The sequence below is a fragment of the Lycorma delicatula genome, chromosome 7 (genome assembly GCF_047948215.1).
Source record: "Lycorma delicatula isolate Av1 chromosome 7, ASM4794821v1, whole genome shotgun sequence".
Lineage (NCBI taxonomy): Eukaryota > Metazoa > Arthropoda > Insecta > Hemiptera > Fulgoridae > Lycorma > Lycorma delicatula.
This window is the reverse complement of record NC_134461.1, coordinates 136,170,861-136,313,229: the sequence shown is the minus strand read 5'-3', so window position 1 is coordinate 136,313,229 and position 142,369 is coordinate 136,170,861. Positions and strand designations below refer to the sequence as shown.

The window sequence follows — 142,369 nt, the reverse complement described above, 5'->3', positions numbered from 1 at the left end:
GATAGAAAAATCGTATTTACAGATCTGCAATGTACGCAAAAAAGCAATTCAAGAAATAGTGTCACACTTGAAGAAACATCGAAAAAACTTTTTTTTGTATATCAGTGTAATCAAAGTTTTGTTGTGTCACTGTAGAAGATATAATTGTCATTCATTTAAATATTCACCCATTAGAAAATTAAACAACACAAAGACTAGAGCAAAATGTAAGCTTTAGTCATTATGTGTTAATCCAAATTGTGTCAACGTGTAAACTGTAGTTTGACAATAATATGTAGAATCAAACACTCAATGTTTTTTGTTCCCCCTTCTCCCCCAGACCGGTTATCCATTTAAGTATACTCGGTCTGGGAGAGTGTCCTTATACTCTACTCTAAGAGGGCCTTCCCGCCCACCGGCTATTATTCCGGCACGGCAGGTCGGCCACCCCCGGTCGCATCTTTTGTTACTTTAATTATTTGCCTGCCTCAAATCCCCCAGGTACGAAGCCAGGTCCAGCAAAGCTGTCCCCAGCCCCACCCCAGGAACCGGGTCTCTGTCCTTTTTTATGACTGCCTCAAACCTCGCAGCCGGGGAGCCCGCCCCGGCTATGCCGTTACGGACCCCAACTACGAGGCCGGGTCTCGGTCTTAACTTTATTATTCCCCATAATTCCGAAGTCCTATGCCGTTGAAGTGACAAATTGCTAGTATCCTCTTCTTCTTCCTTCCTCTTCTTTCTCCTTCATGACAGTGTAGGTGATTTTTTCAAATTTCCTCCAATTTTCATCAGAAGATTCCTATCTTCTGATGAATCGGGCAAGTTGCTCCGGCTCCACGTCCGATATTCCAGCTCGTAATCTCACATCATACCAGTTAACTCATCTGAAGATGGTGTGTTTAGGCATATTCTCGTATTCACAATACATGCATTTGGGGCTATTTCTCAAGCCAAATCGGAAGAAATACGCCTGGAAATTTCCGTGGCCCGAGAACAATTGTGTGATATAGTATCCGATTTCTCCGTGATTCCGATTCACTCATTGTCTTAAACTTGGAAAAAGGCGTTTGGTCCACAGGGCCCCCTGATGTTGGTCCCATCTTTCCTGCCATTTAACCATTATCTGGTCATTTGCTTGCAATTTCTCCATACCTTGGGAACGCAACAATCTTTCTAGCACCCTAAGTTCAATGAGCGGATCGGAGGCAAGAACACATGCCGCTTCGTACGATATGGTACGGTATCCACTTGTTACTCCGATCAAGGCACGTCTATGAATTCCCTGAAGTCGCTTGACATTTCTAGCAATATAGCCTTATACCATATCGGCGCTGCATACAATAATATAGACGTGCTAGCAGAAACTATGACTCTTCTTCTGGAAGCTCTAGGAGCAGTCTTGCCAGATAATATTCCAGATAAAGCCTTTAACGGCTTTACTGCCGCACCACATCTGTCAGCTATATGCGGACTGAAGCTCAGGGATTTATCAAGGATGCTCCAAGGTACTTCGTTTGTGCAACTCGACTTATAGGATGATTGCCCACTTTCAAGTCTAACTTTCTTATGTGCCTTTTGCCTGTTAGAGAAATGTATTCACATTTGTCTGCAGCTAGTTTCAGGCCTTGTTCGCCCAACCAGGCGTGAATCAACTCCAGGACTCTATTGCCACTAATCTCAATTTCGATCTCAGTTTTTGCAGCAATTAGTATAGCCAAGTCGTCAGCATATGCTATGATTTCAACTCCATCTGGTAAATTCAACCTCAAAACATCGTCAAAACCGTACTAAAACCGTACTGATTCTTGTGTAGACCATCATTACCTTCGAGCTTTTCCATAATTTAATTTGTTATTAATCTTTCTGCCACTTTTCCGATATTATTTATAAGGCTAAGTGATAGTATGAGACTAGTAATCACAGACTATGTAATAGTCTGTGCGTCGACTGCCTTTTTTGGTAAGAAAACTACCTTGGATTCCTTTCATATGTCAGGAAACAGTTTATTTTGTACTCCATAGTTCACAATATCTGTGATTTCCCAGGGAACTCTATTCATGAGTCCTTTAAGGATTGCAGCTGGTACGTTATCTGGACCAGGGCTTTTCTTGTCTTTTAATCTTTCAGTAGCTGCTGCAACTTCGATCTGAGTGAATCTTCTTCCATTAAATCAATCAAATCAGCTATTCCAGGGTCATCAACCGGAAATAAAGACATTTAATTGTGCCCTAGCATTCTCCATAGTCAGGGTAGGCAACCGTCGCCCCAGTTTTCCTGTGACCAGCTTATATGCCTGTCCCCACGGATCGTTATCGAGTTCTGTGCATAGTTCTCTCCATTTGTCTCTTTTCGCCTGCTTAATTAAATAATTGAGGGTACGCCTTGCTTCAGCAAATGCCACTGATGCCTTTTCATGCGCCGGGCCTCCGTTCCTGAATGTCCTTTGCTTCTTTCTATGACAGAGCTGAAGCTTCCTCCTCTGCTTGGCAATCCCAGCATTCCACCAGTAGACTGGGCGACGTGTATTGGACAACGGTATTCTTGCCATTTCAGCAATTATAATATCTTGTAGAACTGACGGTGTGACTACCCTACCGTCAGACAGTTTGTTGGCAGCTCTGTCTACAATTTTATTTATTTGTCCACTGGTGAAATCCGGATACCCACGAGGACAGGCAATAGGCGGTAAGGCTTCCTTCATTGTCATCAGTGTTACAAAGTGATCTCTAGCGGTCTCCTCCCTGAGGACTCTCCATTGGAAGAGTGACGGGTCCCAACGACTGTCAATCAAAGTGAGGTCATGCACAGATCTATGTCCTCTTGCCTCAAATGTGTAGGAGTTATTGTTAAGGCATACCAAACCTACAGCCATCATCATATTTCCAAATATTTCTCCTCTTCTATTTGTATGGTTACTCCCCGCCAATCTCAGTTTACAATTGAAATCTCCCATTAGGACGATTCTTTTTGTTGCCTGCTGTAATACTCCGGTGAGTTCGAAGATGTATTGCTCATATGTATTTAGAGTAATATTCGGGCTTATGTAACCAGATACCAAGACCATATCAGGCAAAAGCACAGCCAAAATACCATCTCCTCTATAGAGAAGCTGCCATCCTAGTTTGTTACTGACGTTATGAATGGCCACATCGATGAATGGTCGACTGGTCGGCAAACCAGTCGTGATGGGCCGCCGTCCTATAATTTGGCTCAGTGGTCACCACAATGTCCACTCTTTCGTTTCTGGCTATTTCCTTCACTAGATCATGCGAAAGGAGACTTCGATTGGCATTTGACAGCAGTAGTTTAGCCATCTGTTCTCTTGTTGCAAAACATTCAATGTTAATGCTTGGAAACATAACGCATCCTAGCTAATTTAGATTAATTTCCAATAACTCTGTATAATCTCAAACTAGTATTGATGATATATATCAAGAGCACTGCTACTCACTTTAATTAAAAATATACAACAACTATTAATCATATGTTAGCTTTAAAGAAATAACGCCATTTTTTTAAATTAACACCTGATTTACAAAAAAAAGATGTATATACAGAGTGTATCACGAGTTCTTTTGAGACTTTCAGAATTTATTCTACTCAGGAAAATAATGAAAAAAAAATCATAAATATATGTCCTAAAATGCTTCGTTTACGAGTTACGGCTATTGAAAGATTTCGCTCGGATTTCAACTACCCAGGTGAAATGAGCACGTACTGAAATTTTTAGGATATTAATTAAGGGACGGAATTAATTATTTCTTACAGTATTGAACTGAAAAATCGAATAACCAGAACCGTATCTGCAGTAGGTTTTGAGAAATTTGGGATGAAACCAATAGATTGGGGTAAAAAATCCTGTTTTTTATGTTTGACGTACAATAACTTTGTTAAATGGGTAATAAAGACATAAAACTTTTAAACAAAACTTGTGTAATATTTAATTCTGAACAAAGTTGTGTAAAATAAGTTGAATAAAACAAGAACAATTTACAAAAATTGGAATTTTATTTAGAAACAGTACACTAGACCAAGATCATCATCATGAAATTTCACTTGAAGGAATGAAGCTATTTGGAGAAACTACTATCAGAAAGATAAGAGATGGCTCAGGAGCAATATATTTACTGACAAATATTATTACAGTGACAGTACTTAATTTATGTACTAATAATGTCATAAAGGAATAGAGAGGACTTTGCTGTTCTTGTGGCAATCATAAAAAAAAACCAAAATTACTTTTGAACATACATGTTTTACCACTCAAGTTTTATCAAATAGTGATCATAATGTTGGTGCTATTTTATATTGAAGAACTTGAATTTTGATTTCATGTTAGTGCTAGATGTTAGAAAAGATGAAATTTCAGCATCCAGTTGGGGGATTTCATTAAAAGTCTACCAAATTAATGTTGATAAGATAATACTTAGAAATGTAGCAGATTATTCAACTAATAGAAAATTGTAAAGAGATATCATAAAGATAGAATGGAGTCTGACAGAACTCCAAAATTTTTTAATTGAATTATAAAGTGACTGAAAAAATAAATGAGTTTTCTTAGAAAGAGATGGCAATTTTATTTTCATGGTTACAAAAATAGCTTTTGGAGCCTAACCTGTACGCATAAATATTCTGATTTTATGTATAAAGACATAACTATCTTACTAAATTTTTCAAACATAATAAAGTAAATATAAATATAAATTAATAAACGTTTTCTGTAGGCTTTGTGTTAAAAGTCCTTCAAGTTCATAAGAATAATAAATAAAATAAATGATTATATAACTAGGAATAGAAAAGTAATTTACAAAAAGAAAAGAATAAATGTAAGAGATTTTTTTCTTTAGATCATACATTAAACCTAACAAGCAAGTGCTACATTACAGTAAAACAAAGGGTACATTTATCGATCAGTCCATCTGACAGGATAGGTCAGGGATGTTATCTGTTTAGGGTTTTATTGCATGGAAAGGAATTTTAGGAACAAAATTATTCTAACAGCGTACTCAAGGCTGGGAGTTTAATTCTCTGAATTGCACTATAAATTCCATGACTAATAGACAGATCTTCCCATTCAAACTGATAAAAAAATCTTTTTATCAGTTTTTATATTTTCCAAATTAATTCTCTAAATTTAGAACATTAAATACAAGATTTTTCATTTGGATACTTTTGAAAATACTTATTAATTATTAATACAGTATTATGAATAGTAATATGATGAAATTTATTACAAAAAACCTATGCAATTTGTGACAAAAGCAAGAAAAAATTATCAAATTTTTTTTGCCATGTCAATAAACTTCAACATGTGCACCTTTTTTTGATCGTAGAATGTCCAACCGACAATTAATTTCACATCATGCGTTGGTCAACATTTCTTCAATAACACTAACAACAGCTTCAGTTATTCTCAGGGTATGGCAGAGACTCTGTCCGTAACACAACCCCAGAGGAAAAGTCTAAGGAAATTATGTCTGTGGGGGCCAGGGAGTAGGACCATCATACACAATCCATCTGCCATGAAATGATTCATTCAAAAAATCTTAAACTAGTAACCCCCAATTTGGTGGTGCACCATCCTGCTAGAAAACTACTCTATGTTGCAAGTCATTTAGTTGAGGTTTTGAAGCATATCCAGGTAAATGTTAGCTGTTATTGACTGCCCAATGATAAAGAAGAAACTAATGATTCTGTTGTGCATCAAACTGCACCACACATTCACTTTAGGGGAATCTCTAATTTCTTCCCTGGTAAAATACACATTTTTTGAGCCCCATAATCTTACATTATGCCTGTTTACTTTCCAGGTGTGAAAAGTAGCATCGTCTGGAAAACACACGCACTTCAGGTATTCATTGTTGTTATCAATCCATTGCAAAATCTCAGTTGCAAAGGTAGCATGATGATGGTCGTCATTTGGCTGTAGATGTTGTAGGATCTGAACTTTATACGCATGCAATCTTAGTTTCTTGTGTGAAATTTTGTGAACTGTTGACTGGGGAATCCCTAGTTCACGCGATGCATGATGGGTCGATTTGGAAGGGCTATGTAGAAATGCTTGTTGCACAACCTCAACCTTCTCTTCACAAAAGGATGGTCGCCCTGGAAGGTCGACTACACTTCCACTCTCGTTAAACTTTGCATACCACATGATACTCTTGCCATCAGGTGCTGGTTATCCATATTCGCTTCTAAAATTTCGCTGCACAGGAATCAGTGATTTCGACAACATGTATTGTGGTTTCTCCTGGACTGACAACATTTTATAAAAAAAAGATCAAAGTGTCCTCTACCTGCAACACACAAATACAATAAAATCTTGATAACTTTTTCTTTCTTTTGCCACAACTGTTATAGTTTACTACTGTAACAGTATACTGTAATAGTTTTTTTGTAATCATAGAAAGACTTTATGGACATTCTATATCACAAACATGGTCAGTATTTATAAATAACACATTTCAAGAATTAAAGTTTATTTATTTCATACTTCGGTAAGTCTAGAAGAGGATTATGACAAGTTACAGCTACCTACACATTCTTTTTTTATATTGAGAAATGAATTTTTTAGCAACTGAAAAATCCAAACTCTATCCAGAATTTGAACCCAGAACCTTCCAGATGAAATCCAAAGATCCTAACTACTCCACCGCAGAGATCAGCAACAATAATAATAATAATTTGCTCAGGAGCTCCCTTGGAGTACAAGATTGGAGGTCCTGAGCTGTTCGAGTTGGCTGTGGTTATACTTCTTGGTTTTGCTGTTTACGGCGGTGGCAGTAGGCATTACCATGATCTGTTTTGCCGACACTGGGAAAAGTGCGAAAGGGAGGTGCTCATCCCTCTTCTTAGATGGGGAGCTGGGTTGAGGGTAGGCTGCTGTGAGCTTGCTCTGCCGAAGTCTTATTCCATCCAGCGTGAGTCAGTCACTTAGGCCCTTGGCAGGGATATTCCTATGGGAAAGGTTATCAGAGCCCTTACTGCTACTGAGCCCTGGGATGTTGATATCATGGGTCACGCATGATTCTCTGGCCCAGATTAAATTTATGGGAGGCAACTGACTGGGGAACCCAAGCAGGATCAATGATCCAGGGCACACCCAACCATCTCGTTCCACAACTCAGTGGCAGAGTATCCGAATAAAAGCCCTCATCTTGGAGAACCTCTTTCTTCAGAAGCAAAGAGGAAAAGTATTGAGTTCAGCAATAAAAAGGAGATCATAGTTTTAGAAAAGAAGGATTCAAACTAAATTTCGACCTCAGAGTGGAGGACCTATTTCTAAATATCTAGTAATAAAAAAAAGTGATTTTTCTGAAAGCTCAACAAGCCTGTTCTTTATCTCCATGGACAGGTGACCATGTTCAATAATAATAATAATAATAGAAACACTACTTCCTTAATACAGACAAGAAAGAAGTTTTTTACACTAATTATTCAGATTCTTCATCAATTGTGCAACATTTATATTAATAATATTAGTTACGAAGTGTTAGGAATTGTTTTAGAGATGTTCAAGCATATATGATCTATTATATCTGCTCATTTAGCATTTTATGTATAGTTTTTATATTTTTGAAAATTCTCATATTATAGAGGATTTCTGGTTTATTGACCTTTTTGTTTGTATAATTTTTTTAACATTTTTGTAATGCTAGTTAGGGTCTTCATACTACTTCAACACAGGCATTATTAATAAAACCAACATCTGCAATACCACTTACAAAGGATATGTCTGAATAACAACTTCAAAACAATCTTTGGAAAGAATATTTTTGCTTAGTTTTGTTTGTGTGTTTTTCTTTGTTATTTTTTTTTATAAGTAATAATTATGTAAGCAATACTCATAATTTTTATATTTGTGACACAATCACCTTAAATAATATAAAATTTTTTTAAAAATTAAAAATTTTCATTAGGATTTTATCATGATAATGCTTACCAAAACTATTATCAACTAACATACCAACAAGAAGTTCATTTTTTAACAAAACTGATAATAACTTTTTTTTAAATACATAAGAGTAAATTCAAAAAAAGATTCATCAAAACTGAAAAATAATATTTTTTTCATTTCTCTTTAAATTTTTGTTTTCAAAGTATAACAAAAAATTAATTACTTATTTTTTTTTATTATTCCTAATGTGTATGCTGCAATCTGTTCAACAACTGAACAATAAGCAACTCACCATGACCCAATGAGATGAGGATGATGTGTTTGACACATAAATGAGGTATGACATGCAAATGTTTACATGTAAATGATACGTACATATGACAAGTAAAGTCATTCATATCATACCATGATATACATGACTTTTAAATAACATATCTTCTAAAGGCTCAGGCCCCTATTGCTCAATTGTATGGTTAATTGAAAAATAACTAGTTTTTAGTAGGATTTGAAATTCAGAACCTTCGATTTTGAAAACCAGCTGTTAAACAAGTGATTTGCAATGATGAGTTTATCATTAGGATTACTACTTTACTTACAAATCTTTAATTTGACACACTTTAAAAAAATTTATTCAAAATTTTAAAAACAATTGAAAGAACATTATTTTATTACTTTTTGTGCACTTCTTTAAATAAATTTACAAAAATTAATATCTTTTTATTACATTAATTGAATGTACATGACACAAGACAAGCCTGCACATGACAAGCCTTTCATGACAAATATTAAAGCAGGAAAAATCTAGATCTCAATAAAAAAAAGAATACACACAAAACAATGAAAAAATCATGTAAGCTAAGATTCTGACCTCCCAATGTTATTTCCAATGTATTATTATTTTATATAAATTCTCCAACTAGTTTTCTTGAATATCTGAATTAACACCCAACAGTATATCATTTCATTACAACAAGCCATATTAATGAAAAAAAAAATGAAAATACATCAAATCAGCAATGAAATCAACATAATTTTTTGTTTAAATACAAAAAACACCAGAGGAATTCAGATGAAAAATAATAAAAGAATCACCAAAATCAGTTCATTTGGTTAAAGATAAAGCTTGAACTTATGTAAAAGAAAAATACAAATGAAATGTTAAGAATCTCCTCATCTTTTAATTCATTAAAAAAAGTATCACATTTGTGGCATTAGTTAAACGTTTATTCACTAAATAACTCACATTTAAAACAAAAAAGTGTATTGCTGAAGAAAAAAATAACCATTATATTGTCAAATTCATGCAATATCATTATGTAGTGATAAAAAAAACAGTTCTGATTCTTATTAATTTTATATTAAGCTATGACGGTTGGGTTGCTCAGGGAAAAAACAGTACCAATCAAATTAATTGGAATATTGCAACACTATGGGAAGTTTGCTATATTTCTATAACAGACAGTTTGTAACATGCAGCTGCTCTTGCCAGATGTTTTTGTTAGACATAACCTTTCAGACACTTAATGTACATGAGATTAGTGTTTTGCATATTGTTTGCTGTGTTTTGTCAGTTTTTTGTCAAACATACCTATTACAGTGCAGTAGTATTTTAAGCTTTGTTATTCATTTACCAAACAAGAAGGACACACAACTCAAAAATGTAGCAGAATTATTTATCTCAGCCTCAGATACAAGCACATCACAGAGAATGATTGCTGAAGGTAGGTTTGGTTGGTATAAACACAATTTTAAAGCATTTTATAACTACTAGTTTTTTTTCCAATAGAGAAGGAAAATTAGGTCATAAATGGAAAACTACTCCTCAGACAAACCAATTATTCATTCGAAAAACCAAAATGAATTCTACGTTGTCTGCTGTAGATTTAAACAGAAAAAAATAAGTAAAATGGTGTTGATATCCATGTGATTATTGTTAAATGAAGACTCTGTCAACTATTTACTGAAATAATGGAAAGAAACATCTACAATGGCCTAAAACCTAAAAAGAGCATTAAGTAGAAAAATGGAAAAAAGTTCTCCTTTCCACTGAATCAAATTTTAAAGTCAAGGGACATTAGTAAAGTTTGTACACAAAAATCCAAATGAGGTTACATCATCTTCTCATATCGGGCAAACTCCAAAGAAAATCTTTTGTAGATGTATATGACTTTTCATCGTCCAGAATCATTAGTTCCAGTATAAGGAATAATGAAAAATACACATCTTTACTCCAGAAAAGAGTAGTTGAATTCTTACAAAAATAGTTTTCCAGCAAAATCTTGCACCTTCAACTAAAAAATACAAAAACTTCTTTACTGAAAATGATGTGAATGTTTTTACATGGCCCGGGGACGCACCAAACTTAAACCAGATCAACAATCTGAGGTCAGTTAAAAGAAAATTTTGCCAAAGAAAACTGTACAACCAAAATTTCTTTGATTTTTCAATATGGATTCATAATGAACTGAAAAAAATTGTGATAACAAACAATCAATGTCTAAACATTGTCATACGGTAATAAAGAACAAGGGAGTACATATCGACTATTAAGATATAAGGAATTATATTATTTTGTTATTAATAAATTGTGTTTTAAGAGGAATTTGTTGTTTTTCATTGAGTGCCAATTAATTTGAGCGGTACTGTAATGGTGTCTGTAAATAGTAATATGATTCTAGAATGATGTTTTACATAATGTACTAATAAGTAAAATGTGTTATTAAAAGTACTGTGTTTAATAAAATTTAAAATAATTCCTTTTTACTTCACCAGCAAGCAGTAAGTTTTTTAAAAATATCTATATATATTCATGTTAAATATTCATTTAGTTACTTATTCATTACCTTAGTAATGGTAATGGTCATGAGATAATTAGAAATTTCATGAACCTTAAGCTAAATTCAGACTTCAGATATTATTAGCTGGACTAAATTAAAAACTATTAGTCAGGAAATTATCAGGTGTTAGCATGAATAAAGACTAAAATGATTCAAATAAAATTAACGCCTTTATTTATGTAAAGAATTAGGTATAATTCTAATTAATTCTCTCAAAATAACTAAAACTAAAGGTATAATAAGACAAACATTTTTAACGATCATTGATTATTTTTAATGTTTATCAAAGTTTAAAACAATAACATACAACCAAGAATATCTTACAATACTGTTTTTTTAATACTACATAAAGGATTACACACTGCTTGACTTTTAACTTTTTTCTCTATCAGTGTTATAAATAATAATTTGAGCAATAGCTTAAATATAATTTCACTAAATTGCAGTAACATTCAAATTTGCGCTATGACTGCTAACATTTAATTTTAGTAAATTATCTTGTCACCAACAAAGCTCTATGCCACACATTAATGATAATGTGTAGTCACTACACGGACAACCAATTATTGGAATAACCTACTTAATGGATTCATTTTAATTTATAATTATTCTACTAAATGAGCTTTTTATATAAGAAAACACTTTTGCTTTTAAAGATTCATTAAATCTTGATCCCAGAAAATACTGATGCAAATGAAATATTACACTATACCATGCAAAAATTATAAACATTAGGAAGCAGAAAAAAAAATTATGAAGTACCTTGATTAAGTTGATATAGATGTTTATTCTAATCAAAAATTTAAACCAATAAAAATGTTTATTCAAACCAAAATCAGAATTTAAATGGGAACGTATGGGAATATTACAGCACCCAAAAACAAAATCATCATTTAATGGAGGTAAATAAAAAAGTCAGTTCAAAATTATATAATTAAAACTTATATTAGTGTAATATATCTATGCATGAGGAGTGATTAGGAGTCATAACTTCACTTGATAACCTCTAACAAATGAGCTAACATGCTTTTAATTCTACCACCAGGTAAGAAACAGATTTCCCAGAAAGATCCTTAGGCAGAGTCACTTCTATCAAAACTACATAACAGTATCTATAAAGGTTCATTGGTAATTAACTAAAACTTATAAAAATTCTTAAAGAAGAATAAAGGATAAAATCAGGAAGAAAGGGATATTCTACCCACTGAGATACTATTAAACTTTAGAGGAGCACTTAAAGGTCCCTTAAGGTAGTGGTATTCCAAGTGCCAACATCCTATTATATTAAACAAACATATGAATAAGGTAAAAATATTTTTTTTTAAATGAAGCAAACTAAACATTACATCTTTTTATAAGGTGTTAATGAACACATGTTTGCATGGTAAACAACTATGCTTCCTTGAATCAAAAGACACAACCTATGAGCATAGCCAGAGAAAAAGTAAATCTGTATAAACACATTTACTTTACTGTATAACAACCTACGCTTACTGCTATGTTGCCAGTTTCACCCACAGAATGAAAATATTTCCAGAAATAAAATAGTGTGGATTTTGAATCCAACTATTTTCTTTCACAGTAATTCAATTTGCAAAGTGGACTATCTTTGAACATGGGTGCTTTAGAATCCCCTTCTTAGTGGGTGAAAAAAAAGTATTTTTATCGAAAATGTTGTAATTCCATTACCTCTGGAAAATTTAACAGAATGGTTTATTATGGTACAATGATAAATAACAATGAAGACTATTTTATTTTCACAGATTAACATAGTCTCTATTTCTGAGTTCTTAGTGTAATTTTAAAAATATTTATTTTTGAATTATTGATTAACTAAATTGATTTGAATAGTATTTAGAAGATTAACATAAATACTCTATTAACATTGACTGAAAATAAAAGTACTAAAAGTTTAAGGAAAATAAAAATATATAAGAAACACCACTAACTCAGATTGTCATTAAATAAACTAAACAAATCTTAAAAATTTATTTTACTGAAAGTACACTCACCATATATTTGAGAAACCTAGTAATCTTTTATATTTATTTTTATTAGGAATTTAAGATTATTAATAAAAATAATCCAGGTTGTTATAAGGATTTTATCAGAACATAACAAGAATGATAATGAAAAATAAAATGTATTATTTATGTGAAACTTTATTCCAGTTGTATTTTTAAATTAATTCTCATCTGAGCAATTGAAATACTGATAATAAAGAGTAGAATATAAAGAACAAAATTTACTTCGAGAAATACAGAAAAATTGGTTTAAAGTAACAATTAAAAGTACCAACATAATGAAAACTAACTGCTATTTTAATTATGCTGGTTTGGCTATCCAAAAACAATGGTACAAGAAAGAGAAGATTATGATAAAAGTTGAGCATCATGAGACTGATTAGATATAAAGGACATGTTAGAAAAAGTACAGGGAGGAATTAGAAAACAACGGATTTTTTATTAATAAATTACCAGAAAGAGAAGAATAAAAAGAAAAATGTCATTATTTCATCATTAAAAAATTTGAAGTCATTAATATTGATGCATATTTTATGAAAAGAATGGAAAAATATTTAAAAGACTAAGAAAAATTAAGAATTTTTACTCTTCCCACAATTATTCTAATAACAAACACAAATTAAGATTTCTTCAGCTGATATTTCATTTATATACATAATTATATCCTTAAAATCATATGTGAATTTATTTTAGGTTTAGCAAAGACAAATCAATGTTTCTATTTCAATTGTTAAGATAGAAAAATTACTATAACAATATCATGACAAATTTACTTTTGAATTTTCATCAATAGTTCAATGTATGAACTAACAAATTTTATTCATAAATTTTTTGGTAAAATTTTATAATTTTAAATGTAGGAAAATTATCCAGTAATGTAAGTAAATAATAATGATTGGCTATAATCATATATCTATTTAATTATTTATACATATAAATTTATTATGAATAATGATATACTTTATGTAAATTCACACATTGTGAATCTAAACTAAATTTCTACACCTGAAAATAGAAATCTTTAAAATGTTTTTTTTTTTATTTCAATATTCTTTTACAATGTATACTACAGAGTAATGGATGAAGTGAGGTTAAATAATTTCTCAAGAGAGGTCACTTTTAATGTTGCATTGAGCATAACATATTAAAAACACTGTAATTTTAGTATTTATTGAAAACATTAAAAAATTCAAATTTGTTGACACTTGTGCTGTTACCTTGGTTACTTAAATTTAACTAGTTATTTAAATTTTACTAAATTAGTTTGTGTTTTTTCTTTATGGTACCTTAAGTGCCAATACTAAAGTCTGACAATAGTTCAATACAGTTTTTTAAATTGCAGCTTAAAATCTTTACAAGAGTGTCATGTTTCATAAATGTTTAAAGTAACCAATTTTCTGTGATAAGAAATAAATTTGGAAGATTGTAAAGAAATATCAGTCCTAACCAAATTCAGCTCCTTCCAGAATAAAGGCTGATACTACCACTCTCAAGGTGGTGACTTCAGGGGCAGAGGAAAACTGGAATAAAATTGCTAACTCTGGTTATAACATTTACAATTTAAGAAAAAAGGGCATTGAGACACTATACATTTTACATAGCTATGAGATTGGTAGAAATGTTAAACCATTTACAACAGAATAAATCTGAAATAAATTAATTCAGAGAAGTTTCAGTTAAATCTTTACAAAGATTCATTTCACACATAGATTTTTAAATTATTAATTTCATTATTAGCATAATAAATAAACTTAAATGAAACATAAAATGCCACATTTTCTCTAATTGAATTGTTCATTTTAGTGCCAAATTTTTTCAGCACTAAAAGCGCTTGCAAAAATGATAAAGTGCTTTACTTTATAGTATTAGTATTTAGTTGTTTATTATTTTTTTTATTTATAACTTAAAAAAGTATTATAAAAGTGTCATAAAAAAGTATTTTTGACAAAATATACAAAGTATATCACCTTATGTAAGATATGTTATGTTATCCAGAAAGTAAAGTTAAAGAAAATTATTTCAATGTTTATTTCCTCTTAGTTTTTTCCTTAGTAAATCACAAAAATGTTTCTCCTGTAATCTTTTAGGAATATGTAATATTCCTAAAAGATTACAAGAGAAACTGCCCATTTGAAATTTCAAAAATATTTATTGAAAGTTAAAGTAATTTTAATATTTCTTGAAATCCTAATTTTAATAAGACTTAATTTTTTTTGATCAGTAAATCTGTAATCTTGACTAGTTAATCGAAACAAAAATCAATTTTTTTTACTGTAATACATCCTGAATGTGAAATCTAGGATTTAACTGAAATAGATCATTAATTACTACTTTATTAACATTTTTTTTTAAACTTGAGTAAATGAAATCTAAACATATTTTCAAAGAGTAAATCAGTATTTCAAGTTGACATGGCACACAGTCCAGGCACAGTTAAGAGTTTCTTTCATTAAACTAAATCTCATTGCTGTTGAATTTTTTCTTATTTTATTACCATGAAGTGTAATACTTTTCCAGTGTGCATTTGGGGCACACTGGAATTGACAACCCTATTTCATATAGATGTTTCAGCATGTTAGTGCATAGTAGAACACATTCTCCTTTAATGTATGATTGTTTGAATATGAATATATCATATTTTTATAGATTGTGAAGATTTTCTGAATATTTTCAGGAGTGTTTTTCAGGTTTTTTTTTATGACGATCCCTACCTTAATTTTCTACTTTGTATGGTGTGCTCACTAGCATTTGCATATTTACAGCTTTTATTTTATTTTAATTTAATCTTTTTCAGAAGATTTTACATCCATCACTGTTAATGTATTCTTATTATATAGTCCCTTTACAATCTTTTTTCATTTTTTCTAGGCCTCTATACATCTTTCACAGCTTTTACTAAAAATCTGATATATTTTGCCAAAAGTTAGTTAATATGGCACATATATTCATATTTTTTGAGCAATTATCTGGTTGTTCACTTTTTAAAAACAGACCTACTACTTTTTGTTTCTACATCAGAAGAAATTTCCTTCCACCAGCTATTCCTGCCCTATACAAAATTTGATTTTTTTATTTCTCTACAGTCAATGATTTTTCTTGCCACATTTGCATTTTTTTTTACCAGAAATACTTGAACTACTTAAACTCAGTGGTTTAACATCATCCTTTCTTTTCTTCCTAAAATTAATTTTCCTAATTTACTATTTTCCTAAATCCATCCATTAATTTCCTACATTACCTACTTTTGTAAAGACTAGGTAAATGAACTTTCATGCATGGTATGCACCTTTAAAGTAGTAGATTTCTGATACTTTACAGAAAAAGAATTTCTTCATTCTGTTTAATCAAACTATTACTTTACAGTACAAATAATTCTGAGAAAATATTTATAGCTCAATCCTGAGCTACAATTCTTTTTCTTCCTAAACAATGTGGTCTCATGATTTTTACTGGTTGTAAAAAAAAAAGTTACAAACAAGACTGCTCATGCCAAGGTTGACCATCAGTTTTTATTTTATAAATGCATAAACCTTAAAAAAACATGAGAATTTTAATGTAATACATGACACTTGTTTGTTTACTCATACTATTTAACAATAACAAATAATTAGCTTTTTTTATTCTAATTGGTTGTATTTTTGTAACATTCATGGTTTTGATTAAAGAAAAAAATTTTAATGTTCTTACTGTTATCACTTTAGTCAGTCCATTATCAAAGTTTCTTCGATGGAACTGTTTGGGCCTAGTGGTCCTCCCAGTACTTTTAATATGTTCTGATCTTTGTGCCCTTTCTAGTGTTGAAAATGTTTGTGTTTTTGATTTTCTTGTTTAATTTTATCTTTTACCAGTACACACTTGTGGTGTGTACTGGTGTAAGGCCAATTTCCTTCAGATCCTCTTATTTCTCTGATTTTTGTGCATCCTGTCATTGTTTTTTGAGTTGAGACTAATATACCAGCTGTTTCAGAAGTCAAGAATCTTACATCCTCATGCTATGTCCAATGAATCCTAGTCTCCTCTTACATATGGTATCAGTGATGGGTTCTAATTCTTTGTACATAACTTTGTTGAGCACATTCCACCACTGCCTGTCATTCTGGTAATTTTTATTGATTTAGGTTCTTCCAATTTTTCTTAGATTTTCACAAGGACACACATTGGAATCTACTAATTGTACTTAACATGCAATTTTTGTTTTCATTTTCTATTAATTTATGTTAAATTTGATTAAATGGTTTGTATTTATTCAAGAATCCATAGAGCACCATATCTTTATTATACTGTATGTAAATATAGTTGTTGCTTATTAGAATTAAAAGCTTCTTAATACAATAATTTTTTTTTAATTTGCCATCTTTCCCAATTTATTTCTAGAACTGGAAGGAATCAAAAGGAATGCACTATACACCAATACATGTTTAAAAGTGACTTACGTTGTATTTACTGTTACGCATTACAAAATTGTAATTGTATTAAGTCTTTAAGGCTTAAGTTAAGTCTTTTGTCTTAAGTTAAATCTTTATTAATTTTCAGATGAAAATAAGAAGCAATCGGGACAGAAAAAACAATAAATTATAACCATCAGGTGAAGGAAATGGCTGGAGGTTTTACCTATGAGGAAGAATGCATAAAGAAAATTAGAGAAAACAGAGATATGTGTGAAACAAGAAAATTAAGCCCTTGGCAGCCAAGTTATCCTCAGAATGAAATGACTCCATCACGTGTTTCCAGTTCTAGCCAGTCTCAATCAGGCTCCCCTCAACCTCCTTCACCATACTGCAGTAAAAATAACGGCTCCATGAATGGAGGACAAAGAATGAACTCCTGTGGTCCACCACCAATGCCTAGTATGTGTGCTCAAAGTAACACTTGTGGTGGCCCACCACCACCACCACCTAATCCATGTGCTCAAAGTAACAGTGCTTGTGGTCCACCACCACCACCTAACCCATGTGCTCAAAATAACAACTCTTGTGGTCCACCACCACCACCACCTAATCCATGTGCTCAAAATAACAACTCTTGCAGTCCACCACCATCACCAATGCCTAGTCTATGTAGTCAAAGTAACGCTTGTGGTGGTCCACCACCACCACCACCTAATCCATGTGGTGGTCCACCACCACCACTGCCTAATCCATGTGGTGGTCCACCACCACCACCGCCTAATCCATGTGGTGGTCCACCACCACCACCGCCTAATCCATGTGGTGGTCCACCACCACCACCGCCTAATCCATGTGGTGGTCCACCGCCACCACCGCCTAATCCATGTGGTGGTCCACCGCCACCACCGCCTAATCCATGTGGTGGTCCACCGCCACCACCACCTAATCCATGTGGTGGTCCACCACCACCACCTAATCCATGTGGCCAAAATAACCGTTCTTCTTCAAATACATATTCATCAAGTTTTTCTCAAAAATCTTTTTTACAAGGACAAAATGGACAAGGTGGGGGGTCTATGTCATACAGACCAAATGGATCGATTAGTGCACCTTGTAGTAGAAATAACGGACCAAGTCAGTTATGTTCACAGCGTGGATCATGCAATGGACAAGGTTCCAACACTGGAAGTGCACAAAGAATGAGTTCACAAATAGGAAGGAGTGGATCATCGAGTACAAATCAAAAATGTTCAGTATGCCCTTCACAGAATGGCAACAATCTATGTGGACACAATCCTCCAGCTCCTCAGAGCCAGTGCTTAAGTAGAACACTCTCTGGGCAAAATGGTTCACCACCACGACCATCACAACAAATGTCACAAGTTTATTCTCCAAGCGGTGTTCCAAGCCAACTGTATCAATCTACACCCAGCTATGGTCAGCCAGTAATACCTGAACTTCCTAATGGATTTAATGGTACTAATGGTGGAAGCTGTTGTGCAGGCCAAGTATGTACGTGTGGAAATGGTGGAAGTCAACCCCCATCTGGTACGTAATTTTATAAATTTTATCTAATTTAAAATAACAGTATTAACCAGATTTTCAGTTTTTATATATAACATGTAATATTTTTTTTAATTCTAGTAAGAAATAAACCAAGCATAGGCGCTTAGATTCATACAGATTTTTAAATGAAAATAGGTTTTTTATGATTGATTTCATAAGTAAACTTAAACCAGAATAATAATTTTAAGATTGCACATATTAAAAAAAAATTATTTTTAATGTAAGGAAAAAGAGGTGATGTGATTATCAAATTAAATAGAATTGTTAAAAGCTGATTTCAGATATTTCCTTTCATCCTGAAGATGCATTTCTAGAATGTTGAACAAAAAAAAACAAAACATTATTATAGCTTATTCTTAATCCAACCCTTTTCTAGCTCCCTCTTGTTTTGATTGTTCACTTACTAGTACTTTGTATGCTGAATCTTCAAATTCTTAGTACCAATTTGTATAGTGTGCCAAGAAAATATTAGTAAAAGGCTTCATAAAGAAAGGGTGTGGGAAAGAAGGTAATAAGAATGAGAAGGAATAAGAGGAAGAGGAAAGAAACCAATCGCAGATTTTGCAAACATTCTTTCAGAGTATATCTGAAAATGTTCAGAGAATGCTTAGCTCTTTGTATGAAATAATTAACAAGATTTATTTAATTAAACAGCAAGATACTGGAATGAACAGGAAAAATAAGAGGTTTTTGATGAACTAAAATGTTTAAATGTTGGGGTTGAGTTGGCAAAAGAATCCAAATTTGGAAACAGTGCTGAATGAACTATCCTTGATAGTTCATAATGACATTGCATAAGGGGAAGAATACATAATCAGTAAATTATATAATTTAAATCAAATCTCTTTTTCGTTAAATTAAATTGCATTAATATGAAATTTTATTTAAAATTTTCCAATGTCATGTCAACAATTTTTACTACAAACTTTTTCTCAAAATGGATATGAACAGAAAGAAAAGGATAATTTTTTAATTACATTTTGGGCATTTGTATTTAACTGTGTGCTTTTAATGTAGTTTGCAGGCTGTCAACATATTTTAAAAGGAGCGACTGAAATATGATTCACACAGAAATGTAACAGAACAAAATATTGCATAAAGCTACAAAATGTATCAAGCCCAGTTTAATTGCAAAGGCAGCTAGCTGCTGTTATAAGTTTCATTCCCCTGTTACTAACATTCTAAGACTTGGTGGCAAATGCCCTCCTTTTGTCAGCTACCATTGTTATAGTCAATTATGCCTGCTTAGTCAATGCTTCTAAAACATTGTGAAGAGAGATTCCTTTTCAGTATTGTGATTGGAAACAAAACTTTGCAACACCACTGACTCAGAAGAACACCATCCATACAGAATATTTGGCACCTGATGATATTAGTGGGGAGGGGGGTATCCATTTCATCTAGATGAATTGGACACTGTGAGGTCCAATTGGTCACCAGTATTCTTTATGGTTCACCAGTTGGAGAAATTTGTAGCTGTAAATGGTGACTGTATTTGTAGCTGTATGGATCAGGTCATGAAATATTAATTTTCAAACCTTCTAACTAATGAAATGTGGGGTACAAAAAAAAACAGAACAATTTAGAGATATTGTTAGATGTTAGCTGTACTTTACAAGAAGGTCTTTTTGATTAATCTTCTTACACATTATTGAAAACTCTTAAGGTGTCATGATTGACAATAGATATATTAACATCTTTCAATCATATGTTAATGAAGTAGATGCTATCCAGAAATGTATATATATGGAACTGACAAAATGGCTTTAGACATGATGATTTAAATAAAAATATACTGCATTTGCTTTGAAAGAGTGTACATAATCCACTCTTAATAATATATATGAAATATATAATATATATGAACAGGACTCACATGTTGAGCATGGCTGATTTAGCTTTACAGTTTGTATTCTATTCTGATGAGGGAGAACTTTTTATTCTGCATAATGATAAATTACAGCAATAATTGGTTGAGTTCTTATTGAATGCCAGAAGGTAGTACATAGAATTCAAAAAAAATCATTTAACTTAACAGAAGGAAACTTTTGTGAACCACAAACTATTATAAAATTGCTCTCCATTTGTTTCAAGAAATGCCGTTAGACATGATTTTAAAAAAATCTACTTTGGCTGGTTAATCCTCTGTAAAATCATTCACTTACTCAACTTGACCAAGAATTGTATGGGATGGGGAAAAGTATACAAAAGCATGCCCAGTAAGATTATTTATCATAAATTTTATTTATCTTTTTGGGGTTACATAAAAAAAAAACAAAATAAAGCTTCATTACACATTGGAAAACATGTAATGTAAGGATATGAATTATCACATATACACATTAACATAATTGCACAGAAAAACTAATTTTAAAATTGTGTAATTGCTACAGTTTCAAACATTTTTATGAATTAACCTAATTCTATTGTTTTTGTATATTTATCATTGTTAAAAATATGCAGGATAAATTGCAGCAAAATTGTACTGAACATTTTACAATTCAGTGACATAAGGAACAAGTTCATTTTTATGTGGCTTGGCTGTTTCATTCTTTCTTTATTAAAAATTCTCTACTTATACTGCAGGATGCAGTATACCTTACCCTAGTTCCCATTTAAATACTTAACATTACTTTGTTTGTTTCTTCATTAAAATTGTTGCTTGTTGCTTGTTGCTTGTTGCTTGTTGCTTGTTGCTTGTTGCTTGTTGCTTGTTGCTTGTTGCTTGTTGCTTGTTGCTTGTTGCTTGTTGCTTGTTGCTTGTTGCTTGTTGCTTGTTGCAACTATTTTTGTAAAAAAAAACTTGTAATATTTATTCAGTGTCGAATAAACTACATTGAATATTACATTAGATATGGGTGGTATGTAATTGGGTACTGCAACCTTATTGTTATAAGGGATAAAATGGTTACAAAGTCTCATAGGGAGCTTAAAATTCTATTAGAGAATACATAGCTCTTTCAAAAGACTCCAAAATACCTAGGCGTGACATTTGATAGAACGCTTTCACATAAGTAGCACCTAATGAAAACTTCAGAGAAATTGAAAACAAGAAACATTATACATACTCTGTGGAACATTGTAAGCATCGGCTTCCACTTTGTGAACATCAGCTCTGAACCTTGTCTTCTCGGCTGTGGAATATTGTGTGCCAGTGTGGCTTGACAGCCCTTATATTTTAGAATTAATGTTCAACTTAACAGAGAATGATTGCCGGGGTTATCAGGTCTACTCCTGTGGGGCCACCACAGGAGTAACTGCTGCCAGAGGAAGAATTCAACCTGACTGATGCCTGGTGTCAAGAATAGACCAAAAAGCAGAATAACCAAATTCCATGTATTGCTCAAAAGCTGCTGAATTTGACTTGCCCACGTAAGATATGGTCAACGTTAAACAGAATACGAACTCAGCATGGCAAGTGGGGTAAAACACTGATGCCCCCTTTGAGTGTGGTGAAAATCAAACTGTTAAAAAACAAATCTCAGAAGTTTGCCCTAGGACAGCTTATGAAGGGACTCCTGAAGATAGGAAATCTTCAGGAAGATGATGGTGACTCAGAATCAGCAGCTTATTTTAATTTGTTAGATGTTAATTTTTGACTGTAATTTGTGTTGTCTTGGTGTCATATGCTAAATAAGTGCCAAATTTTCTGAAATTCAGATAAAATTCAATCATATAACTTAAACTGGCTATATAAAAATTATTTTTTGAGAAAAGAATTTGTGGCCAATGCTGATAACTTAGGCTTTATAATTTACTACAGCTATTAAAGATAGCTTGCTATCAGAACAAATTCATCCTCTGGAAAATAGTATTGTATTGCAAATTACAAAGTTCTCAGTATAAGATAACCTGCCTACAGTAGATAAAAAATTATTTAATTTTTTATTTACTTATTTCAATTTTTTAGGTAATCTTAAATTTACTTAAATGGATTTCTACCTAATTCTCTGGCATACATTGTGTTCATCACAGTAAGATTAAATGTCAAATGAGTGGTTGTGAAAACAAATTAATTTTACCTTTGATGGATATGTAAAACTGTCTCTATACACACAGTGAAAGTATATTGTTCATCCAGCTGCAAATACAAAATCAGAGCCTCCAGTCGTTATCTAATGACTATCCATTAATTTATAGATAACTATCCATTAATTTCTTAAGAATTGACTTCCTTTCAAGTAGAGTATTCCCAGTTAAATATTCAGAGGCACTGATAATAGTGAGGAGTGAAGTGGTTTCTTGTCCCCTTTTCACAGAGCCAAATGTCTTATTACACATCAAGCCTACTGTAAAGTAGGTAAAAAAGAGTTCTCAAATTGGCTCCTTCATTCTGTTCACCATAAGAACTAGCTGAAGGAATATTTCCACACTAAAAAAAAAAGTTTGATTGGTACCTCAGATTGAGGTGCAAGTTATGTCATGCGTGTTGACTGTAACACAAGGGGGGCATCCTTGTAAATAACATACACATTTTCCTATTCAAATTGTTCAATTCACCAATTCTTGTACTGCTTGCCAAAATAAAGTATATATTATACTGTTTGATATCCTCTTTTTAATTGCCTACACAATCATTGATTTTTCAAAATATTCTACCTTAAAAATAACATATTTTCCATTGTTTTTAGCACTTAGATGTATTTTCAAATAAGTGTTGGTAAGTAATCAATCTCTTAATCATTTAGTGTCCTCAACAACTTATATAGTGTTAAGTGATCCTTTCAGGTTCACTTTATAGTATGGCCTTTCTACAGATACCCAAAAAGTTTAACTTTTAACTGTATTACCTATAGAGTAAAGCAAATTCCTTCTTTTTTTCAAAGCGATGCATTGCACTGAATAGTAATATTTAGTAAGTCTTTTATTGTACTAAAACAGGTTTTCTATTATGAACACAAACTTTTTAAGTAAAATTTGTGAACAAAGAAAACAACTTTGTTCAGTAGAGGAATATATACCTTAAAAGTAGTTACAAATCTGATTGCAATCAATCTTGTGTGCTTTCTACAATTAAAAACAACACAAGTGTATGTGTGTGTGTGTGTGTGTGTGTGTGTGTGTGTGTGTGTGTGTGTGTGTGTGTGTGTGTGTGTGTGTGTGTGTGTGTGTGTGTGTGTGTGTGTGTGTGTGTGTGTGTGTGTGTGTGTGTGTGTGTGTGTATATATATATATATATATATATATATATATATATATATATATATAATATTTTACTTCATATAATTGATTACATTTAGAATATGCTATACTTCTGAAAGCAGTTTTTATAAATTAAGAGGTAATTTTTTTCTAGAAAATCCATGCTGTGCAGAAAAGTGCTGTCCAGATAATGGTAATAATGGTGGGTGTAACTTTGATCAAGATATGGAACCAAAGGTAAAATTTTTTAATAACAGTAATATTATAGTAAATATGTGTAACATACTGAAAAATTAAATTGGGAATAAATTTCAAAATCAATTTTTATCAACCAATCAGTTGGGAGTCATTGCAAGTAGTACTAATTTAAAGTATTGTAGTTTACATATTGGTGATAATAAAACTGTAGAATTTTCTTCGTTAGAAAATATGTTAAATATATAATTTAAATAATATAATTGTATAATATATACAAATCTAATAAAATAAGTACCGTTTTGATATATGGTCACTGCAATACAGCTGTTGCAGTTTCACATGTGTGCTGAGTAACTACATCTATTATTTGCTTGCTACAGTACACCTTTACGTGTTACTTAATACTAACTGATAATACTCCAGGGATGTTGTTAATACTACAAGTAACAGTATTTCAATGTTAGCTTCTTTGTCAAACAAATTTTTAGTTTGATTTTTAGGTAAAAAAAATAAGGTTTTACCTTATTCTAGCCATGCTACATATTTATTCTAAATATGCAGATGAAACAGCCACTGAAAGCTTAGAAAAGGTTTTCCTCAAATATGGAAAGAGGAAAACATTCCTGATTGGAAATGTGCTCTTCTCATACACTCTTATAAAATTTAAATATTATAGAACAATTAGAACCCCAAATTGGAGAATTCTAGGGTTTCAAAAAGGGAGTCTAATTCTCAGAGCAATATGTGGATTAATTTAAAATAAGTGAATAAATGAAAAATTTAGGTGAAATAAGTTAGATAATCAAAAAATCGCTTAACAAAGCTTTTATACAATAAAAAATCCTAATTGCTAGAAAAACAAATTGGGCATAATACAGTTTATTAGACCTGAATTTTTGTATGACTCTTGAGTGAGTGTTTATGTATGAATAAAATAGGCAAAAGAAAATACTGAGAAAGATATTAGGGCAAACTATTGAAGAAAATAAAGTGATAGAAAATTGGAATTTATAAATTTGGTAGATTTTCAGATGTTATATGGAAAAGGATTGATGTTCTTTGGACATCTTTTCAGACTAAGAAAAAGAAGAAAAGAGAAAAAATGAAGTATTGGGAAGAAAGGAAATCAAGAGAAAAATGATTATTTATTATGATCCTAAGGTAGCCAATTCAAGAATCTAGAGGAAAAATAAAACTTTTCATCTGAACAAAGTGCACTTAAATTTAACACATTAATAAAAATCATGACTCATTATCATTATAATTTGAGAAATGTGTGTTTTAATGTGCTTGCATCACGCTAAAAGAATGTTGGTCTTCTCTATGGGAAGTAATGCATTATACAAACCTCTTATCATTTCTCTTCTTCCCAGCATTTACTATTTTTCATACTTTTGTTTTTCAGGGGCCTTTATGTGACAACTGTTATGATGAATATATGAATGGTCAAAATGAAAATGATTGTAATCAACAAGATCAATTTTTCTCTAGTCAATGGAATGGAAACAATCAAGGATTTGAGGTGAAATATTAGTAAATATACATGCCAGAAAAAATTAAAATAATAAAGTCAAAATATTTAAATATAACTTTAAATATTAAATCATAGTAAATTAATAAAATATAAACATATAAGCATTGTTTCATCAAATTTCAAGCAAATTAACAATGTGATGACTGTTAGAAACTGATTTTTAAGAGGTAATGTTTTTTTTAAATATTCTTACTTGACACAAGCTAAATCAACCATGCTTATAAAGTTGGTTGTTTTTTTTACCAAAAATCAAAACCTTTGAATGAACAGTTTACTTTTAACATTTAACTAAACTCCAAATGTATTAAATGATCTGAAGAGAAATAATTAAGTTTTTGAGAAATTCAGTTATGAATAGTCCAATACACTCGCACTAAAAAGCATTTAAATATCCCATCTGAGAATTGACTCCATGACCAGTTGATAAAACTGCAAATAAAATATTTAGATAAATATTTATAACAATCAGGATGATTCATGAAAGCAAACTCATGTTAAGTTTGAATATTTTAATAAAATATTGTCAAATTTGGTGTTTCAGGTGCTAATAGATTATAAAATAAAATAAAATATAATTATTAAAAAGTAAGTAGAAATACCTTATACATTGATAAAAAATCTTTCCAGAACGTTTTCATAATGTATTTTGTTGCAGGAGTATACACAGAATATATCAGAATGTTGTGAATTACAACCAGTAGGCAACATAGCACCTTGTTGTGAAGCTCCACCCCCACCACCTCCTCCTCCACCAGAATTTGAAGAACCACCATCTCCATTCAATATAGCAGCATGCTGTTTGCCAAGTCAGGACCAACCAAATTGGAATTCAATGAATGGTAAGAATGTTAAATATTAATTTGATATATTTTATTTACAATGCCTTTAAAGAATAAACTTTTAGATTTCTTTAATTCACATCCTTATGCTTAGCAGCTGAAAGTAGGCAATGTTTGTGTAAAAAGCTGTGACTGTTAAAAAAAATGCAATCTAAAATCACTTACACCTATGCTGATGTATGTATTTCTAAGAGAATATTTTAGGACAAAAAAGTGTGCAGTAACCATAAATACTAAATGATAGGTAACACTTGGTGTGTTACCTACACTTCATCTTCATGCCTTCAATCTTATGTGCAGTTTAATTATGAATAAATGAATTTACATGATTAACTTACTTGTAGTCGGACGATAGATAATATATATTACGTAAAAACAAAACTATTAATTAAACCAGTGTTTTACCTCTGTACTGTACTGGTCCACCTCTGTGTCAACTGAATATTTCAGTTGACACACAATATTTCAGTATACTACACATGTATTTGAACAAACTTGTTCAACATATATTTTTCTTCAACATATAGATAACATAGTGTGTATACATAACATTATTTTCAAAATGTTTGAAAATAAAAATAACATGGTCGCAAAATAATACTTGCATAGACTTACTATTGATACAGTATTGCATTAATGCTACAAAAACTTTAATTTCTGAAATAGTCATGATTGTTTGAATAAACAATTATTATTTTGCCCAGCTATAGGTATAACAACTATAAAAGGTATAGCTATAAAAAGAAAGTATAGAAATCAGTCTAAAATTAATATACAGACATGTAATATGGTGATTTGCATTTTGAGATTGGCTCATCACACTTGCTTGTTTTTAGATAACTTTTGTCGTGTTTCTGCTTTAAAAATTTGTGATAAAATTTACTACATTTTTTCTGATTTGTTCATAAAAGCTCAGGTCAAAACACTTAATTTTTGACTAGTCATTTGACTGGTTTGATGCAGCTCTCCAAGATTCCCTATCTAGTGCTAGTCATTTCATTTCAGTATACCCCCTACATCCTACATCCCTAACAATTTGTTTTACATATTCCAAACATGGCCTGCCTACACAATTTTTTCCTTCTACCTGTCCTTCCAATATTTTAGCGACTATTCCAGGATGCCTTAGTATGTGGCCTATAAGTCTGTCTCTTCTTTTAACTATATTTTTCCAAATGCTTCTTTCTTCATCTATTTGCCGCAATACCTCTTCATTTGTCACTTTATCCACCCATCTGATTTTTAACATTCTCCTATAGCACCGCATTTCAAAAGCTTCTAATCTTTTCTTCTCAGATACTCAGAAGTATCCAAGTTTCACTTCCATGTAAAGCAACTCTCCAAACATATACTTTAAAAAATTTTTTCCTGACATTTAAATTGATTTTTGATATAAACAAATTATATTTCTGATTGAAGGCTCATTTCGCTTGTGCTATTTGGTATTTTATATCGCTCCTGCTTCATCCATCTTTAGTAATTCTACTTCCCAAATAACAATTCTTCTACCTCCATAATCTTTTCTCCTCCTATTTTCACATTCATTGGTCCATCTTTGTTATTTCTAATACATTTCATTACTTTTGTTTTGTAATTATTTTCATGCGATAGGTCTTGCGTAGGACACTTCATCCATGCCATTCATTGTTTCTTCTAAATCCTTTTTACTCTCGGCTAGAATTACTATATCATCGGCAAATTGTAGCATCTTTATCTTTTCACCTTGTACTGTTACTCTGAATCTAAATTGTTCTTTAACATCATTAACTGCTAGTTCCATGTAAAGATTAAAAAGTAACGGGGATAGGGAGCATCCTTGTCTGACTCCCTTTCTTATTACGGCTTCTTTCTTATGTTCTTAAATTATTACTGTTGCTGTTTGGTTCCTGTACATGTTAGCAATTGTTCTTCTATCTCTGTATTTCAACCCTAATTTTTTTTAAATGCATAACATTTTATTCTAGTCTACGTTATCGAATGCCTTTTCTAGGTCTATAAACGCCAAGTATGTTGGTTTGTTTTTCTTTATCTTTCTTCTACTATTAATCTGAGGCCTAAAATTGCTTCCCTTGTCCCTATACTTTTTCTGATACCAAATTGGTCTTCTCCTAACACTTCTTCCACTCTATTCTCAATTCTTCTGTATAGAATTCTAGTTAAGATTTTTGATGCATGACTAGTTAAACTAATTGTTCTGTATTCTTCACATTTATCTGCCCCTGCTTTCTTTGGTATCATGACTATAACACTTTTTTTGAAGTCTGACTGAACTTCCCCTTTTTTATAAATATTACACACCAGCTTATATAATCAATCACTTCCTCACCTACACTTCCTCACTGTAATTCTACAGGTATTATTCGTCTATTCCAGAAGCCTTTCTGCCATTTAAATCTTTTAATGCTCTCTTAAATTCAGATCTCAGTATAGTTTCATCCTCCTCAACTTCCTCTTCTTCCTCTATAACACCATTTTCTAATTCATTTCCTCCGTATAACTCTTCAATATGTTCCACCCATCTATCGACTTTACCTTTCGTATTATATATTTGTGTACCATCTTTGTTTAATACATTACATTTTAATTTATGTACCCCAAAATTTTCCTTAACTTTCCTGTATGCTCCGTCTATTTTACCAATGTTCATTTCTCTTTCCACTTCTGAACACTTTTCTTTAATCCACTCTTTCGCTAGTTGCACTTCCTGTTTATAGCATTTCTTAATTGTCAGTAGTTCCTTTTACTTTCTTCATCACTAGCATTCTTATATTTTCTACGTTCATCAATCAGCTGCAATATAAAGTCTGAAACCCAAGGTTTTCTACCAGTTCTTTGTTCTGCCTAAGTTCGCTTCTGCTGATTTAATAATTTCCTTTTTAACATTCTCCCATTCTTCTTCTACAATTTCTACCTTATCTTTTTTACTCAGACCTCTTGCGATGTTCTACTCAAAAATCTTCTTTACCTCCTCTTCCTAAATTCCACAGATTCATCTGACACCTTTTCTTCAGGTTTATAAATCCCAATTTACATTTCATTATCACCAAATTATGGTTGCTATCAATGTATGCTCCAGGGTAAGTTTTGCAGTCAACGAAACGAGTTGATTCTTAAATCTGATACCTTGCAGTATTGCCTGGCTTTTTCCAAGTGTATATTCTTCTATTATGATTGGGTGTTGGCAATTACTAAATTATTATAAGTCTGTTAGCTCTTTCATTCCTTTTGCCCAGCCCGTATTCACCTACTATATTTCCTTCCTTGCCCTTTCCAATGCTTGCATTCCAATCTCCAACTATTATTACATTTTCATCTCCTTTTACGTGTTTAATTGCTTCAATAATCTCTTCATATACACACTGTACCTCATCATCATGGGCGCTTGTAGGCATATAGACGTTAACAATCGTTGTTGGATTAGGTTTTGATTTTATCCTTATTACAATGATTCTATTGCTATGCGTTATGAAATATTCTTCTCTCTTCGCTATTTTCTTGTTCATTATATGAAACCTACTCCTGCCTGCCCATTATTTGAAGCTGAGTTTATTATTAAAATAATTTTATTACTAAAATCACCTGACCAAAAGTCACCTTCCTCTTCCCACCGAACCTCACTAATTCCTACTACATCCACATTTATCCTATCCATTTCTCTTTTTAAATTTTCCAGCCTACCAACCTTTTTAAACTTCTAACATTCCATGCTCCGACTCGTAGAATGTTATTTTTTAATTTTCTGGTGACCCCCTCCTTAGTAGTCCCCACCCAGAGATCCGAATGGAGGACTAGTTTACCTCCAGAATATTTTACCAAGGAAGGCACCTCCATCCTTGCTGTATGAAAATGCAGAGAGCCACATTTTCTTGCAAAAAAAGCAGCTGTATTTTTTCATTGCTTTCAGCTGTGCAGTACTCAGAAGACTGAGTGATGTTAATATGGCCGTTTAAGTCGTCCTGACTCACGCCCCTAACAACTACTGAAAGAGCTGCTGCCCTCTTTCAGGAATCATTCCTTAGTCTGGCTCTCAACAGATACCTCTCCGATATGGTTGCACCTTCGGTCCAGCTATTCTGTATCACTGAGTACTCAAGCCCCCTCACCAACGGCAAGGTCTCATGATTCATAGAGGAGGAAATTTTTGACTACCATGTCATTATGCTAATGTAAATTGTTTCTCGTGTATTTTTAAAAAAATAAACTTACCTGCACTAATATTATTTTCCCTTCTACTGGAAAATTTTATAGATAAGAACGCTCCCAAATGCTGTAGAATTTCAATGATCAAAAGTTCTGTTCTATTTATTTAAACTGGTCAACAAAAAATTGCCGATCAGTAATATGTTATCTAGCTTAAAAATTTTGGTAAATTTTTAAGGTAAAATTTGGGGGAAATACTTCAAGTGGCCTTTTGAAGTATTCTCAAGATAGATGTACATGTATGTTATTGCTGCAATTTCTGTGTAATTACTGTTCTACCCATTTACCTGTTTCTCCCCACTTGATTCTATTGCTGTAGATAAATGTCCCTCCTAGTACATGTAGGTTTGATAAGTTACAAGAACCAGAACATGTAGAGCCATGTTATTTAAATAACATAGTTCTAAAACACTTAATGTATTACCTAATAAATCCAGTGTTCCTAATCAGTTAGAAAAAATATTCTAGATTGACATGCATAATACTATGCTTCTCTTCATTTAATAATTCATTGTAACACTATCAAGCTATTAAGTTGTAATATGAAAATGGGTGCTTTTAACTGTAGGGTGCTTTTATCTAATACGCTTGTCATTGAATTGCTGTGTTCTATCAGATAAATATAAAATTGTGAAATTACTATAAATGAAACACTAAACTTGATAACTGAAAGATATATCAGCAAAAGCTAAATGAAAATTTTTATGCTAAAAAGTTGTAATACAGTAAAATGAGATTTGTTGATCAGCATGAAAAAATGTGGTTGAATATAAAAATATTTTCTAGAAGTATACTACTCCATGCTTGCTATTATTTTAAAACTGCAATACAGGAATAGTTATAATTGTCATACCTTAATTAATTGGTCCTGGGATTGATTTCTCTAAGTAATTTTTACCAATCTTGCTAGATATAGAGGGTTGAATATTAATTTTAATATATAATTTTTATTTTTTAATTTTTTATGTTTATTCCAATCAATAAACAAATTCACATCATAGAGTACAAAAAATATACGCACGCATGCACACACACACACACATGCACACACACACACACACACTCTTTTACCTTTTAAGTTGTATTTCTTTATGAATATTGTAACTACCACATAACTAAAAATTTGTAATATACAAATAACTAAAAATAGAAACTTCACTCCCTACTGCATGTTTTTTGTCTTCATCTGACGATTCTGATGAACTGTTGCTTCTCAAGTTAAGGTATATTTGTTGTTCTAGAGGTCCTTGGAGCTTTTACGATACTCATTTTTTAACATGTTTGCAACATTTATCCAGTGAGCTCAAGTGAGATTACTGTGAACCTTTTATGACAAATTTCCATTGTTGCAGCTGTCATAAATTGTACTCAGCTGCAATCAGGTTCTTCACCTGTGCTCATCTCATAGGGGGTGTCTCATACCATATGGGGGTAGGCATAAAACAAAGAAAACCCACCTTCCTTCCAGTATCTTATATGTTTTCAGAATTTTCATCAAACATGTAATGGTAAGCTGTTATTCTGCAGCCAGTCATTGTTTTTTTGTTTATGCTGAAATCTATGTTCAGCTTTCTTCAGCATTGTGATAAAAAAAAGGATTTAAAATGGTGCTGTTTAATGGCAAGTAGGCATTAATTTTTCTCTTGTCTACTTTATAAGTGTTGCAGTTAATCCGAGAATATCACCAGAGGAAAATTTGGTTTTCCATACTGTTAAGCAGTTGGGAACGAATCCCATTTCACCACCGCCATGGATAATTATCCTTTCTCATTTCAAAATTGGCATCGCAAAACACTAACTTGCTTGAAGGTGCCAACATCTCTTTTGGCAATTAGAACTTCATCTTTATTCAACTTCGTCTATATTCAGTTTAATTCGCGAGAACTGAATTTTTTCTTAGCTATTTAACCAGACTAAACATAACATACAAAATAATAAAACAATTCACTACCATAAGAAAAGAGCAGACGACATTACAAAAATTTATTAAATGAGTAACAAAGTGAGAATTTAGAGATTTAAATATTAAGAGGCCTTAGTGTCAATTCAATAAGTAACTAATATGATGTGAATTTGTTTATGAATTGGAATAAACAATAGTCATACTGCATATACATATTGACTTTTAATTATAATATTATAAATCAGATCTCTGCCAATTTGGCTTGGAGCTGGACAAGCTATACAAGGGTCGGCAACACAGCACCTGCGGGTGATATTATGTTGCGCATATATGCCAACATAATTACATAAAGCTGTGTCAGCAAACAGCAATCAGTCATATACACTGACACACCTGTTACTTAGCATGTTAGGAATGTTCTTGTTTCTGATAAATATGTTGTAGTATGTTACCATATTCAGAGTGCCAACATATTATAATTATTATTATTGACTTGGTGATTCCCAAGAAAAGTAACATCGAAAGCATTTAACATTTCAAAACTGTTCATTTAAATTTTGATGCTGAAAATCCTGTGGCCTCTGAAATAATAAAGATATCTTCCCTAAAATCAGTTAAGCTTTTTTACTAAACCGTTGGAACGGTCTAAAGCTGCAAAGCTTTAGATGTAGATTTAATAAAAGAAGCAATGTAGAAGCTTCTGACTCGTTATTTGAAGGGTTTAAAAATAAATCACAATTGTCAGCCAGAATGGTAACCAGAATTTAAGCAATTTCAGATGATTGATTCATTATTAAATATGAAAAAATGAGAATTTTCTTCTTGCTACAGTTTGATGATAGACAGACTTAGACATAGCCCAGTAAGTGGTTTGTGTAAAAATGATGATTTTACAAAAGAACAGTACCTTAAAAAAGGGATGTACCTCGAAGACATTGGATTTTGCTTTATGCAGATATGCAAAAATCAAATTCAACCTTGTCATACAATTATTGTCATACAACCTTCTAAACTCCTGGACAGATTGATAAACCATTCCTTAAAATATGCCATTAATTTGATAATTTCTGGAATTTTTAGCTTGGGATTAATCCATAGCTAGCACTGCCAGCTTGGCAAATGATTAGGGAACACAATCTTCTTACAGATCAAAAACCATTCCCTGAAAATGCCATTAATTTGATCATGATAATTTCTGGTATTTTTAGCTTCGGATTAAGTCATGGCATAATTTAGTTATAAATGAAATGTAGATTGGGGTTTAAAAACCTGAGGAAGAGGTGTCAGATGAATCTGTGAAATTTAGAGAAGCTTGAGAAAGAGCAGGTAAAGAAGATTTGAGGATGACATTGCAAGAGTCTGAGTAAAAATGATAATGTAGAAAATATAGAATGGAGATTTTTAAAAAGGAAATTCATCAGTTGAAGTGAACTTAGGTGGAATAAAGAGAACTGGTGTGAAAGAGGGTTTATTATTTATTATTTATATTTATTGTTTTACAATCAAGAAATACTATAAGCAGGAAGTGCAAATTAGCAAAAGAAGAGTGGATTAAAGAAGTGTTATGATAGAATTAAGAATTAGAATTAGGTTAAGAATTTTGTGATACCCAAATTAAAATCAAATAATGTATTAAAGAATATGAAAGAAAAGGTTGATGGATGGGTAGAATATATTGCATTTATATGGAGGAAATGAATTAGAATCTGATGTTATAGAGGAAGTCAGAGGCTGAAAAGGGAGGTACAATACTGAGATCTGAATTTAGTAGAGCATTAAAGGATTGAGTGGCAGAAAGGCTTCTGGGATAGATGGGATACTTGCAGAATTACTGCACAGTGCAGGTGACGAAGTGAATAATTTATACTGGAAAATTTTTATGAAAAAGGGAAGTTCTGTCAGACTTTAAAAAAATGTTAATCATGATACCCAAAAAAGCAGGAGCAGAAAAATGTGCATTCTGTACAGAATTCTTTCTGCAACTGTTTCTGTGAAATCAATTTGATTTCAGGAAAAGCATAGTGACAAGGGAAGCATAGTAAGGAAATAGAAGAAAGATTAAATGTATGTTTTGTTAATATTTGATAATGTAGACTGGAATAAAATGTTCAGAATTTTAAAAAGCTAGCATTAAAGTATAGAGATTAGAACAATTTGTACAGCACAGGAACTAAACTCCAACATTAAATCCAAGTTTAATCCCTATCTCTGTATCTGCATTCCTACCCCTCTTACAGTTTAATTTTTACGTAGAACTAGCAGTTAATGATGAAACAATTAAGATCAAAGCAACAGTGCAAGGTGAATAGCTATGATTAGCTGAAACATTTAAATTTAGAAGAAACAATTGGACGAGAAAAGATTATGAAGGTAGAAGAATTATATTTGGAAAGTAGAATTACTAAAAAGATGAAGCAGGAGTGATATTAAATGCTTAATAGCAAAGGTGAAACAAGATCTTTGTCACAAATCTAATTTGCTTACATTTGCTTACATTCTCAGAGTACCTGAGAAGAAAAGATTAGAATCTTTTGAAATAAATAAGGTTAAATCTTTTGATAAATTAAGGTTTGTAGCAAATTATGAAGACATAACTAAATCATAATTATATACAGTACAAGTCAGAGTACATCATAGTATAAATTTGTATATTTAATGTTAATTTGAAGAGATAGCAAGCATTAAGTTTGGTTAGGAAAGTCATTTTCATTAACTCTCTAAATTTAACATAAGTAGCACTGAAAATATAGAAACAAAAGAAGCACTATAGAAACAGCCTGCATTTGAATGCAGGTTTACCCTGGTAATTTTCATTTTTAATTACATGTTTTATACATTTTTTTAATACACATGCATTTATGCACACCTGCTGTAACAATGCAGTACTAAAAATACAGTTTTCCTGTTTTCAAGGGGCAACACTAGATTACACACTATTTGCTTACTGATTAGATCATTCTATTTACTACTGATTCAATGACAAAAATAAAAAACCTTTAAAAATAGAGAAATTAAAATGATGTGGCTTAACAACCATTGTACATGCTGAAGTTTACTGAAGCACTTTTCAAGAACTGTAAAAATGAATGTAAAACTGATGGAAAATTATACACTTCAAAATTCCAAGAAAATATCTTTAAGGAAACCAGATTCCTTGCACATTCCTTAAATCATATGAAATTAAATTAATCATAGTCATAACAAACGTTTCTAATTCCACAAACTTGTAATTTTGTTTATTTATAAATAAATATTTTCCAAACAGTTTCTCTAGCATTAGCAAATAAAACACATTAATTTTTTTCTTTTGTTCCAGAAAGTGAAAACTATGGACAACAACAATTTATGTATTCAGAGGAGTCCAATAGAGGAGGTTATGGTGCGAACTCTCAAAGTTATGCGCAATCAGGATTTCATAGCGGGCTGTTTGTACAGGGACCTAATGTACAAGCGCAAGGCTGGGAGTCGATGCCCCGAGTAGATCTCCCACCATACCCAAGCAGTCAGGGCTCAAGAATGAGTCGTGGTGGAAGCTGTGGTGGTGGTTCACCTTGTGGTGGAGGTTCACCTTGTGGTGGAAGTCAAGCTGCACCTTGTGCTGGAAGTCAGATGTCTCAAGGAAGATCTCAGTCACAACAACTTCAATCTAATTCAAGTCAACAAAGGCCATCCTATATGCAATCTCAAAATCAACAATTAGAGCCAGCATTTTCTCAAGGAATGTGCCAAGGTCAAAATGGAGGACAACAATGTCCACCACCCTGCTGCTCACAAAGACAACCTCAACAAACCTGTTGCCGACCTGAACCACCACCTAAACCTCCATCAAGAACCTGCAAACAATCTTCCTCAAAGTTTCGATCAAAACAAAATGATGAAACCACATGTCCATCACCATCACCTTGTGTCCAAAAAGAAGAAAAACCACCATCAAAAAGTTGTAGGCCGGCATAATAATTAAAAAGTGCATAATAAGAAAATACGTCTTAACAGAACAAATTTCCCTTTAATGACATTTTTCCTACTAACAAATTATCATCAAATAATGTACAATTGAAATAAAAACAGTATTCAATAACTTATTTTAACAAATAAAATTTACAATTTTAATTTACATGTGTATTTTTAATATAATTTGATGTGATTTAATATAAAATTCATTTAACAAGAAATTCATTCAAACATATCTGCCTCAGTGCAACCATGAATATTTTTTGTTCTTCAGAATTGTTTGACAAAGTACACTTAAGTTGTACTTTGTGTTAAAATGTGCAATCCTCATGTCATCTGATTATTCTCTCTAATAAGCATTGTTTAATGTTATTAAATATTGCATAATGGTTTAAAATAATCACAATCCTGTTAATTTTGTTTAGTGACTTTACGTAGTTAAATTGATACTGATGTGGATGAAATTAAGCTGTCAAAATTTATGAAGTCTGTATTGGCACTATTTTTTTTGTCAGAAAAATTATGTGGAACAGTATTCCCAACACTACATAAAAGTCTACCTCAGTTTGCATATCTCAGGTGGTGTGTGTAGAGCTTATTTTGACAGTAGTGGGGGAAAATGAGGCGTGACTTATTTTGACTTGAGGTGAGGGGTGAGTATGCTTGGATCAAAATATGCTGAAAGTAGAAAATCTAATTTAACATTTATCTAATTTATATTTTTTATTACATAAAAATCAATTCTTCCAGCCAAAATTGACCCAAAGGAAAACATGGTCTTTATAGTCATAAAAGTTACTTTTTTTGTATATTGTACATAAAAAGATATGCAAAAAAAAATACTATGATTGCTTAAACATGAAAACCTGGTTTCATAATGAGAAGAAAGTTTCACAAAATGTAAATTTTTCATAAATTGCCAGTTTGTGAAATGGTTGTCATTTGTGAAATTTTCTGTGCTCCATTCAATTTTATTTCATCATGAGAAATTTTCAAGCACTCCTCCCCTGTGACATTTATAGCATTTAAGGGCCTAAGCAGTCTTCAAAAAAACTTTTCTTCCTACATTTCTGTATGCGTGTGTGTTTTTACAATTAACACACGATGTGTGTAAAACCGCTGAAACTTGCAGTCTTGTTGCATAGACAAAGCTGGTGGTATTGAACTTTCTGAACATAAGGATGCAGAAAAGGAGCAAAGTAAAGCTCTACAATATACTACTTTTACCACAGCTGGAGCACTTCCATTCCAAAAGCAATACACAAGAATCATCATTCTACACAAGTGAAGAAATGAGAACAAAGAATTCAAAACTGAATAACTTAAGTGTATTTATAGTTGACCTTACTAGATCAGATTTAAGATAATAAATTACTGAACCCCTTTCTGTTAGAAGTAGTTTCCTACTTTATTGCAGCACATGCAATACTTACAATATACAGATGTATTCTGAAAACAGTTTTAACCTACATTCTCATTTTCACAACTGGCTCTCTATAATACCACTTATCTGTGAAAATAACTTCCAACTAAAGCCTCTTTGTCAGGTGCTATACATTATACATTTAAGAAAATTGAACAAATAGTAAAGCAAATTAATGCACTGTTTTTCTGTTTAGATGTACTGTATTATATTTATTACTGCCTCTTTTCAGTAGGTTTATTAAGGTTCACTGTTATTCAGACATAACCACTCAAAAATATGAGAAACAGAAAATGGTACTGTAGCTGAAAGCCATACAATACACAAGTATGAAAAATTTGATGAAATTTTGTGGAAAAGCTATTTGTCATGGAACAGATTTTTAAAGCATGATAAACCGTAAATAAAATGTGACTTTACTTATATGGGAGTTTATAACTACTATTTACAATAACATTTTGTTCAGTTATCAGCAGTCATCATACCACCACCACAGTTTATTTGATAGCTGCAATATAAAAAAAAGTACCAAAAATATCAAATAAGGAGGTTTAAATGTAAAGGAAAAGATTTCTATATGAATCAGAACATTATAATCATTCATCACAATTAACTGTCAAAATCTATTAAAAAGAACTTTGTAATAAGTATTAACAATAAAAATAAATGCATGTGGAGGTGTTAAACAATATGCAATATCAAATTTAAACATTTCATTTCCTTTTCCCATAGTTGACTGTGAATTGAAATTTTTTAAAAAGAATAATACTTAAGCTACCTTCATTTAATAACAGTCTCATCTAAATGTGTCATTTAGTATACCTTCATTCTGTGTATGCACTACACCCCAAGCAATTGATATAAAAAGAAAATGTGAAACTAAATTTGTATAAAAATCTCATCATTACAAAAATTCCTAAAAAGTAGTCATTAACAAGTAAGAATTAAGTATAAAATAAGTAATAACCTGCAAATGTGAATAAAAAGTAAATAAGAATGTAAACAACTTCCTAAAAAAGATAAAAAATTAACTGAAAATACTCAAAACTCTGATAAAAGTTAAAAAACTTTATTATTTTTTTTTATACTGTCAGTTGATTCAAATTTTGTGGTGGATACTAGGTTAATACTACTTGAATAATCTTTTGTTAGACATCATTGTTATGATGAGATCCATGATAGGAAAATTGAACAAAAATCACTGCCAAAGAAGAAACAGAGAGTGAATTCAATGTGCATTTAGGAAGGTAAAATGTTCGTAGTGACAAGAAATAATCAAAATGTTAGAGGCAGTCTGCAAATACCAAAAGAAACTTTATTTTATTAAAAGTGAAATTATATATATGGGATAGAAAGATCAGTTGTACAGTTAGAAGTAAAGTTAAAATAACCAAGAAAAAGAAATCGATGAGTTAGAATTTTAATTTGGTATAATGAAGTATGCTTCGAAAATAAATTAGTCTGTTGAGCCAGATGTAGGTACACCCTAACCAGTGCTCTTTCGGAAACGAACTGAAGTTTCTTTTCACACATTTGCTCCGCTTAGTTTGGTATCGATATATGTTTTTAACAATATCGATATTCGAGATTTACTAATGAGAATTTTATTTGTTATAACCTGTGTGTTATATTACTGTGCATTTCCTGCAACCGTAATAACAGCCTTAACGTTGAGATTTTTTCAAGAAAACAAGTATTGTTTATAATATTAACAAGTTATCAGAATCTGTTATTTAAAAGGATATGCCTAACTTCAGGTAAGGTTTAACGTTTAGTTGAAAATTTCATCACCGACACCTAATTCGATGTTATTCAATTTTCATAGCATGTATGATCCAAATTTATAACAATTAGAAAAATGAAAAAAAAAAAGATTATATTGTGTTTTGTCATTTATTTGTCACGTTTAATTTAGTTTAATGGAATCTTTTGTGATACTTGTATTCATAATTTTTGTTTACTTGCCATCCGCTATGTGTATTTCATACGTAATCCGCCACATTGTTTTTTTTTTGCATTACCGCCTTCCGTAACTATGAAATAATACAAAAAATCGTAACAGTGAAAATGACAATATTACCTTCATAATTCTATTTTTCCACTACAGCTGTGTTCTATTTTTTTATAACATGTAATATACCGTTACTCTAACGTCTTTTTATTGTCACTCTAAGGATATGCATTTCAAATTCTATACAATTTGGTTCCGGTACAAAATAAAAAAGCGTCAAATACATTAATACTAAAAATCGCCCTGTTTTTACTCAAACTCTAAGACACGCCCTGTAGTTTCATTTGTACTCCGTACTATACTCCACGTTTAAATATTTCGTTCTGTTTAATTTTATTACTTCAAGTTACTGTTAATCCTTAATTGCCCACTTTTATAAGAAATTCTATTTTATTCGTCAACCTATTGTAATAAATTTATTATGATATTATTTATATATGTATTTAAAAGTACAAATATTAATGTTTTTTAGAATTTTTATGAACAATAAAATTTATCTTAATAGTAGGTCTCTTGTTTAAATAAGACTTTTTTCAGCCCAATCCATGGCAGCTGGTAAATTTCTGTTTTCACAATCCTTAGACCATACACATGGAAAGGACAGAAACCAACTTATTTAATTGTACATAAATCAATAAACTTACAAGGTGGTATGTTGGCATAACATGGTAATTTATCGTATGTAAACATTTAATGTTTTTATCATGTGATAATTCTACAGAAAATAGGTTTGCAGAAAAATCATAACAATCACATTATGATAGTAGATATAGTAAAATGTATTATTTATATTTTTGCGTGAGTTTATTGTTGTACTAGATGGCCCATCTAGCCAGAACCTGGACCCTTAGGAGTCAGATTAGGCAAATCTTGGAGCCAAATCAGGGCTCCTCAGGCCTTCCAAGGCCAAGGGGCCTACTCTATGATTGCAGAGCTCATTTTGCCTGCCATTCCCAATTTGTCAGGGGGGCCAGTGCCCTGGACATCCACTGAGTTGGTGGTTTCAGTCACCATTCCCATTTACCCACAGAGCTCCACCCTCTGGATCCCTGCACTGTACATTATCTTCATTTTGTTAGAATAATACTTTATCACTATTATTCTACATTTATTATTTATCATAATAATTGTAGTATTATGTAGTATTATGATAAATAATAATTGTAGTATTCAGGCTTTATAGAAACCTGAGAAAGAAACTAAATTACCAAAGATAGAAAAAGAAATAAAGTTACTATTATTCTGTTTAGCCTCCAGAATCACCATTAGGTATTTCTTCAGAGGATGATATGTGTGAATGTAAATGAAGTGTAGCCTTGTACAGTCACAGGTCGACCATTCCTGAGATATGTCGTTAATTGAAACTCAACCACCAACGAACACCAGTCTCTATGATCTCGAATTCAAATTTGTATAAAAGTAACTGCTGTTAGTAGAATTTGAACCTTAGAACTCTCAACTTTGAAATCAGCAGATTGGGAGGACAAGTTCGCCATTAGACCAACCTGGAGAGTTAGAATAATAGTACCTATCGTAACTCAAGTACACACACCTTTGATGACAAAAAATTCATAACTTATTTCTTTGCTATGGTGGAATTATAATAATGAAGTAAAAGTAATGGTGGTGGTAATAATAATGAAGTTGGGTTGGCTGTGTGTCTATTAAGACACAACTGTGTTACAGTTACAGCCAACTCAAAAAAAAGAAGTGATAGTGGAAGATCTTTTCATGAGAGTCTTCCACTACCACTCCTCCTTTTGGCTGTTATCCAACAGGGTTCACGGTCAGATTACTGACAATAATCAACACCGGTTAGGATTACATTTTAATGTTGTTCACGTGGATGTCTCATAACTAGTGATGATTATATCAGTACTCCTGGATAAGGGAAATAAGCAAATAAATTAGTCCGATTATCACTGTAGAATATAATTTACTTTTTAATATCTACACCTGGTATGACCTCCGTGAAGGTTGTTGTGTTATTTTACTTATTGAACATCCAATTAATTATAATAATATACACAATAATAATGAATTTACATTTTATATACATTTTTAATTTTTGATGTTTACTCTAAATCTACCTCATATGGAACACACACCTGTTTGAATTCAGCATCATTTTTAGTTGTTATCATTGATGGCAAATGTATTGTTAGTCTGTTTTGTGTTTCTTTAACTTCTACGTTAGTATAAGTTCTGTAGTAATAATATAAAAGTGTTGCATGGTAATGATCTATCTTTTCCTTAATGAATATCTTTAATTCACAACTTCATCTTCCTTCGGGGCATAGAAATATTGAATGTTTTTAATATTTTAACCTTCAAGGGAGCTAGGACCTTGGTTGATGGCTTTGAAGCTCACCTTCCCTGAGAAAACACGACTGTATCCTGCAAATTTGAAAGTAATCAGTCAGTTGGTTCTTATGTGATATGATAAACAAACTTTGTATATATACATTTCCAAATAACCATTAGATCAAGAGTGTACCTGTTCATGTATAACTTACCCTTCAACCTACTAACAGATACCCATCTGAATTTTGAAAATCGGACGATTGTTTGCAGAGATATTGTAAGAGCACCCCATTGCACCTCCCAAAACAGAGCCCCAGGGGCACCCCATTTGTTACCAGTTGATGATGATAATTGGTCTAGCCTCCCACGAAGTGCTCATATGCCTCACAAGCTTCACAAGCAGTCCTCACGAAAATCCCCTTATTGTTAAACAATTTTTTTAAACTTATTTAATATTATTTTATTTAATGTAAATTTAATTCTATTATTTTATATAATGTTAATTTAATTCTACTATTTGTATAATGTTATTCATTCGAATCATTCAGTTCAAACCCATCTCAAAAGTGATAAGAGACTTACAGTTAACAGTTCATTAATTCAATTCATTAAACTTTATGCTTTAACCAGCAAATCTTCATTACAACATATATATATATATATATATATATATATATATATATATATATATATGATACTTGGCTGATATATTCTGTACATATATGCGTAGCATGGGAATGAAATAAAAACTAAATAAAAGTACAATACCTTAGCTACAAAATGTAGTATTTATTTTTCAATATAATCCCAATTTACACTGATACCACTTTTCCCAATCTGACAAGTTTTTTGTATTCCGTCACTGAAAAATTCTGGTAGTCTTTCTTGGATCCAAATGGCAACAACTTCTTTCACCTCAACTTTGGTAGTGTAATGAGGGAAGAAGTGGAAGTCATACAGAGCCAAATCCGGCAAGTATGGGGGATGCAGAATAGGCTCAAGCTTCAGCCTGCAGAGAGCCATAAGAGTTTGTGTGGTACCCATTGTGTACAGATTTTATAGTAACCCAATTGCTTGATAATATGGCGTACTCGTTCTTTAGGTATGCCTAACTTAATACTAATGCATTGCTGAATAATTCGCCAGTCACTTTGAAGCAAATCATTCAGCTCCTTTCGATGTTTCTCATCAGTCACAGAAACTGGTCATCTGCTGTGAGGTGTCCTCAGTTGTCGCTTGACCAGCTTCACATTCATGAAATTCAATGCCCACCTATTCACAGTACTCCTGTCAACAGTTTTACTACCGTAAACTGCTTTTAAATGATGAAAAATATTCATTGGATTCACATTTTCTGCAGTTAAAGATTCAATTACTGCTGTTTTAACCATGTTGACATATTGGCCGTACTCGATTCCATTTTAACTGCTACTGAAAACAAACCAGTAAACAGATTTCAACGCATTATCGCAGGTTTGTAGTGGGGGAGTTAACTACCATGTGCTGTCACGCCCATCTCAATAGTACCTTTTGTCTCAGTGTAGCATTCTAGCATGCAAAATTAATCAGCTGAGCCTCGTATTTTTTTCAAGATTTTTTGAGATGAAATGTATCTAAAACCCTTCTCATTTATGCCAAGAAACATGGGTTAAAAGTATGGTTGTGATTGATTGAGTATTTTTTTTTTTTTTTTATCCCAAACAAACAAAGGTTTATCCCAAACCTTCTTCCTCTTTATATAATGGTATAGATGTAGTAGTGGAGATTTACTGGTTGAAGCACAAACTTAATGAATTTAATTAATGAACTGTGAGTCTGAGCTTGGTTTGAATTGATTGATTCAAATCATTTGAATGAATGATATTACAAAAATAATAGAATTAAATTTTTGTTACATAAAATGAAATAATATTAAATGAATTCCAACTCAGGATTGCCAGTTGGATTGCCATGATGATATCTGCATGAAAATCTATATGCCTAGCCAATCCATCCATCTTCTTTATGACATATCAGAAGTTCCAACATAGACCCCCATTTGCACTGTTTGAGTTTGTTGTCTCCCATTCAATTGTTTGTTTCCAAACATGTTTAAATGTTATAACCTTAATGTTGGTATAATTTTATCAAGAACTGCTCTATCCTGAAAAATTATTCTCAAATCTTAGATTGTGACTCCTTTAAGTTTTTTACATCTTAACATTGAAGTGCTTCTTCAAGTCAGTGATGATGCCAGAACACTTTTCATCATGCATGTTTGTTCTGTTATGCAAAATATTTGGTAATACTGAGTAATTATTTGATCAACTTCATATTTTTTCATACTGACATATACTTATGTTAACGACAGAAAAAGTGATCAACATAAATTATCAAGTGCGAAATAAACCAATCATAAACTAACCTTAATAGTCGAAATCTGAGTCAGCGATTGAAAATGACTGATGGTGCTCTTCATAAGGAGATTCTGTGTTGTACACATGCCTGTTACCATGGAACAAGCTATATAGTCTCTCTCTGTAGTGACTATGTTTCCATTTAAATATAAATTCGACCAAGTGTTCTATGAGATTGTATTTATTATTCCCATACCTTGGTACTTTATCTCTAACCTCTCTACACAGAACAGATTAACATTTGAATAGGTTGCCGTAAGTCACAAAACTGCTGATTGAGTAGATTACTGATAATGCAGCGTGAACTTTGAACTTGCACAGGTCAAAGCTACCCAAACCTGCTTTCCAACATTTAGATCTTGTGCTTTCCTGATCCTATGCATATCTACTATAATATATTAGCATATGAAAAAATTGAAGTTGATGAAGTAATTGCTCAGAATTATTGAAAGTTTAATATTTTTAAATATTTTTTTTATTTATCACATTAGTCCACAAATATCATATTTTGAAAGTTCAAAAACCTATGTTGCTGTTTGAATATGATTCTCTGGCAATGACAACATTGTTCGTTATCATTAATTTTCAAGATATCTCCCATATAAAAAAGAAAAGAAGTTAGAATTACATTTGTTAAAAAATTCAGCTATAGTTTTTTCTAACCAACATGCTTAGTAAATGAGATTCCAAATATTCCATGTTCTTATAAATATTCTAAATTTTTTAATTATTTTTTTCTACTTTAGCCAGTGTTTGAACGTAAATTTTTATGAAAATGTGTGCACTGCAACAAATTATTATCCAAAGAAGTGTAAACATATATATATATATATATATCAGTTACCTTGTAATTAGTAATTTATGAATAAATTGTATTTGTTTTATAAAAGATATGCATCAGTATAATTGCAAGCTTTTTTTTGTTTAAATGTATTTAGGTTAGGTAAATGTGAAGTGTGTGATAAAACAGATGCTAAGTATTGTTGTCCTGAATGTGAACTTAAAACATGTAGTCTGCCATGTGTAGTTATCCATAAAAAAGAATTGAACTGCAAAGGTATTAGAAATAGAGTTAAATATAAAAAAATAAAATCGTTTACTAATATGGATCTTCAAAATGGTTTGTATTCAGATCTTTAAGGTTTTTTTTTGTAATAGTTTTGTTTAAAAGTAATTGTATATAGCAATATTATGCTAGAAATGCTATGGCCAATTTAATATTCATATTTTCCTGGATCTAGTTTAATAAAATACAGCTTTAAAATTCACATCTTCTTGCCCATACACTCTTCCATATCTTTAAACATTTACAAATAGCAATGTCTGTGTAGTAAATGGTAATTTTTTAATAATTTCTCCTTAAAAAAATATTTTATCATGTCCTACTTTTATGAGAAGCAGTGATGTCTTATAAACAAACAACATAGGTAATACTTTAAAAAAATTTGTAATCTTTGCTTTAAAAAGTAGTTTCTTATAAAAGTGTTTCTTATAAATATTGTTTATTTGTAAAATGTAATTTTTCAAAGGAAAAAATTGATGTGCAAGGAAGTAAGTTCTCAATGTTATACTTTTTCAGTAGAAATGATTGCAAGACTTTATTAGTGACTGAAAAAGAAATAAGTGAATACCTTTGATAAATTTATTATTAAAAAACATCTTAATAATGTTTAATATTCACTAGAACTTATAAAGTGACCTTATCTGATCCCATGATAATGACTGGCAATTGTACGCATAAGTCTTATTGGCAGACTTCTTTCTTTTATACATTATAATGAATTTTTGTTATGTTATGAAAAATAATTTGAAGTATAAATTGTTTAAAATAGTCGTACATGTTACATATTTTATAATTAGTAATTATCCGTAATTAATGATGACCATTTCTTATGATTCCCAAAAATTGTTGTACTGTACATTACAAACTTGTTTCTCCCTCTATCTTAAGTCCTTTTATTATGATTTCTATTGGTCCATTAGATGAAATACATTATTGTGTAATTTCAATAATAAAAATTTTAATTATTTGTCCTTTGACCCACTGAATGTGAAAATAGGAGGAGAAAAGATTATGGAGGTAGAAGAATTTTGTTATTTGGGAAGTAGAATTACTAAAGATGGACGAAGCAGGAGCGATATAAAATGCCGAATAGCACAAGCTAAACGAGCCTTCAGTAAGAAATATAATTTGTTTACATCAAAAATTAATTTAAATGTCAGGAAAAGATTTTTGAAAGTGTATGTTTGGAGTGTCGCTTTATATGGAAGTGAAACTTGGACAATCGGAGTATCTGAGAAGAAAAGATTAGAAACTTTTGAAAGGCGGTGCTATAGGAGAATGTTAAAAATCAGATGGGTGGATAAAGTGACAAATGAAGAGGTATTGCCGCAAATAGATGAAGAATGAAGCATTTGGAAAAATATAGTTAAAAGAAGAGACAGACTTATAGGCCACATACTAAGGCATCCTGGAATAGTCGCTTTAATATTGGAAGGACAAGTAGAAGGGAAAAATTGTGTAGGCAGACCACGTTTGGAATATGTAAAACAAATTGTTAGGGATGTAGGATGTAGAGGGTATACTGAAATGAAACGACTAGCACTAGATAGGGAATCTTGGAGAGCTGCATCAAACCAGTCAAATGACTGAAGACAAAAAAAAAGAGAAAAAAAAAGTCCTTTGACATATTGATTAATGAAGTAATGATAAAGTTGATATTGTTTGTAAACTGTTGACCAGAAAATATACATGGTTTTGAGCATACATTGTTATCCTTTTTTTCAGAAATTTTCTTATACTTTTGCAAAAGAAAGACAATTTATTTTACATCTTATATTCTTGTCCTTGTCATGTGATTAAAGTTATATTGATATTTTGTACCAAAAGCTTAATTATGGTTTTAGTAAAATTATGAGTTAGCAATATATCATAAAACATAAAATTATGTACAGCTCTCAAATACTTTTTTGTGTAACTATTAAATAGATTAAAGAATATCTTTTTGAAAGACATATAAATAAAATGTCTACTCTTATATAAGTGAAACTACAACTAGTACTCCCAGTTTATGAGACTAAAATAGTAACTGTTTAATAAATTTATTTACCTTTAAATCAGAAATGTATACTGGTTGCTAATATTTATTTCAATTAAGTAACTTATTTAGAAATAAAGATATATTTATTCTAAAAATGAATTGGTGTAGTAAGAAAATCTAGCTTATTTATGGATCAGTTTGGAACCATTGCAATCAGCATAGAATGGGGAAAAACTAGTTTTTAGGTTAATAAATAAGTCATTATAGTATTTACTTTATATGTCATCATCCATATAAGAAATATAATTTCTTAAAATTCTATTTTCTATTGAATATTATGTATGTCCTATCATTTTACTATAATTTTTTTTTGGAAAGTCTTTTTTTCAAAATGTATTAAAATAATTTTTTATAAGGTTAGAAATAGGTTGATATGGAATTAGAATTTTGTATATTGCAAAATAAAATAATTAATTTCTCTGCTCCTTTAATAAAAGTAAAAAATAAAAATCGAAAATTGTTATGTACATGTGTTGCATTAACACTTTTCTATATAAAAAGAACATTTTCTTGCTGATTTATATCTGATGAAAACAATTGTTAAGAGATCTAAAATGAGATATTTAGTCTCTTAATTTTGTACGCCAGTTTGCTTTCTTAAAACTTCATATATTAATTAAGTATAATCTCATGCAAGGTCTAATTTATGAATAACAATTCCTTAAAATCCATTTGTTTGTTAAATTTGTATGAACACTGCTTAAATTAGTTTTTGTCATAGCCTGTTATTTTCAGCATTAATTTTTTTTTATAAGTAATTAATTTTTGCCATTGAGTTTAGATGCCAAGGTTTACATAATAGTACAGGATATTGTTTATCATGAAGTAATTTTTCAGTTTTTCAAAGTGTTTACTAATTTCTTATATTTTGTTTCTTATGTTATAATAATAAGTATTATTTTATTTATATATATATATATATATATAGTATTTCTTAATATACAAGGGTTGTTTGAAAAGTTCATGGAAAGTCAGTGAGTTACTGTTACCACAGTGCGTTTTAAAGGGATTTTCAAGTAATAGCACTCTTTGGAAGAACGCACACCTAGTTTTGACTTGATCAGTTAATTTCTCTATGCTGGCATCCATTTGAATCAAGAAAATCAAGTGATTAATAAAAAATGTATGAGAATTTTGCGTGTTAATTAAAAATTACTTTAGGTAGGGCAGATCACCACAGGAAGTTAAAGAAAATTTTTATAAATATTATATAGAAGCTGCACCTTCAAATAGAATAGTTTATAAATGTTTTCAGTATTTTTGAAGAGGTCATATGGAACATAAATGATGCCGAACATTCTGGATGCCATGTTGAGGTCACTACTCCAGAAATGATTGATAAAATTAATGATATGCTGTTGGATGATAGAAGAGTGAAGATGTGTGAAATTACTAGTGCTTTGGGCATCTCAACTTAACGGATGTATAATATTTTACATCAACACTAGAACATGAAAAAGTTATCAGCAAGATGGTGATTGCTCACAATTAACCAAAAATAAAATCATGTGAGGTATTCCATGATTTACAGCTATTTCAATGAAATCCACAGGATGTTAATCATTGTTTTATCACTAGATGAAACATGGATATACCACTACATGCTTGAGACCAAGGAACAATCCAAATAATGGGTTGCCAGTAGGAAGTCTGCACCAAAGAAGGCAAAGACCGTTCCTTCAGTAGGGAAGATTATGACAATTATCTTTTGGGATTTGCAAGATTTACAAGAGATAAGTCTCATTGACTATCTAGAAAAAAGTTCAACAACTAGAAGCAAATACTATTTTTTTATTAGACCATTTGAGAATTGAGCTGCAAGAAAGACTTCCATGATCGGTCCACAAAAGAGTCGTTTTCAATCACGATAATGCACCTACTCATCCTCTGCAGTTGTGACCACAAAATTGATGGAATTAGGGTTTAAACTCATCTCCTATGCTCCCTATTCTCCAGGTTTGGCTCTTTCAGACTACTGTTTGCTCTCCAACATGAAAAAGTGGCTGGAAGGAAGGAGATTTTATTCAAATGAGGAGGTGATTCCAGGAACAAATGGCTATTTTGCAGAGTTAGAACAATCCTATTATTTGGAAGAGATCAACAAAATGAAGCAGTGCTGCATGACATTTATAAGCTTAAAAGAAGACTTCATTGAAAAATAAAAAAGGTTTTCCCAAAAAATTAAGTGGTTTTTATTCTTGCATGGATTTTTCCATCCTCCTCATATGTATTGAGTACTTAGGTTTCTACATTTATAATTTAGAATGTTCTGGAACTATTAATATGATGTCTATTGTATTCAAACAAATGAAATAAACCTTTTTTTTATTTATATGTAACTAGTAATATATTTTATTACTTTATTCATCGTTATTTGATTATTCGGTTTTACAGACTACAGATTACTAGAAGAAATTGGTCGTTCTGTTGAAAAATACTCCAAAGACAAGAGAATACATTATAATAAAATATACGATCAACTACCTACTGTAAGTTATGTAAAATAGGTTACTTTACTTTAAAATAAGTTTTTTCCTGATGCTTAGTAATTTATTTGATACTTTTTATCACATTACAGCTAATTCTTGATTATTCATGTTAACAATCTTGAAAGGAGTCACGGGTAATCCAGAATAAAGCAGAAATTTTAACTAACTCAACTTTCATGTTGAAACTAAGCTGAAATATCATCATTAGATTCAAAAGATATAGTATTGTGATACAACAACAAAAGAGTTTGCCAGTTTATTAATGGCCAGTATGTTTGCTTCTCATTAATTGATCTCAGGGACTGCCATTTTTTCATGATTCATATCTTTATCATACAGAAAAATAAATTATTAGTCATTACTTTTTTTTTTTAGATGCATTAAATACTTTCAGAGTTCTCTCTGTTCTTATAACAGATTTTTATAACAAGTATTTAAACATTACAACTAAAATTATTTATGTTTATAAACTTAACTTATTGAAATAAAATGAACTATTCTGTTGCTATTACAGTCTATTGACAAATAATGGAAATTTTGTTTTGTTATCCATTTAATTATATTTTTAAATATAAATCGTGTAACATTTTTGAATTATCTAAATTTAATGTATTGTTTTCCTAAGCTAATCCTCATGTATAAATAAATATGTATTAGTCTGAATATTATTCGCTTCACAACACAAAATATTTTAATATGGCCTCTTCTAAATTTTTTCCGTAACATTGCAGTAAGTGTTGAAATATATGATATGACAGTGTATTTGACAAATGAGGGTAGAATATATAAGCAAAGTTTTACACTTGAAGGGATTACTCTACAGTAACTAGCAATAAAAAGAACATAACATGATGTTATTGAAAAATGTAACATTCTTTACACTGACAAATGAAAATTGTCTAAAAGGAAACGTTACTATTTCATAAAGATTTGACTCCATATTCATCTGTAAGGAACACAGTTAATTATTTTATTCAGGATGAAAAACCACTCTATTCTTTCAGTCTCCTACATAAAACATATTCAGTTGAATTTCATTGCCCTGTTAGTATGAGTTGTAAAATTATTTTCATAAATGCCACTTGTATAGATATTAATAATTTGTTTGACAGAATTTTGTTTTTATATTAACTGGTACTTTATTTTTCACTTAGCTCATTCATGATTATTAAGTAAGTTATTGGTATGTTTAATTTTCTTACAGCACTTACTTCGTTTACGAGCTGCTGCAAGTCGACGAAATACTGTACTCCAGTTTTTACCAAAAAATTTTGATAGACATAAAAATAATACAACTTTTCTTGATTATAAAACTCAGGAGCTTTTGTGGAGGATAGAATGGATTTTTCCACAAGCTGATTGTGCTAAATATATTGACAAAAGGTATAAATTTTTTTGAAATGACTATTTTTTTAATTGAACATTGTATTATTATTCTGTATAAGATGAAAGGTAAGTATTGAGATTTCAGTGTACAAATTGTTAATGTTACTTTGATAAATCACAAGATGAAAGCATAGGAAATGAATATGAGGCTTTTACATGTGTCAGAGTCAAGAAGACAACTTAGTATCCCATTAGTTTTTAAGGATTCTGATCATACCAAGCATCGAATTGAATATTATATTTATCAAATTCTACGTTAAAAATTCAAAATGGTTTCCTTTCTATATGAAATAACTAACTAAATTAAATAACTTATTAACTAAGCTAAACTATATAGAAATAGTTCTGGTAAAGGATCTTTTGGAGCTAATTAGCACTACCGTTTTCAGTGAAGTTGTCAGTATTATCACTTTTAATTTTACTTTATTTAAAAAAATTAGATTGTTTAAACATGTCATTTTAACAGATTTATATCATAAACTACATTTTATGGAAAGTGTAACAATAAACTTTTAAAAATTACTTATGAACTAAATCCAACTTATGTTTGTGTGTGTATGTTTTTATAATAATCTATTTTATACAAAATATTCAATTGCACTCATTTTGTGGTGGTTAGAAAAGCCTATTGATATGGTTAGATATCCTTAAACAAAAAAAATTAGCCATGAAGATGCTGAATAATAGCTCATAAAATATCTTTCAAAAGGTCATGCCCAAAATGAAGTAAATTACTAGTCCTTATACCTAACTCAGATAAATTTAATTTTTGCATTTATTTTTTTGTTTAATTTTAAAATAGCCAATATTGTTTATTTTATTTTTTAATTTATTTTGATGACAACTTTTATTTAATTTCTTCAGTTTATCAATAAAAAGTTTTCTTTATCAGACTGTGAGAAGCTTGTTGTAAAGAAAGAAATGCCAAAGAGACATAAAGAAATCATGACGAAACATACTTTATTATTATTCTTCTGTATGGAGCCAAGATATGGGATACAAACCACCTGAAGAGAATAAGAGAAAGGTCAGGTTTGTAAAATTAAATTCCTAAGAAATATGGTGAGAAAAACAAGAAAAAAACAAATACAGAATGATATCATTAGATAAATACTAGGGTTGAAAGACTTCAAAAGCATTAGAAGAAAATAGATTAAGATGGTTTGACCATTCAAACAGGATGCAAGAAAGAAGAGTAGCTAAGGAGTCTTTAACTCTGATATACCAAAAGGTAGATCTAGGAGGAGATGATGAAGACATAATTAAAAGAGGTTATGATGTTAAAATTTTCATTGAAGAAATGTGGATGGACAGAAGATTGCAGCAGCTGGTCCAGACTCTGACCCAGAAATGACTGGAAGTGTAACTGGTAGAAGAAGATCAATGAAAAATATAGGAATTAAAAAAATACTTTTAAGCAAAATGAGAAAGCAACAGAAATTAATTGATTTGGCTTTAGTATAAGAAAGTTTATATCTGGTTACAATTAACAGTTTTTCAGTATTAACATTTTTTTTATGACTGCCCTGATATTTAGTTACCAATTCAAGAAATCTGCCAACTACTTAAAACTAGGTCTTACCATGATTAATGCTAGTTATCTTTTTTTATATATAGTTTTAATCCTTTCTCATGAAATTTTCTGCCGCTTATGTTGTCACTACAATATTTTTTTCACAGAGTGAAGTGTCATCAGGGCCCAGACACAAAATTTCTACAATAGGCATTTAACCAAACAGCATCAACGTTAAAAATTTAGGTCACAGTAATATAAAATAATTAAAATCAACCATTAAAACCAGATGTAAAAATTAAATAACAATATAATGAAATAAAAAAATAAAATGAACAGTTTTAAAATGTACAGTATCATAAAAAATACTCCTCATGCAGTTCAGCGCAGTTGTAAAGTGCCTATTATAATCAAATATTTGAATATGAACAGAGGGACTTAAGAAGTCATAAAACATTCGATAACATCTCATTTTTCCCTAAGATATTTCAGATGTTAGCTCGTAGTGTAAACTTCTGATACAATGCTGCATAACAGACACATTCTACAAGGATATGGTGCGATCAAAATGTGTGCATCAATCTGAGTCAATATTTTGATTTGGTCTGAGTCAAATATTGGTAAAATTTTATTTCTATTTTGATTAGTTGTTGGTACTGATTGCTTATTGTTTGATTTATTCTTGTGTTGTTTATTTTAGGTATTTGACTTATTGTTAAATTACTTATTGCAATATGGAGCTTTGTAAGTTATTGATAAGTTTTTCTAACTATTTTATTTCAGTGCTTGTAATTGTAATTTATTAATAGTAAAATGGTCACTACTAAAAGGAAATTATTGCTTTGTTAGCTCAGGTGAGTGAGAGCATTAATAAAAACATGAATCAAATGGAAGGGTGTATATATAAAAATATGAATGAAAATGTGAATAAGCTAAAAGAAGAAATGGATAATCATACGTCTTATATTGAGGATGAATTAGGCAGTCTTAGTACTGAACTTAGAGAGAAAGTAGAAAGTGCTAAGTCTGATTTAGATGGTTTAAAAATAGATTTTAATAAGTTGCAGGATAGGTTGGTTATGGCTGTGCTCCGATGATGCATTCGGGACCCTCAGGTATGAGTGAAAGGGGGGACGCGGCGGTTTGCCGGCTATGCGCAATGCGTAGCCGACAACCTAGTGTAGGGACGGGAAGGGTAGCCTCTCAGTTGAGGGATGTAGCGGTCGCCCAGAAGGGGGGCTACTGCATCTCAATGAAGCTGGGAGGACCCTGATGGGAAGCCAAAAACTGGCAAGACAGGGGGGCAGTCGACTGCCACGACACCCTGACATTCCTGCACATAGCCTAACGGCAGAGGCCGGGGATGTTGGGGGTGTTTAAAAAAGGATTAAAAAAAAAAAAGGTTGGTTATGGCTGAACAAGTAGTTAATGGTAACATAGAGACTGATGTAAATAACATTGTAGATATTATCCATAGAGATATCGCACGGGCAATGGAAGTAGCTCGTAGCACCAAGTAATCTTATGTTAATAGTTGACAGGAGCAAAGATCAGGCACATCGATGGGACATCTGACTGCAGTAAAGCCATCAAAATTTGGCAGGAGTAAATGTTGGGCTGCCTTCAAGCAGCAATTCAAGGTGACATCTATTCATAATGGTTGGACGGTACCGCAGAAGACTATGTTTCTGATCACCGCACTTCAGGGCCAGGCAGCAGAAGTTCTTCAGGTGTACCATCCACATCCGGCTATGATGAAATCATCGTAACACTAGAGGGTCACTTCAGAGCTGCACAACTTGGTGGCTACCTGCAAGTATGAGCTATGGGGATGAGTCCAGAAGACCAACGAGACCCTGTAGGAATTCTGCAGGCCTCTGTCATCGAACTGTTAGGTTAATGGGCATTACTCAGACCGCCACCATGATACATTCAGGAGGAGTTAGTGCACGCCTTCATCAACAGGCTACGGAACGCCAAGATCAAGAAGCACCTTCTTCTTGGGTCATCAAAGTCAGTCAACAATGCCCTTACTCAGCAACGGGAGGCAGCTGGTGTACTGTCTCTTCATACCCCTTCAAAGAATGGGAGTTGACTGCAGCAATGAATCAGGGAACGGCATCAAGACTTCTATGAATGCGATTACAAGAATGATTACAATGGGTGATAGAAGAATACCTGCTACAGTATCAAAGAATAGGGATCGACCGTCCTGTGGGAACTCTGGTGGAGCAAAGCATTTGAAAATCAACTGCAAGAAGTGAGAAGGCAACTAAGAAGCACTAATCAGTGGATACCAGTAAGTTCATCATCATCACCTCGTTAAGTTTTGTTGAACATCTCGATGCTAAGAAGAGGATCCGACAGCTTGATCATCAATGGTGTAGTTGGAGATCGTCCATGTCAGATGGCAGTAGACACAGGAGCATTGGCATCACTAGACCAGACATCGTCAATGGATGTGAAAAGAAGAAGCTTGACTAGCCTTATGTCATCAGTACTGCTTCTGGGAATACACTACCAGTTATCAGCGAAGCTCGCGTCGTGTTGTGGCTTGGCCACTGCTGTCTACAAGCGTGGGTATTCGTCTCAGAAATTAAGGATGACTTCATCCTTGGTCTGGATGTCCTATGAGATTGCGACATGAATGTAGATGTCGGACAGCATCTCCTGCAACTAGGTAGTGAAGAAGTAGCGATGTGGAGTCCGGGGAAACGAATCACATTCAGCAAGAGTGATAGCATTGTAAGATGAGACAAGACCGGTATGAAACGAGAAGGTGGTTATCATGACCGCTAATATTTCCACCTCTAACAACTGGTATTGTATTACTATGACAATGAAATTAGTTTAATGTTCATTCAATTCTATTTTCTGCACATACCTTTGCTATTCACAAATAAAACTAGCCTACAGTTTATGAATGAATTTAATACTTTACTCATTTCACTAATTGTCTATTGTAACTCACCAAATAACCTCCTGCATTCTCCCACTGTTCACACTGGAGTGCTTGTGATGTCACATCAAATACTATTCTGCACCCTACAGTACTACACGTTGACAAAAACCCTCTTACAATCGCACCAGATACAACCAGCAATATACCTATACTCACGTCTTCAAAACTCACTTAATAACTCCTCGTATAAACTGATCTTAGCTCATCGCTCCTGGAGTATTTATACTCGTATCCTCTTTATCTGCAGAACCAGACCCAAATTCCTTAAATGTTGAGGTATGAGAATTGATCGTCCTAGCCCTTAAATTTTCCCATAAATTCCTACTCTAGTCCGGTAATTCTTCTCATTGAACAACATCTGTTGACCATTTACTAGGGGCAGTATTACAAAGAACAATTGTTAAACAGACCTGTTAGCCTTAGAAAAAGAATTCCTTTTAGTTCTCTTCTGGATTCCTTTTAATGTATTTTCTACTACTTTCTTTTTAAATGGCAGGAATTTGTTAATCAGGTCCATTATACTAGTCTTGTTACAATATTATTTAAAAATATATATCAGAACTATATAGTAGAATGGGATGGGAAATAGAGATAAGGAACATAAGTAAACATGAGTGAAAAATAAGGGTGCAAACCCTTATAGAGGATAGAGCAAGAATAAGCTTGCTACCTGTCTTATTTGAATGAAGCCATCAAAGAATAAAAAAATAGAAGAGGTTTTGGAATTGTCAGATATTTATACCAGAATAATTTTGTCGTGAAACTTTTTTTATTGATAGATCAGACATGATGATAAAATTATTAGTAAGGTAAGGAATTCAAATTTTCAGGTTGTGGCAATTTATGAAATAAATATTAAGGGAAAGACTAAGACATTTAATAAAAATATATGGTGGCACTATTAAGAGATTCACAGGAAATAAAGTGAAAGAAGACAAAATTTTATAAAATTATGGCTGTAGTGAAACTTGGGTTTTGAAGGCTCCTGATAAAAATTGTCTGTAGGGAGCAGAGGTGCACTTTCTTTGGTCTGTAATCAAATTTACAGAAAGATACAAGGGATTGTGCCAGTGTGCCAACAGGTAAATATATTTAAATGTTTTTACTTAAATATAAACAATTTTAATAAAAAAATCACAGTACAGAAACAGTTACAAACATCATATTAACAAAATGGATAATCTTCCCAAGAAATGCAGTATAATTATAATATAAGCCAGTGTATATAGAGATGGTAGGTAGGTGACCTAAGAAAAGGTGGGTATAAGTATCATGACTGTAGCCTTTAAGCTTGCAACCAGTTGAAAGACCTAAATGTCAAAAAGTCAATGACCAGAACTCCAATAAAAGGAGTTAATCCATAATCTTCTACACTACATTTAAGAATGTTGCATTAAGTGCCTATTGTTCAATTTCATATTACCTGTAATTGTATAAAGGTATCATAATCGCTCTAATATTTTGCATTTTCATTTGAATATTGTAACTGGTAAACCTTCCTTCTGTTATTAAAATCTCCATTCATATAAATAAAAAGCGGAAGCTTTTAGTTTCATAATTGGATAGAACATGCAACCATGGTCTATTTATATTTTACTTAAAAGAATAAGGTGTATCCACTATTTGCTGTTTGGTGGGTGTTTGTGTGTATATGTTTTTTTTGCAGATGTTTTAATAATTAGTACAAATTATATTGGTCATTTACTGTTTATTTTGCTCATCACTTTTCAGTTTTATTAAAATTACAACTTTAATAGTATGATTGTCTTATTATCCATGCAATAGTGACCTTGTCTGTTAAAATGACAAACAGAAAATATAACACATGCTTTCACCTGATTTAAGCATTATAAGTAATTAAGCAGTTTTATAAATCAAACAGTATATTTTGCATCCTGTTAAAACTAATGTAGATAGTAAATTACATCAAATAAGTTCATTTTGACTAAGCGTCTTTGTTTAGTTTAAAATTTGTCATTTTGCTTTCAGAGTTGTTGATACTGAATTATTGGGCAACATTTTGGATAATTACATTAATCCATTGCATAATAATGATAAACAGTTACAATATTATCATGCTGCTGGACATTCTGGAATTACACTACTTCTTATTGCTGAAAAAGTTCCTGGACAAAGGTTAATAATAATAAGTATACTTAAATAATTTAATTAAATTATTTTTATCTAATTTTAAAATAAAGAAAGATAATTAGATAAAAAAAAGAAGAAATTAATTTACATTATTGGGGTAGATGTACGAGGGTCATTCAATTATTAAAAAGACAAACAGCTATTCAGCAAAAATGGTTATTAAATAAATATAATTTTTTGGTCTACTTTTCCATGTAATCCCCACCAACTTCTCCGCACTTGTCTCATCTTTTTACAAGTCTTCTTATTCCCTCAGCAAATATTTCTTTACCTTGATCTTGAAGCCAGTTTTGTACTTTTTTCTTACCTCTTCATTGTTATTGAACTTGATGCCATGCAGAGCTTATTTCATCAGACCAAAAAGATAAAAATCCAAAGGGGCAAGGTCAGTGCTATAAGGTATGGCATTTTTCACACATGCTACAAAGCATTCATCTCATCATTTGCGGAGAAAAATTGCTTAACTGCGAACTCGGAGGTTAAAAAAAAAGGGCTGTAAGGAGGATAAAGCAGGAGGTCCCAACCCAGTTTGTCAGTAGTTTCCAGCATCAGTTGGGTTGTATGAGGTCGAGCATTGTCTTGAAGAAGAAGCATGCCCTTCCTCTGCCATCCTGGGAAATTCCTCTTCAACACGGGCTTGACTTTGTTCTCAATCATGGCTGAGTAGTATAGTCTGTTGATAGTGTGTTGCTCCTCCAAATAATCACAGAAAATTGGACCATGGGCACTCTAAAAGATGGTTAACATGACCTTATTAGCCGATGTTGCATTTTGAATTTCTTATGGAAAAGCAATTCAGGATCAGGGTGTTTCCACTTCATGCTCTGACGCTTGGACTCTGGCTTGAAATGATGTATCCAAATTTCATTATAGGTTAAAATCCTGTCCAAAAATGCAATACCTTTGTTATTGAAACAGTTTTTGAGTTTGGTGCAAGTATAAACTCTCTCGGCTATGTGATGAATGGTAACCTTTCTGGAAACCACCTTGCACAGTCTTACAGTAGTTCAGTTTATTCTGAATGATGGAATGAGTTGTGCCAACACTTACTCGACATTTTTCAGCAATTTGTTCAACTGTAAGTCCTCAGTCTTGGATAAGTGAATCAATATGAGAATCTAATGCCGAGTTCAACACTGTTACCAGACGTCTGGAGTGGTGCTCGTCGGTCACACTTTTATGGCCACTTTTAAACTTTTCTACCTGTGCTTAAAAACACACAGTTCATTCACCTATTGCCGTATTGTTTGTTCATCTGAGAGAATATTTCTGATGATTGGTACACTTTCTGAACGTAAAAATCGAATCACAGAACGCTGTTCTTCAAAAGTACTTTCTTCGAGTGGACACCACACCATCTTATCTAAGACTTTAGAGATCATATTCATGTAAATATTAATTGAACAGCTGACTAACACTCTTCGCAAGGTTGCCAACTAACACTTACAAAGTTTCAATTGCTTGCGTTAAGCATTTCCTTCATTAAAAATGTTTGTTTAATTATTGAATCGCCCTCAAAAAACCATGTTTATTATTTTCTACTAATTATTTACTATTTCATGTTGGTTATAAAGCTTTGCAATTGGCATTTACCTGAAAAAAATAATAATACACTCTTGACCAGAGTTGATAATTAATGATTAAATAACTGAAAACTAAGCAGAAAATAATCAATACATTGTATACAAATTGTTATACAACAAGCTAGCAATCTAAGCAAACAATGAAGGACTTTTAATCCTTGAAAATTTTCTTTTATGTTTTTAAAAATTACACATCAGAATAAAAGCAACTACTTTTCTTTAAAAAATAAAAATACAGAGTATATTATTTTAATGTCTGGTTATAAGTAATAAATATAATATGATATTTAAACAATTTCACTTTATAAATGACATAATTCAACATAAACTAATCCAATTTATTGCTCTGGTTTAGGACTAGAATACGTGTTCAAGTTTTGATCTCAAAATTTGATGAAAGATTTTTAAGAATCATTGTCAGTACTTCCATTTCAATAACAGCAAATCAACACACTAGTAAATCAGTGGTAAAATTTTAATTTCTGATGAATTTTTTATCTCTTAACATTGTTTATTGTTAAAAAATGTTTATAAATGAATTTTCTGTACATTGTGCTTTTCCCATTTCACTTTAGAATTTTATTATAAGTGTTTCATTAAAGAATTATGTACGAAATTGTTACAGCCTGATTGAAGAATATAAAAAATAAGGACATTAGTGACAACTCAGAATTAGTTGAAATTTTAAAATAGGTTAAATAAAAATAATCCTGAAGGGAAATAACTAGAAATAATATAAAAAACTTTATTAACAAAGATACAAAACAAATTTTTTAATTAATCAGATAATGAAATCATTGATATAAGAGGGCTATTCAGAAAGTAAGGAACGTTGTGGAATTTTAAAAAACCAAGTACAAGAAAAACATTTTATTATATACATGTGAAAGAGATACTAAAATACTACTTTTCAACATAATCACCATACAAATTCAGGCACTTATCATAGCGGTGGACAAGCTTTGAAATTCCTGTGTTATAGAATTCTGCCGCCTGTGATCTCAACCACTCAGTGACGCACCCATCTTGAACAAAATTTGTGGTAGGATAGCTTCAATGAAACAATTTCAAACAATAAAGTCCGTGAAACTTGTGGGAAACATAGAGAAAGCTCAGTTATTGTGAAACGGCGGTTTTCACGAATCTTTTTGTCAACTTTGGAGACCAGATCGTCAGTCACAATGCTCGGACGTCCACTCTTCTCTTTATCGTGAACATTTGTTCAGCCATTTTTAAACTGAATGCACCACTTCCTGACAGAACTTTCACTCAATACGTTGTTCCCGTACACTTCACACAGTTCCTGATGAATTTCTATTGGTTTTAAGTTTTTTGCCAACAAAAAACGAATCACAGACTGCACCTCACAACTGGTGGGATTTTCGATTGCAGCACACAATTCAAATTTGTATATAAAAAACAGGCAGTGCGGAGATGTTCCCGTTGTCACGGCTGGATGCTGACTGAGGTGCCGAACACGAGCACACCAATATATATGTGATTGGCGTGCGGCATCAGGTGGAAACGTTCCTTACTTTCTGAATAGCCCTCATATGAAAAGGATTATACAGAATTGTTAGCAATGTAATAATGAAAATGATTTAGGGCAGTCAAATTCAGGATAAAATTTGTTATAGTTAAGAGCTTCAACAATCGTTTTCAATGTGAGAACAAGCTAACAGTTAGAGAAAGTTATGAAGTTATATTTTAACTAACAATATATACACCAGATTGTTGATTTTCTGAATGCAGGTGTCATCAGTTTAAGTTGAGGGTCATCTTCAGTTGACTGATGACCATTTTTAAATCATTCATATTATTGTACGTAGCCCAGAGAATAATTTTCGTAATCTTGTTTCAAAAATTGAAAGTTTCTGTGAAAGTTATCCCCAGTTTCACACAAAATTTTACATTGTAGCACTGCTCTCAAAAATTGCACATTACAAAAATTGCTACTAACACTTAAAGAAGTTGCAGCCAAATAACAATAACAAAAAAACTAAATGAGATATCAACAATCTAAGGACATATGGTTAAAGAGGAGGTTATGCAGAATACAATGCTGCCAACCACTATTCACTAATATTTCTGTTGGTACGTAATTAAAGATGTTTGGTTATTTTCTGAACAGAACTTGTATCATATAAAAACCTTGTTCCATCATTCATTAAAAAATGTTCTTTTTTATTTTAAATTTTCTTTTCAAATATTTCTAATTGTATAGCTTTTAATTCTGTTCAACATTAAAAAAATCTTAAGTTCAATATCTTGAAATTAATAAACCAGTAATTATTGCATTTTTAGTATAACAAGGGAATTCCCATGTTTCCATTTATTTTTAATTTTCACATCAGTTTGCAGCCTTTCAACTGAATGCAAATTTTTCATTTACCTGAATTAGGATAATTTTGAACAGTTCAGATTAGCAGTTGGTGTCCTTATATATTTATACTATATCTTTATTAATAGTGTACATTCCATGTATATTCTTCTTTTCTTTTTTTTTTAACTATTCTGTAAAATTATGAAAAAGAAAACTAAATTCTGTGTAAAACAGAAATACTTTCTGACATATTAGATGTGATATGATGTGTAGCGTTCCAATATACATTTATGTAATAAGCAGTAGTGAAACGTTTAAATGTCAGTTATTTCTAAGAATGAGTTAAATCATGTTGATAATTTAAATAGCCATCCTGTATTCTAAGTTAAAAGAAAAACAAATAATTTAACTTTTGTATTCTGGATGTTATGATATTAAATTTATAGAAATAAGAATAATGAATTACTTCTGCCATTGTAATTTTACTTATTTTGTGTGTTTCTGAACCGGTCACTAGGTTTAAAAAATATCACTTGTTAATATTGTTAATATTAATTGTAATATTTTTGTGATCTGCCTATTAAAAAATCTAATATTTTAAATTAAATATTATATTACATACAAATATTTAATTACCCCATACCTTAACACATAAATATATTACCTTAACACATTCACTACCCCACAGCTGTTGATATACATTTATCCCTCTTGCTAAAATATATTTTGTTCAGATGTCGTACAATATGTAGACTGTTCCATGAAGAAAAGACTATTTTGGGAGGTAATTCTTGAATTAAAAATATGGGGAAAAATATGCTTTTTTAGTTATGACTGCTGAAAGATTTTACCCTGATTTTGCTTTGTAAGTAATAAACACAGTAACAATATTTTTTGAATGCTAATTATGGTAAAAAATTAGTGTATTTATTTGTTATTTGACTTGAAAATTATTTAAAAAATGACTCCTACAACTATATCTCTAATGTTTTTTTGAAAATTTATTTAAATAAAAACAAATATAGATAGTGCTATTTCATATGGTTAACCTACCACTACCACTCCAGTGAAATGACTGTACCTTTACCCATCCCTCAATAATTGTACAGTCAATTACACATAAATGAGTCATCTGCTGCAGACAAAAGTTATCAGTAACAAAACCTTATTATTCATATATAAATGCATACATAAGTATGCACTTTATGTTCAGAATTATTCATAAAAAAGAAATGATTATATAGGTTTATAAATATTATTATTGAAGTACTAATATTATGTGAACACCTTTCTTCAGATCATCGTTATTGTTCACTGTGTTCATATCAACAACACATTTTATGCGTTGTGATTTTTTAATATATAATAAAGCATATAAAGTCCTTTTGTTAACAACATGTAAATTACTTGACTGAAAATCAAAAAGCGGAGTACTTATTATCGATCCTAAAAAAATAATAGGAAAGTTTAATGTTGTGACGGGAGTTTCGAACAGATCTATAAATCGAATTAAAGCAGAGGCAAATAAGTAAATAATGCTCCTTATCACAACATTAAAGAGAACAAAGCCCCTAATTCGAATTTAAAAAAATCAATATGCAAGACTAGTTGAAGTCACATGGCATTCTTTTCTGTGAAACCGATCCTAAAGTAGAACTTTATGAAATATATAGAGAACATAAGATGTCAAGTTTTTTCAGTAGACAAAATCATTAAAAGCACTGGTCCAGCTATTTTACAACTTCTCCCACACTCCCGAGCTGAACCCAATAGAATTGATTTGGGCTGATGTCAAAAATTGGGTTGCTGCTCGAAATGCTGCATTTATCTACGAAAATGTTGATGGACTTTTCAAAAATAAATTTGCATCAATGGATGTAGAAAACTGGAAAAAAATCAAACACTACGTGAAGATAGAAAAAAATTGCTGGGATATGCAAGGTCCGCTGGAGGAGCTATAGAATAATTGAATATAAACTTAAGCTATGACACCAGCAGAGACACTGTGACTTCTACAGAAATTGAAGGCACTGATGAATACAAAGGTGAGAACGGTGAAGAAACTGTGAGCAGCATGGAGGAAATGTAATCTTTCAGATAACTATAGCAATGGGTAAGTATTTATAATTTCAATATTGAATCAAATAGGAAAAAAAATGTCACTTTACTTTATTAATTTGTTTGTAAAAAGTGTAATTCACAGCAGTATTATTGACAAGTAAATTCATTAATGAAATAATAAATAAACTGTAAATTACAATAAATTAATAATGTTAGATCATAATTGTATGTTGTTGTTTTTTTTACAATTACAGTCCATGAAATTTTTTATATCATTACTGATTGTAATGGTATAAAAAAAAACCATATCAGTGCATGACACTTATAATATTAGCATCCAGTATTAAACCCATCGGGTTGGTCTAGTGGTTAATGCGTCTTCCCAAATCAGCTGATTTGGAAAGTCGAGAGTTACAGTGTTCAAGTCCTAGTAAAGCCAGTTATTTTTACATGGATTTGAATACTAGATCGTGGATACCGGTGTTCTTTGGAGGTTGGGTTTTCAATTAACCACACATCTCAGGAATGGTCGAACTGAGAATGTACAAGACTACACTTCATTTACACTCATACATATCATCCTCATTCATCCTCTGAAGAATTATCTAAACAGTAGTTACCGGAGGCTAAACAGGAAAAAAGAGAGCATCCAATATTAGCAATTCTATGTTTGTTGTGCAGTGACTTTACACTGCTCCTACTCTTCACAAGCCATATGAAATGGCACTACCTATACTAATTTGAGAAATTTGTTTCAATTAAAAGCAAATATACTATATCTCCATTTGAGTATATTAAATTTTTATTGCAGTTAGTGTACAAAAAATTGTAGTACTGCATTACATTTCTTACAGAGCAAAACTGTGTGAAATCTTTTGCCAGCTGTAACTCAAAAAAAAGAAGCATTTCAGGAATATGGTTGTGTTACTTTTTTTTTTAATTTTTTCCTATAGAATCACCTCTTGAAATAGTATCTGGTCAAACACCTTACATGTGTTTTTATTCTTTGTTACAACAGGTATTGTGATTGAAAAAATGTATGCAAACATATGGTACAATTGATATGCAAAACATAAAGTTTTATTTTGTAATTTATTCCATGCCTAATGCACAAGGCATGATTTTCTTCTTTTTTTCTTTTTAACCTCAGGAACCACCATAGATATTACTTCAGAGGATGATATGTATGAATGTAAATAAAGTGTAGTCTTTTACAGTCACAAGTCAACCATTCCTGAGCTGTGTGGTTAATTGATGGCATGAATTTATATATTTTTCTGATAAAAAGTTACTTTTTCTTTTGTTAATATATGCAGTAAAATTATTAAAATAATTTTATTATTGACTCTCCACTTCTTCACTTGAATGGGTTTGTTTGTCAAATCCTGTTTCAATATGTGACTTTCATTCGGCATTTCTAGATGTTCTTTCCATCTCTTTCTATTTATATTTACATTTCTTAAATGGTCCATTGTAGTATATCCTTCGACATCTCTTAAAAACCTCATTTCTGTGGTCTCTATGGCCTGTTTGCAATAACTTATTTACTTGTAAAAGCTCCTGATAATGTTTTTCCAATTATATTATTATAAAATATTTTATAGTTTTATTTTTCACATTTTATTTTATAAAAATATACTTCTAAGTATAAATAAAGTCTTATTTACAATAGTGATACTCTGAAAAAAAAAACAAAAAACAACTATTTGATTTCCTGTAGATTTATTTTTTCAAATATTACTAAATTTAAAATTTGTTTATTGTAATAAAAATATATTATAGTAATAATTTTTTGTTTGTAAATTATATTCTTTTACCTCTTAATTTTAGGTTTTATGAACTAGATCTTCGATCTTCATTCAGAGAAAATTTTGTTAACAAAGTTATTGTTGAATTTCCAACAATTTATGTTTTATTAAAAGATCATAAACAGTGCTATGATATTATAACACCAGGTAAAGTGAATTTTTCTCTTCAGAATTACTTAGAAATAGTTTTTTTCTCTACATAGCCTTGTAATAAAAAATTTAAATCTGTAAATTAAATTTTTTTGTAAGTTGTGTGTGTGTATATCATTCTAATTTAAATATGAATGTGTTTTATGTATGTATTAACAATAATAATTATACCACCAGATGCAAAAAAGATTTATTTAAAAATAAGAAAAGGAGAAAAAAAATAATATTGTTGATAAATATAAATTATGTGGATTGTATAAAATGAAATATAACAATTGTGAAGATTCTCAATTAGTGAATCACTTTACATATTATAAGTATATAAATATACTTACATATGTAAGTAAAACCACCAGATTGTCCATGAGCACTATAATAATTATAAAAATGGTAATACTAAATTTTCAAATGTTAAGGAACACCTAATAAAAAACAAATATAGAAATTCTTTGGAAATTCTAGAAATAAATAATAATAATAATAAGGAAATATAGATATTGGAAAAATATTAATAAATATAAAAGTAATTATCTGCTTAACAATTAACTGATCAATTCAATAATAAACTGATAAATTTTGGATGTAGCATATAAGATTTGATAATATTATTCTGTATTGTACCATGGTAGATGAAGGATGTTTAAGATTTTGACTGACATTTTTAATAATTTGATTTTAATGAATTTTTAATAACATATTGTATTTTAATAATTTTATTTTATATATTATTATCTTTAATAATAATTAACTATATTTTATAAAAAATATTTTATTTCATATTAAGTGTAATTTTTAAAAGGTATAATCTGCTGATGATGGAGCTGTAAGCTTTGAAAGCACTACAAATAGGTAATTGTTTACTCTTTATGAACTATCTGGTGTAAAATTTTTTATTGTTAATAGTAATTACATAGATTCAGTGGTTTAACATTAGATAAATTAATATATATGCATACTTGAGGGCTATTTTTTAAGTAGCTATTTTTTTCGTTTTTTAATACAAACTAGTAAAGATATTGTCAAAACCTTTTTTTATTTAACTCTACATTTTATGCTACTTTTCTACACAGTTACCTTGTTTATTTAGACATTTATAATTGCATTTTTACGAATTTGTTTAAGCCCACATCATAGAAATCAGCCACCTGTGAAGGCAACCAATCTTCAACCGTTTTTTTTTTCACTTCTTCATTGATATCAAACCGCCAACAAACTCCTTCAGGTAGTAGAACAAATGGTAATAGCTCAGTGCAAGGTCAGGGCTGTACGGTGGGTGGTCCATTTGTTCCCATCCGAAAGATCTGATTAACTCTAAAGTCTAGACAGCAGAATGAGGTCATGCAGCAACAAAACTCCAGGTGACAGTAGATCATGTTGCTTATTCTGTATGCCACACCAAAACTTTGTCAAGGTCTCACAGTACACAGTTGAACTTATTGCTCTCCCTTAGGACATAAAATCAACAGGACAATCATGTCTACCCTAAAACACAGTTGCATAATCTTACATGTTGACATTGTCTGTTTGGCTTTCACTTTGGCTGGAGATGTTGTGTGTCACCATTCTATTGATTGCAACTTTAATGCTGGAGTGACGTGACAAACCCATGTCTTGTCCTCTGTGACAGGTGATCCAAAAGTTCATCTCCTTTTTCTGTATTCTCCAGGAAGTAGCCCAGGAATCCATCGAACACAGCTTTTTGAAAATTTCAGAAATGATTTTGTACACCATTGACCTTGAAACTTGTGAAAATATTAGTGACAAAGTGGACATCGTGAATTGCCAGTTTTCACAAATTTTTACGTCAACTTTGTACACCAAATCATCTGTGATTACAGAAGGTTCACCCTGTTGCTGTTCATCATGGACATTGTCCAGCCCATACTTGAACAGTCTTATCCATTTATGCACATTGCTGCTACTCATTAAGTTAGGCCCATAATTCTCACATATCTGGTGATGAATGTTCTTTGCAATTAAAAATCAAATTACATACCGTATTCCACAACTGGTGGGCCGTTCAGTTATTTGAAACACTTTAACTTCATAATATAAGCCATACATAGTAACACTACAACTACAAATGGCATGTACATTTGTGCGAGGCATGCCGGGTCACATGTGTGTTTCAACAGCCAAACAAAATTTGCATAGCTACATCCAGTCAGATCTTAATTAAAAAATAGCCCTTGTATATATTACTTTACTGAAAATAATGTTTTTTAAGATTCATATTATTATTCTGTACTGTTAAATTATATTTAAATTCTATAAATAAACCACCTAGTAAAGAATATTTAGATAATATATATCTTCCCTTAATTTTTCATGAGAGTACTTGCACAGATCCCGCATCCTCAGGCATGATTAAAATAATTCCTTTATTGCATAATAGAAATAAAAATATTAAAATAATTATAATTGCATATTAATTTACACAAGTGTTGCTATCTGCTGCAGTTCTTTATAAGAATGTCTTCCTCAAACACTGTCTGATGGTTTATCAAATTGAAATTTTGTTTGTATTTTTACATGTAATATTTTTCTAATATATTTAATTTTATGTTATCTTCATTAATTTCTAAATTTGTGTTAATATCAGAAATAGAGTGTTAAATTATTTAGATGTCAATGTCAAAATAAACAAGGACAACCAAATTGAAACATCAAATATCAAATCACCCTTGGTCTTATAAAATTAACACTTATACAAGTATGATAAATAGAGCAATCAAATACACACATAATAACAAAGAAAAGTTAAATAATGAAATAAACATCATGAAACATATAGCAGTTGAAAATGAATATGATACTAATTTAATTAATACTATTTATTAAAAACAATTATCAAAGCAAAATAAAAGAAGTAGAAACAATACATAATAAGACACAAAAGATTGAAAAAGAATGCATAAAGTATTTATACACTATCACATCATTGAAAAAATTACTAAATCTTACAATAAAGAACTATTTAAACCAACAAACAAACATAGTAACTATATAATAAAATATTAAAAAAGCAAAAGTTAATAATAAAACAAACAATTGTGTGAAAATTTATAAAATTAAATGTAATAATTTTGATTATATTTATATAGAAAAACTAATAGATCCTTTAAAATTAGATTTCTTGAACAGTATAGAAATTACAAAAACCATAAATTATGTTATCTAATATGGCAGACCATTTAATAAACAATAAACATTTTATTTCTGATTAACACAAATTTAAAAATGTTAAAAATTAATAAAGATGATGTAAACTTAAACATGTTAGAAAAATAAATATTACATATATACCAGGTGTGTAAATATGAAACTGGAATTTGCCCATAGATGGCCCTAGCTGTCAATTTAGTTACCATCAAACCATATCATTGGTGCCACTTTCTTTCTTTGACAGCTGACAAAGATTTTCAACTCAATACAAGTTTCATACAACTGCAGTTTTAATTAGCGTTGAACATATCGAGTTTTGTACCTACAAACTATGGGGGTTATTTTTTTTTTCAAGGTCTGATTGGTCACGAAATTAAAACCACAGTGAAAATAAAAAATTTTTTATTTGTAAAAAGTACTTACATAGTTACGCTATTTCTCTACATAGTCCGATTTAGACATTTGTCATAGCGTGGTACCAACTTTCCAATACCCTTGTCATAGAACAGAGCCGCCTGTGTTTTCAACCATGTTTCAACGCTGGTCTGCAGCTCGATGTCTGTGCCAAAATGTTATCCTCCTAGCCAGCGTTTCATGTGAGCAAAGAGGTGAAAATCAGATGGAGCCAAGTCCCGGCTGTATCAAACACTTCCCAACGAAAACGCTGCAGGAGCTTCTTTGTTACAGCTGCAGTGTGCGGCCAAGCATTGTCATGGAAAAAGACAATGCCTGATGACAACATTCCTCTACGCTTATTCTAAATTGCCCTTCGTAAACGTTGAAGAGTCACGCAGTATGAGGCTGCAGTGATGGTCGTGCCACATTCCATGAATTGCACCAAGAGAACTCCATTCCGATCCCAGAACACAGTAGCCATACACTTTTTGTTAGAGAAGGTTCGTTTGAACTTCTTTGGTTTACTGGGAGAATGAGAATGCATCTACTGTTTGGATTGTTCTTTTGTTTCTTCAGCTTCGAAATGGACCCATGTCTCGTCCCCTGTTACAATTTTGTTCAAAAAATCTCCTTCATTGTGGTAGCGCTGGAGAAACGTTAGGGAGGCGTCCATTCTCATTGTTTTGTGATGGTCGGACAGCATCGTGGGAACCAGTCTCACACACAGTTTGCGGTACTGATGTCTCTCACTCACAATGGTGTAGAGAGCTGACCTTGAAATTTCAGGAAACTAATCACTCAATACAGAAACTGTGAACCGACGATTTTCTCGAATTGCCCCATCCACTTGCTCAACGAGATCATTGGTTGACATTCGCTTCCTTCCCTGACCGCCTGCATCATGAACATCTGTACGTCCTGCTTTAAAGTTCCTCCACCATTGTCGCACTTTGCTGTCACTCATTGAAGTTTCAGTGTACACATTACTTATTCGTCGATGAATTTCAGCTGCATTACACCCCTCAGCCTGAAGAAATCAAATTACGGCATGCACTTCACACTTGGCGGGAGATGCTATTGTTGTAGACATGTTTATGTGCTAGCTGTGTGTTCAGAACTAAACGAAGTGACGCGGCGTGATTGAAGGCCATACTAGAGATACTGCGCAACACATGTGCAAAGGTTCATCAGATTTTTGCGCGGGTTTTTATTTCACGACCGATCGGATCTTGAAAAAAATAACCCTCGTATGAATATAAATAATACTAGCATATTTGGAAATTTTTATTGTATTAGTTCTGAAATTTATAATGGTGTTTCTGTTTTGTTTTTTTTATTACTGCTCAGTAATTTTGAAAATGATCAGAACTGGATGTGAACTCTTGTTTATGCGCCATGTAGCACTTGCATTTTGCAGCCTCACTGGAGTCGGTCTCTTACATTAATAAAAGGCCGTTTTATCTAATAACAATATATTAGATAAAATTATATTTCTGAATAGTTTCCTTCGACAGAAATACGTTTTCTCTATTGGATAGGTAGCTTCCTTATCCATTGATCAAAAAGACAAGATGGCTGCCCCCACAACCAGTTGTGCACATGATTCTCAACTGTGGCATCGTCTTCAAGTCTTTACACTCCTGAAGCTTCTTTCAGCAAACCAAACTTCTGGAAATCACACGATTACAAGTCTGGACTGTACGGTTGGTGTTCAAGAGGTATCCAGTGAATTTTAGAATCAGCTGCTGTGTGCATTGTTATGGAGAAGGAGGACATTGTGAATCAGTTGCTGATGTCAATGTTGCGTTAAGAATCCCTGATGCTTGTATAACAACTGGCAGTAGTATGCTGCATTTACTTTCCTTCATTCGTGCAGGAAATCAATCAGCAATACACCTTTTGAACCCCAAAACACAGTTGCCAGAACTTTTCCAGCTGACAAACATTTCTTGGTTTGATTGGTGTCCCCTCCCCACTTTTTCACCATTCTGTACTTGTTCTCATGCTTTCCAGAGTGTACTGGTGGACCCACGTTTCGTCGCGGCTCACAATATCATACAAAAGTGCCTCTCCTTCCTAAAAGCAATTTAAAAGCTGTTGACAGATGTCTTTCCAGACATTCTCTGAGCCTCAGTGAGAAGACATGGAACCCACCTCATGAACACTTTGCTATATCCAGCAGTGTCTTGACAACATTGTATGCACACTCCCAACACTTATGCTCACCTCTGATGCATTTTCAGTGATGGTTATGTAGCAGTCACAAGCAACCTGAATGCTGGTACACGGACAGTGTTGTGACTTTTGTTCTCCACTGCATCACGGCTTCTTCAAAATTTTTTGGCCCAATCAGACCCTTGAGTTTTTGACCGGGTAGCATCTCTGACTGTGCCTAGAGTTAAATAAAAATTTCAGAGGATTTGACACCTTCATTGGCAAGAAATTGGATTCTATTATATGTTTGGCAAAGTTAGAGTTTTCTGGTTTATTATTTTTAATGCTATTTATGTGCTCTTTTGCACAGGTGGAAAAATGTGATTGGTCATACCCACACATATAATGTCAAAAATTTGCCCATCTTCCCTTCTGTCAAATTTTATTATCTTACTCTTAAATAGTTTCAAATCAATTTTTTTAGCTAACAATGCAGTCTGATGTTCGGTGTTTTTTAAACTTGGCTAAAAAAATATTATCATTAATCAATTATAAAATCATTATGTTTGAGATTGTATTTCTTAATTCAATCCAACTCTTTTAGATTATCTTTTTTCTTTTATGTATGAATTAAGAAACAATGGGATTAGATTTTTTTATAATGCAGTAGACATTCTTTTATAATGTAATTTTATATTGAAGCCTGTTTTTTTATTTTAAAGTGAAAATAATTTTATCACAGCTACTTCATGATTCTAACACATTTTTTTCAAATTTTGTAGCGTATTAGTATCAAGCATTCAAAAATTTGTTTTGTCTACCCCTCCAGTCGATTAGCTTATTGGTTTTTAAGTTTATGGAATACATTTAAAATTAATCTCTAATTTATTTAGAGATTTGAATGCCAGGTTCTCTTATTTAATCATGTTATGTTGCAGAGGAAGAAGAAGAAACTATTGAGCGAATAGAAAATGAACAACTAAATAGATGTAAAGATGAGAATTCGTTTAAAAGAAATTTTAATAAGAGACCATTTTATAGAAATGATGGTTTTAGGAAAAATTTGCTATTTTCAGCTGAAGCAGAGTGTAATGATAATAGTGATGAACCGTACAGTCATAAAAATTTACGATTGGAAAACACTGAATCCAGTTTTAATATTAATGAAACTAATTTTAATAATAAAAATAATTATGTCTCAAGTAATAACAACACATTCAGTATGTCATAATGTAATTTATTACAGCAGAAGATCTTGTAACTGCAAAAAACTTAAAAAGTATATTATATAACTTTTTTCTTTAATTCTTTTTTATTTTTGTAACCTTAAGTGCTAAGAGTCAGTTTTCCCCGAACTAATAACAAAACTGTTAATAAAAAAAGTTAAAGTAATATATATTGTACTGGTACATTGATTAATACACTTTAAGGAATTTCAAAATGTTATCCTGTCCATATATATTTGTGTCAATGTTTAAGCATTAAATTGTATATTTTTCCCAATTTATAAAATCAACTGAATTTTCAATTGATCGATTTAGACAATTTTTTGGATTTACAACGGTAATAAAAACGTTGAATTTCCTTAATTACATAAGAATTTTGATCAGATTATTAAATGAAAATGTGATAGTATACTAAGATATTCATTTGCAGCATGCTTGATTATTAAGCATGCATCTTTCTAGCTTAGTGATTACTTAGCTAGAAAGATGAGTTTCTGATTTACAATAAATAACAGATTCCTCAAAAAATTCCAATTTTCTGTTAAAATAATCTTTTTTTTAAACTTATTCTGGATATTTTCACCCTAAAGGAAATTGATGTTTCAGGGTTCTTTACTAATTTCTCTGCAAGCTTTTTTCCAAAGTCCAACTGTTCTAGGCCTATTTAATCGTGGAGCGTCAACACCTTACTTAAGCGCCATTATTCTCAGCACAGATATAATAATTAATTAGTAATTATATCAGCTGAGTACTATCAACTACAAAAAAAATTCTCACCTATTACAGAATGTAAATTTAAAATCCACATATGGAAAACTGACTCTTTCATCCCTGTCACCATGTATATTTTACTCATTAACTCCCACAGTGTTTGCACCATAATCCTACAATTACTACAGTATGGATACAAAAATTTAACAGCAGTTCATAGTAAATGAAATGATTCCATTAAGTTAGAAAATTTAATGTTTTGCAAATTTAGTTTATTTAAAACACCTGGACCAGTGTTGATTCAGAATGTGTAAACTTAGGTAACTAGTAGTACTTAATTAAGTATAGAAATCATTTTATTGTTTATTGTAATGAGTTGCTCAATATTTCTCATTATGTAATACTTACTATCTATTAGTTTGTAAATAAAGTAGGAAATAATTATAACATTAATCAGTATGGTTTAAGAAAACAAGTAAAATACCTTCAAATGAGTTGCAAGCTGAAGGCTAAAATTAGTTATATAGCAGTTTTACTTCTGAGAAAAATCTAAAATTTTGAATTTGAAGAGATTGTTAATTGTTAAAGACTTTTGCAGTAACTTTTAAATTCCATATTGAAAATCAAAATATTTAAAACAATTTATAAAAATTCACGTGCCATTAAAATATTAGAAACAGTTTTCATTAAAGTATGTCACACACATTATTATAACAAAACAGGTTTTTGATATTTCAGGGTATTTGCAACAGATTAACTTGTAATTAAGATTAAACACACAATTTTAATTTGTATGTATTGCTTTTAAACAATTGCATAAACAGCATCAAATTTGATGTATAAAAAAATTATTAAAAAAAGATAAAATAGAAAAATCAATTGTCATAGAGACCACCGGGCAGGTCTAGCAGTTACCTCATCATCGCAGATCATTTATTTAACAGCTGATTTTCAAAGTCAAAGGTTCTGAGGTTGAAATCCTAGTAAAGGTTAATTACTTTTATATGGATTTGAATACTAGACAGTAGATACCAGTGTACTTTGGTGGTTGGGGTTCAATTAACCAAACATCTCAGGAATGGTTGGCCTGAGTGTATACAAAACTACACATTTATATATTTATCATCATCATCTTATGGGAGGGTTGATTATTATTCACTAATTCAACGCACATCAACATACATGTTAGGAAAAAAACTGTCATAGAATAAGAGTAGAATAAACAGATAACTAAATAGTACTACTCAGTAATAACATTAAAAGACAAAACATGTTACTTAAGGTAACATTCTACCTTACATTCATAATATCCATGTGTAAATATTGTCCTTCATTTTTGAATAGAAAAACAATCTATAAAAAAAAGTACTACTGTAACTGACAAAATGAACATATGAATATAACCTCATTTATACATATATATAATTATCAACCAATCTAATAAACTGTATCTTGTTCAAAACTTAAATGCAACAAAATTTTTCTCAGCTTCAATGTGCTTAAAATAAAAACAAATTGGTAATCTTTTGTCCACCAGTTTTTGTTATCTTCAGTCATTGACTGGTTTGATGCAGCTCTCCAAGATTCCCTATCTAGTGCTAGTTGTTTCATTTTAGTATACCCCTTACATCCTACATCCCTAACAATTTGTTTTACATATTCCAAACGTTGCCTGCCTGCATAATTTTTCCCTTGTACCTGCCCCTCCAATATTAAAGCGACTATTCCAGGATGCCTTAATATGTGGCCTATAAGTCGGTCTCTTCTTTTAACTATATTTTTCCAAATGCTTCTTTCTTCATCAAATTTGCCGCAACACCTCTTCATTTGTCACTTTATCCACCCATCTGATTTTTAACATTTTCCTATAGCACATTTCAAAAGTTTCTAATCTTTTCTTCTCAGGTACTCTCAGATCGTCCAAGTTTCACTACCGTATAAAGCTATGCTCTAAACATATACTTTCAAAAATGTTTTCCTTATGTTTAAATTAATTTTTGATGTAACAAATTATATTTCTGAATAAAGGCTTGTTTTGCTTGTGCTATTTGGCATTTTAATAACCCTCCTGCTTTGTCCATCTTTAATAATTCTACTTTCCAAATAACAAAATTCTTCTACCTCCGTAATCATTTCTCTTCCTATTTTTTATATTCAGTGCTTCATCTACATTATTTCTACTACATTTCATTATTTTTGTTTTGTTCTTGTTTATTTTCACGCGATAGTTCTTGCGTGGGGCTTCATCCGTGCTGTTCATCGTTTCTTCTAAACTTGTTCAAACAATTGTTCATTGTTACTCTCAGCTTTTTGTCCACTGTGGTAATGTTAAAGTTTTCTCATTGGTTTAAGTTAATGTGGTTTTTGGGTCTGGATTAAAACTTGAAACTAGGTTTTAATAAGTGGTCTTGTTACAATTACTTTTTTTATCATTTCTAGTCGCCCTCGGTAACTGTGTGTAACTGTTTTGAGATCTTAGGGTGTATAATTAAGTGCTTTGTCAATATAATTGAGAGGTTCCAATTTAACATTCAACATTAAGATATGTTTACATTTGCAGATCATAGTAATAGCCAACAAGCTTACATTAATCTAAAAAAGAAAAAAAAAACAGTATATTATTTCATCAGATTAAAAATTGGAATTAAAAAATTTTTTATGTAAGATTAGATAATATAATGTTTTACACAGTATATAGTAAGAAGGGTTACTTACAGTACATGTAAAATTACTTAACTAGTAGATAACATGAAGTATTAATTTACTCTACCAAAAAAATAACTAGATAACGTATAACTGAATAGTGATAAAATATTTTTTGGTTAAGATTATGTTTTTAAATTCAATCCAAAATAAATAATAATATCATTACTGCATTCATTTCTTATTATAACTCCATTAAAATGTTGTATTTACATGTCTGGAGGTTTACAGACAAAACTTTTGTTTCTGAATGTATTACTTTTCACATCATAAGGGGCTCTGGTACAGAGTACATTACTTTTATATAAGTCATTTGTGATTCCATATAACATTTCTCTATTCTTGTCTTACCATTTTTAAAGTAATATACATACATGATTTTATTATAAAAAGAAAATTAATAATAACGAAATGTCTAACATTCATTGATATAACTTGTTACTACACTGTAAACATGTATTTATTTTGACTTCAGTATAGCTTTACTTGAATTCCCGTTATGCACAGATGATTAGACACCCAGTTTATCAAAGCTTGAATTTACACGAATCTACTGTATAATATGAAACATTGTTTTAGGAGGAAAGGACCTCATCAACTGAATAGGACTTTTTTATGTTGAGAATATCTTAACAGAAATTTTAGTGATGTTTTTTAAAATACATTATTCACTGCCAGTATACCTTGTACTATGATCATGGCTGTTTTCACTACTTCTTAATGTTTTACATATAAAACAGTTTTTTTTATATACAAATTTACAAACATAGCCCATAATACTCAAATACTCAAATTTTTTTTACTAGGGCTAGCCTTCCATTCATAATTTGTTTTAGACATATTATTACCCTGTGATCTTAAATGCCCAAGCTTGATAGCTATAGCCTGGGATAATTACAATAAACTGTTGTTAATGTTAGAAAATATATTTACATCATAATTAAACCTTTTACTTGAAATATTTTACATTTTTTAGGTCTTGCATGCTAAATATATATAAAAAATGAAATTACATTTTTGCAAAAAATCTCCTCTTGAAACCAACAGTTGACTCGTCAACACATACATCTCATCAGACACTCATGAACAAATTTTTCAGACAGGTAACGCAAACAATATTTTTTATCTTTTGGCCTTTTGTCCTTCCTGCTTGTTATTCTTATGATGGAGAAGAGACGTGACAGTTCCAGAATATCTGGAAAAATCTTTCACGAGAGAAACATCTTTGAAAAACAGCCACTCATCGATAAAATAATCCTGCAAATCAGGTTTTTGTTACATTGCCATAATCAGTACTACACCAATAAAGGCCTTCAATTTGGGCACTGAAACATCTCTCCAATTACTCCAAATTGATCTTTTTGTAAAGGACTTGATTTTAACATTTTTAAACCTGCATACCTATTAGTTTCATGAACAATTTCTTGTAATATTTCATCAGAAAAAAAGTTGAAAAATTTCTATAGGCATATTTAAATTAGTACATTTCTGTTGCCACTTATTGGTATAAACAGAATTTTAGTAAATTCTGCATCATCATCTAAATTATACTCTTCCCATTTGTTGTCATTCACTAATCTATCATCACCGCTGTCATCTTGTATTTCACTGCTTTCACTCATATTCGTCAGTATCACTCTGAATAACTACTATTACCAACATCAAATAAATGTTTTCTAATATCATCATCACAAATAAATGATGAAGAAGCCATTTAAAACAGAAAACCACATACAATTTCACTGAACATAAACATAAACAAACAGTCTGCTCTTGTAATGCCAACATTCATAAAAACTAAAGCAAAATACAGTTACTAATTTACTCAAATAAATAAATTTTAAATTATAAAATCATTAATGCAACTTGACTAAAAGAAATAAGTTATAAAATGTGAAACAAATTACGTAAAAGTTATTAGTAAAAATGGTAGATTCCAAAGGCATGTTCAATAAATAGTTAACTAGAAGTTGTGTAAAGAGTGCAGTATAGATTGAACTATCAGTCTATCTAGTTAAAATTTCATTTAGAACAATTCAAATAACGAAAAAACATGACTAAAACAGTTGTCCAATTGGACTAGACATGCGAGTAGAAGGACAGAAATACAATTTCCAGTCTAGCTGCACATACAAATGCTAAGGGTTAGAAAGATAAAAGCAATTATACATTACTTTTATACATATTTAACTGAGATTTAATGACAGTTTTTCTGAATCATAAAAATCCTTTGTAAATTAAAGCATAATAAGCCCATTAAACAATTTCATACTTATTAAGTAACAATATGAGACCGTCGTAAATTATTATATTAATTTACTTATTTTTCTTTAATTGTTAAACATTAAATGAATTTGTTCTTGTAATTCATCAAAATTTTTTACTGGATACATGTTCATTGCATTATGATGTTTTTTTAAGATCTAACGCTGTAGCAGTTGATGCCAGTTAACTTTAGGGAAATAATATATATATATTTATATTGTATTAAATATACACTAAAACTCCCCAATACTGGATACAGCTCATGAACAATAATCTGTCTGTTATTATAGGTGTTCGCTATTCAGAAAAATGCGAATACAGAATTGTATTATGTTCGGTTATAGTACTGAAAAAAAACACTTTGAATCGAACAACAGTATGCATATTTATTTCATGTAAATTGTAATTTTATAAAATTTAGTTCCTAATTAAAACGACTGTAAAAAAACAAGTTTTTTTTATTGTTTTTCTGAAAATAAAACTCCTCTATGTTCATACTTGAATTAAAAAAAAAGTAGTTTAATTGACCAACAAAATAAGAGAAAAAAATTACTGTACTATACTAAAATAGAATAAAAAAGCAATGTAAGCTACAAAAACATTAATCAAAGTAGTTACAGTATAAAAGAATATTAATCAAAACACATGTACAAAAAATAATGTAAAAATCAAAATAAAAAATCTTACATGAATACGTGCAATTTATACCTATGGTTTAAAATAGCTGTCATTTTAGTTTGAACTAAATCCTGGTACATACTTTTCTTAATAAGGGACTGCACTTCTGATACTAAAATAACGCCTTCTGGTAATTTTTTTTTGAGAACTATTACTTTGATTTTCTAACCTCTGTTATCGCTTCCTTACTTATGATAGTTAATCTAGGTGCATCATTGTCATCATCGTTCGTTTTAGAAGTATTAAGTCTGAGGCAGTAAGGAGATCATGGATATCAGTCAATATGTCCTCTGTGTTGAGCACATTGTCAGTATTCAGTTACTCTATAGTTTCCTAACAGCAATAAGTTCTTGCAATTCACTCTGTTCCACAGAATTTTCATTTGGTTCAGTAAGATTTTCAGTGTCGAAATTGAAATTAGTTTTTGAAGGTTTAATACTGGCTTTTATGAAACAATTTCTCACTGTTGTAGTAGTAACCTGCTTTATTACCATTTGAATCCATAAAACTGCATCCAACACACTAATGCTTTTAGAAAGATCATCAACATCCGTAACTTAATTCATTGTTGACGGTAAATACCATAACACCTTTTTTCTGTACTGAATTTTAAAGTTCTGAATGATCTGATCAAGCGGTTGACATTGGTAGTATTTGGAGGAAGAGATATCAATTTTACATTTTCTAAGCTAACATTAGGATGGGATTTTGCATTGTCCAAGAATATTATGACTTTCCTATTTTGCCTTCCCATTCTATGATCAAAACATAACAATTATTCCATCATTACATCCTTAATCTTTCAAGATTTTTTATTTGAATATCATTCAGTCTCTAATTAATTTATGTTTACACCCTTAAAACATCATAGCTTTGCCGATTATTAATGGTTTTTCAAATTCATCTGACATTCACAGCCAACATAATTGTCAGTCTTTCTTTTGATTTCCCGCCTGTACATATTTTTCTCTATCAAACTCATTGTTTTACAGGGCAAAGCTCAGAATAAAAGGCCAGTCTCATCACAATTAAAAATGTTTCTTTCATTATAACTCAAGCATATTTTATTTAACTTTTCCTTCCACTCCGACACCAAATTCTCATCTACAGCCCAACCTTCACACAAATAAAACGTTATGTTTAATTCGGCATTTATCTAACCAATCCCTTGATGCTTTAAACTCATCATAACTGAGTTCTTTTGCAATTTTTCATGTATCAAAGTTCCAGAGACCATAATGTTATTAGCACAAGCCCTGCAAAATCATTCATAAATCAAATTGTCAACTGCTAGGCCTGGCAATTTAGGAAATGCATGTTTATTTAATTGATTGTCATTTTCATCCCATCACTTTAGGACATACTTTTTAAGATATCGCTTATCTGAGTTTTGACATCAAAACATTTTGCCATATCACGCACACTGAGTTCTTCTTTTTCATAGACATATATAACTGCTACTTTCTCTTTTAATGTCAAACATTTGCGTTTTTGAGACATTTTAAGTTGTTGATAACAATGCTTGTAACAATTTTCATTTGAACATACAATAAACGTAAGTAGAGAAAATGTACTACAATAAAAAATACAGTACTATACCGCAACAAAAATATTATATGTCTTCATTGTACAGTACACTTCCGCAGCAACTGATGATGAATTGATTGAAATCATTACATCAGTGTCTAGGCGGGAAGCAATGCAATTCATTACATATAAAAAAATTAATCGCACTGAGTTTAATTTTAAAAAAATACTTTTTTTTTAAATTCTTTTTTCCTGCTGTCCATTTTTCAGAATTGATTGAACAGTTTTTATAGGTAAAATCATTGTCCATGCCCGTTATTGAGAAGTATTTTAACCATTAATACCACTATAAAACTGCCAGGGAATATAAAAGTATCCAGTATTGAGAGGAGTCTGTTATTGGAAAGTGTGCATTAATGGAAGTCACTGTTTATATAAAGCACCTAAATATGCAGTTATAAATACAAAAAACCCTAAAAATTATACACCTGTAAGAAAAACAAAAGAATTATGTGAAATACTTAGAATAAAACAGGAAATAGAAATTAAACAAGCCTATAAAGAAAAATAAGGTCACTGTTAGTAATAAATAATATATACTGTACTAAATTTGGAAATTCTTAAAGAATTAGGATTTTACTATTTAGAATTAGCTATTTACGATAAACATAAAGAAAAATTAAATAAAACTTTTGATAAAAAAATAAACAAAATGAGGAACTATAATAACAATAAATACAATGAAAAATGCAATTTACATCATAAGAATTTTAACAAATCTAATTCTCTTAACAATAGTTATCAAAAGCAAAAAACAGAATCAATTAACAATTTTAAAAATTTTCCTAATATATTTTTGATAATAAAGAAAAGTTAATAATTACATATAAGTGCTCTCAAATTTAATTTAAATTATGGTAATAAATATAATATAATCAAGAACATTAAAATTGATACTGAATGTAATGATTGATAATATGGATAAGAATCAAATAATAATTAATCATAATATAAAAAATAGTATAAAAAGACAAAATATAAATAATAAACAAATGATTACAAAATATGAGGTTATTAAACTAAACACTTTAGGACAGCGTTTCTCAACCTTTCAGTATTTGCGACCTGATTTTCATCACATCCCCTCTCTTACAATAACAATGTATACAATAATAATGGATTTTGACGCTTAAGCTACACTATGACCTTAATTACAAACCATACAAATTATCAAGAATAAGTAAATTTATTGATATTTGACAACACCGATCCACTGCACTGATAAAACCAGAATCAATGCCTCTCTATTGCTCTTTGTCTTACGTCCACCATATCGGACATTCTCACGGCTCCACAAGAATTTCCGATTAGTCTCGACTATTTTGGAAAATCTGTGCAAACATGTATAAATGCTACATCTCATTCAATTCCAGACAATCTCAGTCGAGTCAATCCATCTATCGCTATCGAATCAATTGTGAATGTGTATATTATAATTTACGTGTTAATTGCAATTCACAGCAGCAGATTTACACAGAATCAAGGATAAATTTTTAAGTGGGCATAAGCGAGCATTAGACAATAGTAAAGCATCAAGTTCACAAACGAGCATGTTCCGAAAATAAAATCAAGAAAATATTCTTAAGAATACTTAAATTTTGGGTTTACCAGCAATACAAGATAATTTTGACAAACAATTGCAGTCCATACCTCTATCAAATTATACTGTTACCCATCGAATTGGTGATCTAGCTGAAGATGTACAGCATCAGTTTTTCAGGAAGTTGTGTGATAAATTGTTTTCAATTCAGCTTGATGAGGCAACAGATAGCTTATTTCATTGCCTATGTTCGATTTTGTGACGATGTCAGCAGTAGAAGAACTACGTTTCAGCAAATCAGCAGAACTCAAAGCATTATTTGCCATCTTATTTGATTTTATAAATGAGGCAACCATAGAGTGCAAAAATTGCGTCAGAATATGCACTGATGGTGCTCATTCAATGTCTAGAAGATTCTAAAGTATATAAGCACTTGTAAAACAAAAATTTCCACAGTGTGTCTGGACATATTGCATGATCCACAGAGAAGCTCTGGCTTCCAAAGAAATGAGTCCTGGTCTGATTATTGTGTTCTAACAACAGTTCTAATCGTAGTAAATTATATAAAAATGACACCCCTAGAATCAAGAATCTTTTCTGCACTTTGTAAAGACATGGGTGCAGTACATTCAGTCTTATTATTTTATTACGAAGCAAGGTGGTTGTCATGTGAGAAATTTTTTCAACGTGTTTATGAATTAAGAAATGAAATCACCATTTTTCTAGAAAAGGAAAACTGAATAGAAGCCAAGAAGTTTCGAGATGGTTTATTTGTGATGGAATTAAGCTACTTGGTCGATATATTTGAGAGATTAAATATCTTGAATCTTCAACTCCAAGGAAAAAATACACATATGTTGGATACGAGTGATAAAGTTAATGTTTTTGTAGAAAATTGGAATTGTGGGACAGAAATTGAAAGCAAAAAAACTTAGAAATGTTTGCGAATGTGAATGAATCTGTTAAAACTTACAAGGCTGAAGAACATGTAAAAGTTGGTTGTGTAACTAATGAAAATCATTTAGCCTTGCTGGCAAAGAATTTTAAAAAGTTGCTGACAACAACTTGGTAGCAAGTTACGAGTGAGTTAGTGATCCATTTCAAAATATTCCTGATAGACTCTCAACTACTGAAGAAGAAATCTTCAGACTTTATGGCAAGTGGCAAATCAAAAGACAATTTAGTAATATATAACTCTTTGAATTTTGAGCAGGGGTGAATGATGAGTTTTCTGCACTAAAAACAAGAGCATTTCATATACTATTATCCAATCTTTCAACACCATACCTTTGTGAAACTGGATTTTCTGCAGTTGCTGCTTTGAAGACAAAATATAAACCTCAGCCAAATGTAGAAAAATAACTCAAGAGTGTCTATTTCTAATATTAAAATTTCCTTCAAAAGACTTTGCTCTGCAAGAATGGCCCAAGGGAGTCACTAATAATTATTAAACTTGTTTTTAATTTAGTATTGATAAGTAAATTATTTTATGGAGTAATTATTATTATGGAGTACTGATACAATCCTATTTATAAGTATATCATACCAGTGTAAATGTGTATTTTATTATGTCAGTATATATTTTGTTTTGCTTTCCTTTCAGTAAATAATAATTTTTTTTTAATAATATTTTCTTTTCAATATGCTTGTGCCCCCTATTTAGTGTTATCACGCTCCCCTAGGGGGTACACCCTACAGGTTGAGAAACACTGATTTAAGATATTGATTTAACATTATTAAAATCACACAGAATTAATACACCAGTTATTTTGCATAAAGACATAGAACTTATGAATAATTATATTGAAGAAATAATTTAAAAAAAATAAATCTCCTAACAAACATTTAAGGTTTGTAAAAGATTTAATATCTAAATATAAACCGATATTAAATTATGATAAATTAAATTACCATTCAAGATTATACATCACTCCCAAAACTCGCTGGACTACCAAAAGAAATAAATAATCGTATAAAATCTTTAATAAATTTTAAAACAGCAGCACCTGCATATTTCACAGCTAACATTATAAATAAAATACTTAGAAGAAAAATGAATCTAACCCATAAACATAATGTAAAAAGTGGTTAAGAAGTAGTAAATAAATGAAATTTTATTAAAATTAATTGTAAGACAAAAATGGTAAGTTATGATATCACTAACATGTGTACCGTAATATACTAATTGACAAGAGAATAGAAACACTAAAAAATAAATGAAATCCCAGAATACCCATTGCATTAATAATTATTATAAGAAATGGCCTGGTTGAATTTGGAAATAATTGTTGTAAAAGCTTACAACATAATATAGTAAAAAGCTTACTAAAATATTTGGTAAAAGCTTACTATTGTGATCACCTATATTTGCCATTGTTTGTGAGATATTTATACATGATTTTAAAAATAAAATAGCCCATGGCATATTAAATACACATCAAATATTATTGTGGATAAGATATGTAGATAATATTTTAGTCTTGCATAACCCAACTATAAATAACGACCTTTTTAAATAAACTTTAGAATTTAAAATTTACATACGAAATAGAAAATTACAGAAAAATAAATGTTTTAGTTATTGAAATTGAAATAACATAAACAATATAATAGAAACATCAGTTTATAGAAACCCACAACAAATGCTTGTAATTTATTTAAATTCTAATCACCCATGGTCATCAAAAATGAACACCTATAAAATAATTATATTTTGAGCAACCAATTATACGATAAAACTAAACTTAGAAAAGAAATAGACGAAGTAAAGCTAATAGCAGTATTTAATCGCTTTGATAAAAATAATTATAAGAAAGAAAATAATAGAAAAAATTACTATCATATAATTATGATAAAAATAATTAATTACCGTACCTAGTTAGCAGTCTGTACATAAAAATGTTTAGCATTTCTTTTTGTATTTATTAAGGTAACTGGTTATCTTTCTTTTAGTTTTTCATAAACGTTTTTTCATACAGGTAGTATTTTTCTAGATATATTTATAATCAAGTTTTTTTTTTAAAATAAAAATGAATAAGTAAAATAAATTTAAAAATGAAATATAATATTTCAGCCTACATTATATTTCTTCTTTAAATTTGGAGCTAAGTCTGTAATATCAAATTAAGGGTTAGTAAGTTGTTGGTACTTGTTTTTAATTTGGTACTGTCTTAAAGAAAACATTAATTTGAATAAGTATTATTTTTTATATTGTATTTTTTTAAGTTTTTTAATATTTTGAAATGTAGTTTTATTTATTTACTGTTTTTTTAATTAAAAATTATTTCTTTCCTCTTTCACTTCAAATATGTTGCTGCAGTTAGCTACATATTTGAAGTGAAATATACACTTTAGTTTGCCTAATAATTATTAACTGAATTTAGTTTCCAAACAGAGTTTGGTTTTAAATAAACCAAATGTGTGTGTTTCATCCAGAAGGTTCTGGTTCAAATCCCATTTAGAGCTGGCATTCTTCATATCCGGCAAAGTTCATTTCTTAACTCAAAAAGAAAAAAAATTGTGTAATTGTGTGTGTCAATATTTTTCTTCATGAATAAATAAATAAATAAATAAATATTAAATAGGGATGAGGGATCAGTATTAGTGTTGGGTGACATCAATAGTGTCATTTTGTTACTTGAATATGATTTATGTGTTATCATCTATTGAGTGATTGAGTATGAAATTACTATTACAGCAGTCATGTAGCATAGTGAATTGTACCTTGTACTCACATCATTCGTGTCAAGCTCTTAGATCATTTATATAAAATGGTAGTTATTGATATTTATCAGTTTACTGGATTTTAAACAAGTTTGATTTAAGTATTTATTGATAAAGTGACATAACTACTTTTTTATAATTAAGGTACTCATTTCATTATTCTTTTGTTATTGTTTTACAGATTAACATAACATTTTGAGAACAATATTACTTTTGGATTATTTTTTCAGAAAAGTTAAATTATGTTAACAATGTTTATTTTACAATATTCAGGTTGGTTTTCTTTTTTACATAATTAATAAAGGAAAAACATTTAAGTTAATTTTTTTTATTCTGTAATATTATTAAAGTATGATTGAACAAGTGAAAATACTACATTTTAACAAAAAAGATTAATAATATTTTTAAGTTTTTTCAAACTTTAAAATAGGATCTAAGTTACATCATTTTTTTTAAACATAAAACTTGTTTGTGTAATAATGCTTAAAAGAACTTTAAGAGTTAGCCAAATATTATTGTTTGTTAAAAATAACTTTTAAAAAAATTTAGAAAATGATCAGAAATAATTATATTTTTTCTTAACTTTAAAAAATAATTCTAGATAACAAAACATTCTTGACTTGCTGATCCCATCGTGGTCGATGAAAGTGGAAATACCCTGCATTATACAAGTGTTATCAGGGCATTGTTAAGATCTCATTTTATATTTTATTGACCCTTATAATAATTAATATGATTCTGTAACACCAATTTCTAAGGCCTGTTTTCATTTCCTTTCTAGATTGCCTAGATTTTACTACGGTAATTACATATCCAGAAATACTCACTCAGTCTTTTCTCATTTTTAGATCTATATTTAATATTAGTACTGTACCCATACTGTCTGTATATGTGCAATCATTTAATCATAATGTCAATAAATAAATAAATAATTATTTAATAATGATTTCCATTACTATTAAATATTAATAATCTGACAGTCATTAAATTTTATTATACTGTAGCTATTATTATTTTTAATTTTGATAGCTATTAATTGCAAACTGCGTGAAAGAAGAGTGGATTAAATAAAAGTATTCAGAAGTAGAAAGAGAAATGAACATTGGTAAAATAGGCAGAGCATACAGGACAGTTAAGGAAAATTTTGGGGTACATAAATTAAAATCCAATAATGTGTTATACAAAGATGGTACACCGATTTATAATACGAAAGATAAGGTCGATAGGTGGGTGGAATATATTGAAGAGTTATACGGAGGAAATGAATTAAAAAATGGTGTTATAGAAGAAGAAGAGGAAGTTGAAGAGGATGAAATGGGAGAAACAATACTGAGTTCTGAATTTAAGAGAGCATTAAATGATTTGAATGGCAGAAAGGCACCTGGAATAAACGGAATACCTGTAGAATTACTGCGCAGTGCAGGTGAGGAAGCGATTGATAGATTAAACAAACTGGTGTGTAATATTTATGAAAAGGGAAGTTTCGTCAAACTTAAAAAAAAGTGTTATAGTCATGATACCAAAGAAAGCAGGAGCAGATAAATGTGATGAATACAGAACAATTAGTTTAACTAGTCATGCATCAAAAATCTTAACTAGAATTCTCTACAGAAGAATTGAGAGGAGAGTGGAAGAAGTGTTAGGAGAAGACCAATTTGGTATCAGGAAAATTATAGGGACAACGGAAGCAACTTTAGGCCTCAGATTAATAGTAGAAGGAAGATTAAAGAAAAACAAACCAACATACTTGGTATTTATAAACCTAGAAAAAGCATTCAATAACGTAGACTGGAATAAAATGTTCAGCATTTAAAAAAAATTAGGGTTCAAATACAGAGATAGAAGAACAATTGGTAACATTTACAGGAACCAAACAGCAACAGTAATAATTGAAGAACATAAGAAAGATGCCCTAATAAGAAAGGGAGTCTGACAAGGATGTTCCCTATCCCTGTTACTTTTTAATCTTTACATAGAACTAGCAGTTAATGATGTTAAAGAACAATTTAGATTCGGAGTTACAGTGCAAGGTGAAAAGATAAAGATGCTACGATTTGCTGATGATATAGTAATTCTAGCCGAGAGTAAAAAGGATTTAGAAGAAACAATGAACAGCATGGATGAAGTCCTACACAAGCACTACTGCATGAAAATAAACAAGAACAAAACAAAAGTAATAAAATGTAGTAGAAATAACAAAGATGGACCACTGAATGTGAAAATAGGAGGAAAAAAGATTATGGAGGTAGAATAATTTTGTTATTTGGGAAGTAGAATTACTAAAGATGGACGAAGCAGGAGCGATATAAAATGCCGATAGCACAGCTTCAGTCAGAAATATAATTTGTTAACATCAAAAATTAATTTAAATGTCAGGAAAGGATTTTTGAAAGTATATGTTTGGAGTGTTGCTTTATATGGAAGTGAAACTTGGATGATCAGAGTATCTGAGAAGAAAAGATTAGAAGCTTTTGAAATGCGGTGGTATAGGAGAATGTTAAAGATCAGACGGGTGGATAAAGTGACAAATGAAGAGGTGTTGCGGCAAATAGATGAAGAAAGAAGCATTTGGAAAAATATAGCTGAAAGAAGAGACAGACTTATAGGCCACATAATAAGGCATCCTGGAATAATCGCTTTAATATTGGAGGGCAGGTAGAAGGAAAAAATTGTGTAGGCAGGCAACATTTGGAATATGTAAAACAAATTATTAGAGATGTAGGATGTAAGGGATATACCGAAATGAAACGACTAGCACTAGATAGGGAATCTTGGAGAGCTGCATCAAACCAGTCAAATGACTAGAAACAAAAAAAAAGCTATTAATTATTTGATAATAACTGCTTGATGATCTTCCTGCCAATTAAAAGTGATGATATTGTGAATGTATGTATTAATTCTGTACAATGTACATTTATATGTGTAATTATTTTTACACATACTTCTTAGAAAGAAATAGTTTGCTAGTACTGTATAAATCCTGATTTATTGCTTCTCTTAAAAGCTGTTTAGATGTACTATAGCTAATGTTAGTATGTATAGCATATGGATACAAAGAATTTTGTTCTTTCTGAATCATCAGGTATTTGATTGATCTGATGTATTCTCTATAAATTTTTATTTTTTTCTAATCTTTTAACATCAGGTTAATCTTTCATCTTCAGGTTATTTTATAAATTTGAATATTTATTTTTCTTTACTCATTCTTTCTTACCAAATTAACTAAACCTGAATGTCTTATTACTCACAACTTAGTTAATCTCTTTAATGTCTCTCCTTTTTTATTTTTATTAAGATATCTTCATTTCATATTTTATTGACATAATATTCAATGTGATTCTATAACACCAATTTCTAAGGTTTGTTTTCATTTCTTTTCTGTTGTCCAGATTTTACTACCATAATTACATATCCAGAAATACTCAGTCTTTTCTCATTTTTAACTGCCATTTTTTTAATTTTTTAACATTTTTAAAAAGGAGGAGGTTTTCAATTCAATTGTATTTTTTTTTTAACTGTATGTTATGCAATATCTATGATGTTAGTAAACCGATTTTGATAAATTTTTTTAATCAAAAGAGTATACTTTTGGAATGGTACCATATAATTTTAATCAAATCCGAAGGATAATCATAGAAAAAATACCAAACAAAAAATAAATATTAAAAATTAAAAAATATGACTACCAAAAAAATATTTCTGAGAAACATTGCTCTTTAATATGGTTTCATCATGATTTTGTATTATATTAGCAAATACCGGTTTGAATTTTGAAAATCAAAAGATTGGTTGTTAAGATTTGCTGGATCGAGAGCATACCTGATACATGCGAAAGTTAGCCTTCAACTTACTGACAAATACCCAATCTGAATTTTGAAAATCAGATGATTGAAGAGCACTCCATTCTGCCTCCCAGAAGAGCGCCCCAACGGCACCTTGTTTGTTACCAATTGACGAGTTGATGGTGATGTTGGTCTAACCTCGCTTGACGTACTCGCATCACCTCACCACTCTAGCCCCACTTACAGTCCCCACAGGAAGCCCATTATTATTATTAAACAGGATTTTCAAATATATTTAATATTATTTTATTTTACTTAGCATAAATTTAATTCTATTATTTTTGTTATTTTTATTATTTTTTCATTTGAATCATTCAGTTCAAACCCAGCTCACATAGTGATAGAGGCTTACAGTTCATTAATGAATGAATTAATTCAATTCAAGTTTGTGCTTTAACCAGAAAATCTCCATTACTACATATATAAATTTATTTATTTTTATAGCCTATGACACTCCTGCTAACGTAAGGATTCCAACACAGAATCTTACATCTTAATTGGTTCAGCCGTGTGAGCACTATGATGGAACAAACATATGTAAATACATACACTCTAAATACATTACTTTCCTTTTTGGGCAGTCATGTAAAAAACCGAATGGCTCAATACCCTTAGCCACTGACCACTCGCACCAATACCATGTTGGGGTCTGTTCCCTGTATGACTAGGACATTATTAACAGTTTATATATTATCATTGCTTAGTCTCTGTGGAAATATTCATGACATTTCTTTCTTTACTTTTCTTTATTAAATAATCATGCCTTTTTTTTCTTGGTCACTTTCCATTAAACTCCATATAAATATCCCCATATATTATCCCTAATTGCAAAATTATAATATAAATATGTATATTATGCAATAATAAATTCTAATTTTGCAATATTAAATAAATAGTCATACATCAAGCTCCTAACCTCCATCACCTTGTATGAAGGGAGTTAAATATTATAATTTTACAATAAATAATATCCTATAATTATTATAAACACTTATTTTAACTAGGTACTCGCTAACTGTGTCCAAATGTCTAATCACAATAATGAAACCTATAAATTGGATAGATTATGCAACTTCATCATTTCTGTCACAATTTTCTCATCATGTGTCTATTTAATTTGGGTCTAAATCAGACAAGGCAATGCCCTCTAAAGTTTTAACTCGACTAAGGCAACATAAATCTGCCCCTTGGCAAAGTTTTACTTGTCAAGCTATAGCACTGCCCTGACAAGAATTCTACACTGCAGTTTATGAACAGTTACAGCCCAGCTTAATATTAGAGGTAGCATTCTGCGCTCAACAAATCCATATCCCTTTGTCACTTAGAATGTTGTCCAAACTGGTGAAATGGCTAAGCAATCATCAACATCTTTCATTCTAAGATTTATAGTTTTATCATCAAATTTGATGAGCACAGTTTCCGGTAGCTCTCCCTCGTATATCAAGCCGAGGCGGTGAGAACTTTGCTCTTGTGTTTCATCAACAAACTTTTGTGTATTAAACTGACACGATGAGCATGACTCTAGAATTTCATTTCATAAGAATCGACTGTTGTACATTCTTATTTGAGAGAGTCTACATTCTTGTTGTTGAGAAGTTTCTGTGGAAACATTCCTAGTACTTCTTTCTTTAGTTTTCCTTAAACAATCATCCCTTTCTTGGTAAATTTCCTTTAAACATCACTCTCATTTGAGTAGAGCATTTAGTAGGCCTACCCATATTTTAATAATATATATATATATACACATGCAGAAACTAGATACCATTAAAAATTGTGAAATAAAATAATTTATAAAAAATAAAAACTGGCTTCAACAAATAATAGTACTAAAAAGTTACAAATAATTATGTTTTTATTTATTAACTAAAGTAAAAATATTTACAACAAATAACTATTTTTGAAGTTGATCCCAGCCAAAACAAGTTAAACAAAAAAAAAACCTATGATCTATATAACACAAATCTTACTTCAAACAATGCAAAATTGGTAATACAAGTTTTACTAAAATAAAATGAGTTCTAATAAAATATGAATTGGGAGCACATAGTGAATGAATGTGAGTGATTATTTTAAAAATTGTAAAGGAATGTCTGTAGGAAAGATATATTGGCGAGTATGGAAATCAATGCTGTTGTATCAAAATTAAGAGAATTTGTAATAAATAAATAATCTATACAAATTTGAAAAAAGTAAAAATAATATTTAAAATTAAGGGTACTCAGATGAATAATGTATTTGTTAAATAATTAATTTTTCAAATTTCAAAATTGTAAGTTTTTAATTAAAATTAATTTTCATATTTTTAATTATTACATATTTTTTAATTATTATTTATCATTAATTTTGTTCTATAATGTTTTAAACAATGTTGCCTTAAAGTCACTTAACAACAATATATATATATATATATATATATATATATATATATTAATTAGTATTATATTAATTATTATTTTTTTTAATTTCAAGTAATCATTATCAAAAATTTTGTATTATTTGTAAGTATTTATATAAAACAAATTACATACCTATTCACTACATACTTAATCTAATCTGTATTCTCTTATTTTATAATTCATACACAGATTACAAAAAAACCTTATGCGAAATAGACAGTTTTCCCCCACTACTTATAACCAAACAATAATATTCTGTAATTGACAGTTTGTCATCATTTAATCTTTTTTTTTTTATTACTGTATTATTTTTAAATATCAGCTTTAGTTCATTTCAGTCTGTTTAATGTGTGTGCTCTTATCATTATATTTCCTGTAATTTATCTTCTTAAACCTGATATGAAAAACTGATATGACAATGTTAGCCCTAAAACATAACAGTTTAAATAAATTTTATTTAGTTTTATCAGACCTGTTTTGTAATTTAGAGTGATTGTAAAAAATGTATATTATTAATAACTAAACAGTTAATTATTTATTGTTTTTTATAATTACTACATTAGTTACATTGGTATTTAAATTAATAATTTTATTGTGATTAGTGATATAAATTGTTGTGACTGTGTTTTGTATAAAATAAATCAAGGATATACTGATATAGATATGTAAGTAAGACAGCAAAACTAATTATTATTTCATTTAATAATTTTCATTTTCACTTATTTAACAGATTTCAAAGTATACTAATTCTGTTTTTACATTCCACATGCTTTTAAGCTTTAAAAACATTTTCTTATTAGTATTGAAAGTTTGTTGAAAAGCAGAAAAACATGATAATTTAACATTAAAACTAGATTCCAATATTAAATTTTGTAATACAAATTATGTATTTATATATAAATAAATATTAATATACATTTATATTTATATTGGTAACAATATTGTTTTTATATGATAACTTTTTTGACAGATTCAATAATGATATGGTATATTATGCCCTGGAAATCAATAAGTGTCTTATAAAAAATTTGTTCATATAATATTTTACGTGTTGAAAAATACACGAGTTACTTCTTATATAATGTAAAACTATAATTTTTTTACTACAACCAAAATAAGTTGATGTTTTAAAAACATATTTATATTTTTTCAGCCACTTTTTTAACCATTTTCACAAACTGGTATTGTTATTCCCACCCTAATTAGTTGATAGTACTGCTGGCAGTTATCTTAAGTTAGGAAAACATTTAGATATGTATTAAAAACATGTTCAAAATTGTGAGTGATGGATTTGAATTTTGTGAGTTAATCTATTATTTTGTTCTTTTGTATACTGAGTGATCAACTTAAAATCGAACCAAGCCAGTGAGTGAGGTCACTTTTAACACTGCTGCTTCTACAAGTGACACTATTGATGTGTATATTCCTAAGATAATTTCTTTAGTTAAACTTCAATGATCAGATGTTCTTGTAAAGTATGTAGTAAATGAATTTAAAAGAAACAACATATTTTATTTGTTTTGGACTATTAGAATTTTATTATTATATAAAAGACTAAGATTTTATAAAAAATATGTATCTTATTTGTAGAGTTATATCTGACCAAATCAATCAGCTTTTTATTGTTCAAAAACCTTTTCTTGAAGATACATATTCACCAGGTGAGCAACTTAAAAACAAAACTGAACCAGCATGAACCTCAGTTATTTGAGTGTCATCATTAACTCTGCTACTGTTAGCACCACTATTAGTTGCACCATCTATTGTTGTCAGTTGTGAAGTACAATACCACCCACGTAACGATGAGCTTGGATGATCAGCCTGCATGACACTGCTGTACTATTGTTCTCTAAAACATTGTCACACCATGATTAGTCATTTCTTAGTAGCATAAACATGATGCAACTTACATTGAGTAGTAATGATCGCCACTCCAAGCTCACCGTTACTTGGCAGCGACTGTAAGTGCTCATGCTTCATTACAGTGTAATTTCATTCTTTGCAGTTGTGATTTTCTAGAATACCTTATCCAATCAAGGAAGAGGTTGCTATAGTGGAAGTTTATATGCATTCTAAATCCTTTCAAGAAATGAATCAAATATTCATTGAAAATTTTCCAAATACTAGTATCCCAGCAAGGAGTAGCACACATGATTTGATTAAAAAATTGTAAAAGTTTCAAACACAAAACGAAATAGGCAACCTTCCATTACGACTCCAGGAGGCCATAGCTGATGTTCAAAGAAGAATTTCTGCCAATCCAAAAAAATTCATATGTAAGTTATCACTAAAAGTAGTCAAAATACATATCTTGTTGTAAGATTCTTCATGATTTAAATTTTAAATCAACATGTGACAACTGTGCAATAGCACAACAGAAAAATCAAATCATCTTAATTATTGCAACTGGCATCTCAAAACCATTGGTGATGAAAAAGCAGACTTGATGGCTAAATTTCATGTCAGTTAAGGCAAAAATAAACACTATTTTAATTTTTTTTTTTAAATATATATAATATAGTTCCCACAAAAATATTTGAAAATGGTCTGATAAAACATTAATAATAAATTATTCTTATGCATGTTAAACATTACAACCATAATGGTTATAGCCTATCTTACCTGAATTGCAAGTCATTCCAGAAAACAACATAACAATTCCCAAGAATAACATGTCCCATGCCAGGCTTACTAGGAAATTATTCCCTAGCATTTTAAATCCATAAACTTATTTCTTTTATCAGTTATTTTTATTTAAATAATAAATTAATTATAACTTTCTGTATTATTTTTTTGTCTAAAATTGTTGTTATTATTATTGCTGTTTATAAAAGTGAATCTGATGTATAGGATGAACTTAAACTATTCAGGCCATTTTAGGGGTTAATAAAATTGAACAAAGCAATCTAGTGCATGTCGATTTTTTCAAACATTAGTGTAGGTACTAAAGTTACCGATGACCTTGAATGAATACAGCAGCATGATATAGTAAAGGAGATGAATCTTAAAGCTTAGCGCTTTGTCAACTGAACCTCCACCAACTGACCCATTCTATTACCCATTGATTCTATTGATTCTATTACCCATTTAGCGTTACATACAGTCCACTAGGAAACAATCTGTATACACTATGCAAAATTAGCATTATTAATATTTATTATTATCATAATTATTATTACATTCATGTTAATATTGATATTAATCATGTCAAGAATCATTATTAAATAATATAATTAATTCATTTTTAATTGATAATGTTCAATTAAATACCTTATAAAAAAAATCTTCTTGTTTTTCAATTAATATGATGCTGATTCAGTGATGAATTAAAAGAGTGTAATAAACCAAAGTTATATAAATTATTTTATAAATTTTTAGAAAAATAAAACACTAAGCAACTGAACATTTTACACAAAGTTAAATAATACACAAATTTTACAAAAATAAAAATAAACACTACACTTAAGAAACTAAAGCGGTTGAACTTCGTCATCCAAATCACTAAATTCTGAATTTTCCATGTTGTCACTTTCACTACCACTATCATCTTCCAAAGAAATTTGAAAAGATTCTATAATGTTGTCAATTATGTGCACCTGTCTAATGTATTAATCTTCAATCTTTTTGTACTTTTTCACAGTAAGGTTTCCAATGCAATGTGTCAATTTTAGAAAATTTATCTTCAGCCATCCATTGAACATCATTAAAGTCAAAAGTGACATTGTGGCTTCTAATGTATTGTTTTACTTCAGACCAAAACATTTCAGTAGGGTTTAAGTCTGAGTGGTACTGGGATAGTCAAAGTACTTCATGCCCATTTTTCTTGGTAAGTTCATCAAAGTTAAACACTTTATATTTTTCTTTGTTCCTTTTAATTATCTTTTATAGTTGGGACTTCAACATATAGATGAGAATGGAGTGCATTACATAACTAATCCTGCAGTTTTTGTTTTCTTCAAAGGATGTGGGTAATTTTTCTTGCAATGTTCTGTGATAATACATATTGTCTAAAATTATTACAGAATTTTCAGGAAGGTTTTCTGATTAATTTTTCTTCTGCCCATTTTAATAATTATTTGTATTTATAGAGTCATGGTAGTCACCAATTGTTGCATTTGCTTTTCAGGTTAATAATGTGTCCTAATTCCCATTTCACCTCCAATTTGTATAATAATCAACCTACTGCCTTAGAAATAGGAGTTGGAAATCCTCCTCCTGAAGCATTCTTCCATTTCATTGAGGTATGACTTGACAAAATATATATTTCATCAAGGTATGCAAACTGCCTGTTTTGGTTCTGAATTTCTTGAATGTGTTTATGTACTTTATTCGTTTAATCCTAATGTCATGATGTTCAATAACATTGTTTTCAGTTTATTCCCATTTAAAACCTAGTTGTTGCAATACTCTTCTTAGGCTTCTTTTATTTTGTGAGAATCCTATTGAATCTTTCAGTTGTACCAGCAACTTTGGAATGGTGGGTAACTAACTGTTCTTCTGAGAGATAAATTCACTTATGATCCTTCTCACTAGGCACATGTCGAAATTATCTAGGCCTGTTACTGATTTGTTACAGATTTTATATTTTCTTGGTGTACTGAAAGAAGTAGAAACCTCCGGATGGGTTTTCTTGTAATTTTTTTTAATAACTCCTTTTTTCTGTTTCTTACTCTTTGAACTTGTGATTGTGATATTTTACACGCAGCTGCTGTTATTTCTTTGGGCTTTTGAATTGGAGTAATATGCTTGTCATCATTTTCTGACTGTGCAAATTTACTTGCTTCTTCTATCAGCAATTCATACACATTATTAATTCCCAAGCTTGCAGATAAAATAAAAGTTTAACCTATACTATATATACAATACTAAAAATCAAGAAAAGCAAAATGCAGCAGCACTGGTGAAACACACTCAACACATGAAACTCAACAGATGAAAAAAAATGACTGAGCATTATTATTATGCAAAGCTTTCAACTTTAATGTATTCTATAAATAGAATAGAGTAATACTTTTTTTAATTTGTTAATGATATCAATGTATGTCTTTAGTCAGCTAATTAGAATGATTCATTTATTACAGTAACTCATACTTACAAAATTGTTTCATTTAAAAGGAAGTGTTTAGTTTATATTTATCAATTTTGTCAACATATGCATAATTGTAATTTTTAATCACTGTATCATAAATTAGCATAATTTAGATTTAGAAATACCTGTAACATTTTCGAACAATAATTAAAAATAAAAAAATTAAGGATAATTTTATTTTAGTTGTAATTAATATTATAAAATAAATTATTAAATTATACTTAACATCAGTTTGAGATAATAATTTTTTTGTTAAATAAAATTTACTTTTAATGTAAATTGTAAAATGGCTGAGATTGAGATTGAATCATGAACAGATATAGTTTTCCATTTTCTAAATATCGATAAGACAAATGTTTGTGTAATCACTTTGCAATATCAAAAAAAAAATACAATCACAAATAAATTAAATAACTATATGATACTGATTATTGCAAAATATACATATTGAAAATTCATAAATACAGTATGTTGTAACAGACATAAATTATATTTTTATTATTATGTGTTGCATGTTATGAGTAACATTATAGGAAAACTTGTTGATAATTTATGTATAACTACATTACAATATTTTTATCAGTAAATAATTGAACAGTTTGTTTTGATAACACTGATAAGAATCCACTTACATATTTTATATAATTGTTTTTAAATTAATAATGAAATTAGCATTATCTTATCAAAAAAAAGTTGGGAGTGTATTCATGAAACATCTTGAGGGTTATTTAAACATTTTTATTTTCATTCTTATCTTCTGACACGATTTTTACTTTTTTTCATTGGTCTTTTGCAGAATATTTACAAAAACTACTTATTATTAAACTAATAGTTTATGTAAATAGTACCTAAAGATGCATCATTAGTCAATGAATAGGACACCAAGTTATCCTTGCGTTACTAGTAATGATTCATTACTGCAGATACATCCAATTTTGAACCCTGCCAAATTTAGTTTTTATTTTTATTTTTGTCTTCTTTCATTTGTCTGGTTTGATGTAGCTGGTTTGATAAGTTTGCACAATTTTTCTCATCTACCTCTCCCTCCAATATCAAAGCGACTATTCCAGGATGCCTTAATATGTGGCCTATAAGTCTGTCTCTTCTTTTAGCTATATTTTTCTGAATGCTTCTTTCTTCATCAATTTGCTGCAACTACCCTTCATTTGTTACTTTATCCACCCACCTGATTTTTAACATTCTCCTATAGCATCAATTTCAAAAGTTTCTAATATTTTTTTTTCAGGTACTCCAGTCATCCAAGTTACACTTACATACACTTCAAACATATACTTTCAAAAATGTTTTCCTGATGTTTAAATTAATTTTTGATATAAACAAATTATATTTGTGACTGAAAGCTAGTTTCACAGTGCAGCATTTTATATTACTCCTGCTTCATCCATCTTTTGTAATTCCACTTTCCAAATAACAAAATTTTTCTACCTCATAGTCTTTTCTCAGACTGTTTTTATATTCAGCTGACCATCTACTTTATTTATACTATATTTCATTATTGTTAATTGTTAAGCAGTAGTTCTTGCGAGGACTTCATCCATGCCATTCATTGTTTCTTCTAAATCATTTTTACTCTTAATATCACCAGCATATTATAGCATCTTTATCTTTTCACCTTGCACTATTACTTACTGTTAGTTCTATGTAAAGATTAAATAACAGGGATAGGGAACATCCTTGACAGACTCCCTTTTTTATTATTTCTTCTTTCTTATGCTCTTCAATTATGTTGCAGTTTGGTTCCTGTAAATGTTAGCAATTGTTCTTCTGTCTCTAAACTTGAACCCCAAATTTTTTTAAATACTTAATATTTTCATTCCAGTCTACATTATTAAATACCTTTTCTAAATCTATAAATGCCATGTCTAAATCTATAAATGTATGTTGGTTTGTTTTTCTTTAATCTTCCTTCTATTACTAATCTGAGTGCTAAAATTGCTTCCCTTGTCCCTTTACTTTTCCTGAAACCAAATTTGTCTTCTACCACCACTTCTTCCACTCTCCTCTCAATTCTTCCGTGCAGAACTCTAGTTAAGATTTTTGATGCATGTGTTGTTAAGCTAATTGCTCTGTATTCTTCACACTTTTCTGCTCCTGATTTCTTTGGTATCATGGATGACAATAACTCTTTTTGAAGTCTGACGGAACTTCCCCTTTTTTGTAAATATTACACACCAGGTTATATAATCTATCTATCGCTTCCTCACCTGGACTCTGCAGTAATTCTGCAGGTATCCTGTCTATCCCAGGAACCATTCTGCCATTCAAATCCTTTAATGCTCTATTTAATTCAGATTTCAGTATTGTATCTCTCTTTTCATCCTCTTCAACTTACTCTTTTTCCTCTACTATACTAGTTTCTAATTTATTTCCTCCATATAACTCTTCAATATATTCCATCCACCTATCAACCTTTTCTTTCATATTATAAATCGGTTTACCATCTTTATTTAACACATTATTAGATTTTAACTTATGTACCACAAAATTCTCCTTAACTTTCATGAATGCTCAATCTATTTTACCAATGATCGTTTCTCTTTCCACTACTGCACACTTTTCTTTCACTAATTTGCACCTGACCAAAAATCGTTTTCCTCTTCCCACTGAACCTCGCTAATTCCTACCACATCTACATTTAACCTACCCATTTCCCTCTTTAAATTTTCTAACCAACCAACCTTTTTTAGACTTCTAAAATTCTACGCTCCAACTTGTAGCATGTTATTTATTAATTCTCTGGTGACCCCTTCCTTAGTAGTCCCCACATGGAGATCCAAACAGAGATTAGTTCAACTCCGGAATATTTTACCAAGCAAGGCGCCTCCATCTTTGTTACATGAAAATGCAGAGAGCTACATTTTCTTCAAAAAAAGGACAGCTGTAGTTTTCCATTGCTTTCAGCTGCGCAGTACTCAGAAGATTGGGTGATGTTAATATGGCTGTTTAAGTCCTCCTGACTTACGCCCTTAACAACTACTGAAAGATCTGCTGCCCTCTTTCAGAAGTCATTCCTTAGTCTGGCTCTCAACTAATATCTCTCTGATGTGGTTGCACCTTCAGTCCAGCTACTCTGTATCACTGAGCACTCAAGCCCCCTCACCAACGGCAAGGTCCCATGATTCATACAGAAAGTAGTTTTTATTATGTTATCTTAAAACACTCTACCATATATTTAATGCTAAGCTTTGCAGTTTGCTAAATGTGTTGGGTTTTCATACATGGTTCAATTAGAAATTAGTAATTATAGTTATATTATCAAACTTTTACATATTATATTATTTTGGAAAATATAAAATCTTATTTAAATTAAATACAAGATGAAAATGAAAGACTAGTGCAATCTGTCATAGTTCAACGTTTTTGGAGGGATCATAGATAAGAATGTGAACTATATTTACTTACAAGCTGATAGTTCCACAATAGCTGGAACTTATCTTGGAGATTGAAAGGTAAGGAGTAAGAAAAAATTCTAATAGCTAAAGCTACATTCAAAGAATTTCAGTTCTCATACATTATCAAAATTAAGTAAGAACTCTAGGTGAAATCCAAATCATGCTATTGGCATTTTGTATTAACTAATAATTAGTAGCAGTCAATAGTCATTAAAGTATAAAATATGTAATCTCAGTAGTCATAACACTTAAAGTATAAAAATATGTATCTTATTGTTTGTATTACTCTCAAGTTTTCAGACAAATCATTTTATACACATTTCAATCATATAAATTGTTTTATGAACTGTTGACTAGTTTCAGTTATGTAAGCCGGTATTGGAGTTTAAACAACACTTTTACTTTGAACATATTTTTGTGTGATAAATTTTCTTAAAAATTTACTATAATATCTTCTGATTGATTTTCTTTTTCGTAAGTGATCATCTTAAGATGAATTCTCTAGTGTAATTTGTTAGATAATGTAATTTTCATAAAATAAGGGGTTTTCTCTGCTTGTAAAATCAGTTTTATTAATTTACATAATTATTAAAGCTGTTTGAAAATAGTATTTATCTTTACAACAGTTAAATTATCAAATTGATATTTAATAAAACAAACAAATTCCCCAACTGTAGCAATTTTGACATTACGTGATGAATTCGAAATATTGATTAGGCAACATATGCATGAAATTCATTTATTTAATTAACTATTGTAAGAGAAAAACTTTCTGGTTAAACTCAGTAAAACACATAAAAGCACATAAAAACTCATAAAAGCACATTATTGAAATAGTTGTAACAAATAAGTAAATCAATGATAAAAAAGTTATCTGGAATCATATTTTTCCTGCAAAAGACTCAAATTTGCCATACAACAGTATCTTAAACTACGTAGTTTCTGCTTCTTTCAAAAAACAGCTACTAGTGATAGTTATAAATTAAAAAAATAATTTTATAAAGAAAAATAAACTGCAGAAGTAAAGATACAATTTTTATCGCTATAAGAAGCATGGCTGGCTAACTGAAAAACTAGTGTCACTGGCAGAAAAATACTTCTTTTGTTAGGACAGGAACTGGATTTAACTATATTTGTCATTATATAAAAACAATAATTCTTACTATATTCATTGTAATTGGTGGCAATAATGACATTCTTAATGGATGTACTGAATTTGCATAAGAATTTTGAGCCCATCCTACTTAATTTCAAAAGCAAAAATGTCTTACATACTTTGTACTATTTTATTTAGATAAAAACCATTTTAGGACCATCATAATGAAAATCAGGAAATCTCATTGGTTGACATGTCAAAATATGCAGCCTGTAATAATTGGGTTTTTCTGGTTAACTTTAGTTGTTTTTAACCCTTTGTAGTTGGATGACATATTTAAAATTAGTCCACCGGGGTCGAATGGTCAGTAGTACTGGCTGTAGCCATTTTACCTGTCAAGTCAGAATTGTTTGCACAGTCGCTTTCCTCACAGCTCGGATGGCCAGCAGTAGTGACCAGGTTAGAATCCCTTGAACACCTGGACAGCCAGCAGTACTGGCCACTCAAAACAAATTGCTATAGAAACAGTGTATTTCTTTTGTGTTCTGTAATTAGTTCTGTAACCAATTGAACAGCCTTTTAATTAATTATGTATTACGTTTCCTGGTTTTTTCTTTTACATTTCCCAATGCAGTCTTTCATTAAAAGACTACACTGTTTGTAGTGAAAGAAGACCAGGAGGAGAAAGAAAATGAGGCAAATTTTTCTGCAAGACTTGTCAGAAACTCCCTGGACTACACATGGGCAAATGCTTTGAAAAATACCATTCTGAAAAATAAACCACGATCTAGCTAACAAGTTAAACAAATGTCTTGGTCAATTTTCTTGTACTACAAAGTTTCTTTCTAAATATTATTTTATTATATTATATTCAGTAAAGTAAAAATTAATCAAAACTATGTTAAGCTATTCTTTGTGTGTTAATAAAAAAAAAATTATATAAAATATTGGCACTGTTTTTTAAAAATTAAATGCCCTATGTAAATATTTAGGAATGAATGAAAAACAATTTCGAGCTAGTGGGGCAGAGCAGTCAAGATGGTGAGTTGAGACAACAATGACAGGTAAGCGACCAGTCCTGCTGGCTGTCCGAGCTGTAAGTATTGCTAGTACTAAATAAATATTCCGAACTGACTGAGAGCAGGCTGTAGCTAGCTCTACTGGCCATCCAACTGCAAAAGATTAAGAATGGCATGCTCTCAAGACGTGGCCTTTACATGACCACACTTATTTTCTACATTCACTGCAATAATTATAAAAAGAAAATTTAAAGATTTAGATTCAATCTCTAGTTCTATTAGGTTCTTTGGTTTTTGTGAAGAAGTAATGAATAGCAATTTTTACAGTTCTGCAGAATTAAAATGCCAAATAAGTTTGATATTAATATTCTTTCAATGAATGGTATGTGCCTTTTCCAAAGATTAAGCATTTACCATAATTATATCCTATTTCAGCTGACTGAAAATTGGTTTTCCTAAAGTGATTCATAATATAAATATTTTAATCATTAACACAGATAAAATATATCTTGTTTTTTGTATGTTTGTGAATCATCACCATGATCATTGAATTACTATGAGGATTTAGTATTGTAATTGTTAACATTTGTGGCTGAGACCAAAAAAAGAGAAAGAAAAATCCACATTTACACTAAGAAGAGCAGAATCCATATTCAAATGTATTTTTTTTGTTGTAATTTTTACCAATTACCTCTGCCATCAGAAAGTTTTCTTTAGAATTTACCACTGTAAGTTTATCAGTTTGACAACTCTACAACAAAATTATTTTTATTTTGACAGAAAAGTAAGAAGAAAAGATGATTACTGACAGCATGATTGCCAAGGATTTTCATGCATTATTAAATTTTATAGAGTGTTTCAAGTATTTCACATGTTCTTTTTTTTAATGAACTCATCATTATTCAAAAGATAAATGAAAAGTTATCTTATGCAAATCCTAAACTTGTTAAGGGTTGAAAAATTTATGAAATTTTAACATTTCAATCTAATTTAATTAAAACATGTTGTCTTTCAACTTTTGCTTTTTTTGCACCACTGTAAAGATTCTCATTAATACTTTTGAATAATTTTAATTCTTCAGCTAGGAGAAAATGGCATTTATCATCTACCATTATGATTTCTTCAAATCATGTTGTGCTCTCATGAATTATGATGAATTACAGTAAACACTCTGAAACTGTACAGTATGTGAATGACATCATTAACAGAGATCAGTATTGATCTAGAAATCTTTCATGAGAAGATGGACATAGTATTTATGATAGCCAGTAACATTTAAAAAGTTACTGGTTATTAATGTTACTAGATGTTATGACTTTTCCTATATCTATCTTAAACAAAAGAGATAATATTCATGTAAGGTTGGAGGGAGTGAATTGTGTTCACTGTATGAAGATGCTTGGTTTTTAATTGAATATTACATTTTACTGGAGTATTTATACAGATGCAATTTTAAATACACTATCAAAGTATATTTATTCCATAGATTTAAAATATATTCACACCAGACATAATGAGACTATTTTTTCTGCTTTCTTCTATTCTCACATCATCTGTGGTACTCTTTCATTCTGCAAAGAAGCTGTAAGAGTACTCACTGCCAACCTTTTTTTTAAAAAATTGCAAATATTTATGAAACATTTACCAAATTATAAGTATAAAGGACCATCTACTTAATCTTCTACTACTACTACTACTACTACTTATACGATAAATTGATTCAGTACAATACATCAATATACTCGTACTACTTATATAATAACAGTTTGATTCAATACAATATAACACATGTTCATAACAAATTTATTACTACCATTCAAGCAGATGAACAGAACTCAAAATACATTCCAACACTAATAAGTGTTAGAATCCCAAAATTTCCACATTTAGAATTATAAATTTAAATCAAATATAATTTTAATGGGTTGTTTAGTATTTTTGTATTTAGTACTTAATTTTGTACTGTTAGAAGTAAGAAAAATATGTTTAAATGTCTATATCATGAAATGTTAATGGCTATGAGATTCAGTATTTTATTAAATTTACTATAAAATACATTTTTTTTTTTTGGTCTCATATTCTTCCAACTCTGGTTTATTTTCAAGGTGTTGTTTCTTTCTCTCTTCTGATCATTTCTTATGAATTACTACACTCCATATTTCCTTTCTATTCCCTTCATAGTCTTGTACCTTCTTCCTGAATATTTTTTGTACTTATGTCTGAACATTTTATACCTGCAATTCCAAGATCTTGGATTTGTTTGAACCACCTGGCATTAGTTTTGCCCCCATTACATTTGACAAACATCCTCTTGGTTAGTCTGTTAGGGCTCATTCTTGTTAAATGTCCATACAAGGCTAGCTTTCATATGGGTCCATGAGTTTGTATGATTTGAAGTAGAGTTCATTGTTCTTCAGCATTCTCCATTCCTCATTTGTTTTCCTTGGTCTAAGTACCTAAGTATCCTTCTCTCTCTAGTTACTATTTTGTCTGCTTCTCCCTGATTTAAGTGTTATGCATTCAGGACTTGTCTGTGGTATAATGCCTAATTTTACCATTCCTAGATATTCATTTTTTGTTGTATACATTATTTGTCAAGGCAAAGAATTTCTGAATTTTGCTGTTCCTTTATTTACTCTACTTTTTATATAATCCATATGATTGAATGATTTTACGCAGGTACTTGAACTTCTCTGTTTTCTTGATTTTCTAAATTTTCATTCTAAATATTTGGAAAAAAATGTTGAACAATTTGCCTGATTTGCTTGATTTAATATCTTGGTTGGGTTTTAATTATTCTAAATATTTGTTGTTTGCTAGTTCATACAAATAAATAAAAGTCTTGACTTCGAATATAATATTTTTTTTTTTTTATTACTATCTCGAACTTGTAAATCATTTATTTAACAGTATTATATTTATTAATTATCCATTTTCAAACACAAATTGAGTCTTTGGATGATGGAACTAGATTAGACTATTCTAGTACAGAGCCAGCTTTTATAGCACGGATGGAGCCGAGTGAGTTGTAAGGAGCTGTATGAGCCATATGGAGCCGTCTACAGATATCAAAAGGACTTTTAAAAATTAAATCTCCTTTAAATAAAATTTAAAGTTCCTCATTTAAAAAGGAGTCAAAAAAATGAACATTTGGGAGAGATGCCAACCTGAGATAACAAGTAACAAAAACAGTGAAAACTTAACAGGGATGCCATTTAAATATCCCTACATCTTAACATAACTGCCCCCAAAAAATCGTATGATGATTTTTTTTTTAGTTTAACAGTGTAAATGAAATTATTACAGACAGTAACATGATAAGAAATTACAAATAAATTACGTACATGTATATAATTAAATTGTTAATTTTTATGATTGGTAGAAATTGTATTTATATTCACTTGTGAACCTCAATTTTGTATCATTTTGTTTCTGTTCAATTGAATAATCATCAGTAACCATATGATAATCGCAATTAAATTCCTGTACTTTAGAAATGAAGAAACCAATAAAGTGTTAAAAAGCAGCTGACCTTTTTGTCTTTGATCTAAGAGTTACAAAAACCTTTTTTTTATTAATTATGTTTAATCATTACAGTATAATGTATAATAAGTTATGCTTCATCAATATATTATAGGATTTGATTTTGTTGTTTTTTTTTCAGCATGAATGGCAGTTATTTTTATATCGTACAGCAATATGATTTACCAGTATGTACCTGTTAATAAAATAAAATCCTGGATACTTCTACTTTGGAAAGCAAAGGATGTAAGTAAAAGATGTGGTAAGTAAGGTTAAATAAAAATATGTTAACTTAGAAATTTTGCCTTTCATCACGAAATTTTTTTGTGATGGCATTCAAATTTGATAAATCAGCATTTTCGTAATTCATCATAAATGAATTTATTGTTTTTAAAAGAAACTGATTTTAATTTTAATGTTCCTCCTTTTAACGATTCATTTCATTTCATGTCAATGCTATTATTACTTTTTAATTGTTAGACATTATAAAGCATTTAATTAATCATACAAGACTTGTATGCTGAATATATTTTAAACTGTGTTATTTATGATATATATATATATATATATACACACACACACATACACTCATTGTATACATATATTATATACATTTTTTAATATGAAACATTTATTCAAATTATAAAACTATGTAAACAATTGTTTCACTGAGATAAAATAAATTATACCATTCCATTATAATCTAGTAATAGAAAATAAAACTATTTTATTTTCTATTACTAGATTATAGTAATTAAACTAGGGATATGAGTAGTTAAAATTAAATTTATTTTTTTTCTAAGCCAGTAAGAAATATTAAATGACTGTTTCTACCATTTTAAAATTTTATTAAGTTTTTTTAATTGATTTGTCACATTAAAAAAACTTATGAAAAAGCAGAATCACTGTGAGAGTACTTCATGATAACAAAAGAGAAAACACAGTATTTAATAAATTTTTTTTTATCAATCCTAATAACATAATATAATCTATTTCTAGGATGCAATTTGTTAACCCTACCAGGTTGGTCGAGTGGTGAACGCGTCTTCCCAAATCAGCTGATTTGGAAGTTGAGAGTTCCAGCGTTCAAGTCCTAGTAAAGGCAGTTACTTTTATACAAATTTGAATGCTAGATCGTGAATACCAGTGTTCTTTGGTGGTTGGGTTTCAATTGACCACACATCTCAGGAATGGTCAAACTGAGACTGTACAAGACTACACTTCATTTACAGTCATACATATCATCCACATTCATCCTACATACTATATACATTGTTTTCATAAGAGATATTAATTATGTTTGTATTAAACATTAAAATATTTAACTAATTATAGAGAATAAAATAATTTATTTTATAATAAATTTATAATAAATTTTCATTTATAATAAATAATTTATGAAATAAAAAAAAAACAAAAGATACAAAATAAGAACAGAAGTTAAAAAAAAAACAAAGTTAAAAGCATTAATGGAAATTTGAGTTTATATTATTTGTGCGTATTAAACAAAAATTCAAAATTGTTTTTTTCTAATATGTAAAATGGATTGACAGAGTAATATTGATTCTGTTAAAGAAAATTATTTATTTTAGATAAGTTGGGAAAGAAAATCTCATAAATAAAAAACTAGTTTATGAAATAGCCTCATTTGTAATAAAGGCATTTCTCAAACAGCAAAGAATTATGTTGCATACATGAAAGCAGATCTGTTGTCTGGTTTGGCAGAAGTAGATATTGTTATTTTTTTAAGATAAGCTCTCTACTTCATTATTTTTACTTGCAGATATTGTTTTAGATGAGTTATCTACTACTTGCATTTTCCTCGAATATTAAATTCCTACTGCACTGGATTTGTCAAATTTAATATGTCACAAAACAACAGAATTAACAAATGAAGATCAATTTTTGAGATTGCAATATTTTTCCAATTGACAGCTGTTTTCTATGTGTTTGTTTCCAACATTCAATCCAATTTCATCCTTAATTCTGTCTATTTTTACTACTTGATAATGTTGTTTGTAATCATGTCAAAAATACAGCACAAAATTAGGTTCAGAATAGCTATAACAGTCAACAAGCATACATTTTCTGAAATAAGAAAGGAATTTATCTGAGGATCCAAATTTAACAACTCTATAAAAGTATGACCTTTGCATTTTATTTTAATTAATAAAATAGGTCCTGCCATCCAATTAGGAACCAACTGCTCATTTATAAATGCTTATCTTTAATAGAATCCCATATAAAGCATAAGACACTATTTCAGCAGTGTTGGTGCATTTATACAAATACACAACTTCAATTTTTTTCCAATAATTTTTTCATCTATTTTCAATCTTTTGTCGCCTAATGGCTTCGATGGCACTTACTAATCTTTATAGTGGCCCTAAAAAGGGCCGTTTTTGTCGTAGATTACCTTCGACAGCTCGTTGTAATTGCTAACCTTACGTTAGCTCTCAGAAGAGCTGTTGTCGTCGAATGGCTTCGACGGTTCGTAATTCATAGCATTGTGGTGGCTCTGAAAAGGGCTGTTTTTTGCGTTAGCTCTGAAAAGAGCTGTTGGGTCTGGAAGCTGGTCTCCGGTGAAGTCGGGGAGTTGCCTTTTAAGTCCGACTGGGCTTTCCCTAAGCGACAGTTGGGTCCTCATACAGCTTGGTGGCCCCCAGAGCCCCGCAGTGTCGGATCGGCGTCGGTCGTCCTTCGCCGGCGCGGAGGAGGCGGTTCTCTCCGAGCGATCCCACGCTGGTCCGGCTCCTGCTGCTGAATCCGCCGGCCAGGGCGAGCTGGAGCTGGAAGGTAGCGCCCGCGTCGAGCGGCTCCCTCGGCGGGCCGGCCAGGCCTGCTGCTCCGGCGGGGATGGCATCCGCCGGGAGTCCCACGTTGAGCCAGCCAGCGAACTTCTTCTATCTTTCATCTTCTTCTTGTTGGTCTTCTCCAGGTGGTGGTCGACGATGAATTGAATTCACTCGGAACGGAACGGAAGGATGTCGGAGGGTGCAATACTCTCCTACTTTTCACAGTATACGGACTAGCGTCCTTTGCTGCTGGGTGATTCTAAAAGACTGACGGTTATTAATAGTGGCTGACGTTTATTCGTTTTGTGAATTTTGGATTGCGTTCCGATCCAATGGAGGGTTTGTCGGTAGGGGCCCGACGGAACGATGTGCTAATAAGCATATCTTCCGTGACGCGCTCCATTTCACCCTAGAGTGGGCTGAAATCCTCCATTTAAGGGGGCGTCCTCTCATAAGGAAAGGACGTCGGAGGCGATTTTTGGACCTACACTTTATCGTTTATTTAATTCAATTCAATTTAATTTGGTTTGAATTAAAGAAATGTGGTTGGATGGATTGCTCTGAGGCGTTGCGCCCCAGAGCTATCTCATTCAGTAGAGTAAATTGTTTTCGAGCGCCCGTGCGCCGGGGTGGTTACAATTTTGAATAAGACGCCCCCCTATTATATGTAAACTTTGACTTGATTCAGATGCTGGTCTGGCCCTAGAAAATATAATGGTTCGCGGAGGGTTTGGGGGCTCTGGTGGTGTGTGGCCAAACACGCTTTCTTCTAGCTGTCCCTGGAGTTAAAAAAAAAAGCCCAAGCGCACAGCGGATTGAACTTTTTAAGGGGTGAGAAAGATTGCTCTTTCATCACCATGGTATGTGGGGTGACGGGTTAAGGCAGTTGTGCTGCCGAAAGGGTATGGAAGTGGAATTTAGTAATGTGTCCGCCTGTCTTCCTATGGTGGGACCTCACTGCGAAGCCATAGACCTTGCCTAACTCTTCTCTTGAGTAGCCTTTAAGTCACCGCTTTGCTTGTAGTTCTAAGAAGAACTAAGCGGGCGAGAAGGCAGGTTTCTTCTTTCAGCGGTAGTTCTTCCTTCATCGTCTTCTTCCTTTGCTGCCTCGTCGTCTCTTCTTTCTTCTGATGCGGAAGGTGAAGAAGGTTTGAGCAGGGGGATTGGGTTTAAGGGGTTTGCTTATTCTATATGCGTATACAATTTTATAAACATATGTGTGCATGTATTCCTTTAGGTTTGAATTTCTATCAATTATTAGTTTTGATTTAAATTTACCGGGGATGCCATTAAGGTTTCATTTCATTATGTTGACTCTTATATGCAAGAACCCAGAGTCAAACATGTTTCCAACCCCAATCATAATGTCGGTGGTGGGGGGGGGGGCAACCCACGTTGTAGTTGTTGATTTGGTTGTACCATGTCACATATATACCATATCTCATAATAAATATATATGTGTATGAACATTTTAATCTGAAGAAGGACTTACCTCATCTTTATGGCATGGCTTACCTGTCCGCCCTTTACCTCAGGGTGGTTCGTCCAAGACTGCATGTGGTCGTTTCCTGACCACCTGTGGTTGCGGGTCCTCCCAGCAGATGTCCCGGATATGCTGGAACTCGGAAGCAGCAGCTGAGCTGTAGAACCGCTTCGCCTGCTCCAGACCCACCTCGCAGACTGTCTGCAATCTAGCGTCTCTGCGCAGAGCTGAGTTCCTGATGAACCAAGGGGCCCCGAATATCGTCCTCAGGGCGATGTTCTGGACGACTTCCAGCTTCTTCAAGAGTTGTGAGCTTGCCAGTCCTCCCCAGGCCGAGAAGGCGTAGACCATGATCGGAATCACGTAGATCCTGAAAAGTGAATTCACTCTCGTGGTGCACGCTCTTTTATTGGAGCCTGAGAGTGTAGGGGCTGCAGCGCCCCTATGGTGGGAGAACTGCGCGGTGGTAGTGATGCATATCAGCGCGTTCGTATACTGTGCGCCATTCTCATCTGAGTTGCTATACCGTGTTCGGCCGCCGATATTCAATTAGGCATATTTGTGGTAACTTTTTCTTTATTATTATTATTATTGATGAAGAACAAGTTATTCTTGATATTTACTATGAATATCGTACATCTATTTGTATTAAATAAATGGCATTTGCTGAAATTTAATTTAAACACAATTATCTAATTTTTTTGTTTGCAGGGTCTGATAATAAGAAAAAATCTAATTATCTACATTGTTTTATTATTTGTAACAATTCTTACAATAAAAACTTTTGCATTAAATGAGTCTAATAAATTAAGTATATCACAATGCTGCAATGATAATAATAAGTTTATGGAGAAGCATGCTGCTACTGACATAAAAGTTAATTTTAATCATTTTAATAATGAAACTGGAACACCAGATGGGTGTTACATAGTACCCAACTTTGTACATTTTATTCGTTTTAAGGGTGAACCGATTTCTTATCTACACATGATTTGTTATCTAGCTGCATTTAAAAATCAAAAACCAGAGAAGATCTATTTTCACTATGACAATAAGACAACATTTTCAGGTATGTTTAGTTTAAAAAAATCTAATTTTAATAATAATAAACAAATGTGTCTTTTTATTAATTATTTTAATAATTTGTTTAATAAATTATATTGTCTCAAGAACAGTTGTTGTAAACAAAGATAAATCAGAGTTCTTGCTTCTCTTCAGAAGCAAAAACATATCATGTAAGTGAATCATATGATAAAAAAATGTACAGCCAATTAGTACAACCAAAACGTATGGACCAATTAGTACAACCGAATATCATGATAGTTCATTAATGAAATGAGTAACCACAAAACATACAGTTAGCTTTAAATTTTGGTTGATTAGACCAAGAACAGAACAGAAAATCCAAAAAGTAGTAAGTCAGAAACAAATACCTAGGATGAACTTCGTAATCGAAAGAAAATTCTAAGTGACAACATTAAAAGAAAATGCACAGAATCAATAAAGTTGATGCAAACAAACAAGAGGTATTGTTGGGTAAAGTTAACAAAAATGAAAGAAAACACAGCTCATATTTGCCAAAAGAAATTGGACTTTAATTAGAAAGAAAATAAATGAACTTATGTTAAAACATAACATTAAATTAAATGAAATTAGGAAATAAACATAACTTAATTTTACATAAGAAATATCAGCTGAAATCAGCAAATGAATAATGATATTAAATGAGAAAATACATGAATATTCATTTTTAAATACACATTTTGAAAATCTACAATTTAACAAAGCCTGAAAACAAGAGAACATAAAGCATCATATTTACAATTATATACCTAGAAAAACATAACATCAATAAACGTAGCATGACTGGAAAACTATTGCATTACTAATATATGCTGTAATATTGAAAAATTAGCAATGAACAAATTTCATTAGCTTAGAAAAATAAATTACAGTAAATCTTAATTATTAGCACTGGCCTTTCCTAATTTATGAACAACAAACTTATCATTAAATAATTAAAACCTGTAATTCTAGTTTAGTATAGAAAAAATGCCACAATAATATTCTAGTACAAAAGGAATTAATTACAATAATCAAATTGAAATAAGTAAACGTATAAATAGAGTTCATTTTAGTAGTAAGGTTTCTTGAAAATATAAAATTACAAAGAAGTCCTAAAACATAACTTCACATCAGGAGTAATTTTCTTTAGATTAATTTAAGAGAAGAGATAATGTACGATTAACTGAATGTTCCACAAATTTTAATGATAAAATAACTGTTTAACGTAATAAATAATGAAAATTGAACTTGCCTGTAGCATACAAATATTAGCAAGAGACGAACTCGTGAATTAAGGTAAATGAATACATACAGTAATCCTGGGCGTAGTCAGCAGTGGTGTATCAGGAATGCAGGGGTGAGACGTGGTTTAGAGGTAGAATAATACGTAGCATCTCAGATATGTAACAACTAGTTTGAGATTCTGCATCGATGAAAATATAATCAGCAGCTAGAGAAGATTCGGCGTCGATAGAATTGGTAGTTTGTAGTAATTGAAGCACTTTCAACATAGACGTAATATAGTGAATTTGAAGAATAACTTAACAAATAAACGAGGCTGGACGAACATAGAAAACTGTTAAATCACGAAAAACTGACGAGTAGAACTAAAGAATATTTTGACAGAGAAATACCGCAACGTTTATGAAGACGAAGAAAGTATTAACATTATACGAGCGAAAGAGAACATCGAAGCCTGGTCCTCCAGACTTGTAGGACCAGGCACAGCGTGAAAGTCAGGACTAGAATGACCAAAGCTGGCGTGGTGAGAGGCAGCGGAAGCGAACAAAGCAATGTACAGAAGAACATTGCGTGTGTGTGTGTTGACAACAAGAGTAGTATCTAAGTGTTAGTATGAGAACGATTAGAGAAAACGTGTGGAATTCGGGAACGAAGACATAACAAAAATAATTTACTAGCAAGCAGACCACTAAAGAATTGCGTAAGGGTGATAAAAAATAATTCTGAATATGCAAGTTGAAGAAATGCCATCAGGGCCGACAAAGAGAAATAGACTTCTAGGAACTATGACAATATTGAAATTGGTTGAGAATAAAAAACACTAAGCTATACATTAAGACTAAACAGCAATGAAGTAATGCGTGATAGAAATGAGCTAACACCAATATGATGATAATCAGTCAAGCTGGAGCCTGAGAGAAATGATATCGAAAACAAACCCAAACAACCTATTTTAAAAATACACGTAGATAAGCCTTACAAAAAAATGCAAAAATAAAAATTACCAAGCCTGTAAACTACAAGACTCGACCATAACCTTGAATTCATTGGAATAAAACGACTTTACGCAAACGGCGTAAACAGGTATCAAAAGTGGATGTTATCCTTTGTTCTTACAAATTTTTATTAGAAACTTCAATTGTTTTAACTGATATTTGTTATTAATTAATTAAGATAATATTAACCTCCAAAAGATGATATTGTATTTCAAAAGGATTAAAGCTTCAGCTAAGGTTGTAAAAAAGGGATGTTTTCTATATAACAGACACCTAGGAAAATGGCTACATTCAGCTCCCATTTTGAACGTAACTATAAATACTTAACTTCTTGAAAACTTAATGATATCAAAATCAGTTTATATCAACTGAAGTCTTTTCTAGTTTTCAATTTGTTTCATTTGATATATTTCTCTGAATCTTAAAAATCTTTTGTTGTTTTTATATTTTATCATGAGGATGTGTTCCTTTTCCATAATGTTATTTATTTATTTTATTTATTGACTTAGAAAAATGATGACAATTATTCAATTTGAACATTATTTTTTTTGTAAATACTACATGTTTTACCATATGCTAAGATTTTGATGGTAATTTTTCAGTTTTGTAGAGGAAGTTCCTCTGATGATACCATGAGAAAACAATTTCTGGTGTATTGTTTTAAAAATAAATTTGAAAAAAATGTTATTTATTATGAAAGCATTTATTTAAACTACATAAACTTAAGGTAAAGAATGCATACAGCCCACTTTCTAGAGATCTTTAATGCACATTCAGTAAGCCTTTACATTATTTCTTTGCATTTCTATTTTTTATATTTATCAAGATGCATGGTCTTGTTTTGTTTTTGTAGATGGATCTTTTTTTTTAAATCAGTAATTTTTCTAGACTTACCAATATTATATTAATAAATAAAAATAAAACTAAGAAATTTTAAATAAAATTTTAAGCAGGATAAATCTTAAAGTAATAATAATAATAAAATTAGTTTTAAAAAGGAAACAATAATATTGTTCTCACTTCTTTAAATTGTGAAGTTTTAAAGTCTGTATCAGTTCAAGAACCAGAAACTAGTTTGTAGTTTTTTTTTTGTTTTTTTTTAATTTGACCCCAACTTCAATGTATTTAAATTTTTTTTAAAATTATTTTCTTTGTTTTTTCATATATATTTTTTTTTAAATTAATATTATTTACTTAAATTTTTATTTTATTTAAAGAACATAACAAAAAAAAAATTTGGTTATTGGTGATTAATAATAAATGTTATTATTTACGAGATTTAATTGATTCTCATCTTTTAATTGTTATTTTACAGGTAAATACTGGGATATTTTAAAAAATACTCCTGGTTTTATGGAAATAGTAGAATTTAATTATGTAAATATGCCAAATGAAATATTTGGACAAAAACTGAGTGATGGTTGGAGAGAATTCCACGGAAGTGATATAACAAGAATAAGAATCCTGATGCAATATGGTAATACTAATTATATTATAAATATTATTGTTATTATTTATTACTGTTTAGACTTCAAACTGAAAATAAGTTACAAAATCAAATTTAAAAACTTTAACAAAATTTATATTCCTCTTCATGCTATGACTTCATATTCATACTCTACATGGGATAAAATCTTTGCTGTAAATAAGAAATACATAAGTATTTTATTCTGATAGCATAAAATAATGCATTATGAAGGTCACATCAGAAGTGGTTAGATATACTACTACCCAAATAAAGATAGAAGCAGCCCAGCATTTGCCTGAAAATCATGCAAAAAGCTTGATAAACAGCATTACAATTTATATAATTTTTTCTATTAAGAAAATAAAAGTCATTAACGTCAACATTAACACTTAAAAATAATAAATATAAAATATATCATTAAAGTAAATGTATAAAGATATTAAATAAGTACAAAATAAATAACAATTTTAAAACGTGATAATGAAAATGATTTGTTATTTTTTATACGAGTACATGTTAACCAAAATGGAAAAAAATCAACATTTGTTTTTATTACTTTTATTTAAAAACTCATTGACATTACAATAATTTTTTTGTAAAATAAAATATTTTAATGTTATTTTAAATAAACTGGTGGGAAAATCATTTAAATGTATCAGTAATCTATTAAAAACTCCAGCAGAAGCAAGACAGCCACTTCTTATAAACTGAACTATTGTACTGAGTCACATGACAACAGGTCTGTTGTCTGGTTTGATAGAAGTGAATATTGTTACTTTTTTTAGAAATAAATTACTTTTTTTAAAAAAGGAGGCACTTACAGAGTACTTTAATATAACATACATTGAAAATATAGATATGCAGTCAAAACAGCTTATAAACTTTCATTGAAATTTGTAACCAAGTTCACTGTTGTAAGTATTAAAATTAATTTAGTCAGGCTTTGTAATCCTGTGACAGTTCTATTTTGATAATAATTGTACTTAACAGTAGTTGAAAGATTTGGTTTTGATAATGTGATTAATTGAATCTATAAATTGATATTTCAAGTCCTAATGAAAGACTTTTATCCATATGATCTAAGTATGAAAAATAATGGATATATTTATCTATTTTTTAATGAGAATAAATTGTGTGAAAAATATTGTGCATTTGAAAATTTAGTAAATGTAAAAGGGTCTTTTGAAACACTTAACAAAAAAATTAGGTTTTAGTAATAAATATAAGAAGCCATAATATCTAAAAATAAAATCATATACATATAAGGGCAATTCTAATCAATGGACTCAATTTAGTAACTCTATTTTCCTGATCTATACATTGTATCTGACTGATACTACAGTAGTTGAGAAAGTAGGTCCGAAAGTTTCAAATAACATTGCTAGAACTCATGTAGTTGTATAAACAACTGCTAGATTGCTTGTGCCTCCATCACGTGTCAATTTTGAGTAAGATAGCTGTTGCTACAACAAGGCTTTCTGTGTCCTTGAGTATAGCAAATCTCAGTCGGCAACTGCAGTGCAGCATGCATCTCACCTCCGATTTAACATTGACCCTCCAACAAGGAAGATATGTCATTGATTTCACCAGTTTGAACAAACTGATGCACAGACTGGTGGTGGAACAAATTGAAGGTGTCTCTGTAAAGGCAAGAGCATGGGCCAACTGCCTGTAGCAGAGGAGAAAGTAAGACAAATTGAAGAAACTTTTGTGTGAAGCCTAAGAAAGTCAACCAATAGAGTGAACAGAGAACTTGGAATACCTCAACCAACTGTCTGGCGTGTTTTAAGACGTTGTTTACTTTCCAAGCCATACCCCTACAACTTTTACAGGCTCTTTGTGGAGGTGACAAACCAAACCGTGTTGAATTTTGTTATCAAATGAAAACATGGAGAATGACACTTTTCTTTCGCATTTAATTTTTAGCGATGAAGTGTTGTTCCATTTCAATGGAAAAGTGAATAGACAGAGTCTTCACATATGGGTCTACAAAATCCCCCTGACCACTGCAACATTGCAACATAAGAAAGACTCCTCCAAGGTTAATATGTTTTGTGCCCTATCACAAACAAAGGTTTATGGACCATTCTTTTTTACAAACACAGTTACTGGGATAATGTACCAGGATACGCTGGAAAACTGGCTTTTCCCCTCAACTAAGTAAGATTTACAAGACTTCATTTTACAACAGGGCAGTACTCCACCCCATTGGCACCTAGATGTTTGATGCTATCTGAATGAATCTCTACCTCAATGATGGATAGTACACATCGGATATGAAGATTTGGTCTCATGCCTCATGACTTTTGCTTGTGGGGTTTGTGAGATGCAGTTTACAAACAATCTGTATGAACAATTCCGCCTGTCCTGCAGAACCATATCACAGCTGCGGTGAATTCAGTAAGTAGGCTTATTTCACACACTCAGTTCAACTGTGAACATGGCGCCATTTTCACAATAGAAAGCTGAAAGAACAGGTGGAGCGCTTCATAAAATCAAGGCATTGTTTAGATGGGAGATGGCAGTCACGTTGTCATGTTGACCCTCCCGAGGGTTCTACATGGCACCATGTTCATCTAAATGACACCAAGGATGATATTCATCATGCTGCTTTCACGTGTGCCGTGTATATTTACTCCATGTGGGTTGTTAAATGTTGTGTTTTTTCCTAAAATATTGAGTTTGTCTACACTTTATACCGAGTGTATACAGAGTTTATTTCTATTACCAACTAAATTATCATAAAATAATGTCTGGTGTACAAAAAAAAGTTATGATCTAGATATAGATTATTTAATAATGTTAGTTCAAGAAAGGTCAGTTATATGGGACAAGACATTATCACTGAATAAAGATAGGGTTGAAACCAAGAAAGCTTAAAAAGAAGTATTTTTACTGCTTCATAGTGAATTTGAGGAACTGGAAAATGATGAAAACGGTAATTTTGGTAAGTTGTATTCTTTTTATTTTTAAAAATATATAGAAATGAATGATATATTATGAATAATATTTTTGCACAGAGTAACTTGGTATAGACACAGTCATAAATGTTTATACGAGGGCTGTCAAAAAAGTAATTTACATTTTGAAATAAAAAACCAACCAAATAAAAAAAAAATATTATTATATACATTTGAAAGGGACAATCTTATACTATTTTTCTACATAGTCGCCATTTCAATTGAGGAAGTTATCATAACAATGCACAAGCTTTTCAATTCCTTCTCTGTAGAAATCTACCATCTTAGATTTCAACCACTGGTTTATACTGGCATGAAGTACTGCGCTATGTTGCTAGCCACGTCTTAATTGCTGGAAAGAGGTGGTAATCGCTTAGCGCCAGATCTAGACTGTACGTACGATGGGTGATCAAACACCTCCCATCCAAAATTGTACAAGAGCTCTGGGTACAATTAGCCATGTGTGGACGTGCATTGTCGTGAAAAAACAACACTTTTGAGCTGAGTTTTCCCAGATGCTTGTTTTGTATCGCTCGCCTTAGTTTTATCAATGTTTCACAATACCTTTCTGGGTTAATTGTTTTGCCACCTTCAAGGAAATCAACCAGAAGCACTCCCTAAGCGTCCCAAAACATGGTTGTCATAATTTTTTTGGCTGACAACATTTGCAAACATTTTACTGGTTTTCTGGGAAAACTCGTGTGTCCACATTCCATGGACTGTCTTTATGCCTCACAATTAACATGCTTTACCCATGTCTCATCTCTCATTACAACACAGTCCTTGTCATAGGCTTCAAGGAAATTCAGCGATGCAGCAAGACACTGTTTTTGTGGTCTTCCATCAAGATTTTTTGCACCCATCTTGCACAAAACTTGTGATAACCAAGCTTCCCTGATACAATTTCATGCAGTAAACTTCATGAAATTTGGGGGAAATGAAGCAAGATTTCCGTAATCGTAAAGCGGTGATTTTCACAAATTTCATTGTTGATTTTCATCGTCAGTTCAGGTCATCTTTAAGTCCATTATAATAGGTGTATCCTCTACCTCGTAAACATCTCTTTCCTGGGCAAAATTATGCAAGACCACACAAGCTTTTACAATATCTACAGCAAAATCAGGTTCAAAATTTCTCCATTTATTGCTGAATTACCAAAAGAGCATTCAACATATCTGTGAGCTCCACATAGACGGTATAATTTTAAATTCTTTGTTTTATTGTTAAGCTATGGCCTCCATACAATCAGACTAGCAGTTTATGAAGACCAAATGCTCCATCACCAATCAAAAAATAAGATATCTTAGGATTGACATCACTGAAAGTCACCTTTGTTAAGGAAATTATATGTGTTTATTTATTATTGACTTCCACAAGTAGCAGTTCTCAAAAACGTCATCATATTTAATGAGTCAACCCATTGAAGTCTATTTGTCTTTCATTTTTTTAATCGTCGAAATAAAAACATCATCACTATAATGCATGCCCGGTGCTCACAGCCACTGTGCATGCGTGAAACAAGCCTAACACAAGATATGTTTCCTCGCAAGGGAACTACTGCTTATATATGTGCTGTGCAACCAGAGGGGGCTAGAACATTTATGAATTGTATCTATAAACTTTATTGTTAGTATTATCAAATGTAATTTACTTCACATATTTGTCATTAGTTCTTAATTTGGAACACAGGATTATGAAACTGAGTCTATCATTTTGAATTACTCTTAAAAATTAACTAAAAATGCATGTAATAGTGAAAAAATGAAAAGAAAATAAAGTTTAATAAAAGTTTTAAAAAATTATATTATAATTTTAATTTTATTCTTCATATTTCTTTTCATACCATTATTATTTTTGTACAGGCCAACAGTAAATTTGTGTTTTTATAATTAAAATGAAAGGGAGAAGATTGATCATAAATGCTAAATGATTAAACACCACTGCTACTAAGATAATAGTTACTACTATAAACTTGATGAATTGATTATTATTCAACATAAATTGTAATCAGTTTTTAATAAAAAAAAGGATTTTTTAAAAACCACTATTAAGTCATAAATAATGATAACTATACACCAGTTTATTATAGTAAGTTTATAGAGTTATTATAGTTAAGTATAGAGTAAGTTTATTATAGATTAATGAATTGTTTACATGCTCATGGTAACAGGTACTTCCAACTTTTACCAATACTCTTAGTTTTAATACATTATATTGTGTAATATGTACATTCTCATTTACCATGCCTTACTAGCTTCATGTAGAAATTAGTCTAATACAAACATAAGGATTCACTTCTTTGATATGAGCAGAATGTCTATGTAAAATTGAACTATATAATACACACCGTATGAAAAATGTATATAATATAATTAAACTACAGTGTAATTTTGTATTACGTACATTGTAGTATATATTATGTAATTTAATTCTACATAGAAATTATTATTCATATCAAAGAAGCGAATCCTTATGCTTATATTTAATAGACTAATTTCTACATCAAGCTGGTAGTAAACCATGGTATATGAGTGTGTTTTTGTTTGTGTACATGCGCGTGCAGGTGTGTAAGTCTAAGTCTTTATGAGTCTACTATTCTGTCACTTAGCAGGCATACTCACATAACAACTATGAGCAGTTCTTTTCCCAAATAGTACTTTAGCACAAACCAGACTACAGATCCATCTTCCCAGTAGATTGGACACTAACCTTCTTCTGGATCATTCTAGTTAACAAGAGCATAGTGGTAACATCAATTACTCATGGTTCTCCTCCCTGATTGACTTCAGTAAAAATTTTCTGCAATATCTCTGTTAACTGAATATTAGGCTTGTTAATAATGTATATCATTTCTACGCATGCATTTGATGGTTTTAATTGTATAAGCAAAGATCTGTATAACTGCTGATCTGTGTGTGGCTAGGAAGTAGACTTTTGTTATTATTCATGTTTAAAATATTTGTATAAATTCCCTTTTCCGATAAGCATTTTTTATGTAAAACTTCAATGCCTAGTTTAGATAATTTGGGAAATTTTTAGGGGAAAAAATTTCCTAAAAAATAATGGGGACTCACCCACCACAAGATGATCTCATTTGTTGAAGTTAATGAGGTTTTCTGCAATATTACTTCATTCTATTCTGTTTACTGTATAATTATAAATGATTTCCCCCTCCTTAAAAGTCTATATTTCCTGATGATATTTTTATTTTATTTTGGGAAATCTCCTTCAACAACATATTCAATAAATAAATAAGTTATGTATTTGGATGTCATTAATCCTAGTGTTGAGAGACATTGAGTAGTGAAGACGTGCTGTCGAACTCTCTGTGGTGTTTTGCTTTTTTGGTGGGTTTTTCTGGGTTTTTGTTGATTTGGACATTTGGAAAGTTTCAGTTAATTATTAATGGAGGTGTTTGTTAAGTTGTGAAGATTTTGGACAACTGATTAACGTTTTATTCAAGTTTTTTGTGGATCAACATTATTGCCATTGGCAATAAGATTCACTATTGACTACTTTATTGCTCTACAAGTTATAACAAGAAGACAGTAAAGTAAACAACCATTTAGAATAATTTCAACTTATTACTCATATAAGGTGAGCAAGTAATTCTAAGTGTTGATGCAGTTTATTAGGGGATTCCTTTTTTCCATCCTAGCTCCCTTCCCATAACTCCTAACTCAAATACCCCTGGGATCTTTGCGTCCCGGGTCCTTCCTCACCCCCATCCTTTACTCTTCCAAAATCTGGCCCCGAATTTATGTGGATATATTTTCGTGACACCCTTGACCCCCCCCCCCCACCCAAAAAAGACCTTCCCACGATTTTGGCGAGTGGGTATTCCAATTATGCGGAATTTGGCGCTGAAGACGGTCCATGCATTAGTTTTTCGATTAGACGTTAGGTTCAATAATGGAAAGAAGAAGATAACTTCTACTAGCAGATTCAGCAGAACCTGGTAGTTCAAGACCTCCAGTACTCTCAAAGATGAAGAAAGAGTATGCTAAAGGCAAAAGGAGGGGCAGACAGATGTCATCGGAAGAGGAGGAATCTGTTGTGGGAACAATGGATGAATTGATTACTCGGTTAGGACTTCTAATGTTTAATTTGAAAAAAATTCAGGAGCGGCCTGTCGAAAGATATAACAACACATGAGAAGGAGCTTTGTAGAATATACGAAGGGTTTAAAGGCCTGATGGCCTTTGGCTTTGGTTGTCACCACTCCTGACAATGATTATGCAGGCGACACAAACTGAGGGGTCCACGAGCTTGGGATAAGGGAACAGTTGGACGCAGACTTATCTGATGAGGACATGGTAGCGTTATCCATTAGAAGATGGCTGGCAGAAATAGTTTCTAGAGTTTCCCAAGTCACGGAAATACCTGATGAGGGAGACATAATTAGTTTTTATGACCTAATGGGCCAATCCGGGCGAAGAGATCACCCTGTTCGTGGTGTTGCGGTAGTGGTCTCTGGAGACATTGTCAAAAATGATACAGTTATCATAGGACGTTAGCAAGCTATAAATCCAGCCAGTAGATACACTATTTATTTATAAACAGTTAAAGGAGAGGAAAGTACAGTAATAATAATAAAAAGCCACGAAGAAAATACTAGAAACCACTAAGGCAGCGACTTTTATGCTACCAGGAGGCAGACTTGGGAAACGGAAACCAACAAATGATGAATTGAAGGAAAACAACACAAACAAAAACAAGAGCAAAAACACTGTAAGAACAGAAAACATATAAAAGTGCACATCAAAAACACCGCAATGACACCGAAACACGCAGCAAGAAAAAAAACACTTCCGCACTAAACCAGAGCTCAACACCAACTCCAGTACTTAAACATTTTTTTTTTAACCTCCGGGACCACCGTTATGTATTGCCTCAGAGAATGAGATGAATGATTTGTAGCGTGTGAAAATGCCATGCCTGACCAGGATTTGAACCCGGGATCTCCGGATGAAAGGCCGAGATGCTACCACCCGCGCCACGGAGACCGACAGTACTTAAACCTGTTAAAAACAAAGCATACCCTCAAGTTACCGCCTTAAGTGTTTTGTGCAAAGTGATTGTGACTTCCATGGTATCTAGAGAGACATGGCCTTTTATCTCCTATCATCCACCTTGTTTGTATAGCCATCAACAGTATTACTAAATGTGTGCAGCCACATGTTTCATGTGGCTGCACACATTTAGTAATACTGTTGCACACATTCTTCTTTATTTGTTGATGATTTTGCTATATATATCGTCCCAGAGCAGAGAGACGACTACAGTACACTATATCTCGCATTGAAGCTTGGTCCAAGGTTACCAACTTTACCTTTTCACATGAAAAAACAAAATGTATAGCATTTTCTCGCCTGCAGAACCCTTTCATTCTGCAAATTTTCCTGAATGGAACACTAATTTCTTCTCTCCTGATGTTAAGTTTTTAGGTTTATTTTTTGATAGCCATCTTACTACGAGAGTGAAACACATTAAACAATTAAATACGAAATGTTCCAAATTTCTAGATATGCTGCAAGTCCTTAGCAACACCAGTTGAGGAGGCGATCGGTAATGTACGTTACTTTTTATTATTGCTTAGTTCATTCTTGTTTAGATTACGGTTGTGTCGCCTACTCTCTAAGATATTAGAGCCTACATCTATCTAAGATGTTAGATACTACACATCATGCTTTTCTTCGTCTTGCTACAGGTACTTTTAGATAAAGCCCTGTCACTAGCATACTTGAGTTCGGTGAACCATTACTTTGGGTTAGATGGGACCAACTTCTAGCATCTTGCTTTGCCCGTTTTAAAGAGCAACTAAATCACCTGGCTTTTAACACAGTCCTTGCAAATCCTAATTTACAAAGGTATAAAGACTATCCACGTTATATTGCACCTATGGATGTTTGTATCCCAGCATTTACTACACCGTATAAATCTTGACTCACCTTCTATTTTTCAAACGTATCCCTTTTCATATCTTCCATGGAGAATCAACCTTATAAATTTTATGTTTGATCTTGCAATATACAATAAAGAATCAACTCCACTTTATCATCTTTCAGAGAATGTTTTACCTTATTCTCTCCTAGAAACACCCAGGCACAATAGTATACACAGAAGGATCGAAACAGAATATCGTTGGATGCGCATTTGTTGTTAAGGGCAGAACCTATATGTTTGGTCCACCTAATATTGCAAGTGTATTTACTGTTGAACTGTACACTATCAATAAGGCTGGAATGTCAACTCAAAATACCACCATTTGCTTATCTGCAGTGACTAATGCTCTCTAAGCATAGCATTAAAATATTTGTATTCTAAAGATGCTCTCATTACTGAGATCTGTAATACAATTGCTGAATTGAACCACTGCAACACACAAGTGAGTTTCTGCTGGATCCTAGCCATGTGGGATTTCTGGGTAATGAAAATACAGATTTTGCTTCTGACGACGCATGTGGGAAACCGTCCTTCACCACTCATATTACTACAGCTGACTTTATTAACTGTATAAGACATACTATTCGTGCAATGTGGCAAGATGACTGGACTGCTACAGTTAATAACAAACTTCGATGTTCAAAGATTCTGAGTTGTTCTTGAACTGTAATACAGAAAATTTCATCAAGAGGAAGTGCTCTTCTGTTGATTGTGGTTTGGACATATGAGAGCTACTCACAAGTTTTTGACCACAAGAGAGAACACACCATTATGTGTATGATATGACTGCCATTTGACTATACACCACATCCTTGTGGATTGCATCTTTTATGCGGCCTTACATCTTAAATATAAATTGCCCAGAAGCATTTGACGAATCCTGGGCAACAATAAGGAAACTTTAGACCAGGTTATCTTTTAGGGCTGTAAATTTATACTCAAATATTTAATTCACTGTAGTGTTTATCAGCTCTTCGTGCTGATTGCTGTATAGCAGTTGGAAATTTTATTTTTCTAATTAAGATGTAAAATGTGATATCTGTTTGTACATTACAACAAATATGTTATGCCCAGATGATGATAATGCCAAAACCTTTTTCACCCAGAGAAAAAGAAGAATTTCAAGAATAAGCTATATCACATAAAATAAACTTATATATTATCACTAATAAATCCGAAATACCACTAACATTTTTAGGTTTTGTCATTGGCAGTATACTGAATATTTAGTACTTACAAACTTGTTTGTAAGAACCCTTAGAAACATTTCCAGGAAGCATCCTGGAAATTAAAGATGTGAGATATGGTAAAATGTTAATAACAAAAGTGTTGTTCAATGAACCACTTCTCATAGAGCACTAAAATTAAGAATGTTAGGTACAGTTCACTGCATACTATTGGTATTTCTATTGCATACTAATGGGTGAGGTCATTAGTATGCAATTGATGCCACTTAAAAAAACAGTATTTTGAATTTCTTAAAAACGTTTTTTTACTACTACTCATAAAAAAACACTGCATAAATTTAAAAATTATTTTAATTAAAATAGTCATTGTTATAGAAATTATTATTAAAATTTATAAATGTTCTGCTATGATCATCATAATTTTCATATTTAGTACTTTTATCTATTTTCAGAACTCAGTGTTTGCATCAAGTTTTGAAAATGGATTGTATCCGAAATGCAACATGTGATTTAGTTATGATGAAGCTAAGTTAGATAAGTGTTCTCATTATAGAAATTATTATAGAATATAAAATGTTTATATATAATAACATGATTATTAATATTTCCAGGTGGTATATTCCTTGATAATGATTCATATTTAGTTCGTAGCCTCAATGATTTCCGCCGATATGAGATGACAGTTGGTTGGGATGATGGAGGCCAATTTCTTGGTACACAAGTACTAGTAGCACATAAGGATGCCCGGTTTCTTTATTTTTGGCTTGAAACATACCGTGGTGCATATCGCAGCGATTTGTGGTAAGTTCTTACATGTATATCTTGCTAAGTTATAGAATTGCTTTTTATATCAAAGCTTCCCTATATATTGTTGTTAAACTTACTAATTGTGTCCCTTATAATTATACAATTTTCCAGTTAAACAGTTTAAAGGTAAATTTAAAAAAATATATATTAACGTACATTCTTTTTTACATGTTACATGTAATATATGCTTACTCACTAATTTAGTGATAGTAATAGTAATAGTTACTAAGGAGTAGATGGGTCTATGCATTAGATAATTCAGATGGGAGTTGGTAGCAGGAGAAATACTAGTGTATCAAATGCAGTACGAGGGTGGTTTGAAAAATCTGTACAAGGTCTGAATGACCTGAAAATGATTTTCAGTTACTAGATCTTTTGGAAGAACACCAAGTTTCAACCCTGATTAGTTCATTTCTCTGTGTTTGGCATCCATTTGAATTGAGAAAGTCAAATGATTTCCAAAAATGAACAAAAGAGTTTTGCATTTTGATTAAATATTATTTTATGAAGAGCGAATCGCTTCAGAAAACTAAAGAAAATCTTGATATTATTATGATGAATCCACATAATAATCCATCCCTGTAATAAATGGTTCAAAATTTTTGAAGTGGTCATATGAACACAAGTGACACTGAATATTCTGGACATGTTGTTGAGGTCACTATTCCAGAACTCCAGATTGATAAGATTCATAATATTGTGTTGGATGATAGAAGGATCAAGGTTCATGAAATTGCTAGTGCTATGGGCATCTCGACTGAATGGGTGTATAATAATATTTTGAATCAACTCTTTAACATGAAAAAGCTGCCTGCATAATGGGTGCTGCGATTGCTCACAGTTGATAAAAAACAAAATCATGTGAGGTTTCATCTCTGCAGACAAAACATGGATACACCATTGCATGCTCGAGACCAAGGAACATTCCAGACAATGGGTTGCTAGTGGGCAGTCTGCACTAAAGAAGGCAAAGAAATGATCTTCACCTTCTTTGGTGCAAAAAAAATTTTTTAAATGTTTGTTTGTTATGTAATTTTGTATAAATACATCTTTTACACAACTGATAATGCGGGATCCTGTGAAAGTGCTTTTGGAAAAAAAAATAGGTAACTATAATTTCATTTACTTTGCAATTCTGTACTTGGGTTATTCAAGTCGGTTTTTGATTAGAAAAATACAATATATTGGTACAGAGGAATATACATATTACCTTAAGAAAAAAAAAAGTATGTCTACAAATGGTTAATATTTAACGTTTAATGGTGGCAAATCAAATCAATTTTAAACTAACATTTTTATTAAGATCTACTATTGCTTTCAGTCTTCTTGCAGCAATCTTTATTAAAAATATTTATTTAAAAAATTTATTTTAAAACAAAATTTTGTAAAGTTTAATCATTAAAAATAAATAATTTTGTGTTATTTTCATGTCTAATTATCATGATTGCAGGTATTATAATGCAGGAGAACGTCCAACAGTGGAAGTGTTATATAAAAAACCAGAATTAGTTCACAGAGTGAAATACTTATTTGGAGTACATAATAGTTTAGTGGTCAATATTTTCAAAATATATTGGCCAGAATGGCGTTACATGTATGCTCTTCATCTTCTGCATAGACATTTATACATTCTTGGCAGTTTTGAAGATGAGTTACCCAAAGTATTTGATGAAAATAATGTTAAAGAACATGGTAATACGTTTAGGGAAATGGCATTAGATGTTTACAATCCTGATAATACAAAATTTGAGCATGAAAGTTAAATTCATTATTCATGCACTTTCTGTTTGTAATTTTTTTTTGTGTTATATGTTTATCTCACTGGAGTATGTATATCCACATGTACATGAATACAAACACACTTACACATATATATCATCATCATTTCAGCCACACTACAGGACAGGCTTCTTCAGCACATTTCCAACTAACATATATACATATATATATATAATATCAAAAAAATAGTTCTTTTATTCTTGGCATCATCATTATTTCAGTAATAATTAAATTATAAATATAATAGTATGTCTTTTATTAAATATGTATTAAGTACTGCTGATAAAGTTTCAAAGTTAGATCATTCCTAAGTTTAGGATTCATTCCATCATAAGAAATTTTATAAAAATAAAAATAATAATGGCACGTCTAAAGATATATTTAAATGAATAGAAAAAAAATTTAATAATAAAAATTTGTTCCTTTTTGACATTTAAGGCACCATTCTTTTCATTTTTCATTATAATAACAAAAGTAAATATAAATGAACTATGGAAAATTTAATAAAAAGATTTAGATATTAACAAACATAAGTAAAAAACACAACCAGTAGAAATACTGGTTGTGTGTGCATATATATATATATATATATATATATATATATCATAATTTTACAAAATATATTTTGTGGAAGCTTCAGAAAAAAGTTCTGGAACTGTGCTGCAAAACTGTCTCTATTCAACAACCACAGTTATTTATAATTTAAAAATATATTTATAATCCATATTATTGTCAAAATATTACTCAAAAACATTTTAATCTGGTTTAGGATCCTAAAATATCCAATTACTATAAATAACAGTATAATTTACTTATAAAAAAATAAGGTGTATCTAATGAAATGTGCTAAATTAAATTTATCAAACAGTACCTGTAAAGAATGTATTTTTTCTTGTTTTTCCATATTCCTAAGCTTTTATTATAGACAAAATGTTTAATTCCTCACTGCTTTCCAAACAGTGAGGAATTATTGTACTGTAAAATTGAAAATTATTTAAATTAATTTATAATTACAACTGAGGACAGCCTGGTAAAGAGAAAATTATTTCACTGCGCTGTGAAGTTTATTCATCATGACTTATGAAATTAATTTATGATAGGAGCTACTTATTAATCTCATCTCTTGTTTGTCACTATTGGAAGACAGTTATCTTGCTGTTTGCTGATGATATTTTTAATATATTTATATAAAAAATAGTAGTTGCTGCTTTTTATCTATACATATAAAAGACTGAATAACTGCAATGTGTTATATCCAAGTTATACAACTTACGTTCCTGCCTGAGTTTTTTGTTGGTGGTTATAGTGAAAGGATGTGTTCTCTCTCTGTGCTATTGTACTTTTCTATAATGTTTTTGAAGTTTTTTACAGAGTTTTTAGTATGGATCTGCAAATGCAAGTTCATACTATAATAGTGTATAAGTAGTGATATTCATCACTGATTGTATAGTGGGTGCTGGGCGATAGCAGGTTCTTGAGGAGGAGATGCTCACTGATCACAGTGATCATCTCCTCCTTATTGACCTTTATGACCTTTATTGAGGCCATCTGTATAGATGGCCTTTATTGCAGCAGGTGCTGCTGCACCTGCACCAGCCTCTCTGGTGCAGGTGCAGCAGGAAGATGGAGGGAATGTGAACCTTGATTTTATCATCCAGGAAGCTTGTGCATATGCCCTTGATAGAAGAATGTTGCAGGCTCTACCGAAACAGGTTTATTGGTGGTTGGAGGAAATTGCTGGGCTGCAGAGAATATATATACATAATAGAATCATTCTCAGCAGACTACAGAGGAGAGAAAATCAAGGGACATGTGAACAGCTGAGGGCAGAACTGAAAAGCTCCACTAAGAAGCTCAGAATGGCTATACAAAGGCCAAGAAGGAAAGTTGGAGGGAGATTTGTGAGGCTGAACGATAAACCCTGAGGCCTAGCGTCCAAGCTGATAAAGAGGAGGCTAGGGAGGTTCTTGCCTAGGCTCCCTATGGTGTGTTTAAGAGAAAAGCTGTTAGCATTGTTTCTGAGGGACGTAAATCCAAGCTGGTGGGAAGGGAGTTGGTGGTTACTGGGATACCGTGGGTCACAGATGACGAATTGTGGTATGCGGTGTCTCAGTTACGTCCAAAGAAATTCCCAGGGATTGACGGCATAACAGCAGAGGCAATGAAGGTGTTGGTGGAGGCTTCTAATGGCTGTTTGTACAAGGAGTATATTTCAATGCCATGGAAGGCAGCAAGAGTAGTCCTCCTACCTAAAGGAGGTGGGGGAGGAAATGGCCCACCAGATTATAGAACAGTTTGCCTTCTCAACAGCCTGGGCAAGCTGTTTGAGATTATACTGGTGAGAAGACTTCAGGAGGAATTCCAGAAGACTGGCAGAATCTCAGAAGGCAGTATGGCTTCCGCAAGGGCAGAAGCTCGGTTGATGTGGTTTGGTGAGTAGTAGATGTTGTGGACAGGGAGGCCAAGGGGGCTAAGAAATGTTAGAAGGATTCCCATGATAGTCCTGCTAGAGAATGCATTTAACACAGTGAAATGGGAGGTCATACTGCAGCTGTTGGAAGGAAGAGGAATTGCATTATATCTGCTTAGGATGATGCAGCAGTACCTGAGTTGTAGAGAGCGTAGAGTAATAAGAAGGGGAGGAGGTCATTTAACCAATGCAGTATGGGGTGCCACAAGGGTCCTTCCTGGGCCCCACACTGCGGAATATGCTGTATCACGACATCCTTCAGAAAGAGTGGCCGCCAGAAGTGGAGCTGGTGGCCTATACCGATGATTTGACCATGGTGGTGGTGGCGGCAAAGGGGTGGATCGTTAGCATAAACCCCGATGCGACACCCGGTGAGCAACCTCAGCCTCAGAAGTGAATCAAACTCCACCACTCGCAATAACTGACCAACACACTGCCCTGCAGACAACCCTTTTACAGTATCTTCCCAAAATCATGGCTGCCCATGTATTCGTTCAACCAAACAAAAATCCGATACCCATCACCATACCTGCTTAGGTGGGAAACTCACCAGGTACATTATATACCTGCAAATTATGCTGTGCGACAAAGCTCTCAATTAAATCACCGCCATCATCGGTGAAGCCCCTATGCCATAAAAGTGACTTAACGTGCACATCCGCACAAACAAAGAATTGACTGGCACCTGGGAATATTAGGATTTTATACCAGACCTCAAGATGACGATCAGCAGTAGTGTTATATAAGACTAATAAGATTGGTTATAAAGTTACTAGGTTATTGAATAAAAATATTAACTTCTTCAACTGTATCATCGACCTGAAAGCCTCATTATATTAAGCGAAGGTATGCATTTGCTTATATTTTATTAAAAAAGATTTCATAAATGAAATGGAAGGTGAAAATATGCAAAATCTTTCTGGGAATCAAATCCAACAACATCTGTGGAATGTCTTAAGACACATGTATGAACTACATGTTAAGTTTGCAATATTTGAGGTATACGTATAGCATGGGCGGGAAGTCCCTTTACAGTGTGATAAATCCAGCTTAGTAGGGCTCTAATGTTGCCAGTTCTCACCGCTGATATCGCTCACTGCTGTTGGAAGAGGAGAGTTGGATAAGCTGTGGTGGGACTTTAGTCGCAGTCGATTGTGAAACGATGACTGATACGAATGCGTTCATTACCGAAGAGCTTTTGTTAGCTTGTGTGTGGGTCCACGAACGTCCACACACTGGTAAAATATTGGAGAACATTATGAATGACTTCATTATGCGTTTTGGGAAATCGTCACCACGACGGCAAACGTTACTGAAATCGGAGAAGAAGGCTTTTGCAACGGGAAGTGTTCTTGTTGCGTAACGCAGTGGGAGGCCGAGACGTGTGCTACTGTGGATGCAATCGAATCAAGGCGCAAATGTTCTGCAGATTTAGGCATTACAAGATCGGCAATGCGAAAAGGCTTTAAAATTAAATCTTTCGTTCGGCCGCAGTTAATGAATCGAGTGAAATGACTTTGATCGACGTGTTTATGCATGTCAGTTATTGCTTGAGAGCAAATAATAAAAAGAACGTAACGTCTCAGACGACTGTGCGATTTATTGAAGCTTTCGTAACCGAAATGTTTTTCTGGGAGAAAAATAATTCTCACTTCTTTGAGAAAATCGAATACCATCCGCCTCATGTTATGATGTGGGCTGGGATGACGGCTGAACATCTACTTCGTCCTTATCTTTTCGATGGCGCAGTTAATCAACGTAGTTATCCGAGAATGATCGATGAGTGGTTGCTTTCAGAATTAACTACAAAAGGGATCGCTGACATCATTACGTTTCAGCAAGACGGTGCTTCAGCGCATTTCGCTTTGAATGTCCACAGACGCCTCAATGAAATTTTCCGAATCACTGGATCGAACGTGGGTCACAAGAATTACCGATTCCATTGCTTTGGGCACCAATAATACCTGATTATTGATACCACACCTGATTATGTACTTTGGAGTTTTGTAAAAGAAGAGATACGAAAACGCAGATACGGCAATAACGTGCAGCTCCAAGACGCTGTTTGGTCAGCATTTGAAATGATGACACCTTATATGCTGTTGCAGATGAAGAACTGGACATGGAGGCGCATACAGGCTGTGCTTTGAACATGGTAGAATCCACATAGATGTTTTACATTTATAGAGGTTAAGCTGCAGCTATCCTAATAATTTTATAACTAGCATAAAGGGAATTTTTGCCCATCCTGTAAGCATATATACATGTTCAAAATCCATTATATGCCCACAACGCTAAACATTTTTCTATGGACTTTTACTGTTAAGGGACAATTGCAAAAGGTTATATTCTAACCAAACTTACCTACGCTCACTTCGCTCGCTAGTTAGATATAGCGAACGTAGGTTAAGTTTGGGTAGATTATATTTATAATTTTATAAATATAATAAGTTCATGTGTAACTAAAAAAACATTGTTTAACAAAGTATCTAGTCAACACATATATAACCTTGTGAAAATTCAAAAAATTCATCAACATACTGACCACTGTGCCAAATAACCTAAAATAACCATCAAACACAGGAACAGAACCTAATGTTTAAACTAATAAATGTTTTTGATGGTTATTTTGTTGGTACACATACACACACACACACACATATATATATATATATATGTGTGTATATATATATATATATATATACACACACCTGACTTCATCAAACGATGCAGTAACAGGTTTTCTTCCCAGTGAATATGTGCCTTTAGTCATTCAGCATATCCATAACATATATGTAGGTATGTATGAACAGATACTCTACAAGTACATAGAATCAATGCATAAACAGTCCTATTAGAACGAATAAAATAACTTGTTAAATAAAAGTGGGGGAACCAAATCCAATTTAAATGACTGTATAATTGACAGAACTATTTCTAGGTAATCTAAAAGGCCTAGCGTTTCTTAATATGTGTCTCAGCCATTAGCATTAGTTGATCTAGAAGACATAGCTTTTTTTAATAGGTGCCTCATCACCATTAGTTTTATTTTTCTATATACTACTGTAGGACACAGTGATCATGTACCTAGCCATACAACTATTACCGCTATAAGACACCAGTTACCCCATAAATTATAGAAACATAAATTATACAGTATTATTATTAAACTACATATTATTAGTATACAGAATATTATTAGTATTAGTTGTGGTACAGAATGTATCACAAAGTTCTCCTGGAACTTTCATAACCTATTCTACTTCTGAAAATAATTGAAAAAATTCATATAAACATTGTCCTAAAGTACTTCCTTTGTGAATTACAGTTGGTGAAAGCTTTGCTTGGATTTCATCTTCCCCAATGAAATGAGATCATACTGAAATTTTTAGCATGTTAATTAAGGGGCAGAGTTAGTAATTTCTTATGATTTTTTACCTGAAAAATCTAATAAAATACATTCAGAACCGTACCTGCAGTAGGTTTTAAGAAATCTGGTGAAAATCAACAAATTCATCTGTGGTGAAAATCAACAAATCATCAGTTACCATCAGAAATATGCAAAATGGTAGTACTCAGTGCTGTCAGACCTGTATTTAGTCTAAACCTCTCAGTCAACTTTCTTGGGTGAATGAGTTGACATTTATACATCTCTTTAGCAAGGTTTATTATTTTCTTTGGCAAGTTATATCTTTCATGGTTTTCCAGATATTAAAATTTTCTTAAATTAAATATTTAACCAAGATTTTCTTTCCATCTTCACATTCATTAAGCTTATGTCACATCTCACATCAGCCAACTCTGCTTTTCTCACCTTCCTCATCCAACTTACCTTTTCTGTTAACCTGTATGTGTCCCTTTTTCATCAGTGAACAAACAATATTTACCTTTTTTAAATTCATTTTTATCTTAACTGCCGTGGGTTTCTGTGGCATAGTGGTAGTCTTGTGGCCTTGTAGTCTCTTGTGGCCTTTTGTCTGGAGTTTCCAGATACAAGTCTTGGTCAGGCGTGCCAGTTTTCACATGATACAAAATTCATTACATCCATCATAATGATAATCTTATATTATTAGGCCTGGATCTGGTGCCTGTTCCTACTGATCAAATAAAAAAAAATTATATTACACTGTTTATTTTTGTTAAAAAATGTAATTTATTGAAAATGAAATTCGGTTACAATAACCATAGTCTACAGAACATAATTTTTTAAAGTAATAGAAAAAATGCTTAACTGGCATTTTGACTTTTTGTTTTTTAAATGGGCTTCTGTTGTAAAATGACTCATTCCAGTTAACAGAATAAATTTATTTAGTGAACTGCTTGATTCCATGGCCAGATTTGTTTGTAATATATTTAAAATTATCCTGTTAAAGGGTAATGATTCACTTATGATTTTTTTTTATACTTGAGTCCTTTTTATACAAATAGATAAGTGGTAGAAAAAAGCAACTTTACAAAAGCTATACCAAAGAGAGACTACATACATTTCTAAATTTTGCTAAATAGCTCAAAATTGATAAACATATGATCTTCCCTATTGCCAGACTTTGAAGGTCATTGAATTTTTATATTGATTTTTTTTTTAATAATTGGAGAGATATTTTTTTATCTTCTTAAATTTTGAATTTTTCAATCACTGTGTGAATGATCTAAATGATGTAGAATAGACTAAACATTATCAAAAAAAATGTTGGACTATTGTTATGCTGTCATCTGCAAATGTGAGTATTTTCTCTGTTGGTCAAAACTTAAAAAAATTCTCTTTACAGACAAATAAACACTATCAAACAGTATAAAATCCACAGTTAATACAAAAAATCAAACAAAAACAAATCCGTAGTTAATACAAAGTTATTTTCTCCTCTACCACAATCAAAATGTTTACCTGGCGGCCTGATTCGCAATCAAAATTAGCGCTGATTGATCTTCAAGTAACAAAATCAGTTTTTTTTTAAACATCAGTTCATAGATTTCTGCCTTCCAGAAGTAATCCATATTACTATTTGAGGGCAGAATCTGCTAATCATTTGTTTTGTAGCTTACAATTAACTCTAAGTATTGTAAGTTATAAATTTATTTACAGTTTGTTTAATTATTACTGTTTGAATAACTTAATATTATTTGGTTCATACCGTAAATATCCTGTTTACTGGATTCATTGTATCCCATAGAACTTACAAATTATAATTAGTGTATGATACTGCAATCAATTTTATTTTTATGTAGTGTATACATTTTATATGCAAATTTAATAACAGTTGAGATAAAAAATGACAGTTACTTTTATACGGATTTGAATACTATATCGTGAATACCAATGTTCTTTGGTGGCTGGGTTTCAACTAACCATACATCTCAGGGATGGTCGACCTGCGACTGTACAAAACTACAACTTCATTTACGTTCATACGAGGTCTGTAAATAAAGTAATGAGACTAGTTTTTTTGGGCAGTCAAAGTGGCAACACTGTAAATTTGTTCTCATAAACATAATGTTTTAATGTGGACACGGTATGTTGATCATATTGTCATTATATGTACCCCAGTAATAAAAATAAACATATAATAAAACTAACAAATTAAATTCTTATCATGGAAATTTAAAATTCACATTTTAAATAATAATAGAATGTTTAATTTTTTACATGTCAATATTGAAATAAAGGAATAAATTGAAATGTCAGTATGTAGAAAACCTACATGTAGTAATATAATAATTCATAAAAAAAAATCACCCTTGGTCTCATAAAATTAACACTTATACATAATTACACTTTGTGATTTGCAAATAATCTGAAGAGTTCTAAGGTTTAAATCCTAGTAAAGGCAGTTTCTGTTACACAGATTTAAATACTACATCATGGATACCGATGTTCTTTGGTAGTTGGATTTCAATTAACCACACATCTCAGGAACGGTCGACCTGAGATTGTACAAGACTACACACTTCATTGACATTCTACATCCACATTCATCCTCTGAAGTAGAACCACCTTATGGTGGTTTCTGGAGGCTAAACAAAAAATAAAAAATTAATAATTTTAAGAAAAGAAATTATTGAAAATTTCCAATGAGTAAACTAAAATAATTCAAAAAGAACGTGTTTTAGATTAAGGCTTAAAACTATGTTTTTCCTCCATTAGTTCTTCAAAAATATGATTTTCCTTCATGGTATAACTACGTATGTGTTATTTCTCTTAGCTAAATTTTTTTTTTTTTTACTTTTATTAATTTGATTTGATATTTATATATATTTTAACTGGGTTTTAATTTTTTTTTATGTAGATGTTAAATCAGTTGGAAGAATTTTTATCTGATTTGAGATCAGATGTAAGTAACTACCTACTACTTTAGCATGTATTCCTCCTATTGTGCAGTGACTTCAAATGTCTGAAAGATCAATACTCTTTTGAAATTAGCAGTAACATCTCCAGCAACATGAAACTTCTCAATAACAAACTGATTTGGTTTCTGTTATTATCTCTAATTTATTTCTATGAAACTTAACAAAAATACTACTGCAAGTGCCCAGTGTATCCACATTCCTTCAGAAGATCAGAGTCCTTTTACTCAGATAAAGTATACATTACCCAGATTAATGTAAATATAAATCCAGGTACCAAAAGTCAAAGACCACTATTACTTATTTGTTCCAGGAAACAAAAACAATAGACCTTATGAAATAAATTACAACCTTAGAACAGGAGCTGGGTTCTTATTGAAATGCCTTCAAATATTCCTATATTGTGTGAAGCATGTTGAAGTATCCAATTTAATTATAGATGCATTTATGCAGTACGTCTGAGAATTATGGACTTAGTGCATGTTTTTAACATTTAGATACACTTATATTACAAATTATTTATCCAATGGATTTGTGTATGCACTATTGTATTGAATGCACAGAGCTATGTACTTCTATTTTCTCATTGATTCTTTGGTATCTGCACCAAGCGGATGCCACCATGCTTTGAAGCATCTCCAGAGTTATGGTTGAAAAGTTATCCTCTATATTGTAATGAATTTCTTCATTTGTTGCAAATCAGTATCAGGATATATAGCCCTTGGTTATTCCATGTAATGATTTATTGGATTTGGTGAAGTTGGCGCTTTGTGGTAGCCATTGCAATGGAGCCGATAATACTTATGGGCTATGGCCAATCCAGTGGCCTGGAAATTGTTCATTTAGGAAACCATGCATTTGAACAGCAAAATGTGCTGTATGCAGATATGCTCCATTATACCCTTCTCTTAGTCGAAATGTTAGCCATCTCTTCAATATTTTAAAAACAGAATTATCATTCAAGTATCTTCAAAATATAAACAATCCAAACAAGTACTGCAATGTTTTACTAACCCATATCATGACATTAGACTGATTCCTTTCAGATTCTTGCACAAAATTAAGATTCTTCTTAAGTCAAAAGACCACATTTCTGGCTTGCGAATTGAGATAAACTGCACCTTCATCAGAAAACAACACTCTTGTGCAGGACACAGGCAAGGCTGCAAACTGCAATATTATGTCTTCATCCAATAATTCATTCACAAAATTTGGTCAAAATTGTTTCATATTCAAATTTTTTGATGATCATGCATTATTGACTTTATTATTATTGACATTATTGTATTAAGTAGCACCGCTTTACAAATAAATTTAATTGAAGACTGCTCAATCAAATCAGTAATGGAAACACGTTATTTTTACTATAATAATTTAAGTAAAGTTAATTTCAGAATGTGCAGATATATAGACTGAATCTAAAGTAGCAACTTTAACACACATGAGAGCAGGGCATTGTAGGATCAGTTTCTTCAAGTATCTTGCAGTTACAGTACACTTTGATGGAGATCCTCACCACTCAGGAGAATTTGTGTGATTAATTTATATAAAAAATGTTGTAATATAACATGACTAAGGTTAAAGTATATTAGGTATTGTACACATGGTTATAAATGTTCTGACACAAAACAGTTACTTCCAAATGATACTGCTATTCCAAGCTATTTTGAAAAAATGGATCATAATCACTAAGAGATTAAAGATTGACTGCCATGACTTAGTTATGTTAGTGCCATTATTGCTATAAGGAGTTCATACCCCCCCCACCCCCCCACCCACCCACAGATAAAAGTGCCGCTACTGCATTGAAGGGTTATACAATCCCTCACATCAGCTAATAAGAGAAACAGATTGGGTGTGTTCAGATATTTATACTGCACCTGCACATATATATTAAAGTGTGTAAAACACTAAAGAATCTGAAAATGGCTTTAGTATTAGGAAAGCATGATTTTAGTAAATTTTACAACCCACTAAATCAAAATAATAAAATCTTACCTATTCCCTAGGAACAACTTACTAAACAATAATGTTTTCATAACCTTTTATTATGTTGGTTGAATAAACAATGTAATTTAAATTTATGAGAGTTGTAACAGATCAAGATGTATGTTTTTTGTAGTGGTTTGTGATTTGTTTATTTGATGCAGTTACAAAGTATGATTATAAACAAACATGTATATTACCAATTTTTTAACATTATAATTACCAATTTTGATAAATTAATTACCAATATGCTTTATTAAAACACATGCTGCAAAAACATAAGTAGACAAGAAACCAAAATTAAATGGGTGATGTGCTTTAGTGAATTTTACATTTAGTGTTTTATAGCGTATTTTGTTTGTGAAATTATAGACTGGGATATAAGAAAAGTCTTTTAAAATACAATAAAAGTAGATCCAGTTGCAGGTTGGTGAATTGATCAGCAGACGTAAATTTGTAATGATAATGTTACCTGGTAAAGTAAATATTATAATTCTCATAGGCTTATAAATGGTGTAGTGAATTTTATTTCTTTTTTTTTAAATATCAATTGTGTTATGTCAACTCCACAGCTGGAAAGGTCTGTTGACCCCTCATATGTTTTTAATTATTACTGTTCAATTACGTAAAATTCTGTATTTCTGGATGCTTTCCCATAAAGTAACATAATATACTTAATTAACAGCAAAAATAAAATGCTAGCAAAATTGGCCTTCCAGCTGACATTTCTGTCAGCAATTTAAGATAATGCGGTGACAGGTTCAGTAACACCTCATGATGGTTAACCTGTTAAAATGACATGGCTCATACACAACTTGTATTTTGAAAGTTTAAAAAAATATTTTTATTAAATTAAGATTTTAATAATAAAATTTTATAGAAAAATAAATTTTTGTGATACATATTTATTTAAATGATTGTGTAAAATTAAGTTCATTCAGTATACATTTTAATACAAATATTCTGGCTTGTTTGGTAAAATCAAAATCAACTGAAACGCTATGTATCAATCCGAATTTATTTTTCAGCAATCATTTGTACATCCCATTTTCTGGACTTCTGTTCCACAAATCCAAATGATTTTAGATTCTTTCTTAAGTCTCAAAAGTCTTGGTTTGGACCCAGTCATTTTAGAGTAATAGAAAGGTCTGTTAATAAATAGTAAAAAAACTACTGATCTTTAGTATCTCCACAGTATTCAATATAAATATGCTTCTAATCAGAAATTTCAATACAGCATTAAACATATTTCCTGTTTTTTGAGCTTGTTAAAAGATGGTACTAACAAAAACCATGAAGTTTAGTAACATAAATAACTCTGTGCAGAATTGAACTCAAGATTCGTAAAACTGGATTTCACTGCTAGATATGTGTGAAATATAATTAATCTTCTTGCTCTTGTGTGGCAGTATACAGATAGTTGAAAGCAGCTGTATGTACATGCCTAATATTTATTTGATTTTTCTTTCAGAAATTGATCCTTACAAAGTTATAGAGCATAAAAAATACCTGTAGACTTTCCAACATACAATCAAGCAGCTGGACAGGTGGAATATCCAAGAGCTTGGCAGTTCAAACATTCCAGTGAATGACTAGGAATACTACGCAGAGTACTGGCAACACAGGAAAGCATATAAGAGGCCGTACAACCCAGACCAGGATATTTGGGATAGGCAAGAGTACAGTAGGCCAAACCCTCCAGTGAATGGCCTGAAATTTATCCAGTATTCACAAGCCATATACCCAAGAGTACAATGGGCAATTCTACCCAGACAGCTGAGCACACAGTGAGCCAATCAAACCAGTTAGCAAAGTATACAGTAGACCATTCAGCCAAATAAGCCCAATACACAGTGGGCCAATCTATCCAGACAGACAAACAAAATGCAGTCGGTGGCCATTCAGCTGAGTTAGCACGTACAGGCAGTAATACGTTTTCCCCATATAGGCTATCAGCCAATAATTCAATGGGCCATATAAACAAAAGTACAGACCATTACTGAGATATGTGGTTAATTGAAACCCAACCACCAAAGAACACCGGTATCCACAATCTAGTATTCAAATCTGTGTAAAAATAACTGACTACTAGGACTTGAACACTGGAACTCTCGACTTCCAAATCAGCTGATTTGGTAAGACGTGTTCACCACTAGACCAACCCAGTAGGTTCATTATAGAGTTCTATAAATTCATAACAGAACTCTAACGAATTGTTTTTTTTTTTAAATAACCCTTAGTCCCCAAATTAATAAATACATATATATCACACACACGAGGTGCTACCCAAAAGTTCGGGGAATTTGAATTTCGCGCGCGAACCACTGCTGGTGCGAACTGCTGCCGCAAGATGTGGCTAACAGTACTCTTTGTGAATCAGTGTTCCAACAGCTGTGACGGTGAGAGGCTGCATTGTTGACTTCCATGTGGTTGTGTAACTTTGTGTTTTACTGCTTCGGCGAAGTTCTAAATGCCATATTTTAAAGAGCAAAGAACCTGCATCAAATTTTGCTTCATGCTTAAATAAACTGGTGCAGAAACCCATCGCATGCTTGTGGAAGCATTTGGTGACAATGCTATGAGTAAAAGTAAAACTTTTTTGTGGTACAACGATTCAAAGATGGACGAACGACAGTCGATGACGATGACGTTCAGGAAGACCATCAACAAGCGCAACACCGTAAAACATCGTGAAGGTGCGAGAGGCTATTGTTGCAGATCGTAAACAAACAAACAATTTGTGCAATCGTACAAATGTCATATGGGTCCGTGCAACGCATCTTGTCCGACAATTTGAACATGAGACGCATTGCTGCAAAATTCGTCCCGAGACTGTTAAACAGCGACCAGAAATAAAATCGCGTAGCTGTCAGTAGTGAATTGAAAAATTCAGCAAGAGATGACCCTAACATCATATAACCGGTGATGAGACATGGGTGTACGCGTATGACCCTGAAAATAAGCAGCAGTCGTCGCAGTGGAAGCAACCAAGTTCACCGCGACCAAATAAGCACGCCAATTTTCGACATCAAAGGCATTATCCATAAGGAATTTGTTCCTCTTGGTCAAACTCCCAATGGGATGTTCTATTGTGAAGTGTATTATTAAACGTGAAAGCATTAGGCGCAAACGTTCAGATCTGTGGGGTAACAACAGCTGGGTTCTGCACCATGACAACGCGCCCGCACACACATCGCTAGC

At 31.3% G+C, this 142,369-nt stretch overlaps 2 protein-coding genes across 13 annotated transcripts; both read left to right on the top strand.

The window, feature by feature from the left end:
* The first annotated feature begins 39,475 nt into the window (after window positions 1–39,475).
* LOC142327406 (box C/D snoRNA protein 1) lies at window positions 39,476–73,138 on the top strand. Its single transcript, XM_075370440.1, has 7 exons — window positions 39,476–39,637; window positions 45,530–45,711; window positions 50,087–50,181; window positions 51,386–51,564; window positions 58,032–58,178; window positions 65,991–66,115; window positions 72,772–73,138. The coding sequence occupies exons 1-7, from the start codon at window positions 39,624–39,626 to the stop codon at window positions 73,062–73,064; spliced, it is 1,035 nt and encodes a 344-aa protein (XP_075226555.1). The 5' UTR covers window positions 39,476–39,623; the 3' UTR covers window positions 73,065–73,138.
* A 12,518-nt stretch (window positions 73,139–85,656) lies between these two features.
* On the top strand, window positions 85,657–129,242 carry LOC142327708 (uncharacterized). 12 transcript variants are annotated; one of them, XM_075370980.1, is made up of 8 exons: window positions 92,846–93,169; window positions 96,145–96,330; window positions 103,095–103,166; window positions 106,786–106,889; window positions 111,633–111,990; window positions 115,539–115,700; window positions 126,396–126,585; window positions 128,042–129,242. In XM_075370980.1, exons 4-8 carry the CDS (start codon window positions 106,791–106,793, stop codon window positions 128,352–128,354), a joined length of 1,122 nt encoding a protein of 373 aa, XP_075227095.1. In that variant the 5' UTR covers window positions 92,846–93,169; window positions 96,145–96,330; window positions 103,095–103,166; window positions 106,786–106,790; the 3' UTR covers window positions 128,355–129,242. The 12 variants fall into 12 exon arrangements, with proteins under 12 accessions (XP_075227094.1, XP_075227093.1, XP_075227095.1 ...); XM_075370977.1 differs by lacking the exon at window positions 103,095–103,166 and adding an exon at window positions 94,510–94,780; XM_075370979.1 differs by lacking the exons at window positions 92,846–93,169; window positions 103,095–103,166 and adding an exon at window positions 85,657–85,672.
* The last annotated feature ends 13,127 nt before the right edge of the window (window positions 129,243–142,369 follow it).

What these genes read in the sequence shown, in the direction of transcription:
- LOC142327406 (XM_075370440.1), top strand. An exon ending in TATACGATCAACTACCTACT is followed by an intron (nt 50,182 to 51,385) that starts GTAAGTTATGTA and finishes ATTTTCTTACAG; the next exon opens with CACTTACTTCGTTTACGAGC. An exon ending in CTATGATATTATAACACCAG is followed by an intron (nt 66,116 to 72,771) that starts GTAAAGTGAATT and finishes GTTATGTTGCAG; the next exon opens with AGGAAGAAGAAGAAACTATT.
- LOC142327708 (XM_075370979.1), top strand. Translation starts at nt 106,791, where the DNA reads ATGGCAGTTATTTTTATATCGTACAGCAATATGATTTACCAGTATGTA. An exon ending in TACTTTGGAAAGCAAAGGAT is followed by an intron (nt 106,890 to 111,632) that starts GTAAGTAAAAGA and finishes TTTTGTTTGCAG; the next exon opens with GGTCTGATAATAAGAAAAAA. An exon ending in CAATAAGACAACATTTTCAG is followed by an intron (nt 111,991 to 115,538) that starts GTATGTTTAGTT and finishes GTTATTTTACAG; the next exon opens with GTAAATACTGGGATATTTTA.